This window comes from Oncorhynchus nerka, linkage group LG2 (assembly GCF_034236695.1).
Source record: "Oncorhynchus nerka isolate Pitt River linkage group LG2, Oner_Uvic_2.0, whole genome shotgun sequence".
Lineage (NCBI taxonomy): Eukaryota > Metazoa > Chordata > Actinopteri > Salmoniformes > Salmonidae > Oncorhynchus > Oncorhynchus nerka.
This window is the reverse complement of record NC_088397.1, coordinates 47,420,348-47,563,296: the sequence shown is the minus strand read 5'-3', so window position 1 is coordinate 47,563,296 and position 142,949 is coordinate 47,420,348. Positions and strand designations below refer to the sequence as shown.

At 43.5% G+C, this 142,949-nt stretch overlaps 8 protein-coding genes across 14 annotated transcripts in view; 5 read left to right on the top strand and 3 right to left on the bottom strand.

Annotated features, from left to right (window-relative positions):
- Positions 1 to 20,582, top strand: part of LOC115136367 (guanine nucleotide-binding protein G(I)/G(S)/G(T) subunit beta-1-like) — a 24,393-nt gene extending 3,811 nt beyond the window's left edge. The window contains exons 2-11 of the mRNA XM_029671957.2: positions 12,343 to 12,451; positions 15,459 to 15,497; positions 15,617 to 15,723; positions 16,113 to 16,176; positions 16,367 to 16,529; positions 16,682 to 16,748; positions 16,900 to 17,101; positions 17,686 to 17,902; positions 18,694 to 18,809; positions 18,923 to 20,582. Coding sequence (XP_029527817.1) covers positions 12,395 to 12,451; positions 15,459 to 15,497; positions 15,617 to 15,723; positions 16,113 to 16,176; positions 16,367 to 16,529; positions 16,682 to 16,748; positions 16,900 to 17,101; positions 17,686 to 17,902; positions 18,694 to 18,800 — 1,023 coding nt within the window. The 5' untranslated portion in view covers positions 12,343 to 12,394 and the 3' untranslated portion in view covers positions 18,801 to 18,809; positions 18,923 to 20,582. The remainder of the gene's footprint in view (positions 1 to 12,342; positions 12,452 to 15,458; positions 15,498 to 15,616; positions 15,724 to 16,112; positions 16,177 to 16,366; positions 16,530 to 16,681; positions 16,749 to 16,899; positions 17,102 to 17,685; positions 17,903 to 18,693; positions 18,810 to 18,922) is intronic.
- Positions 20,583 to 31,223: 10,641 nt separating this feature from the next.
- Positions 31,224 to 39,311, top strand: LOC115136355 (TAR DNA-binding protein 43-like). Of its 2 annotated transcripts, XR_003864600.2 has the most exons (6): positions 31,224 to 31,995; positions 32,200 to 32,363; positions 36,065 to 36,205; positions 36,785 to 36,955; positions 37,050 to 38,101; positions 38,763 to 39,311. XR_003864600.2 is itself a non-coding variant. In XM_029671947.2 (5 exons), exons 1-5 carry the CDS (start codon positions 31,755 to 31,757, stop codon positions 37,548 to 37,550), a joined length of 1,218 nt encoding a protein of 405 aa, XP_029527807.1. In that variant the 5' UTR covers positions 31,224 to 31,754; the 3' UTR covers positions 37,551 to 39,311. The 2 variants fall into 2 exon arrangements, 1 of the variants encoding a protein (XP_029527807.1); XM_029671947.2 differs by having other exon boundaries at positions 37,050 to 39,311.
- An 11,517-nt stretch (positions 39,312 to 50,828) lies between these two features.
- Positions 50,829 to 52,551, bottom strand: LOC115136345 (retinoid-binding protein 7-like). The gene is made up of 4 exons (XM_029671938.2): positions 52,349 to 52,551; positions 51,582 to 51,760; positions 51,241 to 51,342; positions 50,829 to 51,141 (listed from the first exon to the last, which is right to left on the bottom strand). Exons 1-4 carry the CDS (start codon positions 52,419 to 52,421, stop codon positions 51,088 to 51,090), a joined length of 408 nt encoding a protein of 135 aa, XP_029527798.1. The 5' UTR covers positions 52,422 to 52,551; the 3' UTR covers positions 50,829 to 51,087.
- On the top strand, positions 52,433 to 55,734 carry LOC135574807 (uncharacterized). The gene is made up of 6 exons (XM_065027006.1): positions 52,433 to 53,087; positions 53,483 to 53,545; positions 53,673 to 53,752; positions 54,156 to 54,286; positions 54,417 to 54,483; positions 54,595 to 55,734. Exons 1-6 carry the CDS (start codon positions 53,005 to 53,007, stop codon positions 54,672 to 54,674), a joined length of 504 nt encoding a protein of 167 aa, XP_064883078.1. The 5' UTR covers positions 52,433 to 53,004; the 3' UTR covers positions 54,675 to 55,734.
- Positions 55,043 to 62,020, bottom strand: LOC115136313 (GDH/6PGL endoplasmic bifunctional protein-like). 4 transcript variants are annotated; one of them, XM_065027000.1, is made up of 6 exons: positions 61,913 to 62,020; positions 61,032 to 61,121; positions 59,143 to 59,818; positions 58,917 to 59,034; positions 58,506 to 58,775; positions 55,043 to 58,244 (listed from the first exon to the last, which is right to left on the bottom strand). In XM_065027000.1, the coding sequence occupies exons 3-6, from the start codon at positions 59,791 to 59,793 to the stop codon at positions 56,896 to 56,898; spliced, it is 2,388 nt and encodes a 795-aa protein (XP_064883072.1). In that variant the 5' UTR covers positions 59,794 to 59,818; positions 61,032 to 61,121; positions 61,913 to 62,020; the 3' UTR covers positions 55,043 to 56,895. The 4 variants fall into 4 exon arrangements, with proteins under 4 accessions (XP_064883072.1, XP_029527763.1, XP_029527769.1 ...); XM_029671903.2 differs by lacking the exon at positions 61,032 to 61,121; XM_029671909.2 differs by lacking the exon at positions 61,913 to 62,020 and having other exon boundaries at positions 61,032 to 61,906.
- Positions 62,021 to 81,961: 19,941 nt separating this feature from the next.
- On the top strand, positions 81,962 to 96,510 carry LOC115136296 (ephrin type-A receptor 2-like). 2 transcript variants are annotated; one of them, XM_029671891.2, is made up of 15 exons: positions 81,962 to 82,156; positions 84,199 to 84,266; positions 85,792 to 86,431; positions 90,878 to 91,033; positions 91,285 to 91,745; positions 91,950 to 92,127; positions 92,236 to 92,338; positions 92,735 to 92,790; positions 92,908 to 93,033; positions 93,149 to 93,334; positions 93,602 to 93,873; positions 94,106 to 94,255; positions 94,684 to 94,877; positions 94,996 to 95,151; positions 95,552 to 96,510. In XM_029671891.2, the coding sequence occupies exons 1-15, from the start codon at positions 82,072 to 82,074 to the stop codon at positions 95,670 to 95,672; spliced, it is 2,952 nt and encodes a 983-aa protein (XP_029527751.1). In that variant the 5' UTR covers positions 81,962 to 82,071; the 3' UTR covers positions 95,673 to 96,510. The 2 variants fall into 2 exon arrangements, with proteins under 2 accessions (XP_029527751.1, XP_029527744.1); XM_029671884.2 differs by having other exon boundaries at positions 93,599 to 93,873.
- Positions 96,511 to 100,113: 3,603 nt separating this feature from the next.
- On the top strand, positions 100,114 to 102,399 carry cplane2 (ciliogenesis and planar polarity effector 2). The gene is made up of 5 exons (XM_029671876.2): positions 100,114 to 100,493; positions 100,628 to 100,780; positions 100,885 to 101,009; positions 101,140 to 101,276; positions 101,382 to 102,399. The coding sequence occupies exons 1-5, from the start codon at positions 100,349 to 100,351 to the stop codon at positions 101,620 to 101,622; spliced, it is 801 nt and encodes a 266-aa protein (XP_029527736.1). The 5' UTR covers positions 100,114 to 100,348; the 3' UTR covers positions 101,623 to 102,399.
- Positions 102,400 to 103,666: 1,267 nt separating this feature from the next.
- LOC115136272 (protein DDI1 homolog 2-like) lies at positions 103,667 to 135,507 on the bottom strand. 2 transcript variants are annotated; one of them, XM_029671869.2, is made up of 10 exons: positions 135,074 to 135,507; positions 134,481 to 134,610; positions 133,898 to 134,179; positions 126,263 to 126,389; positions 125,949 to 126,076; positions 115,678 to 115,806; positions 111,838 to 111,941; positions 108,436 to 108,628; positions 107,016 to 107,066; positions 106,361 to 106,408 (listed from the first exon to the last, which is right to left on the bottom strand). In XM_029671869.2, exons 1-9 carry the CDS (start codon positions 135,209 to 135,211, stop codon positions 107,056 to 107,058), a joined length of 1,242 nt encoding a protein of 413 aa, XP_029527729.2. In that variant the 5' UTR covers positions 135,212 to 135,507; the 3' UTR covers positions 106,361 to 106,408; positions 107,016 to 107,055. The 2 variants fall into 2 exon arrangements, with proteins under 2 accessions (XP_029527724.1, XP_029527729.2); XM_029671864.2 differs by lacking the exons at positions 108,436 to 108,628; positions 111,838 to 111,941; positions 115,678 to 115,806; ... (3 more) ...; positions 134,481 to 134,610; positions 135,074 to 135,507 and having other exon boundaries at positions 103,667 to 106,408.
- Positions 135,508 to 142,949: the final 7,442 nt, after the last annotated feature.

The window sequence follows — 142,949 nt, the reverse complement described above, 5'->3', positions numbered from 1 at the left end:
ATTTGAGCTTTTAGGATTACAGGCTTGGTCAGTGATAGTGCTGTTTATGGTCTTTTCTATGATCCAGCTTTAGCCATATGACATTTGTTGGACTGATATTATAGTATCAAGCTTTCTACAACACAGGCCTACGTTTGTGCTCTTTTAGTGCTTTATTATGCAATTACTTGAACATTTGTACATGATAAAAGGCAGCTCAATCTTTAACTAGAGATATAAAATACTGTACCACTATTTGGTGGAATGTGTTTTGTGGCTGCCCGATCTGGCAAGCAAAATGTTGTTTTGATGACAACATTAATTTGCTTTGATTCTAGTGTTCCACTTGTACATGTGTTTGCAAGGCACAACAAAAAAGAAACCAAGCCAAACTCCTCACTGTTCTTCTACCTAAATTCCATTTCCCCTCTCTCATTCATTCAATTGCGTTCGGACCGCTCCCTCCACACACACGTGCAGAGTGCGCACACAAGCTCTGGTTAAGCCTACAGGTATAAATGCCTATAAAACCCTACAGTGCTGTTTGGAAAGTATTCAGACCCCTTTTTCCACATTTTGTTATGTTACAGCCTTGTTCTAAAATTGATCAAAGTGTTTTTCCTCTTCAATCTACACACTACACCACAATGACAAGGCAAAAAAAAATTTTTTTTAATTGTGTTTAAGAATTTATAAATAAATAAACATAAACCTTATGTAAATAAGTATTCAGACCCTTTGCTATGAGACTCGAAATTGAGCTCAGGTGCATCCTGTTTCCATCGATCATCCTTGAGATGTTTCTACAACTTGATTGGAGTCCACCTGTGGTAAATTCAATTGATTGGACATGATTTGGAAAAGCAGACATCTGTCTATATAACGTCCCACAGTTGACAGTACGTTTCAGAGCAAAAACCAATCCATGAGGTTGAAGGAATTGTCCGTAGAGCTCGGAGAGAGGATTGGGTCGAGGCACAAGAGTATTAAAAATCAAATTTAAAAAAGGGTCTGCAGCATTTGAAGGTCCCCAAGAACCTGGTGGCCTCCTCCATTCTTAAATGGAAGACGTTTGGAACCACCAAGGCTCTTCCTAGAGCTGCCACCCGGCCAAACTGAGCAATTGGGGAAGAAAGGCCTTGGTCAGGGAGGTGACCAAGAACTTGACGGTCACAGAGTTCCTCTGTGGAGATGGGAGAACCTTCCAGACGGACAATCATCTCTGCAGCACTCCACCATTCAGGCCTTTATGGTAGAGTGGCCAGATGGAAGCCACTCTTCAGTAAAAGGCACATGACAGCCCGCTTTGAGTTTGACAAAAGGCACCTAAAGGACTCTCAGACTACGAGAAACAAGATTCTCTGGTCTGATGACACCAAGATGGAACTCTATGGCTTGAATGCCAAGCGTCATGTCTGGAGGAAACCTGGCACCATCCCTACGGCGAAGCATGGTGGTGGCAGCATCATGCTGTGGGGATGTTTTTCAGCAGCAGAGACTGGGAGACTAGTCGGGATTGGGGGAAAGATGAACAGAGCAAAGCACAGAGATCCTTGATGAACACCTGCTCCAGAGCGTTCAGGACCTTCGTTCGACTGGGGCAAAGGTTCACCTTCCAACAAGACAACGAACCTAAGCATACAGCCAAGACCATGAAGGAGTGGCTTCGGGACAAGTCTCTGAATGTCCTTGAGTGGCCCGGACTTGAACCCGATCAAACATCTTTGGAGAGACCTGAAAATTACTGTGCAGCAACGCTCCCCATCCAACCTGACAAAGCTTGAGCGGATATGCAGAGAAGAATGAGAGAAACTCCACAAATACATGTGTCAAGCTTGTAGCGTCATAACCAAGAAGACTCGATGCTGTAAAGGGAGTTTATTTTCATTAGTTTGTTATTGAATTTCCATTGAGGCAGCTAGCTAAATATGCTATTACTTGTGCTAATTTGGTTAGCATTCTGGTAATGGATTTTTATTTTTTTGGCGCCCCCTTGTGTACTAAACCTGTACTGTACATCCTGGGATGAGAAGACGTTATGACAATATGTAAATCTGCCCAACCCCAGAATACGGTATGTATGTAAACTGACCAGGGTTCAATGACTATGTACATATGGCAGCAGGGTATTGTGCCAGGTAATGACAGTGAGATTCTGCTCTGAGAGGTGAATGTATTGTTTGCCTGCATGGAAACAAACACATGACAACATTTATGGTTGAAAGAAATGTGAATTCTAGAGAGCAGAAATGCTGTGTTCAAGATTCTGTTCTGGTTTTATTTTTAAAAATGTCTTATCACAACAGTTTGGTTGTTGTTATTATGCCCAAACCCCATTGGAACCAGCAGACTCAGGCTGCCCTCAAGAAACCTCAGATCAGTCAGTAAGCCACACCTCAAGGCTATTTGCCACAACTCCCTGCTTATCATGCAGTCAGCTGACCCTGATCAGGCGCTTGAAGAAATGATGGGGGGCATAGAAACTCCTTACAGTAGTGGCTTATGGACAGACTCCAAGAGCATCTGGTTCACCCACATTTCAGATTTTTTTCATTGTTTTCTTACCCTGAGGAAGTGCAGGGATGAAGTGTGACTGTCCTACATTTAGTCTTCAGCAGCTTCTGAATTGTGTGCCCAAATTGACTCAAAGGAACGTAAAAACCAGACTTTAACATCAAACTCAATGAATGAGATCTTTGGACAAATGCCAGTGCAGAATTTGAAGACTTTAATTACATTTTATCCCTGCCATGATTAACGGTGACATTCTATGTCCCACATTCTGATACAACAGTAATTAGTGCTTTACACTGCATTATAGGTCTAGGCCTAGTGTCTCCCTCCTGATTCATGTTAGTCACTCTTCTCATGTTAAGGTTCATTCAATGCACAAATTCTTCCTTGTGTCTAGGAAGGATGTAGTGGGAAGTATTCCTGGAATTAAAGGTAGACTTGGTGACGTGGATGCAGAAAGTTAACCTCTTGCTTCTACTCGGGACGCTTGCGTCCCAACTAGAGCTCTGGAAATGCAAATGTGCTACGCTAAATGCTAATAGTATTAGTTAAAACTCAAACGTTCATTAAAATACACATGCAGGGTATCGAATTAAAGCTACACTCGTTGTGAATCCAGGCAACAAGTCAGATTTTTAAAATGCTTTTCGGCGAAAGCATGAGAAGCTATTATCTGATAGCATGAAACAATACACTACAACACAAAAGATCCGCAGGGGACGTAAACAAAATAATTAGCATTTCGGCGTTACACAAACCACACAATAAAATAGAAAACATTCATTACCTTTCACCATCTTCTTTGTTGGCACTCCTAGATGTCCCATAAACACTATTGGGTCTTTATTTCGATTAAATCGGTCCATATAAAGCCTAGATATCGTTATATGTAGACTGTGTGATAAACGAAAAAAACATCGTTTCAAAACGTAACGTCATTTTTTAAAATTCAAAAAGTCGACGATAAACTTTCACAAAACACTTCGAAATACTTTTGTAATGCAACTTTAGGTATTAGTAAACGTTAATAAGCGATAAAATTCATCTGGAGGCGATGTAAAGATCATTAGCTGTCCGTCTGGAAAAATGTCCGGCTAGAAACTCAACGAAAATATCCGGTCCTAGACCTGAAGAAATACGGTGCCTTGCATGTGTTTGACCAAGAAAAAACTCGAAGGGAAATGACAAGACTCTAGACACGCTGTGGAAGCTGTAGGTACTGCAACCTCAGTCAATTAATTGTGGTTCACCTTTATCAATGGGTTCAAGTAGCGCATGGATATATTTTCCCATTTTCAGTGATCAGTTTTTCCTGTGCTTTTCGATGTAAATGCCGTTCTGGTAAAGCCACAGCAGTGATTTAACCAGTTTTATAAACGTCTGAGTGTTTTCTATCCACACAGACTAAGCAAATGCATATACTATATTCATGGCATGAGTAGCAGGGCGCTGAAATGTTGCGCGATTTTTAACAGAATGTTCAAAAAAGTAGAGGGTAGAAGGAAGAGGTTAATAGCATAGTGGGACAATTTCTGCAACAACTAAGAGTGAAGCACGAGGCTCAACTTTTCCACTTTTTGGTGCCCTGGCTACGATGCTTTAACAGCGTGACGCGAACCCACGCACATACTGTGTGAGTGACGTCTTGCATCTCGCTCATCTTTATCTGCGGTGGTCCTCGTGGTAATGTCATATCGCTGAGTCTGTCTTTAACATAGGGCCGTGACGATACCAGTATTGCAATTTCTTTTCTCCCCATGTTCAAAATGAGAACCCGAAGAAGATCAATCTGGGCATTTAAAAAAAAAACTGCTGTATGTAAAATATTGTGTGCTATAAGCTTAGAAAATAAATACATGTGACTCGATGACATGTTTTTGTTTCTGACATTTGTGCTGTTTTCCTTAAGTTAAATCCTCTTCGTGTTTTGTTTCCTTGCCACGATATTAACGAGTATTGCGATACTGGTATTGTCCTGTCCTTTAACAGTGATACTTTTTATCAGCAAGACTAGAAGATTAATGTGCAACGACTAGCTAGATATGAGGGCTAGCCAATCGGGGAGGACCTTCCAGGATGAGGTGGTAAGTTTTTAGAGAACGTCCTCAGTCTAGCACTCAAATTCTTGGGAACCGTACTGAGTGAAATCCTGTACGTGATGTAAGGTGATTGGGTTAGCTAAGGGGAAAAACTTGAGCTAAAATGAAAGGTTTATATTATTTGGTTTTCTGTTAAAATAATACAACAAAATTATAGAATAATAGTCCTATTGTGTATGTATGACCGCTAGGGCTGGGCAATTTTAAGTTGGATCTACTGCAGTCATATAGCCTTGAAATTGCCTCAGTTACGGCATGTTTGGCTAAGGGTACACTACTGCGTTTTTAAATGCCGAAACTAATTCCAGAGGTGGTTTCGTTTCAACGTTTTTGCAGCCACTGAACAGGCATTTTACTTGTCTGTAAAGGAAAAGTGCTTCTGAAGCGGGACTAGCATCCATCACTAGGTGACCAGAACTGTGAATCAAATAATCTTGAGCTGCCTGTGCGCAGACCATGCTCTCCTAAAAAAAGTACTTTAAAGTTTGTTAAATAACGTGACTTACCAAGACATTTGGTGGAAAGAAGACATCTTTTACAGTTACATTTAAGTCATTTAGCAGACGCTCTTATCCAGAGCGACTTACAAATTGGTGCTTTCACCTTATGACATCCAGTGGAACAGCCACTTTACAATAGTGCATCTAAATCTTTTAAGGGGGGGGGGTGAGAAGGATTACTTTATCCTATCCTAGGTATTCCTTAAAGAGGTGGGGTTTCAGGTGTCTCCGGAAGGTGGTGATTGACTCCGCTGTCCTGGCGTCGTGAGGGAGTTTGTTCCACCATTGGGGGGCCAGAGCAGCGAACAGTTTTGACTGGGCTGAGCGGGAACTGTACTTCCTCAGTGGTAGGGAGGCGAGCAGGCCAGAGGTGGATGAAAGCAGTGCCCTTGTTTGGGTGTAGGGCCTGATCAGAGCCTGGAGGTACTGAGGTGCCGTTCCCCTCACAGCTCCGTAGGCAAGCACCATGGTCTTGTAGCGGATGCAAGCTTCAACTGGAAGCCAGTGGAGAGAGCGGAGGAGCGGGGTGACGTGAGAGAACTTGGGAAGGTTGAACACCAGACGGGCTGCGGCGTTCTGGATGAGTTGTAGGGGTTTAATGGCACAGGCAGGGAGCCCAGCCAACAGCGAGTTGCAGTAATCCAGACGGGAGATGACGAGTGCCTGGATTAGGACCTGCGCCGCTTCCTGTGTGAGGCAGGGTCGTACTCTGCGGATGTTGTAGAGCATGAACCTACAGGAACGGGCCACCGCCTTGATGTTAGTTGAGAACGACAGGGTGTTGTCCAGGATCACGCCAAGGTTCTTAGCGCTCTGGGAGGAGGACACGATGGAGTTGTCAACCGTGATTGCGAGATCATGGAACGGGCAGTCCTTCCCCGGGAGGAAGAGCAGCTCCGTCTTGCCGAGGTTCAGCTTGAGGTGGTGATCCGTCATCCACACTGATATGTCTGCCAGACATGCAGAGATGCGATTCACCACCTGGTCATCAGAAGGGGGAAAGGAGAAGATTAATTGTGTGTCGTCTGCATAGCAATGATAGGAGAGACCATGTGAGGTTATGACAGAGCCAAGTGACTTGGTGTATAGCGAGAATAGGAGAGGGCCTAGAACAGAGCCCTGGGGGACACCAGTGGTGAGTAGGAATTGATTCCTAAGATTCAGTACTTTTGGGACAGCGTAGACTAATCATTTTTGTACAGCCAAGAACATGAACACTCGGGACTGCGAGGGTAGGCGCAGGTTGGCCACCAGGCAGACATGCAAAGTGCACGGTTCTGACCAATCTATTGGAATGCTGTGTTTTTGCAGTTTCTTGGCTTGCAATGTCTCGCAACTTCAGTAAAGCCTGGCCAAACATCAATGACTAGGCTAGGATAATTTACTCTTAAAGAAACCGAAGACTGAACACACAGTCGGATCATTTGCGAAGAGCAAGAGCTGGCGAGCTAGCAGCATTTTGATTTCGTGAAGAGGAAAACGTTTTTCTTTAAAAAAAAAAAATGTTAAGGGTCCCAATTTAGTTAACTTCTTATGGGCAGGTGGAGCGGTAGCGTCCCACCTGGCCAACATCCGGTGAAATTGCAGTGCGCGAAATTCAAAAATACTACATTTAAAATATTTAACATTCTTGAAAATATATAGGCTACACATCAAAATAAAGCTTAACTTCTTGTTAATCCAGACGCTGTGTCAGATTTCAAAAAGGCTTTACGGCAAAAGCACACCATGCGATTATCTGAGGACAGCGCCCCACATACAAACACACATCATTTTTCAACCAGGTAGGTGCGACACAAAAGTCAGAAATGGCGATATAATTCATGCCTTTTGATCTTCTTCTGTTGGCACTCCAAAATGTCCCAGAAACAACACAAATGGTCCTTTTGTTCGATAATGTCCTTATTTATATCCCAAAAATGTAAACATTTCAAACAACGTTCCTAATCCAACCTCAGGTACCCTAAAACGTAAATAATCAATCAAATTTAAGACTGAATAAACTGTTTCTAATACCGGATAAAAAACAACGTGGAGCGCGCACCAAAACATTGGAGCCCACCTTGAGACACAAACAATTTCTTAAGACTGTTGACATCTAGTGAAAGCCATAGGAACTGCAACCAGGTTCCTAATAAGGGTATCCCATAGAAAACGATTGGAAAATCCTATAACCTCAATTCTCCCCCGGATGGTTTGTCCTCAGGGTTTCGCCTGCCAAATCGGTTCTGTTATACTTAGACATTATTTTAACATTTTTAGAAACTTTAGAGTTTTCTATCCAAATCTACCAATTATTATATGCATATCCTAGCTTCTGGGCCTGAGTAACAGGCAGTTTACTTCGGGCACACCCCTAGTTCTTATCTTTTATTTTTTTATTTTTTCCAAATGGGCTAATCCAATTTGATGGTAATGTGAGGTCTAGACTGTGTCCTGCATTACTGTTACCTTTCACAATGCATGTGTGTGGATCATCTCTCCATTCACAATTCACAGCTTGCTTTTTTTCTCTCAAATGTTATCCGAAATAGGGGGGAAATGTACTTATGTAATCTGATAGTCATGTTGGTGTACTAATAGTTATTTGGGAGGCTTTATCTTGGTGCAGTATTTCCCCTATGATGAATCGGTTATATGGTGGGCATCGGTGGCATATATATTTTATTTTACATGTGTAATGCTATTATTCCGCAAAGGCTTTAGCAGTTCTTGAAAATGACCAAGGCGGCCTATGGCCATGTTTGGAATTACTTGACTAATAGGAAGATCCGATGCTTTTGGCTACTATTTTGGGTAAATTGTGTGTACGGTTGCCCTGAAGAGTGTGATCAGATCAGCCTGTATCCATATAGATGGTTTATTGATCAGTTGGCACCATTGGCTAAACCAGTGAGCATCCAGATCATCGGCCAGTCATGTCTTAACAGGACTTGGCTAAAGTGTCCCAGGATTATTTATTTATTTATCCGTTATTTTACCAGGTAAGTTGACTGAACACATTCTCATTTGCAGCAACGACCTGGGGAATAGTTACAGGAGAGAGGAGGGGGATGAATGAGCCAATTGTAAACTGGGGATTATTAGGTGACCGTGATGGTTTGAGGGCCAGATTGGGAATTTAGCCAGGACACCGGGGTTAACACCCCTACTCTTACGACAAGTGCCATGGGATCTTTAACCTCTCTGGGATAGGGGGGGACGCTTTTCGGCAAAAGCATAAGATGCTATTATCTGATAACATAACAGTAAACAAAGAGAAAGCATATTTCAACCCTGCAGGCGCTACACAAAACGCAGAAATAAAATATAAATCATGCCTTTGACGAGCTTCTTTTGTTGGCACTCCAATATGTCCCATAAACATCACAAATGGTCCTTTTGTTCGATTTAATTCCGTTGATATATATATCCAAAATGTCAATTTATTTGGCGCGTTTGATCCAGAAAAACACAGCTTCCAACTTGTGCAACGTCACTACAAAATATCTCAAAAGTTACCTGTAAACTTTGCCAAAACATTTCAAACTACTTTTGTAATACAACTTTAGGTATTTTTGAACGTTTTTAGACAACAACAAAAAATCTGAATGATTTTGTCCTCAGGGTTTTGCCTGCTACACAAGTTATGTTATACTCACAGACATGATTCAAACTGTTTTAGAGACTTCAGTGTTTTCTATCCAAATCTACTAATAATATGCATATCTTATATTCCGGGGATGAGTAGCAAGAAGTTGAAATTGGGCACGCTATTTATCCAAAAGTGAAAATGCTGCCCCCTATGACCTCAGATTCAGGACACCCTTTTAACATCCCATCCGAAAGACTGCACCCTACACAGGGCAGTGTCCCCAATCACTGCCCTGGGGCATTGGGATATTTTTTTAGACCAGAGGAAAGAGTACCTCCTACTGGCCCTCCAACACCACTTCCAGCAGCATCGGGTCTTCCATCCAGGAACTGACCAGGACCAACCCTGCATAGCTTCAGAAGCAAGCCAGCAGTGGTATGCAGGGTGGTATGCTGCTAACATTGGACTGAGTCAGAAGCATGGTTGTGTGAGGGCAGGGGGCGGGAGAGGCGCTCTGAGTGTATGGGCCTGCTGCACTGGCCAAGCCAACAGAAGTACTGTAATGTAGGCTATGGGAGTGTGGGCCTGGGCTTGCCAAAGAAACAGTGTCAGCACGGATGCACTTCTTCCTGACAACACAATATCTGTCATGTAGCCTAATGACGACACAATATGTTTCCCTGTGGAGGGACAGTTGCTGCTACTTTTCTGGCTGCAAGTTCTTTGAAGAGGACAATAAAGTCCATCTGCACATCTATTATGCAAATATGCGTCATTAGCCTGTTGGGCCATTTCAAATGTGCTTTTACAGCACAATGAAGGGATGAGATGAATATGGTCAAAATGGTATTGACAGTTGATTACACATTTTCCAAGCCAGGCTATTTTTATTCATGATTTATCATATACTTATTGTTCATTGTTTAGTACTAGTTAGTGATGCACCGATATGACATTTTTGGCCAATATCCAATATTTCCCTTGCCCAAAAAAAACAATACCGATATTTAGTATTTTGGCTTCCTTTTTTAAAGTTGCCGCTACAATGAACCTTCCCACTCCCCCCTCTAATACCTCTGGTCCAAGCCAAAGACAAGCCCAAAGCCCCTTCACACTGGCAGCTAGTGGGAGGATGACTGAGGAGAGGGCGAATGAGTGCCACCTAGTTGTGACGAAGTTCATAGTGAAAGGCCTACACCCCTTTGCAACAGTGGCGTCCAAGGGCTTTAGGTAACAGGCAGTGTATATATTGAGTTGTATTAATTTTTAGGATCTAGTAGTATATAAGGGTATGTATGTTTATGTTAGTCCCATCACTCCACAATTCACAACTCAATAATGATAATTCAACACATGAAAACAATCTTTTTGTTACTGTAGCGAGATGAGCAAGGCATTCACCCCCAAATATACCCCTCCCTCCTGGAGTTACCTCAGTGACACATTCATTCCTACCTGGTATGGTGTAGAAAAGGCCAATGTGATCACTGAGCTGAAGGATGTGCCAAAGCTGGCCATCACATCAGACTGGTGGACCAGCCTCTGTCAGGACCACTATCTCAATGTTACAGTTCACTATACAAGCCAGGGCAGTGTTAAATAGAAGGTCCAGGGCAGTGTACAAATCGCGAATTAGTGGCAGAGGAGATCTCAGACATTCTGGAAGAGTATGAGATTGTAGCTGTGACTGTTGATAATGCTGGCAATATGGATGTTGCCATCAAGAGGCCTAAAAATAGGATGCTTTGCACACACATTGAATCTGGCAGCGCAGCAAATCTACAAAATAACTTCCATTGTGTGGTTCAAGAGATCCTCGATGTCCAAAACAGTCTTGAAGGAAAAGCAGCAGCTCCTTGGTAAGAAGCCTGTTCAATCTATTAAAGTATTATTTTAAAATTCCCACATTTTAACAATTTAATTCAATATTCAAGTGTGTGGTAATGTTTTCTTTTTGTTTCAGGCCTTCCGCATCACTCACTCATCCTTGATGTGAAGAACAGATGGAACTCTTATCTAATGAAGGATTCACGGAGCAGTATCCAGCGATCCAAGCAGCAGCCTTGGACCCACAACTGAGAAAAGTAATGACCGAGGACAACCTGGGCCGTCTGAAGGACGAGGACTTCCATACGGCTGAGGAGTTTGTCCAGCTCATGAGAATCCTCAATACATCCACACTGTGTGTGTCATGTGGAAATAATGCCACCTGTGGACAGATCATACCCATTTTCCAAAAACTGGAAAAGCACTTCACTGTGAAGCATGAAGATATGTTTGTGGCAACCATCAGAGAAGGTATTGGAGAACCTCTCCGAGCGCCATCAGGATGAGGACATTCAAGCCTTCCTGCATGAGGCCACAGCAATGGACCCCAGATTTAAAGGGAGGCTGGTGAGTGACACCATCTGGGACAGGCTGAGGAAGGCAACTGTTGAGGCCAATGTGACAGGAGCAACATCAGGGCTGTCAGAGGAGCCGGAGCAGACACACAGAGCACCAGCAACAGGAGGAGGAGTCTGAAGGAGAAGAAGAGGAAATGGAGGAGACGGTCCCTCCATTGCACAAAACAAGGAGTGCCTTGGAGGAGCTGTTCTCAGAGGAGGACATGGAGTTGAGGTTGACGATCCAACAGGACACCTCATCCCTCACCCTCAGCGAGCGTGTTGACCTAGAGGCCGAGCTCTACAAAGGCCTAGCTCTCATCCCCATGGCTGAAGATCCAATGATGTGGTGGTGGGTGAAGAGAGCTACTCTGCCCCTCACAAACATTGCAACAAGTTCCCTCTGTGCTCAAGCCTCCTCCACCCCTAGCGAGAGGGTATTTTCTTCTGCAGGGAACACAATAATCTAGGAGAGGTCCTGACTTCTGCCAGAGAAGGCAAATATGTTGATCTTTCTCCAGAAGAACTGCTAAGAACTATTAGTTCTTTTGCAGCCTACCTGCATGCCCCACCCGTGTTGCTCTATACCACTTTTCTTTTGCAGGAAAATGTTTTTCATTTGTTTTACATTTCCATCACAACATAAGTCTATGATAGTGATTTGTTCAAAACATTGTTGTTTCTTCTGCTGTAAATATTTGTTTTTAATTTATTTTACATTTCTGAAAATAAAGCAATGTTAATTCTGTTCTTAATTTGTTTAGTTTTTTGTAAAAAATAACAAAACCATTAAGAATACCGTTAAAGTACCGGATCAATAAGCCGTATCGGTAAGAGTAGTAGTACCGTTAAAATCTTAACGATACCCATCCCTAGCTTTGACAGTGCTACTGATAGTAGTGGGGGAGCTTGGCTTGCACATGCAAATTCAGAACACACAACCGTCTGTAATAGAACTGTGTTATTTGACGTGTCAAATGAAAAGCTTATTTAACGCATCAAATAGTGTTATTTGACTCTGCAGTGATGCTATTACTGTGTAACTCCGGTAGGGCAACATGCATTACGTAACCTACGTTATATAGGTATGCGGGTCTGCTTTGACATCAGTTTTGCACATCGGCGTTAAACTAGACCTCGGGCCGATACTGATGTTGGCATTTTTAGCTAATATCGGCCGATTTCCGATATGTTCACCGACATATCGTGTATCCCTATTTAGTACATAAATAATGTCTGAGAGGTGTCAGTAGTTATCTGAGACAAACTTTTTTTCCCCCTTCCTCTTTCAGATCAGCAAGTGTCCCGGCAGCTGGAGCGAGGCAGACATACTAGCAGGGGAAAATGAGTGAACTGGACCAGTTACGCCAGGAGGCTGAGCAGCTCAAAAGCCAGATCAGAGTGAGTGTTAATCTCTCCATCTACCATCAATGGGGCAGGAGCAATTGTTCAAAACGTACAGAAATGGTGTATTTCAGCACTATTGACTCGATTGCAATGGACATACAGAACTTAACCTGCTCTTGCAGGTTACTGCTGGGTTTTTTAACTCTGCTAACGTGAGATTACATGCAGCTGCGGCCTAAACTAACCTCGATTGCAACGGAAAAACATTGGAATAAAACTGGTAGGCCAGGTGTTCTGACGCGTTACGGTGTCAAGCCTGCTTGATACTAGACAGTGGATATGGCATGGGAAATAGTCATTGTCTGCGTTCACTACTCCCGCCCCAATTAAATAACGTCTTATCGGTAACAACAAAATTTAAATTTGAAAGATAAATGGAAGACTATGACATACCGGTCGGTGAACTTCAATTAATAGCCCAGGCGTTTATTTGCATCAATCCCTGAACACAACCAGCGCTTAGTAGAGAAAATCGACTCTTGGCGTCAATATTCTAATGACAATCTAATAAATACATTTTCATATAGGCCTACGCTATTGCAAAAATGTGGTTGTGGGACTAACACTTCACACTTTATATTTCTGTTCAGTATAGTTTGTTAGCTAGAAAATGATGATCCTGACAGTGAGGCATGGTGCTCTACAATCATCCTACTCCAACTATTGGCAGGGATAATGTGGCATTTCTTATGTCAGCATGAATGAAATTAGTGGTTCCTGCCTTGATGACTATTATATTTACACTACTTGTCCTATAGATTTTTGTAGTAAATTATTACTTGGAATAAACTGATAGCTAAAACGCTCCTTTTCCAGGAATTACATGCTAGTTACTGGTAACTAGCAAGCTAGCTGCATTACTAAGGTTCCTGTGTAAGTTGGGAGTCATTTTACAGCTTGCATTAATGGTATGATTATACAGTGGGGCAAAAAAGTATTTAGTCAGCCACCAGTTGTGCAAGTTCTCCCACTTAAAAAGAAGAGAGGCCTGTAATTTTCATCATGGGTACACTTCAACTATGACAGACAAAATGAGGGGGAAAAGTCCAGAAAATCACATTGTAGGATTTTTAATGAATTTATTTGCAAATTATGGTGAGAATTTAATGGTTCACTATTGAGCGTTCATGTTCTACAAATAAATCTCTGCTGTGCACACAACAGGGAATATTACTTTTAACTACCAGTGAAAGATTAGTGGAATCTGTGTGGGTAGCTGGACAGGTAGGATGACTGACAATGAAGGTGAACAGGTGGTCACGTGTCAGGTGACAGAGGAATGTATGAGACTGAGGCAGGAATTCCTTTAACCATAAAGTGGTATATTTACTGGGTAGTCTGTGGTGGATTCATGGACGCACAGAACTTCTGGGTGAGATGGAGTTAAGGAAGAGAAAGCAGCGAGATCAGGCGATGGCAATTTCCTCCTTTTATGGAGTTGAGATCTGTCGGACATTTCCACCTGACCTAATTAAAGCGCCCCTGGCCCAGCTGAGTAAATGGCAATGAATTAAAGGAGTATTCCACCAACTCCATGGGCCTTTTCTACAGCCAGCCTAACCACATGTTTTCTTAATTATATAATTTGTGCAAGAAAGAGTGGGAGGCCCCGGTGCACAACTGAGCAAAAGGACAAGTACATGTTTAGTGTCTAGTTTGAGAAAGACACCTCAAGGCCTCAACTGGCAGCTTCATTAAATAGTACCCTCAAAACAGGCGACTCCGGGATGCTGGCCTTCTAGGCAGAGTTCCTCTGTTCAGTGGCTGTGTTTTCCCATTCTTAATCTTTTTATTTTTATTGGCTAGTCTGAGATGGCTTTTTCTTTGCAACTCTGCCTAGAAGGCCAGCATCCCAGACACCCCAGTAGAATTGGAGAAACTCTCCAAATACAGGTGTGCCAAGCTTGTAGCGTCATACCCAAGAAGACTCGAGGCTGTAATCTCTGCCAAAGGTGCCTCAACAAAGTACTGAGTACAGGGTCTGAATACTTATGTAAATGTGATATTTCTGTTTTGTAAAGATTTATACAAACCTGTTTTTGCTTTGTCATTATGTGGTTCTGTGTGTAGTTTGAGTGGGGGGGAGACAGTTTAGAATAAGGCTGTAACATAACAAAATGGGGAAAGTCAAGGAGTCTGAATACTTTCCAAATGCACTGTAAACATTGGGTTGTTATTTGACCTGAAATGCACAAGGTCCTTTTTTTCTGGACCTTTGTAGAATTTTGAGCCACACAATTGTGTGTTTTTGTACTCCGATAATTAATCCACAGATAAAGGGGGAAACCTAGTTAGTTTCTAGTAATCTCTCCTCCTTCAGTCTTGTTCTTCTTTGGACTTTATATGGTGGTTGGCAACCAACTTTAAGGTGCATTACCACCACCAACTGGACTGAAGTGTGGACCTCAGTTCATCTTTCAATCACCCACGTGGGTATATGCTCCTAAAAACTAATGAGATGGCAGAGGTAAGATTTGCAGCACGTCAAATAGAACCAATTTCAATTTTAGTGCCTGGCTATGCAGACATGCGCGAGCAGTTTGGATGAAATGATTGAATAACGTGCATGTGTAAAAGTATTTTGCACCGCTCGCACACGCAATGCCGGCAGTGTGGTCAGCACGTTAGTCTGCTCAAGAAGCGAGATTAAAATGTTCCGATAATACCCACCAGAGGGCGAAGTCATCTTGCAAAATTTTTGTTACAATCAGGATTTAAAGATGACGCTGATGCCGGGGTTACGGAGCAGTAAATCAGTGCCGGATTAAAGTTGCAAATGAGATTCGGCAATTTTTTATTTTTTTTATTAGCACATTGATGGTTTAACGAGACCTCAGCAAGCGATAATCTAGTGGAAAGCGGTGGTTGCAATTGGCCCATTGAATTGACATTTTGCTCTCATAATCAAGTCTCAAAATTGTCATAACAAAGCTACACTGTTTTCAACTTTATTTTATTTCTTACATTTGTGTGATGGTTAATTATCATCCTACTTTTTCAGGATGCCAGGAAAGCATGTGCAGATGCCACACTATCACAGGTATAAAAAATAAAAAGGATTTATTATTTATATTGGGCTCTTTTACCTGGGGATATCCAAAACATTCAACCCGATCTGCTATTAATGACATTATGTAACAGTCTTTTTGTGTTTTGCAGATCACTGCCAACATTGATCCTGTTGGCCGTATTCAGATGCGCACAAGACGGACACTGAGGGGACATTTGGCTAAGATCTATGCCATGCATTGGGGCACTGATTCCAGGTAAACCAAGTAAAATTTTATAGTGTCTTTCGCAAACTGGGGATTTCTTTTACAGTGACAAATAGTTGAATGACTCCCGTTGTCAAGTGTAGAAGTTGGTACGGTATGCATTTGTATGACCTTTGGCATGAATTGGTGATTCTATGCTTCCACATGATATACAGTAGGCATAGTGGGCGAGCTTTAAATGTACGTAGGTGTTATGACTAAGCATGTGTTGCTATTATTGTCAAGTTACAAGGCAACGCAGTCTTGATAAATTGCTTTTAGTTTGCTATTCTATTTCATGCAGAATGTAGTTATTGTTGGACAAAAAAGAAGTGTGCTTACTATTTCTCATAGGGAAACTGTTATTCCATGACCTTACATGTTTCCACTCTTTCTTACAGGCTCTTGGTCAGTGCTTCCCAAGATGGTAAACTCATCATTTGGGACAGCTATACCACTAACAAGGTCATATACTTCAGTGGCTTACCTTTCAAAGCTCTGTACTATACGTTTCCATTGCAATTCTAGGGGTTTCATTCAGCCCCTTCAACCATTCTACTTCAGTTTTTTTTTATTCACCTATGCACCTGTTATAAGAGATTATTACTTCAGGCGTGGAAAGTTTTCATGTTTTTTTTATTTTATCACCTTGCAGGTCCATGCCATTCCTCTACGCTCTTCCTGGGTCATGACCTGCTCATATGCACCTTCAGGAAACTATGTGGCCTGTGGAGGTCTGGACAACATCTGCTCTATTTACAACCTGAAGACACGCGAGGGGAATGTGCGTGTGAGCCGGGAGCTCGCTGGACACACAGGTAGGCTACATTTTCTGTTTGGTGGCTTGGTTTTTCTTCTGTTTTGGTTTCCTATGAAATCCTTATCTTTTGTTTTCTTCTACTTAAACTACTGTGGGAACATTTCTGAAGATTTTTTGTTGTAATGTACAAATGATATCTCTCAATTCCAGGTTATCTGTCCTGCTGTCGCTTTGTTGATGACAACCAGATTATTACAAGCTCTGGAGATACCACTTGGTAAGTAAAGGAATTACTCCCCCTCCTGTAGGGATGCTGCGCTCTGTCTATTTTCAATACTACAACACTGTTCATTTTCCTGAAGTGGATTAGATGTGCATTTGGATCGAAACTCATGCTTGTTTGACTAGATGTTAATTTTTTTTTACAGTGCCCTATGGGATATCGAGACTGGCCAGCAGACGACCACGTTTGCTGGGCACAGCGGTGATGTCATGAGCCTCTCCTTGGCCCCTGACACAAGGCTATTTGTCTCAGGTGCTTGTGATGCCTCCGCCAAGCTCTGGGATGTCAGAGAGGGCATGTGCAGACAGACCTTCACTGGGCATGAGTCTGACATCAACGCCATATGTGTAAGGGCAGCATCCGTTATCAATATATATGTCTTTTCACATATATTGGCAATTAGTGTATTTTACATAATGCCATTCGATCGAAATGTATACATTTCACTTTGATTCAAAAAAAATATTTGATACAAATTATTAAGTAAAATATAGTCAGCATATTATACCGTTTACTGTTGTCTCTAGTGATGGTGGAAAAAATGGATAGTTAATCGCAATATTATTTTGGACGATATGTCCATACTTTGACTCCAAAAAATGTAGCTAGAACTAGACGGCTGTGCCTGTACCAAGACTGTTATTTTTCATCCTATAGCTTGTTCCCATCTTCTTTTTAAATAGTGAGCCAGCATGTTTTCAGCAATTTTATTTCCATCACTGATCAAAACTCCTTTTCTCATGCTCTTGTCTCTCTGCAGAAGGCATATAGTGAGCATTGTTTTGAATCTCAATACGTATAGAGTCATGACAAATGCAGTACATATCGTATCAGCACCTAAGTTTCGTGATAATATCGTATTGTGAGGTCCCTGGGAATTCCCAGGTCTAATAGTCTGTCCTAATTCTGTGATCTGATCTGTGCTTTACAGTTCTTCCCCAATGGCAATGCCTTTTGTACGGGCTCTGATGATGCCACCTGCAGACTCTTCGACCTTCGTGCCGACCAGGAGCTGATGTGCTACTCCCATGACAACATCATCTGTGGCATCACCTCTGTTGCTTTCTCCAAAAGTGGCCGTCTCCTCCTAGCTGGATATGATGACTTCAACTGCAACGTGTGGGACACACTGAAGGCTGACCGTGCCGGTGAGTCACTGATAACCCCCCTGAGCAGAGGTTGCAATAACGCAGGATATTTTCCCGCATAAAAAAGCGGGACACATATTTTGCTGCGTTTTTGTAAACTGCGATCTAAAATGCTTCTTATTGTCATTTCTGCTCGCCTTCAGTCACAGTTCGCTCCAAATTGTGAATATAAAAGAACACATTTTGTGATTCAGTTGCACTTCTCCAATCAGATGAGAGATCTTTGCTCTCGTCTTGACCAATCAGACAGTGCTCAGACTGATATGTACAGTACTTTTCTCCGGTAGCAAGTTAAATTAGATTAACTTCAAGCAACTTTCATTGCAAGCTAATTTACTTATGTGGCTGCTAGCCAAATAGTGTTGCACTTTTGTCAACTAATGAAAACGTGAAGCAAATTTTTGGGGGGTGTGAAGAAAAAGTACAGTTGCAGGCCCCTGATCACTCTAATGAAGCAACAGCAAAAAAACACGAATTTGAATATAAAATGCAGGTGAAATGGTTGAAAACGCATTCTTTGGATGGTCTGCGTTTTGAAAATGCCATTTTCTGAAAGCTAATGCGACCCCTGCAGAGACACCTCATTGCACACCAAGCAACGTTTATCTTGTACACATATTAGTCAAACACAACATGTCCTGGAAATGTTTTATTCAAAAAAACTTTGTTACCACAAACTGATGTTTATTTTAACTTTATCATGTCAGTATAATGAAACTGCATCATTCCCGGCATCCTAGTAGATCCCCACCACAAAAAGTCCTTCGACTAATGCTATAGTGCTGTTTTAGGTGTGTTGGCTGGACATGACAATCGTGTTAGCTGCCTGGGAGTCACTGATGATGGCATGGCAGTTGCAACAGGATCCTGGGACAGTTTTCTGAAGATCTGGAATTGAAACCTGAAGGTGCTTTCCCTTTTTTGTATTGCTCAGCCTTAGCTACTTGTATACAGTGTATTGTTCACTATAGTTCAACCCCACTATAGCTCTTTGACCTTTTCCACTTTTTTCTTTTTCAGATGTAATTTTGAATTCAAGTTTACTGGAAGACCATTTACAACAACTTAAGAATGTAAAATTTCACAGCATCTTCTTCAACCCCGTTTTAAACGGACTTGGAAACCACAAAAATGAAGGGAAACCAATGCCTTTCCTACACAAAGAAGAGCACAATTGTTTATCACCTAGTTTAAAATATTTCCTGTGGTATCAAATCAAACTTGTGCATTCCTTCTTGGACCATTTTATGTTACCTTGAATGAAAAAACACTATCATCCCATGCAAATGTATGCGTCTCAAAAGCAAATGTTGGAGCGTAATTGTACAAATATTTAACTTTTTTTTTTTTTTTTTTGAATTCTATTCTCTGAAGGTTATAGTTTTATTCAATGACTTTCGTTTGTCATGTTTCCTCAGTGGTTTTAGATATGTTTTTAAAATTAAAGCTTTTCATTTTAATCTAATTTAATCATGTAAGAAAGATGGGACAAAATAACATGAAGAGAGCTTGAAAGCAAAAGCTTGACCAGATTACATGAGCAACTTTCGGAACGTTTCTATGATGTATTTATATAATAGCGGTTTGTTTAATCACAGCTTTTTTTGCACAGAAAATCAAATTAGCTTCAACTAATATTGTTAACTAACCAAGCACATGCTATAAATTCTGATGAAGGCTCATTCCAAAGCAAAAGGATTTGAGTAACTTATTTTCAGTTAACTGAAGGGGTTAACTGTCTTGTTATTTGGGTGGGGTTTAGAATGGGGTTCTGTTATTTTTGTGGCAAGGCTGGATTTAGTAAATGGGTGGGGGATTATTGTTTTTTTTTTGTCCACTTCTCAGTGATGGACCTCATCTGACTAAATAGACAGACCCTTCCTGTGCTTGGAACTGCATTTGCTATTCTGTGAATGAAATGTACAAATCAATGTCTGAAAATAATGATCTGAAATGTCATATTTTTTTTGGTCTGCCATGGGTTAATTTAGGCGTGCATGCTGTAGAATTGCTTTCCAAGGTGCAAAGGCCCAAGTTGTCTGTCTTTTTCGTAAGGATAGTAACCTGTTAACTATAATTTGAACTTTATTCAAGGTATTTTTGGCTAGACTCTGCATACATTTATGTACTTACACTGGCAAGGCTATGCACCAGAGAATTAAAAGTGAAGAATGATTTCCTATTGACTGCAGACTCTGAAATATGCTTACCAGTTCTAATGATGCCACTTTTTATAATTCATAAAGGAATGATTGGGAGCTCTGTTGGGTGGTTCACACAATCTCACCTTTACATTTTCACAACCAATGGAACAAAACACATTTTCAGTTTTCTTGTGATATTTTTTTATTTTGTCTTTTAAATATGTCAAAGCATCAATGACAATTTTTTTTTTCACTGTATACAGAAGCACTTTCTTTAATAGTTGTGACATTTCTTTATTTTCCCTGCGATGTACAATAAATGTGATGTATTTGTGTGTGGCCACAAGTAAAATGACTTGCAATTCAATTGAGATTTCCTTTTTCTCCTTCCATTGATAAGATAGAGCTCTGCATCCTTGTACTCTTCACCTTTTTTTTGTGTATTTTATTTCAGTATGTTGCTGTACCACAGCGAGCTGGATGCAAGATAGATAATGTACTGTTATTGAAAAATGTAATAAAAGCTGTTTGAGGTCTCTTTCTTGTTGACTTTATTCTCAGATTACTTGTAATGTTCTCTCCCATATGTACATTTTACTATATTGCTTGAGTGCAGAAATGATCCATGCAAATAAGGAGAAAAGAACCATACACTAAACATTCACATTCCAACAAAACACATTTGTAGCACAATAGGCAACTTAACTAGCATGTTTTGATGTCTCATGCATAAGAACCATGAAATTACTTTCTTGCTAACTCTAAACCCAACAGTGAAATAATCAATAACAATGTATTACTAGAAAGAAACATGAAATACACTAAGAAAGCATTCTACACTGCTCAAAATAAAGGGAACACTAAAATAAAACATCCTAAATCTGAATGAAATGTTATTAAATACTTTTTTCTTTACATAGTTGAATGTGCTGACAAAGTCACACAAATTATCAATGGAAATCAAATTTATCAACCCATGGAGGTCTGGATTTGGAGTCCCACTCAAAATTCAAGTGGAAAACCACACTACAGGCTGATCCAACTTTGATGTAATGTCCTCAAAATGAGGCTCAGTAGTGTGTGTGGCCTCCACGTGCCTGTATGACCTCCCTACAACGCTTGGGCATGCTCCTGATGAGGTGGCGGATGATCTCCTCCCAGACCTGGACTAAAGCATCCGCCAACTCATGGACAGTCTGTGGTGCAACGTGGCGTTGGTGGATGGAGCGAGACGATGTCCCAGATGTGCTCAATTGGATTCAGGTCTGGGGAACGGGCGGGCCAGTCCATAGCATCAATGCCTTCCTCTTGCAGGAACTGCTGACACACTCCAACCACATGAGGTCTAGCATTGTCTTGCATTAGGAGGAACCCAGGGCCAAACGCACCAGCATATGGTCTCACAAGGGGTCTGAGGATCTCATCTCGGTACCTAATGGCAGTCAGGCTACCTCTGGCGAGCACATGGATGGCTGTGCAGCCCCCCCAAAGAAATGCCACCCCACACCATGACTGACCCACCGTGAAACCGGTCATGCTGGAGGATGTTGCAGGCAGCAGAACGTTCTCCACGGCGTCTCCAGACTCTGTCACGTCTGTCACATGTGCTCAGTGTGAACCTGCTTTCATCTGTGAAGAGCATAGGGCGCCAGTGGAGAATTTGCCAATCTTGGTGTTCTCTGGCAAATGCCAAACGTCCTGCATGGTGTTGGGCTGTAAGCACAACCCCCACCTGTGGACGTCGGGCCCTCATACCACCCTCATGGAGTCTGTTTCTGACCGTTTGAGCAGACACATGCACATTTGTGGCCTGCTGGAGATCATTTTGCAGGGCTCTGGCAGTGCTCCTCCTGCTCCTTCTTGCACAACGGCGGAGGTAGCGGTCCTGCTGCTGGGTTGTTGCCCTCCTACGGCCTCCTCCACGTCTCCTGATGTATTGGCCTGTCTCCTGGTAGCGCCTCCATGCTCTGGACACTACGCTGACAGACACAGCAAACCTTGCCACAGCTCGCATTGATGTGCCATCCTGGATGAGCTGCACTACCTGAGCCACTTGTGTGGGTTGTAGACTCCTTCTCATGCTACCACTAGAGTGAAAGCACCGCCAGCATTCAAACGTGACCAAAACATCAGCCAGGAAGCATAGGAACTGAGAAGTGGTCACCACCTGCAGAACCACTCCTTTATTGGGGGTGTCTTGCTAATTGCCTATAATTTCCACCTGTTGTCTATTCCATTTGCACAACAGCATGTGAAATTTATTGTCAATCAGTGTTGCTTCCTAAGTGGACAGTTTGATTTCACAGAAGTGTGATTGACTTGGAGTTACATTGTGTTGTTTAAGTGTTCCCTTTATTTTTCTGAGCAGTGTATATACAGGAAATATTAAAGTCATATCCAATACCATATTTACATGTGCAGGAATACTGTTGTGATGGAGGTACTGTAGCTATGAATAGGGGTAAGGGGACTAGGCAACAGGATATAAGATAAACAGAGTAGCAGCAGCATATGTGTAGAGTCAGTTTAAATGTATGTGCGAATTAAGTGTGAGTGAGCAAATGATGGAGTTAGTGTATGGGGCACTGAGTGTGCATAGACTGCAAATATTGAAATAAAAGCTCATTAAAGATACAAGATAATCTCAGTCCATATAGCTCATGTGTTAGCTATGAATCAGTCATATTGCTTGGGGAAAGAAGTTGTGCAAGAGCCTGTTGGTGTCAGACTTGATCCACCGGTACCTTTTGCAGTGCGGCAGCAGAGAAAATAGCCTATGGCTTGGGTGGTTGGAGTCTGACGATTTTCCAGGCATTCTTTTCACACCGCCTAATATAGAGGTCCTGGATGGCAGGGAGCTCGGGCCCAGTGATGTACTGGGCTATCTGCACAATGCTCTGTAGCGCCATGCGATGGAGGGCGGTGCTATTGCCATACCAAGCAGTGATGCATCCAGTCAATATGCTCTCAATGGTACAGCTGTAGAACCTTTTCAGGATTTGAGGGCCCATGCCAAACTTTTTCAACCTCCTGAGGGTGAAGAGACACTGTCGCACCTTCTTCACTACTGTGCATGTGTGTTTGGACCATTTTAAGTCTTTAGTGATTTGGACACCAAGGAACTTGAAACTGTCTACCAGCTCCACTCCTGCCCCATTGATGTGGATAGGGGTGTGCTCGCGCTCCCTGTTTCCTGTTGTCCACGATCAACTCCTTGGTCTTGTTGACATTCTGTAGCTCCAACTCCAAAAAGTTCTGGGACACTGTGAAGTCCATGGAGAACAAGAGCACCTCCTCCCAGCTGCCCACTGCACTGAGGCTAGGGAACACGGTCACCACCGACAAATCCATGATTATCGAAAACTTCAACAAGCATTTCTCAACGGCTGGCCATGCCTTCCGCCTGGCTACTCCTACCTCGGCCAACAGCTCCGCCCCCCCCGCAGCTCCTCGCCCAAGCCTCTCCAGGTTCTCCTTTACCCAAATCCAGATAGCAGATGTTCTGAAAGAGCTGCAAAACCTGGACCCGTATAAATCAGCTGGGCTTGACAATCTGGACCCTCTATTTCTGAAACTATCCGCCGCCATTGTCGCAACCCCTATTACCAGCCTGTTCAACCTCTCTTTCATATCGTCTGAGATCCCCAAGGATTGGAAAGCTGCTGCAGTCATCCCCCTCTTCAAAGGGGGAGACACCCTGGACCCAAACTGTTACAGACCTATATCCATTCTGCCCTGCCTATCTAAGGTCTTCGAAAGCCAAGTCAACAAACAGGTCACTGACCATCTCGAATCCCACCGTACCTTCTCCGCTATGCAATCTGGTTTCCGAGCCGGTCACGGGTGCACCTCAGCCACACTCAAGGTACTAAACGACATCATAACCGCCATCGATAAAAGACAGTACTGTGCAGCCGTCTTCATCGACCTTGCCAAGGCTTTCGACTCTGTCAATCACCATATTCTTATCGGCAGACTCAGTAGCCTCGGCTTTTCGGATGACTGCCTTGCCTGGTTCACCAATTACTTTGCAGACAGAGTTCAGTGTGTCAAATCGGAGGGCATGTTGTCCGGTCCTCTGGCAGTCTCTATGGGGGTGCCACAGGGTTCAATTCTCGGGCCGACTCTTTTCTCTGTGTATATCAATGATGTTGCTCTTGCTGCGGGCGATTCCCTGATCCACCTCTACGCAGACGACACCATTCTATACACTTTCGGCCCGTCATTGGACACTGTGCTATCTAACCTCCAATCGAGCTTCAATGCCATACAACACTCCTTCCGTGGCCTCCAACTGCTCTTAAACGTTAGTAAAACCAAATGCATGCTTTTCAACCGATCGCTGCCTGCACCCGCTTGCCCGACTAGCATCACCACACTGGATGGTTCCGACCTTGAATATGTGGACACCTATAAGTACCTAGGTGTCTGGCTAGACTGCAAACTCTCCTTCCAGACCCATATCAAACATCTCCAATCGAAAATCAAATCAAGAGTCAGCTTTCTATTCCGCAACAAAGCCTCCTTCACTCACGCTGCCAAGCTTACCCTAGTAAAACTGACTATCCTACCGATCCTCGACTTCGGCGATGTCATCTACAAAATGGCTTCCAACACTCTTCTCAGCAAACTGGATGCAGTTTATCACAGTGCCATCCGTTTTGTCACTAAAGCACCTTATACTACCCACCACTGCGACTTGTATGCTCTAGTCGGCTGGCCCTCGCTACATATTCGTCGCCAGACCCACTGGCTCCAGGTCATCTACAAGGCCATGCTAGGCAAAGCTCCGCCTTATCTCAGCTCACTGGTCACGATGGCAACACCCATCCGTAGCACGCGCTCCAGCAGGTGTATCTCATTGAGCATCCCCAAAGCCAACACCTCATTCGGCCGCCTTTCGTTCCAGTACTCTGCTGCCTGTGACTGGAACGATTTGCAAAAATCGCTGAAGTTGGAGACTTTTATCTCCCTCACCAACTTCAAACATCAGCTATCTGAGCAGCTAACCGATCGCTGCAGCTGTACATAATCTATTGGTAAATAGCCCACCCATTTTCACCTACCTCATCCCCACAGTTTTTATTTATTTACCTTTCTGCTCTTTTGCACACAAATATCTCTACCTGTACATGATCATCTGATCATTTATCACTCCAGTGTTAATCTGCAATATTGTAATTATTCGCCTACCTCCTCATGCCTTTTACACACATTGTATATAGACTCCCCTTTTTTTTCTCTACTGTGTTATTGACTTGTTAATTGTTTACTCCATGTGTAACTCTGTGTTGTCTGTTCACTCTGCTATGCTTTATCTTGGCCAGGTCGCAGTTGCAAATGAGAACCTGTTCTCAACTAGCCTACCTGGTTAAATAAAGGTGAAATAAATAAATAAATATTTAAAAAAATTGACGGAGATGTTGTTGCTCTGGCACAGCATTGCCAGGTCACTGACCATGTAGGCTGACTCAACGTTGCCGATGATCAGGCCTACCACCGTTGTGTTGTCAGCTAACTTGATAATGGTGTTGGAGTCATGTGTGGCCACACAGTCGTGGGTGAACAGGAAGTACAGGGACTAAGCACACACCCCTGTGGGGCCCCTATGTTAAGGGTCAGCGTGGTGGAGGTGATGTTGCCTACCTCACCACCTGGGATCGGCCCATCAGGAAGTCCAGGATCCAGTTGCAGAGGGAGGTGTTCAGACCCAGAATCCTAAGCTTATTGAAGAGCTTGGTGGGGACAATGGTGTTGATCGCTGAGCTATAGTCAATGAATAGCATTCTCACATAGGTATTCCTCTTATCTAGGTGGGTGAGGGCAGTGTGGAGAGAAATTGAGATTGCGTCGTCTATGAATCTGTTATGCAAATTGAAGTGGGTCTAGTGTGGCTGGGATGGTAGAGTAAATGTGTGCCATAACCAGCCTCTCAAAGCACTTCATGATTACAGAAGTGAGTGCTACAGGGTGGTAGTCATTGTGGCATGAAGCCTTAGAATTCTTAGGAACAGGAATGATTGTGGTCATCTTAAAATGTGGGGATTACAGACTGGTTGAAATTTACTGTGAATATGCCATATGGCGACCGGATCATATTTGTTTTTACCTTGGAGGATAAAGGATTTTTTCCAGGTCATACAATTAATTATTAGAGACAGACTTCTATTTGAGCCAGGCTTCTATTTCCTTAATACACTCAGTATTTTCTCATTTACATAGTTAATTGTTTAAGCATTCATTTACAGCCATTTTGATACATTTCTTTATTTCTTGCACTGTGTTGTCATTTACACACTGTCACATTTCTTTCATTTAAGTATGCCTCTATTTCGAGATTATTATATATTTTTTTTAATTCACAGAATAATTATTCTGGGCCAGTTGTGTGCAGCCCTATGGGACTCTCGATCACGGCCGGTTGTGATCGAACCCGGGTCTGTATCACAAAAAATATATAAACAAATATTCCCAGTCAGAGCTTGTTAATTTCCGAGTTCCTAGTTGTCTTGAACGTGACATTAATGCTCAGAGGGAGACGGCAGGGTATTCCCTTTGAGTCAGGAACCAAAACTCCTCCATAGTGACCCATAAATGCATTCGGTCACATGACAGCTCGATCAGCTGTTCGATTTCACTTACAAGCATGTCAACTGAGCCAGGATCACAGTAAAACGGATTGAGAAGTAGGTCCCAAAATGCTCTTCCAAGCGTTGGAGGTGAGCAGTCATCACTTGTGTGGGACACTTACTGATGCTCTTTTCTGTTAGAAACATGCAGTCAAGGGAAGGAGGCATGTTTACCTTTTGAAAGACTCCCTCCAATAAGAATTATTTCCTCTGAATTCACTGATTAGGTCACTCATCTGTAGAATGTTTTTGTATTTCCCCTGCATACTTGCGTTCAGTTCGTTCAGTTTCCGAAATACGTCTGTTACATAGTCAAGGAGACACATTTTATTTTCATTATACAGATAGTCAAACAAGTCTGTTTTTTAAAATCCATTGTGAATGACAACAGGTCCTCTCTCAATGCGAAAAATCTTTCCAGCACTCCCCCTCGATAACCACCAAGCCTCGGTGTGAAAAAGAACATGGTCTTGCTCTGATCCCATATCTCCATCGTTTCAGTCTCCTGAGGGGGAATAGGTTTTTGTTGTGCCCTCTTCACGACTGTCGTGGTGTGCTTGGACCATGTTAGTTTGTTGGTGATGTGGACGCCAAGGAACTTGAAGGTCTCAACCTGCTCCACTACAGCCCTGTTAACAGTGTTTTCTGACAAAGGTATTGATGTGAGTTTTTGTGCCTTTTTTGTGCCTCTCGGTGCTAAAGTGATCTTAGAAGTAAACAGTGGCTTTGAGAACTCTTTCTATCGTATCCTATTTCTGCTACATGATTTATGTTAGGTTGTGTTTTTGACAGTATGTTGGTGGAGCGCCACAGGGATGCCTCTTTCTTTTTTAATTTTTTAAATTTATTTTAGGTACTTTTTACCCCTTTTTCTCTCCAATTGGTACTCTTGTCCCATCGCTGCAACACCCATACAGACTCAGGAGAGGCGAAGGTCGAGAGCCATGCGTCCTCCGAAACACGACCCCTCCAAGCCGCACTGCTTCTTGACACATCGCTGCTTAACCCGGAAGCCAGCCGCACCAATGTGACGGAGGAAACACCGTACAGCTGGCGACCGTAGTCAGCGTGCATGTGTCCGGCCACCACAAGGAGTCACTAGAGCGCGATGGGACAAGGACATCCCAGCCGGCCAAACCCTCCCTTCTTACCTTGAAAGTGAGATATTTGATCACTTCTCTAGTTCGCAGAGCAATACTCTGGGCGTACTGCCAAATAATGAGTGATAGTGAGGTGTACTCCCTTGTGTTGTCAACCATGCACTCGCATGAACCCATACAAGACAGGTTATTTCAAAAGCAGCATTGTGCTAAACATACTGCGATCACACAAACACAAGAGATTTCCATCACAAGACATTGGAGTTCTGGATAGGTCCCTAAGACCTTTTTCCTTTTCTACTCCTCAGCCTGGTCGTCGTGCCACTGCCTCGCCACCGTGTCGCCATTCTCCGAATGACTGACCAGGCCTGCCCTGCAGAGGCCCCTCCCTAATGGGGTCACCTCTCACCCGCCCGTACTTTTCAAATGTGAATTCCATAAACTTGAATCCCCCCCTCAATTTTCAAATCACGTAGAGGGCTTGGCCTGTTTCACGATAGCAACCAAAGTCCAGGTAAGTCCGTTTATAACATTCCATCATTGGTTACTCTAAGAGTTCTCCATATTGACATTGGCTGTGGCCTCAGGCCCTATGGTGCTAAGCTTGGAAAAGTAATTCCAATTTCGACTCCTTCCTTTATTACTAATAGGATAGACCAAGTAGTGCTGTTCTATGCAATCTTATTACCATACCAACTATATCAATACTATATCAATATCAACCATCAGACAGGGCCTGCAACCGCCTATTGAACATAGCTTGTTTGACTTGGAGACCCCAAGTGACTTTAAAAACGTAAAGGACTTAGGTTGATGCATCTTTACATTAGCAACTTACTTCCTGGATTACATCATCAGATCTGGGCTATGCAGATGAATACGGACATTCTTGTATTGACGGAAACTTGGATCTCTGGGGACATTCTGGACTCTGATTTTAATATTGAGGGTTCTAATGTGACAGACAGGGTAGAGGTGGTGTAGTGGCTATTTCCCTTTCCCAATAATATTTGCTACCATCTTTAAGCCTTTGTCTGGGGAAGTATGTATCCATAACTGTTATAAGGGTCTACCATCCTCCCTCGTCTAACCTTCGTGCACTTGAGGAGTTAACAGGTTTGTCTTCTTTTATTAAATCAGAAGTTATTATCCTGGGTGACCTAAATTATGTTTGGGAAATGCAAGTTTCAGACAATCTAAAAGGCGTGTAATGATCTACTTCCATCACGCCAGTATCCCTGCCCATTGTAAATATGGTAATGGGACTGACCCTATATACAGTGCATTTGGAAAGTATTCAGACCGCTTGACTTTTTCCACATTTTGTTACATTACAGCCTTAGTCTAAAATGGATTAAATAGTTTTTCCCGCCTCATCAGTTTACACACAATACCCCATAATGACAAAGCAAAAAAGGTTTTAAAAAAAACAACTGAAATATCACATTTACATAAGTATTCAGACCCTTTACTCAGTACTTTGTTGAAGCACCTTTGGCAGCGATTATAGCATTGAGTCTTCTTGGGTATGAAGCTACAAGCTTGGCACACCTGTATTTGGGGAGTTTCTCCCATTCTGCTCTGCAGATCCTCTCAAGCTTTGTCAGGTTGAATGGGGGGTGTTGATGTACAGATATCTTCAGGTCTTGCCAGAGAATTTTGATCAGGTTCAAGTCCGGGCTCTGGCTGAGCCACTCAAGGACATTCAATGACTTGTCCCGAAGCCACACCTGCATTGTCTTGGCTGTGTGCTTAGGGCCATTGTCCTGTTGGAAGGTGAACCTTCACCCCAGTCTTAGGTCCTGAATGCTCTGGAGCAGGTTTTCATCAAGGATCTCTCTGTACTTTGCTCCCTTCATCTTTGCCTCGATTCTGACTAGTCTCCCAGTCCCTGCCACTGAAAAACATCCCCAAAGTATGATGCTGCCACCATCATGTTTCACCGTAGGGATGGTGCCAGGTTTACTACAGACGTGATGCTTGGCATTCAGACCAGAGTTCAATCTTGGTTTCATCAGACCAGAGAATCTTGTTTCTCATGGTCTGAGAGTCTTTAGGTGCCCTTTGCCAAATTCCAAGCGGGCTGTCATATGCCTTTTACTGAGGAGAGGCTTCCGTCTGGCCACTCTACCATAAAGGCCTGATTGGTGGAGTGCTGTAGAAATGGTTGTCCTTCTGGAAGATTCTCCCATCTCCACAGAGGAATTCTAGAGCTCTGTAACAGTGACCATCGAGTTCTTGGTCACCTACCTGACCAAGGTCCTTCTCCCCCGATTGCTTAGTTTGGCCGGGCAGCCTTGGTGGTTCCAAACTTCTTCTATTTAAGAATGATGGAGGCCACGGTGTTCTTCGGGACCTTCAATGCTGCAGAAATGTTTTGGTACCCTTCCCCAGATGTGTGCCTCAACACAATCCTGTCTTGGAGCTCTAGGACAATTCTTTCGACCTCATGGCTTGGTTTTTGCTCTGACATGCACTGTCAACTGTGGGACCTTATATAGACAGGTGTGTGTGTGTGTGTGTGTGTGTGTGTGTGTGTGTGTGTGTGTGTGTGTGTGTATTAGGATGTCCCTTGGGGGTATCCGTACCTATGCAGGACATGCGAGGGTTAGGTTAATAAACAGGCTGGAGCTAGAACCTCGTCGCGCTTCCTTATTTTAGATCATACCACAGTGTGCTTTTCCAAATCATGTCCAATACATTTAATTTACCACAGGGTGGACTCCAATGAAGTTGTAGAAACATCTCAAGGATGATCAATGGAAACAGGTGCACCTTAGCTGAATTTTGCATCTCACAGCAAATGATCTGAATAATTATTGTTTACAAGGCCCTACTTCATAAACTTCCTATCTAACTTTGCTGTTGAAATATAGACGCCTGAGTTCCTATCGTTTTTAATGCACCGTATTGCTGGAACAACATTCTAAATGTAATATTGATGTTCTTGTGATGTTCGAGCAATTTAAACTATTGATTGGGGACTTATTGGTGAGGAATGTTTTTCTGGTTGATTTGTGATGTTATATTTGTGCTTCGCATGACTGTGTTTTTTTAAGGAAGAAATTAATACGTTTCTGGTTAACAACACGGAGAGATGAGCAGCAACCAGGAGTTCATGTCTGGCATGAAAGGAGGTGTTCAAGTTGACACCTAGTTGTTCCCGGGTCCCACTTGTCACAGGAACTCATAATTAAGTTTGAAAAACTGGGTTTATCAAATCTTTACATAGGGGGGACGCCGCAGTAGTTATTGACTATGCATCTCCGTGGTTATCATTTACACAAGTCCATTTTTTTTTTACACAAATACGTTTACCAAGATCATAGTGAAAAATGTGTAACATTTGCCTGGAAAAAAATATTTATCCGTTTCTGTTATTTCCTAGCTGAACAACACCCCACCCCCCTCATTTTACCATGATATGATCCGAGATAATGACGCACTTCCTCCATGATAATGCCATTTTGATCGGAAAGAATAGCGTGTGTATTTTCGTCGCAGGTGTGTTTGAGGTTGAATATTTGCTCTAAAAGCGCAGTATTACGTGTATGCTACTTTAGAAAATCTTAGTTAAGACTTAACGTTAATTATACGATTGCTCGATTTCAAATTACTTGGACGAAATTTCAACTTTTAGGACCAACACGGCACGAAACGCCGTTAGCTCACTAAAAGCTCCATTGCTAAAGCTAGGTCGTCCGGTGTAGATGACAGAGCAAGCTAACAAAGGAACACGGAGTGGGACCGAGGCAGGTTCGTTTGCTTGAATATCTCACGAGATCTAGTTAGTCGTTTAAATACAATTTCATTTAAGCAACGTCCAACATCTAAACTGATTTTTATTTTTTATAAATTTTCGGAACTATTTTTTTGTATTAATCAACTAGTCGTCGGGCATATCGAAGTGGGTAGAGAGCTAATTTTACATAGCCAGTGCAGTATTTTTGACTGAGAAAAGGCGTAATTGTAGGTACAAATGGCAGAGTTGTACATTCGTGTGGCCGAAGAAGAGAATGAGGAGCCCATGGAGATCCCTTCTGAGGACGATGGCTCTGTGTTGCTTTCTACCGTGGCAGCTCAGTTTCCTGGGGCTTGCGGCCTACGATTCAGGAGTCCTGTTTCACAGTGTATGAGAGGGGTCCGTTTGGTGGAAGGGATTCTTCATGCGCCTGAGAACGGCTGGGGCAATCTGGTCTATGTCGTCAATTATCCCAAAGGTATGTTGACTAAACTATGACATGTTTATTTTAATTAGCCACCAACTAGTGGACGTATGTAATATTTACATACTCAATTAATTATTAAAGATCGAAAGGTTCCCTAGCTATACTCATTCCACATGATGCACATCTAACTAGGCAAATGTCAGTCTCAAGTGCTACATCAAGGAATGAATGACGATCCCTACCACACTATTTCAGACAATAAAAGGAAAATGGATGAGATCGATGCCGCCTCTGCTGTGAAGATGAAGAGAGGTGACATGAAGACATCTGATCTGATTGTACTGGGGTTGCCATGGAAGACAACTGAACAGGACCTGAAAGATTACTTCAGCACCTTTGGGGAAGTCATCATGGTGCAGGTACAGTTGCAAATTTGAGATGTTGTTCTTTGCAGATGTTTCTTTTATGTACCTTCACTATTTTTGTTCTCCCAGCTGTAAATTGGAACTGACACTTTTAACCATTTTGTAAAAATAAAACAAATGCATAATCATATCGGTCTAAAATTTCAAATTCAGTTTATGCTTCAAAACCAACTTTTTAAGAGGTAAAAAAAAAGGGGGTTTCACTATATGTTATGGAATGTTGAGTAAGGTTTTGTTGGCAGAATTAACTTCTCGATGCACCCATCCCGATAGTGGGATAATTTGTCAACATCCGCTGAATTGCAGAGCGCCAAATTCAATTACTAAAAATATTTAATTGTCATGAAATCACAAGTGCAATATAGCAAAACACAGCTTAGCTTGTTGTTAATCCACCTGGCGTGTCAGATTTCAAAAACTTTTCGGCGAAAGCATGCCAAGCGTTTATGTAAGGACATCTTTCTCAGTAGACAAAACATGAAACAGCTAGCAGCCAAGTAGATTTGTCACGAAAGTCAGAAAAGCAATAAAATTAATCGCTTACCTTTGATCTTCGGATGTTTGCACTCACGAGACTCCCAGTTACACAAATGTTCCTTTTGTTCCATAAAGATTATTTTATATCCAAAATACCTCCATACCAACATACCGCGTTATGTTCAGAAATCAACAGGCTCGAGCGGTCACGACCAGGCAGACAAATTCCAAATAGTATCCGTAAAGTTCGTAGAAACATGTCAAATGTTTTTTATAATCAATCCTCGGGTTGTTTTTACAAGAGATAATATTTCAACCGGGACTGTAGCTTCTTCAATAGGAGAGAGAGGGAAAATGTCTGCTCCAAGCTGTTGCGCATGCAACATGCTGCTGACACCCAGCCATACAATGACGCAATGTGATCTTTCTCGCTCATTTTTCAAAATAAAAGCCTGAAACTGTCTAAAGACTGTTCACACCATGGGGAAGCCATAGGAAAAGGAATCTGGTTGATATCCCTTTTCCATGGTAAAAATTGCATTGTTTAGGAGTGCAAGGGCGAATTGAGTTATTGCACATGCGCACTTCACAGAGAAGGTTCTCGCTAAAAGAAATATGCAGACATGCTAGAACTCGCCATTAGGATCTTGCTAGCTCATGCTTGGCTCTGCCTCCCTCCTTGCTTGTTCTGCCCACTGACACATTTGTTTCTTTGCTTGTACTGTTACCTAAGATAGCTGCTGGAGGTTATTACCTGGAAGTGTCAGCTTTGGTGGCTACAGAGATTGGGATTGAAGTGTCACTTGGTTGGCTAAGAAATGTGACTCACTCATTAGTTTAAGATGGCTACTCATTTACTCAAACTTGAACAACTGTTAGCATATCTCCTAGTTGTCAATCCAAATGTATTTGACGTGGATGAAATTACCACTGAGCAGGCAGGCAAGCTGTAAATCCATCCACCTGTTAAAACATGGGTTATTATGGGACTGGGGGCTGGCTGAGCAGGGTAGCGTACTCCTCTTTGTATTCACGGTGCAATTTTGACAGAAAAGGTTGGGTTTTATCTACCATTCTCTGTGCTAGATTTTGGCTCATCTGGCTCTGGCTAACATCGTTCTGTTGTGCAGTGGCAACTGAGGGAGCGATCATACATGTTTCTTAGTATTTTATTTCTATTTTTCACCCCTTTTTTCTCCCCAATTTCGTGGTATCCAATTGGTAGTAGTTAGTCTTCTAACATCGCTGCAACTCCCGTACGGACTCGGGAGAGGCAAAGGTCGAGAGCCATGCGTCCTCTGAAACACAACCCAACCAAGCCGCACTGCTTCTTGACACAATGCCCATCCAACGCAGAAGCCATTGGAGCATGTGTCGGAGGAAACACTGTACACCTGGCGACAGTGTCAGCGTGCACGGCGCCCGGCCCGCCACAGGAGTTGCTAGTGCGCGATGAGTCAAGGATATCCCTGCCGGCCAAACCCTCCCTAACCCGGATGACACTGGGACAATTGTGAGCCGCCCCATGGGCCTCCCGGTCACGGCCGGCTGCGACAGAGCCTGGACTCAAACCCAGAATTTCTAGTGGCACAGCTAGCACTGCGATGCAGTGCCTTAGACCACTGCGCCACTCGGGAGGCCAGCTGTTGGTTTTTTGATTAATGTGAAGTTCTCAGAAGTAAGACTGCCTTGGTATTATATATTTGCAGAAAACCATTCAGGTTTCTTGTGAATTTTGCTACTGCTTTCTAACCAAAGTCAAGTTCTTCTGCTGCATGTAAACAGTCCAGTAATGCAACATCAATGTGAATGGCGTAGGACTGTTTGGATAGCCTATTTTCATAATAGGCCTACTCTAGCTGTGATTGGTTATGGCGCACTGGTCTGCGTAGAGTCGACCTGGACAACACTGACACATTTTTTAAATTCACTGCCGTGTCTATTAACCTCTAGCGTTGAGCAATCCCGTATCCTGGAGCGTAATCATAGCCTCAAGCTCATTACCATAACGCAACGTTTCCTATTCATGAAAATCGCAAATGAAATTAAATAAATATATTAAAACACAAGCTTAGCCTTTTGTTAACAACACTGTCATCTTAGATTTTCAAAATATGCTTTAACCAAAGCTACACAAGCATTTGTGTAAGAGTATTGATAGCCTAGCATAGCATTAAGCCTAGCATTCAGCAGGCAACATTTTCACAAAAACAAGAAAAGCATTCAAATAAAATAATTTACCTTTGAAGAACTTCAATGTTTTCAATGACGAGACTCTCAGTTAGATAGCAAATGTTCATTTTTTCCAAAAATATTATTTGTGTAAGAGAAATAGCTCCGTTTTGTTCACGTTTGGCTAAGAAAGAAAATGCAGTCAACACAACGCCAAACTTTTTTCCAAATTAGCTCCATAATATCGACAGAAACATGGCAAACGTTGTTTAGAATCAATCCTCAAGGTGTTTTTCACAATTCTATTTGATGAAAAATCATTCCTGGCAGTCGGTTTCTCATCCGAGGAAAACGGAAAAATACTGCAGCTGGAGATTACGCAATAATTGTGACGGAGGACACCAAGCGACCACCTGGTAGATGTAGTGTCTTATGGTCAATCCTCCAATGATATGCCTACAAATACGTCACAATGCTGCAGACACCTTGGGGAAAACGTGGAAAAGGTAAGCTGACTCCTAGCTCCTCCACAGCCATATAAGGAGTCATTGCCATGAGGCGGTTTTAAAAAAATGCGGCACTTCCTGATTGTATTTTTATCTGGGTTTTTCTGTAACATCAGTTCTGTGGCACTCACAGACAATATCTTTGCAGTTTTGGAAACGTCAGAGTGTTTTCTTTCCAAAGCTGTCAATTATATGCATAGTCGAGCATCTTTTCGTGACAAAATATCTTGTTTAAAACGGGAACGTTTTCATCCAAAAATTAAAATGGCGCCCCCTATATCCAAGAAGTTAATTGCCCAAACGCACGGCCGCTTTCCCATTCATTTCACTCTAGAATTTTCACAAATACCTGACTCTGTCATTTCCAAACCAGATATGTGCTCTGCTTGTTGCAAAATGATAAAGGTGCCACTTTCCGAGGGTGTATGTGATAAGAAAAGAAAAAAAATATTTTGATGGTGCTAAATCTTGTCAGTTCCTTTTTAGTGTGCAATTCCTTGGTATATCTGTGGTGCCTTCACTACATGCTCCTCTTCACAGGTGAAACGAGATGTGAAGACTGGAAACTCAAAGGGGTTTGGCTTTGTGAGGTTTACTGAGTATGAGACTCAAGACAAAGTGATCTCACAACGCCACATGATTGATGGAAGATGGTGTGACTGCAAACTCCCCAACTCCAAGGTAGGCGTTTTTGTTTCTGTATGGTGTGTAATGTTGATTATTAACGGCAAGAGCACTTGTTTCAGATGTGAATTCAGGTGAAAGCTGTGATCCCTTATTGATGTCACTTATTCAATCCACTTAAAATCAGTGTAGTTGAAGGGGAGACAGGTTAAAGAATCATTTTAAGCCTTGAGACAATTGAGACATGGATTGTGTGTGTGTCATTCAGAGGGTGAATGAGAAAGGCAAAAGATATGTGCCTTTGAACAGGGGTATGATGGTAGGTGCCAGGCGCACCGGTTTGTGTCAAGAACTGCAACACCGCTGGGTATTTCTCACTCTCAACACTTTCCCATGTGTGTCAAGAATGGTCCACCACCCAAAGGACATCCAGCCATCTTGACACAACTGTGGGAAGCATTGGCGTCAACATGGGCCAGCATCCCTGTGGAATGCTTTCGACACCTTGGAGATTTCATACCCTGACGAATTTAGGCTGTTTTGAGGGGGAGGGGTGCAACTCAATAATAGGAAGGTGTTCCTAATGTTTGCTATATTGTTAATGTGTGAACCTTTACATTTTATTTTGTAAAACAGCAAGGTCCAGATGAGCCCATGAGAAGCAGAAAAGTGTTTGTAGGCCGTTGCACTGAAGACTTGTCCGCTGATGAACTGCGACAGTTCTTCATGCAGTATGGTGAGGTCACTGACGTCTTCATCCCCAAGCCCTTCCGTGCCTTTGCCTTCGTCAGCTTTGCCGATGACCAGGTAGGTGCCACCGCAAATTCAAAGACCTTGTTCTATTTGCCTTCTGCTGAATTGCCCCTTTAATGTCAGACTGACCCGCATGTCTTCTCTCCAGGTTGCCAGTTCCCTATGTGGAGAGGACCTGATTATTAAGGGGGTCAGCGTGCACATCTCAAATGCTGAGCCAAAACACGGCAGTAGGCAGATGACGGAGCGAGCAGGGCGGTTTGGGAATGGGTTTGGGGCACAGGGCTTTGGTAGTAACCGCACAGGGTTAGGGACCAGCGCCAGTAGTAATATGGCTAATTTTGGCAACTTCAGTCTGAACCCTGCCATGATGGCTGCTGCTCAGGCTGCCCTACAGAGCAGTTGGGGAATGATGGGTATGTTGGCTAGTCAGCAAGGGCAAACTGCCACCTCAGGCACCGCCTCCACTGGGCAGACTAACTCCACCAGGGATCAGAGCCAGGCCTACAGCACAGGCAACAGTAACTACGGCACCAACTCAGCCAGTCTAGGTTGGGGTACCGGTTCTAACGCAACAGCCAGTGGTAGTGGGTTTAGCTCAGGATTTGGCTCCAGTATGGAGTCCAAGTCTTCCGGGTGGGGTATGTGAAATAGTTTGATGGTAAGTATTGTGAGGTCTTTTTCCTAATTTATTTCTGGTGTTATGTGTATCTGATACTTAAACGCTTTTGTGGAGGCTGTTTTGTACATTTGGAGATCAAGATTTTAATTTAGAAAGTGTTTGAAATGAATGATTGTTTACCAGAGTCGTGCTACTTTTGAAGTCAAATTTATTTGTTCTTAAGTTTGTTATATCCTGACTTATTTTCAACTGGATTCTTTGATGCATGCATTGTGAGTTGTGATGTTTCTGAATGCATGAGAAATCACTGGTTCACTATCCATCTGTATATTTGACAACAATCTTGCATTGGAAAGAATCTGGTTGAAACTTAAATGTTTTAAGTGCAACTTTATTTTCAGTCTAGTTAAATGGAAAAGCCTTCACTACAATCTCTTCTGCAGTTCACCTCTCTTCCATTTTCCCGGGAAGAAGCTCCTCTTTGGCAGCATTCTTTGGGTGATGTCAATATCACTCTCTTCCATCTATAAATGCTTTGCCATCAAAGAACGGCTTCACTCCGCATGTTCTAAGAGACGGTGGGTGTTTAATTTTTATCCACTTTTTAATGGAAAGAACTGCGCAACTGACATTAAGAACTCGTGAGTGCGATTGAGGATGGCTTGTGGCGAAGAGTGAATCGATGAGTGAGCGAACAGAGAGAGAAAAAGAAAGCGTGAAACGGACTGGTTGTGCGATGAAAGAGCCCAATTTGACTGCTGTTGTGAGTGTGAATGGAATCTGCAGATGCTACAAGCCCCCCCCCCCCCCAAATGGACTTTCATTTACTAGTACTTCAAGATCTCTCTTTGCAATTTGTCACACCCTCCTGTAGTATATTGATCAAGTGCAGAAGTGGTACCCAAATGTAGTGTGGAATGTTGTGCTGAATATTTGTCTTGTATTATATAACCTACATGACCTGAGTGGTGTGTGTGTGTGGTTTCTTTCCTTGTTATTGATGCTCTCTATGTGTGAACTTTGATGTGGATGACACCTGCTGAGGACACTGGGGACGTGAGTGATGGTGTGAGAACGTGGTGTGGTTGTCAAATGTTTCCCAGTGTGTGATTCTCCGGTGTGTTTTAGATATGTCAAATGGAGGTCTCTAATAAAATGTTTGAATAGTTATATTTATTTGAATACTAGTTACTTTTGTGTCATTTGAATTGTCAAATCTAACTTAATTCACATATCTAGGGACCTTGGACACTGCTGACCGAGGTTTGCATCTGAACCCAGACCGGAGTCAGTGTCCTGAAGGATGAAGACAGAAGTCCTCACAGGCTTGAAATGGGGCCTCTTAAATTTATGCCAACTTAAAAGGAGTCAGAATTGGGTAGTAAGTTTGGATACATTTATGATCTATTCTGTCAGACATAACCAATTTTTTTTTTTCAATTGGCTTAATTTTAAATTAACGTGAATGCATTATTTGGGCAGAGGAGTAATTTATGTCTAATGTATTCTTTGGGACATAAGACAAATAATGAACAGGTTATGTTATTTCAGATTTGCACACTGGGAAATAGTGTCCTGTCCATAAAGGATGTTAATGGCATGTGTCGAAATGAAGCTAAATGGAAACACCAGTTGTCCTTTTAATAATAATTTTTATTGAACAGATTTTTTTAGTATAACCTGTTGGGGAGATGAAGTTGGAACCATGCTCTTAACATTTCAGCCAATGAATATATTCTCACTGTACCACTTGTTGGATGATAATTAATAAATATTTTCTACAAGTTGGTTGAGCCAGTTGATGCCCTTTAATGTGCAATATTAGTACAAGCACAGCTGTTACCTAGTAGTGTCTGCATAATTGAACCTATTCACTTTGTACTAGGGTAGCCTCTTAGCTCTAGCATGTTGTTCCTTCCTACTCAATAGCCTGGTTCTTCCCTGCACTCTTCTTATGTCTGCTCCTGGTTCGTGTTGACAAACTCTTCCCTCTTCCTTTTGTGTGAAGTTACAAGAAAGGGGAATACATTGTCAGACGACGACAGTATCGTTGCTGAACTGTTTATTCTGTTTACAACTGACCCTGCAGAGCAGTTGATGCCAAATAGTTTCCTACCTACTTCTGAACAGCCAGAATATAATTACACTGCATAAACGAGAGCCTGGAAATCAAGTCCTTCATCTGTAGCTGGAGGATTGTCCGTCTGAATAAACAACAGATTTTAAAACATCACTGCAAACTGTATGAAGACCTTTTTACCTTGCGAAGGCCTTTGCAAAAATATCTTAAAAGATAAAGAATACAGGGTGGGGGAAAGCCATGATGACCTCTAGGCCTGAAAGTTATCCTCGCCTGACAAGTTATTTTCCCCCACAGTACAGTCGAAGGAAAGGAAACGAGGGAAAGAACATGCTTGTGACCATTGAGCTGCACCAAAATAGGTTTAAAACTAATTATACAAATATCTATTTTTTTGGAGACCATTTAATCACTTTACCAAAGAGCACCTTCTACCTACTAAGTTATATTGTATCTCAGCAGTGCTCTTCCTTTTCTCTACATGTTCCTTCACTTCGTTTTCATTAATGATACTAACTTCTGAGGACAGGATAGTCGATGTATGTTCATCTGACCATCTGTGTTGGAGTAATGAACTACATGTAATTCAAATAGTAATTACCCTACATTTTGAAGTAGGTAGTTTAACTAAATTCAAATCTTGGTAGTGTTTCAGTAGTTCTGCCATGTAGGGGTGTAGCTAACTACTGGAACTACACAATATTTTTTTTTAGAAATAAAATATGGGCGAACTAGGCAAGAATTTACTTTCAGATCTGCCTAATTCTCACTTAAAACATTTTTTGTGTGTTTTATAGACTCAATTCTACATTCTGTCAACATTGACTCTAGAGTTCTATTCTTAGTAGTAGACCTATGACATTTCAGATTTAGATATGATACATTTTCACAAAGTTCTTTTGTGACCGGTGACACTGATTCTTGAAAGTCCAATATCTTAATTTGACTGCTGACATGCAAAACATGTTGGGGCTGTATTAACAGTGGACTGATGGGAAAATATATAGTTTTTGAGTGCATGTTCCCTTTAAGGGTAGTTTTAGTGTGACGTAAATGAAGTAGCTTGGTAAACTTTATTTTCCGAGTAGCTTCCCCAACACTGCTGACTATTCATCTGTGGTCATTCAGGAAAATAAATTAGGAAAGGGAGCCATTGAAGCCAGTGACTGTTAGGATTTCTTTCACAACGTGAAAATAATTCATTCATACAACAGAATAGTAGGCTGATACACAGCCAATGCAGTAGATGGCGGCATGCACATATAACATTTGTTTGTGGGGGTAGCATCTAACAACTGGATTTCATTATTTACTGGGCACTGCTCAGCGATGCAAACTAAGACCTAATCAGAACTGTTAACCGATTACGGATAACTTCCAATGCGGGACACATGCTGCTTAAACTGGGACAGTCATTTGCCAAGTACTTAGCTCGAAAGCATTAATGTTATGCTCTAAGACGGAATGTTACTGTTAAAATAACTGTACTTACTGTTATTAACTGTATACAGTACCCCTAGACCCAATACAATTCACATACCGTCCCAGCAGATCCACGGACAACACAATTGCCACTGCACTGCACACTGCCCTATCCCACCTGGAGAAGATAAATACTGTACCTATGTAAGAATGCTGTTCATCGACTACAGCTCAGCCTTCAACACCATAGTGCCCCCCAAGCACATCACAATGCTCAGGGCCCTGGGTCTGAACCCTTCCCTGTGTAACTGGGTCCTGGTTTTCCTGACTGGCCTACCCTAAGTGGTGAAGGTAGGCAACAACACCTTTGCCACGCTGATCCTCAACACGGGGGCTCCACATGGGTACGTGCTCACCCCCCTCCTGTACTCCCTGTTCACCTATGACTGCATGGCCATGTACGTCTCCAACTCAATCATCTATTTTTCTGATGACACAACAGTGGTAAGTCTGATTACCAACAATGGCAAGACAGCCTACAGCGAGGAGGTTAGAGCCCTGGTTGAGTTGCGCCAGGAAAATAACTGCAGGGGAGTGTCAAAAGCTTCAAGTTTCTCGGCATGCACATCACTGATCAGAGACAGTGTAGTGAAGAAGGCGCAACACCGCCTGGTACGGAAATTGCACCGTTCACAACCGCAGTGCTCTCCAGGACATCTACAGCGCCCGGTGTCACAGGAAGGTCAAGAAGATCATCAAGGACCTCAGCCACCAGAGCCACAGCCTGGTCACCCCACTAGCATGTAGAAGATAGTACATGTGTGTCAAAGCTGGGACCGAGAAACTGACAAACAGCTTCTATCTCCAGGTCATCAGACTGTTAAATAGTCACCAGAAGCCGGCCTCCGCCCAGTACCCTGCCCTACACCTTAGTCACTGTTACTAGCCGGCTACCACCCGGTACTCTACCCTGCACCTTAGAGACTGCTTTGCCCTATGTACATAGAGTCATTGAACACTGGTCACTTTAATAATGTTTACATACTATTTTAACCACATTATATGAGCAGTGCCTTCAGAAAGTATTCACACCCTTTGACTTTTTCCACATTTTATTGTGTTGCAGCCTGCATGCAGAATGGATTCAATTTAAATGGTTTGTCACACAATACCACATAATGTCAAAGTGGAAATAGGTTTTTCTACATTTTTACAAATTAATTACATTTTTAAAAATGAAGTAAGGTCCCTCAGTCGAGCAGTGAATTTCAAACACAGATTCAACCACAAAGACCAGGGAGGTTGTCCAATGCCCTGCAAATAAGGGCACCTAGTGGTAGATGGGTAAAAAAAGAAGAAGCAGAATATCCCTTTGAGCATGATAAAGTTATTAATTACACTTTGGATGGGGTATCAATATACCCAGTAACTACAAAGATACAGGCATCCTTCCTAACTCAGTTGCCGGAGAGGAAGGAAACCGCTCAGGAATTTCACCATGAGTCCAATGGTGACTTTAAATCAATTACAGTGTTTAATGGCTGTGATGGGAGAAAACTGAGGATGGATCAACAACGTTATAGTTACGCCACAATACTATCCTAAATCACAGAGTGAAAAGACTGTACAGAATATAAACAACAACAACAACTACAGACCAGTATCCCTTCTTTCTTTTCTCTCCAAAACTCTCGAACGTGCCGTCCTTGGCCAGCTCTCCCGCTATCTCTCTCAGAATGACCTTCTTGATCCAAATCAGTCAGGTTTCAAGACTAGTCATTCAACTGAGACTGCTCTTCTCTGTATCACGGAGGCCCTCCGCACTGCTAAAGATAACTCTCTCTCCTCTGCTCTCATCCTTCTAGACCTATCGGCTGCCTTCGATACTGTGAACCATCAGATCCTCCTCTCCACCCTCTCCGAGTTGGGCATCTCCGGCGCGGCCCACGCTTGGATTGCGTCCTACCTGACAGGTCGCTCCTACCAGGTGGCATGGCGAGAATCTGTCTCCTCACCACGCGCTCTCACCACTGGCGTCCCCAGGGCTCTGTTCTAGGCCCTCTCCTATTCTCGCTATACACCAAGTCACTTGGCTCTGTCATAACCTCACATGGTCTCTCCTATCATTGCTATGCAGACGACACACAATTAATCTTCTCCTTTCCCCCTTCTGATGACCAGGTGGCGAATCGCATCTCTGCATGTCTGGCAGACATATCAGTGTGGATGACGGATCACCACCTCAAGCTGAACCTCGGCAAGACGGAGCTGCTCTTCCTCCCGGGAAGGACTGCCCATTCCATGATCTCGCCATCACGGTTGACAACTCCATTGTGTCCTCCTCCCAGAGCGCTAAGAACCTTGGCGTGATCCTGGACAACACCCTGTCGTTCTCAACTAACATCAAGGCGGTGGCCCGTTCTTGTAGGTTCATGCTCTACAACATCCGCAGAGTACGACCCTGCCTCACACAGGAAGCAGCGCAGGTCCTAATCCAGGCACTTGTCATCTCCCGTCTGGATTACTGCAACTCGCTGTTGGCTGGGCTCCCTGCCTGTGCCATTAAACCCCTACAACTCATCCAGAACGCCGCAGCCCGTCTGGTGTTCAACCTTCCCAAGTTCTCTCACGTCACCCCGCTCCTCCGCTCTCTCCACTGGCTTCCAGTTGAAGCTCGCATCCGCTACAAGACCATGGTGCTTGCCTACGGAGCTGTGAGGGGAACGGCACCTCAGTACCTCCAGGCTCTGATCAGGCCCTACACCCAAACAAGGGCACTGCGTTCATCCACCTCTGGCCTGCTCGCCTCCCTACCACTGAGGAAGTACAGTTCCCGCGCAGCCCAGTCAAAACTGTTCGCTGCTCTGGCCCCCCAATGGTGGAACAAACTCCCTCACGACGCCAGGACAGCGGAGTCAATCACCACCTTCCGGAGACACCTGAAACCCCACCTCTTTCAGGAATACCTAGGATAGGATAAAGTAATCCTTCTCACCCCCCTTAAAAGATTTAGATGCACTATTGTAAAGTGGCTGTTCCACTGTATGTCTTAAGGTGAACGCACCAATTTGTAAGTCGCTCTGGATAAGAGCGTCTGCTAAATGACTTAAATGTAATGTAAATGTATAAATATTCCAAAACAACCATCCTTTTTGCAATAGGGCACTAAAGTAAAACTGCGCAAAATGTGGCAAAGAAATGAACTGAATACAAAGCGTTACGTTTGGGGCAAATCCAACACAACACATCACTGAGTACCACTCTTCATATTTTCAAGCATGGTAGTGGCCGCATCATGTTATGGGTATGCTTGTCATCGGCAAGGACTAGGGATTTTTTTAGGATAAAAATAAATGGAATAGAGCTAAGCACAGGCAAAATCCTAGAGGAAAACCTGGTTCAGTCTGCTTTCCAACAGACACTGGGAGACAAGTTCATGTTTCAGCAGGACAATAACCTAAAATACAAGGCCAAATATACACTGGAGTTGCTTACCAATATGACATTGAATGTTCCTGAGTTACAGTTACAGCCTAGTTACATTTCTGACTTAAGTTGGCTTGAAAATCTATGGCAAGACTTGATAATGTCTGTGTAGCAATGATCAACAACCAACTTGACAGACCTTGAAGAATGACAAAATAACAATGTGTAAATATTGTACAATCCAGGTGTGCAAAGTTCTTAGAGACTTACCCAGAAAGACTCACAGCTGTAATCGCTGCCAAAGGCGATTCCGACATTTATTGACTCAGGGGGTTGAATATTTATGTAATCAAGGTATATTAGTGTTTTATTTAACATTTTCAAGAAATTATTAAATTGTTTTGACAACACTATTTGTAAATTATATAGTTGATATTTTCCAGTGATGAAGACATGGATGGATGTCTCATGGTAGGGTGGGGTTAGCCCTTGATCATGACTTTCAGTTCCATTACATTACACAAAAATTGTTAATACACACCTTTATAGGGTTAGGGGGTCCCACGCTGACATATTTCCATGTTACAGCGCTTGCTTATGGAAAACAGAAGGAAGACAGAGTGGACTACCTGTGCTAAATTGCTATCTGCATCTCTGAACACCGGAGACAGACACAAACGTGTTGTCACTGATAAATACTATCGGCTGCAAATGTGTTACACAGGATGCTTGTTTTGGAATATTTGTATTCTGTACAGGCTTCCTTCATTTCACTCTGTCATTGGGGGTTAGTATTGTGGAGTAACTACAGTGTTGATCTGTCCTCAGTTTTCTCCTATCACAGCTATTAAACTCTGTAACGGTTTTAAAGTCACAATTTGCCTCATGGTGAACTCCCTGAGCGGTTTCCTTCCTCTCCAGCAACTAAGTTAGGAAGGACGCCTGTATCTTTGTAGTATTGATACATCATCCAAAGTGTAATTAATAACTTCACCATGTTCAAAGGGATATTCAATGTCTGCTTTGTTTATTTTTACCCATCTACCAATAGGTGCCCTTCTTTGCAAGGCATTGGAAAATGTCCCTGGTCTTTGTGGTTGAACCTGTGTTTGAAATTCACTGCTTGACCGAGGGACCTTAAAAATAATTGTATGTGTGGGGCACAGAGATGAGGTAGTCATTCAAAAATCACGTTAAACACAATTGTTGCACACAGAGTGAGTCCATGCAACTTATTATGTGACTTGTTTGGCAAATGTTTACCCATGAACTTATTTAGGCTTGCCATAATAAAGGGTTTGAATATTTATTGACTCCAGACATTTCATTTTTTATGTCTAAAAACATAATTCCACTTTGACATTATGGGGTATTGTGTGTAGGCCAGTGACACAAAGTCTCAATTTAATCCATTTTAAATTCAGGCTGATATGTATATATATATATATATATATATATATATATATATATATATACAGTGCCTTGCGAAAGTATTCGGCCCCCTTGAACTTTGCGACCTTTTGCCACATTTCAGACTTCAAACATAAAGATATAAAACTGTATTTTTTTGTGAAGAATCAACAACAAGTGGGACACAATCATGAAGTGGAACGACATTTATTGGATATTTCAAACTTTTTTAACAAATAAAAAACTGAAAAATTGGGCGTGCAAAATTATTCAGCCCCCTTAAGTTAATACTTTGTAGCGCCACCTTTTGCTGCGATTACAGCTGTAAGTCGCTTGGGGTATGTCTCTATCAGACTGGCCAATAAAAATAAAAGATTAAGAAGAACACAGACACTGGACAGAGGAACTCTGCCTAGAACGCCAGCATCCCGGAGTCGCCTCTTCACTGTTGACGTTGAGACTGGTGTTTTGCGGGTACTATTTAGTGTGCTGCCAGTTGAGGACTTGTGAGGCATCTGTTTCTCAAACTAGACACTCTAATGTATTTGTCCTCTTGCTCAGTTGTGCACCGGGGCCTCCCACTCCTCTTTCTATTCTGGTTAGAGACAGTTTGAGTTGTTCTATGAAGGTTGTACACAGCGTTGTACAAGATCTTCAGTTTCTTGGCAATTTCTCACATGGAATAGCCTTAATTTCTCAGAACAAAAATAGACTGACGAGTTTCAGAAGAAAGTTATTTGTTTCTGACCATTTTGAGCCTGTAATCGAACCCACAAATGCTGATGCTCCAGATACTTAACTAGTCTAAGAAGGCCAGTTGTATTGCTTCTTTAAGCAGCACAACAGTTTCCAGCTGTGCTAACATAATTGCAAAAGGGTTTTCAAATGATCAATTAGCCTTTTAAAATGATAATCTTGGATTAGTTAACACAACCTTCCATTGGAACACAGGAGTGATGGTTGCTCATAATCGGCCTCTGTACCCCTATGGAGATATTCCATTAAAAATCTGCCGTTTCCATTTACAATAGTCATTTACAACATCAACAATGCCCTCACTGTATTTTGGATCAATTTGATGTTACTTTAATGGACAGAAAATGAGCTTTTCTTTCTAAAACAAGGACATTTCTAAGTGACCCCAAACTTTTGAACAGTAGTGTACATATATATATCAGTGTTTATCAATGCAAGTAGCTAATGACAAATGTTGCGCCAGGAGTTATTCTTCTACTTCCTCTTCTTTGGGATTGGTTTGGTGGATCGCATCCAACCTTTAAGGTGCATACACAGTCAAGGCATACCTACATTAAATTCTCTTCATTAGTCCTGTTCCTCTAAGAAAGTGAAATAAAGCCCTAGACACCACTTCCCTCCCCTTTCCTCCCCCCACTACACCACCCCAACCCCGTCCAGCCTCTAACCCTTCCACACAATCACTCCCTATCCACATCATACAGTTCACAAAATATCAACACATGCTCCACCGTTTCCTCCACTAAACACTCATCACACAGACCTGTTTCAAGCCTCCCTATAATCCACAACGTGGCATTCAAACCTGTGAACCCAAACTGTAGTCTACTCCACACAACTTCCTCACCCCTACATCCCATACTCCCCACCTCTTCCTTTACTGTGCATGTGATAAAATTGCTCCCCTTACTACTAGCATCCTACTTTCCTTGCCAAAGATCGAGCCCTTTTGCCCGGATCAAGGACTTGACTTCCCTGCGGCTCAGCGGGACCTGAATATCTACCCCCTCTCTCCTCACAGCACTGTTAGCCACCACATCTGCCTTCTCATTACCCTCCACACCCACATGGGAGGGAAGCTTACCACCACTCCCATCAACTCCACAAACACGTCTCCCCTATCCGACCTGCCCGTCTTCACACTACTCAACACTGCAGCCCAATCAGAACAGATCAACACTCAGTGGTTTAACCACCTCCTCCTTCTCCCATCTTCAACCTAAAATAATGGCCATAAACATAATCAGTTAACCGTTTACATACTCTAACATTGAAATCTGGGATATATACCCCTGCCCCCACTCATCCACTGACTAGATCCTTTGAGCCATCTGTATATATTAAAAAACGTGTGGGGGGTTACCTATATATCTATATATCTCTCCACACAGTCTCACGTCCTCACCCCATTCTCTCCTGCCCTCAATCATGTCCACATCTACACTTGGTTTTGGAAACAGCCATGGAGGAACATTCTCCAAAGCAATTGCCTGCACTGTTTCTCTCTCACCCAGTCCATATTCTACCACCTTCTGTCCGATTGTACACCCGTACGCCCTCTGCTTACCAACTCCTCACTCCCAGCATTCCCCAGTTGCCATGACTGCATGGTGTCCTTTTGAACTCCCTTTTAACCTCGCCCAGTACGCTAATGCAAGTTTTTCCTGCCTTATCCTCAGTGGCAGTTCCCCACTGAGTTCCCCATCCACCTGCAATACCACAACAGGTGTCGTCCTGAATGCACCCACACACAATCTCAGGGCCCTTGACTGTATCCCATCCAGGCGCTGGAGTACAGTTCTGGATGCCAATCCATATACAAAGCACCCATAATCCAAAGATGACCTGATCAATGCCTGGTACATATACAAAAGTGTTTTTCTATCCACCCCCAATCATATCCTGCCACAGCCCTCATGAGGTTCAGCAGCTTTCTACCCTTCATTTCAATATGCTTAACACGCCTCTTACGCGTAAGTCTCTCATCAAACCACATACCTAAATACTTAAACTCAGACACCCTACCTATATCCTGACCGTATATACACTGCTCAAAAAAAATTAAAAATAAAGGGAACACTTAAACAACACAATGTAACTCCAAGTCAATCACACTTCTGTGAAATCAAACTGTCCACTTAGGAAGCCACACTGATTGACAATACATTTCACATGCTGTTGTGCAAATGGAATAGACAACAGGTAGAAATTTTAGGCAATTAGCAAGACACCCCCAATAAAGGAGTGGTTCTGCAGTTTGTGACCACAGACCACTTTTCAGTTCCTATGCTTCCTGGCTGATGTTTTGGTCACTTTTGAATACTGGTGGTGCTTTCACTCTAGTGGTAGCATGAGACGGAGTCTACAACCCACACAAGTGGCTCAGGTAGTGCAGCTCATCCAGGATGGCACATCAATGCGAGCTGTGGCAATAAGGTTTGCTGTGTCTGTCAGCGTAGTGTCCAGAGCATGGAGGCGCTACCAGGAGACAGGCCAGTACATCAGGAGACGTGGAGGAGGCCGTAGGAGGGCAACAACCCAGCAGCAGGACCGCTACCTCCGCCTTTGTGCAAGGAGGAGCACTGCCAGAGCCCTGCATTGATGTGCAGGCCACAAATGTGCATGTGTCTGCTCAAACGGTCAGAAACAGACTCCATGAGGGTAGTATGAGGGCCCGACGTCCACAGGTGGGGGTTGTGCTTACAGCCAGACGTGACAGTCTGGAGACACCGTGGAGAACATTCTGCTGCCTGCAACATCCTCCAGCATGACTGGTTTGGCGGTGGGTCATTCATGGCGAGCACAGCCCTCCATGTGCTCGCCAGAGGTAGCCTGACTGCCATTGGGTACCGAGATGAGATCCTCAGACCCCTTGTGAGACCATATGCTGGTGCGGTTGACCCTGGGTTCCTCCTAATGCAAGACAATGCTAGACCTCATGTGGCTGGAATGTGTCAGCAGTTCCTGCAAGAGGAAGGCATTGATGCTATGGACTGGCCTGCCCGTTCCCCAGACCTGAATCCAATTGAGCACATCTGGGACATCATGTCTCGCTCCATCCACCAACGCAACGTTGGAGTTGGCGGATGCTTTAGTCCAGGTCTGGGAGGAGATCCCTCAGGAGACCATCCGCCACCTCATCAGGAGCATGCCCAGGCGTTGTAGGGAGGTCATACAGGCACGTGGAGGCCACACACACTACTGAGCCTCATTTTGACTTGTTTTAAGGACATTACATCAAAGTTGGATCAGCCTGTAGTGTGGTTTTCCACTTTAATTTTGAGTGTGACTCCAAATCCAGACCTCCATGGGTTGATAAATTTGATTTCCATTGATCATTTTTGTGTGATTTTGTTGTCAGCACATTCAACTATGTAAAGAAAAAAGTATTTAATAAGAATATTTCATTCATTCAGATCTAGGATGTGTTATTTTAGTGTTCCCTTTATTTTTTGAGCAGTGTATTTGCAGCCTAACATCTTTAACCTTCCTTCTAGAATACACCATAAAGCAGGACTTGGCCACAGGCATCCTAAACCCCTGTGTTAAAGGTCAATCTCCCACAGCTTCTCGCATCTTCCTCATCAAATATTTCACATTCCCACCTCTCTTTCCATCATCGGCATACAAGGCCAGACCCACTCCCTGTCCCTTAAATATGTAATCTATCATCAGGGTGAACAACACCGGACTAACCACACACCCCTGAGGAGTGCCATTGTTCACTTCAAACCCCATTGACAATTCTGACCCCACCCTCACCCGTATGACGCGATCGAACAGGAAGTCCATGATCCAGTTATACAGATGTCCCCCAATGCCCAATGCACTCAACTTGATCCCTTGAAGTTCTTTCCTCCTTGTCCATTGTTGTTGACATTTTCTGCTGACACTGTCATGTTAGCCAGCTAGCTAGCTAGAAACGTTAGTGGATAGCATACATAGCAGCTACCACACCGGTTTACTCGAGGAATACACTTCTTCACCAGATGATATTTAAAACAGAAAACTACAGAACATGTACAATTGTTTCTAAAGTAATGGGCTTGTTAACATGGAACCATCTTTATGAGAAATCTAATTGCAGTAAACTTGAAAAGTTGGATGGTGTCATTCAATCAAACCAATAGGCCTACAGCACCACCTGCTGGGTTGGAGTATTACAACACGATACAATACATTTGAATTATGGTCCAGTGCTTTATTCATGGTAGTGGGTAAATCACATTTATTGTAGATAATCATGAACTATCAAGTCACTCAAAAATAACAATACATTACAAATCCTCAATGCACATCAAGCATATGATTACCATTTGCTATTTCTATTAATGATGTTAATATGTTTTCTTCAGATTCTTTGGCTACTCAAAGCACGTGTACCATGAGCATATCACATTAGTGATACATTTATGATTGAAGCATATTTAAAAAATATAAGGTTGCATAAATATTATGGTGAAAGCATGGTCAAGCACTCTTTTTATAAATTTGCTTGCAGACTTTATCCTCACAGGTGAGTTCCTATAAGAGATAGAAACAATGCAAAACAGTTATGCCTACTAATGCTTTGTCAATGTCACCAATGTAGTTAAAACGTAGATATGAGCACATGCAAAATACCAGATAGAGCTCATTTCCTTCTATCCAGTGCGTCCACCCTCTGTTCTTCTTCTCTCCCTTCTGAACGCACACTAGTTTATCATGGTCCCAGTTGACCAGCGTCTGTTATAAAACAGAGCGTTTTATCAAAATGTGCAGTGTAGAATAACTTTCAAACACCTGGGAAGTAGCTGCAGCTGGCTTGAAATAGGCATATGGATAGTTCTGTTACATGTTGCTCCAATGAATCCCACAGTTCAATAAGCAATTAGGAGCAACATAAAAAAAAATGGTTGTAATCATCATGATAATCATGACATCAATGATAAAATACCATCGCCCTTCAGATTACACGTGTTTACCTGGACTTTTCTGTTATCCATGGCTTTGGTCACCTCCTCGAACTCTTCCCCAATCTTGAATGAGACTGTGTAGTTTTTGAAGGTAGTGAGTGTCTTGATGGTGAAAGAATCGCTGTCTTGTTCAATCACTTTCTGAGGCTTCAACATGTTTGCAATCTTGCGTGTTGCAAAATCAATGCCTGTAAGGAAATAAATGATGCATGTGTTACAAATACATCCAAAGAGACTGAACATTCCAATCTATTCTCAATAGGCTACTGGTGGGCTGTGGTATGAATCCTAACTCCAACACGTCTGTTATTTGTCAAATGAGTGTCAAGGAGTGGAATGTTAGCTAAAAAAGACTGCCAGGCTAAGAATTCATAGCTACTGATGAAGATAGAAGGAATTGACATCTGAAGTCATTCTGACACAGGTTCCCTCCATGTGCCCCCATACATAAAAAAAGGAATCATAGAGATCCAGACAATACCAATCACATACATTTTATTATCTACAACATTAAAATGTGTGTTTTGAATTATTGACAGAAAAGGGAAATGAAAAGTATGAAATGTTATGGGTTTGAAAATGTACCTAATAAATGAATCAAAGAAAATGAATTTCAGTGTAATGAAACTGCACACTGCCTAATGTCATTACGCATGAATGAATTACCAACAGCTAATGAATAATCAAGAAATAGGCCATATTAATGCAATCAAAGTCACTTGCCTAAAAACATGAGAAAATGTGTGCTTCAATAAACAAGTAAAGAGAGAACTTACCAAGAGCAACCATGTAACCTTCAAAGTGTTCATTACTAGTCATGTCCCATGTGCCACTGTAGTCGATAGGCATGGTGAATCCTCGTGTGGCACTGTCAAAACTTCAATTGAAAGCAGTTGTTAAATGAACCGATTTAAAGTCTCTGGGATGTGTTGTCCTATGGCGTGTTAATATAGGGCAGGGGTCATCTTTCATAGTTGGTAGCTATTTTTGGACAATAGAGTGGAGAGAGTAGCCCAGTGGAGGGCGGAACATGACTTTTTGCACAATTATATGACGAAATAACATTTGAGATAAGCGCTTGCAAATAGAATAGGCTGTAACGCATGTACACACTCGTTGGTTGCTCTCTTTCCAACAATGTAAAGGGCCACTATAAATGAGAATGATATGCCGTTTCATTCAAGGTCGTTAGAGCGCACCCGCAATCAAAAACAACTATAACCCCAGTTTTTTTATTTTATTTTTTACGGTAATGTTCGGTTGAGGAAATCTGATCCCTATAGGCAGGCCAGTGAAGGCCACGCATGGACTCACCAGGGTATATGATGCAACGCGTGGCTGGGGGATTATTTTCACAGTAGTCAGAACTGGAAAGGATGTGTCATCAAAACCCATCATCTCTCACTTCTTTGGCAGAGTTTCTTCAAAATCGATGCTGACAATGCTACATTACGCCTTAGTATACATGGCATATCATACCAGCAGATGGCTTCCAAGGAATGAAAGGTTAAAATTGTAAGTTTTGGAGATGTAACGGTCGAGTCACAGAGCCATAGAGATTGGGTCTGAGTCTAATTTCTACCGTGTGTCTATGATAATGATAACTAGTTAGCATTCTACTTTTGTTGTTTACTTTTTGTGTCAAACATGATCTGATGGTGATTTCTTTTTTTGTCTTTCTGTACTATTAAATGCACCATCCGAAGCTGTCAAGACTAGGCTTCATTCTATATCTGTTATCTACTTTTGTCTTTCATTTATTTTGCCCCTATTCTGCAATTCAGCTTTTAGCTGAGAATGTGTACAAAACATCCTAACTGATAATAAACCCTTGATGTATGTTTTCTATTCGTGCCTTATTCTAACTGAGCATGAATCTAACTCCAGTGTTATAAACGTTTTATTTTCAGTCAAATTATTAATGCAGTCTTTGTGGCACTAGTTCTCATCCCTCAATTGTTTGTGCTAACCAGGTAAGTAAATGCAAACGATACAATATGTCAATATTTTTCTACTAAAAGCTTCACATTTGAATTCACTTTGACTGCATGTTACATGTGTACTATGTTACGTTTCTGATTGAGAGTTTAAATCCCTCAGGCCCAAATCCTCTAGATACTGCCAGCAGCCTCTTCTGAACAATCTCACTGCCTTCATTATCATGTCCTTCATGGCAACAGGTAGGCTAGAGAACATCTACTCATAAGTATAGAGGGTTGTACATCCTGTTTTGTAAATATGTCTTGGCAACTATTTCTAATAGTTTTAATGGGGTGTGCTCCTCGCAATTGTTTGACTTTTGTGAAAGGCCATGTTTGATCATGTTATTTTAGCCAAGATCATACGTTGATTTGATTATGATGAAAGACAGATGGCAGTAGAAATGCGCTTGATTCATTCCCATCTTCCCCACAGCTTAATCTGATTTGGATATTGCGTCTCATTGCAACAATGTAAATGTATGTATGGAGTATGTATACATATTTTAGTTATAGGAAAGCACTTATCACACATCTACAAATGGTAGGAGACACAGGTTCATTGGCACCGGGTTTGACTGTTGAAACTCTGCCTCCTGACTAGGTTTTGCAGTAACATTCACACTGATAGACCCAGTGCCCCAAAGCTTCAGGGCAGCCTACCATGGGTTTGGACTTGTATCTTTTGTCCAGGGACTATGCACCATCGTCCTGACTCTGACTGCACAACAGTGTGTAAGTAGCATTTGAGAATATCCCAATTGTTCAATACTAATAAAATGGTTGGCATTATGGTATGGTCAAGAGGTTTTAATGCTCCAATGGAAATTATGCATAAAGCATTTGAATATTTCTCCTTTCGCAGGCAAAAACAACTCCTGAGCTGTACTATTTGTCCCTTATTCTATCATTGGCTTGTATCCTGAGTACAGGTAGGCCTTCACCACAACATATCCTCTAATCTCTCTGATCCAGACACATCATCTTTCCTGCAGTAGTAATAATGCACATATTACAGAACTGATGCTTATGTTTCTTCTCAGCCTTCTTCTTGGTGAAGGGAGGATTCTGGGTAAAAACCAATAGGCTACCCAGGCCTTGCCAGAGAGGGAACAATGGCTAACTAGTCCAACCAGTATACAGCTGCTCCAGGTTGCAATTAGATATGCGCCATAGACCCATCCATCTATAATTGATGCTGTTTCCAGTCTACCACCAGCAAGCGATACTGTTGCACAGTATGACTAGTGACAAGTGTAGTATGTAGTGAATTTACATATCCCATTTCCTTAATTTGATACACTTGAAATCAATCGGTGGGCATATGTTTATTTACATTCAATTACTCCGTTTTGAGTGTCAAATGAACTATTAAAAATGGCTACCACTATCATCAAGGGGCATATACATTTTTCAAGTACCCAACGTTTCTGCTTAAACATTCCTTTGTTTGAAATCGCAGTTAAAAAGAAATCATCTGTGCAGAAAGGGTTGTGAAAGCTGTAGTTTATTTCCTTGTGGTAAAACAGTGATTAACTGTTACATTAATTCCATGTGTGTACAGTATGTAGAAAAATGGTGTTTAGGTCCCCATATTTATAAAAATAAACAATTGTAAATAATTTATTCATAGACTGTTTGAACCTCAGAGTGATAAGGAACAAACCACACTTTCACTTACAGCAATCAGAATAATCAGGTGTTATAACATTTGTATGTGCAAACATCAAAGTGAAACCTAATTACATATTTTTCCCAGGCAAAATAACCTTCAGCTAATACATATATATTAACATACACCTGTCCGTAAAATGAATTAAGGCAACGCAGTGAAGCGGTTGAACTAAACTTCATCAACCCATTTTGAAATCCATTTCGATATCCTAAAAAAAGGCCCTTTACGTAAGAGGAACTCCTAATTCAATCCACAAATAAAACATCTATGAACTCAAGTTAGTTACACACTTTCAAATCAAATGTTGTGCAGTGAGCAGATCTGTGTGAATGCCAGTGAAGGATGTCTCAAAGGAATAGACTCACAGTATCAAAAAAATTACTTTTGTTTTGGAAGGTCACAACGTAGTTAAGCATTTCACTGTACTTGTACGACATTTTGTAAGCACCATTTCACTCACATTAAGAGATTCTCTGATACATTTTAGCCAGTAGTTCTGAAAGTAGCACTCATGAGCCAAAAGTAGTCCCCGGAAATTGCATACAACATAACACATGTGCACCACATCATTGCTCATTCTCTCGTTCTCTGCTGTGTCCACTGAGAAGTTGGGCCCACCCTGCAACCTCATTGGATAATGCCGGCCAGGCCTCTTGCTAGCTGTCACTCAAATGTGAGGGGCTGAAGCTCATTGGCTAGGACTCAAATTGCTACGGGGCTGGCCCAAGAGGGGGAAATGTAGGGAAAATAGCACTGCACAAGAAAACAATCACTTTCAAACTAGGGATTTTGTGGCTATCTACAGATTGACACATACAGCCCAAAGCGAGAGGTTTAAAAAAAGCATTTCTAAGTCACCAAAGTACCGGAGCATGTCTTTAAAAGAGGAAGTATTAGGAACTACTGGGCTGGCTCATAGGGGAGAATACACACATTAGGGGTCAAAGGCTGTGGAAATTGTACATTTCACATAGATATCAAATAATACATTAGATAATTGAGTTATTTTATTTTTTATCCACAAGCATAGATTAAAACAAAGGCAGCAATGGATCATAATATGCTTTTTTATGCCATTTAAATGTACTGGACAGTACATTATGCATTTTTATTTCAAATTGGCAAATACAATGATACATGGCTATAGACTACATTATCTGTCGACCATAGGAGCAAAAGGTTCAAATCCATTTACCATAGGGGCATATTTGATTGAATGAAATTTGAACCAAAATTGTTGGTCTTTCACAGTTTTAAAGTCCCCTTTCAACAATACTATTCTATGCTGGTTCAGTCTGGAATGGGTAGCTTTATGTGAAATGTATACTGTTTTTACAACCAAATATAATAGTTATTCAGATCATGAGTAATGATTAAAGACGAACAAACTTCCATATCCACTTGGCTTTCCTGAGATGTCCATTTGGTAAACACACACACACACACACACACACCCCTACATCCTGTATATTGAAAAATAAAATATATGCCAGTATACCATATGTACTTCCATACTTTAAGGTGCCCAGAATCAACAGAACCTTCATCATTACTTTACATTCTTGGTCAAAATACAGCAAAATAGTAAAATTACAGCAAATCATTAATTTCCAATTAAATGTACATTGTTTCATTGCTACAGTATCACAGAGCCAAAAGCAGCTGTTTGCTATCCTAAAAGAGCATCATAGTCTATGTACCATACTAGCCTGCCACTGGTCGGCCGGATACCAGTGATGGGCCACTTGTTTGGGTTGTCCTTAACTCGGCTGAGCTGGGTGACCAGCTCATGTTTGCTCTTACCCATCACCAGCACACCTACTTTCTGGGCCTGGTTGATAGCCCTGAGGGTGAGGCTCATACGCTGGTGAGGCTTGGCTGGGCTCTCGGTGAGGGCTACCAGACTGTCCCCATGGGCGTCAAGCTTGCTGCCTGGGAAGAGGGAGGCGGTATGTCCGTCGTAGCCCACTCCTAGAAGGACAAAGTGGAAGCTGGAGGCATTAACCATCTGGTTGATGTCTCTCTCATAGAGCAGCGCTCCACTATCCTCCTCCACACACAGCCGCTGGTTCATCTGCACAGGCATGGGGTGGATGTTGAAATAGGGCATCTTCACGTGTTGGAGCAGGTGGTCGTGCAGGGTGCGGAAGTTGGAGTCCAACTCTGTGAGAGGCACGCATCGCTCGTCCACCATCCAAACGTGGGTGTCCCTCCAGGGGAAGGAGTAGTGGTGGCGGGCCAGCCTCTGGAACAGAGCTAGGGGACTGGAGCCCCCGGAGAGGGCCAGGTGGAAGCGGCCGCCCTCCCTTACCGCTTTCTCCGCTGAAGCCTGCAGGTCTGCGGCCAGCCGCACAATGAGCTCCTCGGGCCAGGCAGACACCATTTCAGCACTGCGGTACTTCCCCTGCATCACTTGGAAGCTCTCCGCACCAGACCCGCCCATGTGGTCTTGGGGGATCATGACAACAGCCTCGTTGGCGAAGGTCACCTCCCGTCCCAACAGTTTGAAGTCCAGCATGTTGCCATTGTCCGCTCCCCCAGGGTACAGGCGGGGGGAGGTTTTGGCCAGACCGTGCAGGAGAGGAGTCCAGAAACCCCAGGAGGCCAGCAGGTTCTCAGTACTGATAAAGCTGTCCTTCCGGCCTTGGAAGATGTGCGAAATTAGTTCTGCGTAAGCCTCTCTCTGCACCGTTGGTGTCAGCACATAGTAGTCAGAGATGGGCATACCTAATACACTGACATCTTTGTGTTCCGTTATCTCCTTCCACTCAGTGTCCATCAGGTCTGGCTTGAACAGGTTCTTACTCACAAGAATGGCTGGGTACTGCAGAGTGCCATGGCCAAAGTAGAACACAATCTGCTTAGGCTTGCAGTGGACGCTGTTATGGCTCTGGACACAGAAGATGTCATTCTTGAACAAAATGCGAGCATAGCCTAAGCGCTCATCCAGCATCTTCCCTGAGGTCAAGATGATTGGCATTTTCTCGTACTGGGCTATGTCAATATGCACCATGATACCTGAAATAGAAAAACAAAAAGTATGTTTCATCACTGAAACCCCCCCAAATAATCTATGTATCGTATCTTATCTATATGGCTGTCAAAAAAAAAAAAAAAAAAGATGCACAAAAATGACAAAAATGTAACTTGAATTTACTGATTAACTCTGTCATATACTAATAACTAAGGATGTCAATACAAATTCCTCCTGTTATACTGCAGACAACTTATTTTATTCATGCACAGGCTCAAAGCGAAAAACTTTCTCATGTCACTTACCAGCAAAGGTGGGGGTGAGGCTGTAATACTCCTTTGTTTTGTTCAGTTCTTCCTGTACCTCTAGATTGTAGTTCTGGTACTGACCAATGGTAGCACAGTTCCTGTCCAGGTGCTGCAAGGCACTGAAGATCTTCAGCTTGTTCCTGAGGACCTCCTTCACGTCGCTCAAGTTGGCTGGGAGCCCCATGGTTAGAAGGGTCATGACCTCAGTCAGGTGGTTCTGTATCACGTCTCTGATCACACCGTACTGGTCATAGAAGGGAATACGACCTGTGACAAAAGTAGGGTAAATCAAACACCTCATGACAGGTGATGTTACTGGCACCATCACAGTCTTATAGATTGGGTTACTACACATGCGTAAGCGAACATAAAAAATGAAATGCTCAGTTCTCTGGGACCACACAGTACCTCTGGCATCCAGGGTCTCCTTCAGTACAATCTCCACTCTCTCAATGTGGTGCTTGTTCCAGATAGGATCCAGGTGCTTACTGTTCTCCCTTCTGAATGGCAAAATCTTAGAGACAACCTTTTGAGTACAAAAGCAAACAATAGAATTCAAACAAAGATCTGCCTCACGGGCAAAGTTTTCTGTTTAATGTCTACGGCGGACTGATAAGGAGGCCTGGTACATCACCTGCTTCCCTAAATAGTGGTCGATCCTGTACATCTCCTCATCCTTGAGGGAGGTACCCAGTTGAGTGGACAGTAGTTGGGCACTACTGAAATCATGGCCAAACGGCTTCTCCAGCACCACCCTCAACCACGCCCCGTCGGTCGGTCTGCAGCTGTTGTTGATCCTTTCTGCAATGTCCGCATAAGCGAAGGCTGGCACTGACAGGTAGAACAGCCTGCCGGCCTCCACTATGCCCTCCTGCGTCAGCTGCTCTGTCAGGTGTTTGCCCAGGGCCTGGTAGTCCTCTGAAGTCTTCAGCTGCCAATACTCTGCCAGCTTCAGAAACTGCTCCTTCACCAGGGCACAGCGCTCCACAGACAGCTCCCGAGGGCAGACCACTCCCTTTAGCGCCTCAAACAGGAACGGCGTGGCCTTATCCTTGGGTAACAGGCCTCCGCCATAAAAGGAGAAGCTGTAGCCGCTACTCACCTGGTTAGCGTACAGATGGAAGAAGCCCTGCCACAGGTACTTCTTAGCCAAGTCACCTGTACCTCCCACTATGACCACTGACACGTGCCCCACCTTCGGCGCTCCCTTGGTCTCCTTGGCATAGCCTCTCTGGGCACACACAGTGGCCAGGAGCAGGAGTGTTGCCCACACAACTTTCCACATTCTCTGGTCCAACACAGATCAGCTCCTACAGGAGAGACAGAGAGAGACAAAGCAAGACAGATCAGCAATAACTTCAAAATGGTGATTTACAGACTTGGTTTGGATTGCTAAGTATTCAGTTTTTATTAACCCATAATCACAGTGGCTGATTCACTGGCTTAAAACACACATTGATTGCAGTCGTGGATTGGTTTTCTGCCAATGCAAGCAGGATTTCTGGGAGGCAGCCTAGCCTACTCTTAATACTGTGGCATATTTGGTTTGTGGGTGGAAATGGTCAGCTCTTAGCTATACCAGGAACTACAACATATGGACACCACCACCTTCCTACTACAGTCACCCTCCTACATGTCTGTGTCATAGATAGATTAAGTCTTTATTTATTGTGGCAGAGGCAACTCCTCTGTCAGTAGATAACAGGCCAATCCTGTTCTCTACACATTTCCGCATTCATTGTATTGTGGTTGAACCTTTAGGCCTACATGTTTTGGGTTGAAGGTTAGAGACAACAGATCAATGGAGAAACACTGGTTTCTAGATTGAACCCATTCAAAGGAGTAAAGTCAACATTGACAAGATACACAGAGGAGGCATCTACCGTAAATGGTTTGCGTAACTTTACCGAAACATCTGAAATCATAGTCTAGTTTTGATCAAGTTTACACAGCAAACAACAAAGGTCATTGCCACTGAATTCTCCTGTGAATCATACTATTGGTATGGATGGACACTAACAGTTTTAGCTGATACATGATAGTGAGTCAAGATTTGGGAGTTGTGCTATCCCAAAACCACCAAGATCACAGCTCTGGCTGCAGGATGTTGACCTACCTGCAATGTTAATGTACAATAGCCAAATACATTTTTTAAAATAAGGATTAACATAGGCTGGGTCATTCGGTGTGAACATAAATGTACTTTTCCAACTTTGGGTAACCAAAGCCTTCTTTAAGACACTTTTGAAGTTGCAATATGTAACTTTTGGGGAGACCTGACCATATTCACATATAAATGTGAGTTATAGATATGTTATTCTCATTGAAAGCAAGTTAAAGAAGTGGTAGATATGTTCTATGTGCATCATTTCTATGCTTCCAGTTCCTAGGTTGTTTTTTTGCATCTTACTTTCAGTTTTCTACACCAGCTTCAAAACAGCTTGGCTCCTAAAACTTTTACAGATGCACAATCGAGAGCATCCTGTCGGGCTGTATGACCGCCTGATACGGCAACTGCACCACCTTCAAACGCAGGGCTCTCCAGAGGGTGGTGCGGTCTGCCCAACGCTTCACCAGGGGCAAACTAACTGCCATCCAGGACACCTACAGCACCTGATGTCACAGGAAGGACAAAAAGATCATCAAGGACATCAACCACCTGAGTCACGGCCTGTTCACCCCGCTATCATCCAGAAGGCAAGGTCAGTACAGGTGCATCAAAGCTGAGACAGAGAGACTGAAAAACACCTTTCATCTCAAGGCCATCATAATGTTAGATAGCTGTTAGATACTGAACTGTTAGATACTACTACACTGTTGGAGCTAGGAACACAAGCATTTTTCCCCACCCGCAATGGCATCTGCTAAATATGTGTATGTGTACCAATATAATTTGAAATGATTTAACAAACCCCTTCTGTCTAGTGTCTTTATCCACTTCATCCAAACTATAGGATAGGCATTGAATAATAAATAACAAGAAATAATAGAAATAAAAAATCATATGGATGCTATTTCCTACAATTATTCCATTTAGTCTGATAAACCAAAAAATGTACAAAGAAAAGACCCCCTCAAATACGATGCACTTGTCATGAAGTGTCCTCTCTACCGTAGCTTATGGCGTTGCAATGTCACGTGAAAGCCCCTATTGAAAACCATGTGCGCTAATGTGCATGGCCATCACTATCTATACCCATACAATAGGTCTGACAGTTCCACCTGCTAGCTGTATTATAACTTTAGCCACAGCATGCCGTTGATGGATACAATGTTACCCAAACAAAAGCTTTTCTGTCCATTTAAAATCACAATAAAGTCAGTTTCTATACCAAATCCCTCTCACTCGAACTATTCAATCGAACCTAGTCTAAACACTAACGTTATATGGAATTGTGGCGTACCTGTTCCCGCAATTGTCGAGCTCGACGAATGATCCCATCGTTCAATATTTGTGTCAAAAGATAGACAACGTCCTAGAGCAGAGTCACGTGACAGCGGAGGCTAGCGTGACACATGCGCTTCGCGATAAAACCATGGGGGTGTTTGAGTGGCTTTTAAGCAACCGACAAAAGTGGGAGATGTGAAGTTGGGGGGAGGTGCATCTGTGACAACAGAAAGTCGGACACTAGAGTGGTTTTCAAACAGCAAGGCTCAGATCGACACGGCAACTGTTGCCATTGTTTTATAAAAGTGTGTTTCTTTATAACGTCGAAATAAACATATCCACACACTCAGGCTTCTGAGACCTTACTTGAGGCGTTTATCCAAAACCACCATTCATTTTTTCCCGTAGGCTTTGTTAGTGCCTACAAAATAAATCGCAATTCATATTTATATCTAATTTGTAGATAGACCTTTCTCTCGTTTCCGGGTTGCCACATCTGTTTTGTGAAATCTGTATCTGTTTAATGCGTATGGTCAGGGTTGCCATGTGTGCAGTTTTCCTGAAATTGGTCTACTGGTGGGGAGAGTTGGAGAGATGTGTGTGATTGAGAGCGTTGTAGCAGGCAGCTGCGTCACGTAAATTTAGATTATTAGTATTATTTTTTTATTACCAATGTAGAAAAGTCTGTATACATACAATAAGTACATAAATAGACAATGATAACATATGCTAGGGGGTACAACAAATTACAAATTATACAAAGACCTTAAAAGAAACACACATATTGATTGTTTTAACAGCTTTCTTATTAGAAGAATGTAGAATGGTCTTAATGTACTGCTCAAATTCCTTATAGAAAACACGGAAGAGTGTTTTAAGACATTTTGCCATTAGCACAATTAGATTTATGAAGTAAAATCGTTTTTCTTTATCACGGTTAAGGAAACCGAGCAGCACATTCTCCCATAACAAACAAAAGTAATCAAGAATATTAACAATTCTAAAACTGTGAATATCTTTCCATAATTGTTTTACATATAGACAATGCCAAAATAAATGCGAAACCGTTTCTGGATGCTCAACACAAAAAGTGTTTGAGTTTCTTAAGGTAATGATTCGCAGGGTAATACTTATGGATCAATTCTGAAAGAGACCTCTTTGGCCTTCTTAATTAACAAGCAAGTATTTGTGTGGTAATAACCAGACTTTTTCCAACAGATATTAGTGACCAATGTATTCCAGTAACTTGTGACATAAGGAATGGATACAATATCCCTTTGAAATAAAGCACGTCTAGATCTGTTGTTTTGACGGAGCAAGGAGAAACATATTTTCCCTATTGGAGAGTCAACTAGATTTAGCGAGGGTAGGTCAAGGTGAGGTCTGGCTACACCGCTAAATAACATGAGAGTTCCGGATGGAAGCGGAGTCACGTAAATGAGAGGAGACAGAGCAGCAGCGCGCACGTCGTGACAGCTTTTTATCAATTGTATCTGAAGCCTCGCACTTTCAAATCAGCATTTCCACTTCCTCCAGAATATTAATGATGTCATGCTGCTAGCCAATGTGACTGTGTTACTAGCTTCGCTGTTGTTAGTTAACTAGAAATAGTATAAAGTAATTTGGCTATCCAGGTAGCCTAGTGGGTAGAGCATTGGCCCATTCACTGAAAGGCTGCTAGATCGAATCCCCGAGTTGACAAGGTAAACATCTGTCGTTCTGCCCTTGAACAAGGCAGTAAACCCACTGTTCCTAGGCCGTTAAGAATGTGGTTTTAACGGACTTGCCTAGTTAAATAAAAATCTAGCAATATGTTGAATAATGTAATTCACCCTCAACAAACTGTAACTAACGTGACCCTATACGTTTGATGCCAGCTAGCCAAATGTTTAGCTTGCTAGCTAAACGGTTAGCATCGTCGCTAGCACAACAGGCTAGCTAAAGTCCTAACCTTGCTTGCCCTAACATTGGCTATATTAGCTAGCGGGCTAACCAAACACATCAGACTACAGGTTGGATAGGATGTAACGTTAGCTAGTTAGATTTCAACCCCTGCAAGCTCATGTTAGATATATAACAGTAGCATTCAAAGGGCCGACTGTTCTGAAACATTTGTGTAACATCAGTGCAAAAACAAATGAAGGATCCAACGATATCGGTGCTTCATGTCGTGTCTGACTACTGCAATATGTTACTGCTTGTCCCAGTGCTAGCTATCAGCAACAAACACCGCCGAAATCAGCTCCTCATTAGCTACTGACTTTTGTATATATATATATATATATTTTTTTACTGGATAACACGCCGAAATCCAAGTACCCCTGACTGCAGTGTGCAATTTGGGCCGGGTTCAGTTTGAGCAAGCTACTGATGATGCAAGCTACTGATGATGCAGTGAACAATATACTTGTTATTCGTGGCATGTACTGTTAAAATTGTGTTGATGAATGTTATAACTGTAACTATATTATTTAATTGAGCATAAATATACAGTTACTACCTATCCTGAGGTATGCCATTTACTTTCCTCATGAGAATGGAGACAGACTATATCATATAAACATACTGACAAGCTGAATGTGCTTTGTACGTTTGTAAGTCGCTCTGGATAAGAGCGTCTGCTAAATGACTTAAATGTAAATGTTATACCAGCTCCAGTAAAGAGATAGCGACTCAGTTGACTTGTATGGCATCTTTACTAAACATAACACATTTAACAATTAACACAGCAGACAAAAACAAGGTTTGAACACTCCCCAAAAATGGCTTCACTCCTGCTCCTCAAGAGGCAAAGACAGTAATTTTCCTGTTGTCAAATGCCTCCACATAGAACATCTCATAATCTCTGTGTAACAGGAATGGTTCCTTGAGGAGAATATGTTCCTCTTCACCCAGGACATCATACAACCGTAGTTCTTTAAGGGTTGTAATGCGGTCTTCCCCGTCCATCCCAATTACACTAGGGAGGGGAACGGTTCCTTTAAATGCTTTGGTGTTCGCACCACCTTGCTGCCTCTAGTGTGTCCCTTAGAAGAACATCTGCTTCCTCGAGAAAAAAAAAGGAAGAATTAATATTAGGAGTAGTGCCTCATTGGGTGACCAAGAACAATTACACTCCACTTTCACAATACCACCATGCAAACAAAAGCCACTTATTACTAAAAGGGGTTTTCAGTGATATCTATAACTACTCAACAAGTCATCACAGCTATTATATCTTTCCATACATCAAGCCTTCAGCATTATACACAGTAGACTACATACCCAGTTCACAGCTCCCAGTTCGCCGTGCATTTTGTTTTCAGTATCGTCCAGAAAGAAAACAGATTGTGGTCATTAAATAATTTAACGGAACATCTAGGGACGTGGGGGGGGGGGGGGGTTAAGACAATACCACTCATCATATAACACCTACCTGTTGTGTTTTTCTTTCAACCTCTTCTTCAGACCATAGTGAGTGAATGACATACATTCAATATGAAAATATATTCAGGTCAGTCTGGCTACAGTGAAACGAGTGATTTTAAGGATGCAAATGATGTTCTTATAATGTTCAAGACTTAAGGCATGGGAACGTTCTGCAGGAGAACTAGGCACCACCATTGCCTTATTTGCTGCATGTTTTCCTTTGATAAAGAAAGTCACGTAATCGGAAGGGGTTCCTAAAAAACATATCCACTAGTGATGAGAATTTAAAATGTATACATACCTCAGTGAAATTACACCATGCTTCCATTGCAATGTACAGAGCGTACATTAAGAAAGAGTAGCTTGTTAAGTTTGATAGTTATGACAATAGTAAATAATAATACCCTCCCAAGGAATATATTTCTGAGTGTAGAAGACATCCCCCACACAAGAAGTCACATCAGCATCCAGCTATGCAGGAGTTTGATGTATGAATTGTGTATTTAGTCTACAAATTGTAGGAAATAAGTCCCAAAAAGTGTCAAGAATAATAAACAAGAAAAAATACGAGCAATAATAGTGTGCTTTGCATGCTGCAAGCACAGAAATAACTTTTATGTTTTTACAGAAAATAGGACAAATATAATATACTGAATAGCCAGCATCTTACCATCAAAACAAACACCCCACAGTTGTTTGAGAAACCTTGCTTTGGTAGGCCCTGTGGTGTGAACAAGGTACACTTTTCAATAAAGGAATGACAATCAAATGGTACAGTTCAGTGGAATAATTTAAAGAATATCTAACCTGAACATCATCCACACCAGAAGTCCTCCAAGGTCCAGGGGACAATATCAGAGTAATGTTTCTGTGAACACAGTGTATGTGAAAGTAAAGAAAAAGTACAATTCAACAGCTTTTTATACTCCAGCATGCATAACAGTTTTGAATACAGCTGGAACTGAATTAGCCCAAGTATTTTTCACAACATGTATGGGTGTTGCTGGACCAGAAAATATATGACTGCAAACACCATTTTTTCACATCAAAGCACTCACATGCCAAAAATCATTCCTGGAACACTGTTTCAAAGCAATCTTCGTAAATGTGTTTTGACATTTTTGTTATTTAACTTCAGTTTGCATTGTGAACAATGATGACTTTTCTAGACTTGCCATGTATGTTGGGACCAGTTTGCATCTCATGAGATTTGACGATCATTTTTAAACGTTTCAAATTTCAATAGCTCCTTAGTCTTATGACCTACAACCCTCCTACTTTCAGAATATCCACTGAATAGCCTTACATGTAGCACACATTTTTGTTTGTCCATTTTCATCTCACATGATTTTACATTCATTTTAAATATTTTTCAATGTTTATAATTTCAAAAGCTCTCTGGAAATGGGACCTACAACCCTCCAAACTGCTGTCAGAAAATCCTCTGACAAGCCATATATATAGAGCACACCATTTTGTTGTCAATTTTTATCTCACACAATTTTACATGAATTTTTAATATTTTTCAATTATTCTAATTTCAACAGCTCCTTGATCATGTAACCTACTGACCTGAAACAAAGTTCAGAATGTACACTCAGTGGGCCTACACATTGCACACCCTAGTTTGTTCATTTTCATCTTACACGATTTTAGTATAGCTTACACCCTGGGATTTCTAAAACGTCTATAGTCCCTATGTCAGGAACCATGTGCCCCATGTAAGCCGAAACAGGCTCAGAGACTAAGTCCCTACTCCAACCTCCACAGTGAGTGTTACCCCCAGCCTCAGAGTCTGGCCGCCCCTGCTCGGACCCTGAGTGCCTCCTCTTGCACCTGGTGACCCCTTGACTTCCACAGCTAGTCCCAACCTGACTCACAGTCCCACCATAGGACAGGCCCGGGCGGATGGGCGACCACCACCTATCCCCCTACCTATCCAGAGCCCAATGTCAATGTCTTACGCCTTCTACCCGCCTACCTGGGCTCTCTCACACTCTGTGTCTGGCCTCTGGACCTGGCCCTTCTGCGTGCACCTAGTAACCTGGGAATGTGACCTACAACCCTCAAACTGCTGTCAGAATATCCACTGACAAGCCATAAGTAAAGTAGGATGGTGGAGGAAGACGTCTTCCACTCCGACAAAAGCTTGGTTCGAGGGCTGACTTTCATTTGTTCGCAGCGAGTGAGCTGCTCTGCTACGTACGAAACCTTGACCTAGAATCAGGTCGTCTACGAGTGATTTAGCACCAGGTTCACCACAAAGATGCGGTGCGCAGCAGGAGAGGGGCGGGCAACTCATCCGGCCGCACCCCAAACCCGTCACAAACGGTTCTACTCACCTGCCAGAAGAGGCAGGCTATCCTGGGTCAACCGAAGATCTGCGGCGCTAAGGTATTGTTACGTTTAGGGTGGATTCTGACTTAAAAGGCGTTCAGTCATAATCCCACAGATGGTAGCTTTGCACCATTGGCTCCTAAGCCAAGCACATACACCAAATGTCTGAACCTGCGGTTCCTCTCATACTGAGCAGGATTACTACAGGTGGGCACACTCCTTTGAATTTCATTAAGTTGACATTCAGTGATCCGTGCCCAATGGGAATCTAAACTTATTCTGTCCATGTTATGGGTCTACAGCAAATTAATGGGCGTGGATGGTACCACTCACATCAGATGTAGGCCTCCCTCCCGGGACACGCTGGAAATGCCTCTCCCGACTTTGTAGGGCACGAGCCAGATCCATGCAATGCCCTATCACTGCGGGGCCAATGGTTTTAGTCTCCACCTCGAGTCTAGTGAGCGTAGAGGAGACTTCCCCACCTACAATGTGCGATGTCCCGCACTCAGGCAAGCCTGAGGCCTGGTAGTGTCAGCTAATGGTAAGGCACTTGCCATCTCCACTACATGCGCCAAGGAGCATGTTGGAGAGCTCCCACATAGAATGTGTAGAGTCCCGCACCTGGTAGTGTTCATAACCGCTAAGCACATTCCATCTCTATTTAGTGCTCCACTGTTAACGGATCCAGCCGAAGCAAGTGTTCGATTCAAACCTCTGCGGTTTAGAGTTAGCTAAGTATACGGGGGACAGCCGTTGGAGAGACTCCCTCAACCAGGTGACACACAGAGTAGGGGTTGGAAGAGCCCTCCAAGGGCTACGGTACTATTTACCATCTTTCCTTACCTCCCGTTTTAACCTATCCGAGGTAGTCCCTCTCAGCCGGACCAGGGTTTCGTTTGATCTGAAGGCACCTTTTGCTCCAGTTTATTGCTATGTTAGGGCCACCTGCAAGCAGGTGACAATGTATGGTTTGGGGTCGTCCGTATTCGACTTCACATTATTTCGGGAGGCGTGGAAGCTTAATGTCCTGGGCTAAGGACTCCTTAATAGAGTCATAGTTACTCCTGCCGTTTACACACGCTTCACTGAATTTCGTCACTTTGGCATTCAGAGCACTGGGCGGAAATCACATCTCGTCAACAACCACCTTGCACCTTCACAATGCTTTGTTTTAATTAAACAGTCGGATTCCCCTGGTCCTCACCAGTTCTAAGTCAGCTGCTAGGCGAACAGGGCCAGTAGCTGGGGAGATCCGCGAGAAGGGCCCGGCGCACATACAGAGTCGTCGCCACCAACTCCCCACCGGCCCGCCGACAGGCACCACCCCTACACACCCCGACACGCACCGCCGTGCGAGACCACGAGATGGGCCGCACAACAAACTTGCAACGGGTGGCGAGAGGAGGGCGACGGAGCAACTGCTCCCCCAGCCGCGGCTCGAGCCCAGCCCCGCTTCGCACCCCAGCCCGAGCGACCCAGCCCTTAGAGCCAATCCTTATCCCGAAGTTACGGATTTGCCTTTATCTACATTGTTATAACTTGCCAGAGGCTGTTCACCTTGGAGACCTGCTGCGGATGTTGGTTCGGCCCGGCTTGAGATTTACATCCTCTCCCCCGGATTTTCAAGGGTCAGCAGGAGCTCCACGTACGCCGCAGGAACCGCAATGCTTTCCAGGGCTTGCGCCCCTCTCTCGGGGTGAACCCATTCCAGAGCGCCCTGCCCTTCACAAAGAAAAGAAAACTCTCCCTGGGATTGGTCGCGTTACCGCACTGGACACCTTGCAGGCGCCCATCTCCGCCAGTCCATGGACATTCTGAAAGTAGTTTAAGGTTAGTAGGTCACATGACCAAGGAGCCTTTGAAATTAAAAAGTTAGAAATATTTGTGTAAAAACATGTGAGATGAAAATGGACAAACGAAAGGGTATGCAATGTGTAGACCCACTGAGTGTACATTCTGAACTTTGTTTGAGGTCAGTAGGTCACATGACCAAGGAGCTATTGCAATTTGAATGTAAAAAAAAAAGTTTGTACTTTGTTTACACTCCCTAACTATTTCAACTAGGAATACAAAATGCTGCTCACATTTCCACCTGTTTAGTAGCTTTGGAAAGCAAATGAATGTCAAAATCGTGAAAATATGACCTGTGCATTGTGAGCAATTTTTCCAGCATCATGACACTTATTTGGAGTCTGTTTTGAAAGCACGAATATCCATTGAATATTCAACCTGAAACTAAAAAGCTGGCGACTTAGACTGTAAGTAAAGACAACAACTCAGTAAGGTACCATAGCTGGTTACTGTAATTTATCTATCTGGCTATGATGTGTTAATCTGATCCCTTCCAGAATGTCAACAAGATGTCTGTACACATTTATTCCAATAGTGTGTGCACGTCCTTCCATATAAAACAGCATGCACCAGTATCATGAAAGTTAATAGGTAAATGGCCTAATGATAAATGCTAACTCAGAAATAGCATGGCATGCATACAAAAGTATTACAGTCATTATAATATTGCCACTTTGACATTTATGTTTCCATCATTCCAAGACATGTCTTAATGCAGCAATCAACAGTAGAAACAATAACAAAAGTGGCTCCCCACCCCTGGTATGGTGAAAAACTGAGGGATGGGCCTGGAGAAATGTACCCTCTCTCAAATTAATAGATAGATCTATGGATGCAAGGACTGGCCATCCATGACATCAAAATTATAGTTTGAACAATGTTTTGAGGCTATATAGTGTATTTTGGATACTGATGGAGTACAACAGTTGAACTAAACTCATGAAGAATTTATAAATGATGTTCTTCAAGAATCAATGGATAGATATACAGTGGGGAGAACAAGTATTTGATACACTGCCGATTTTGCAGGTTTTCCTACTTACAAAGCATGTAGAGGTCTGTAATTTTTATCATAGGTACACTTCAACTGTGAGAGACGGAATCAAAAATCCTGAAAATCACATTGTATGATTTTTAAGTAATTAATTTGCACATGTTAACAAATTAAATATCCTAAAAACAGGACAGGTCAAGGTAAAATGGACAATGTGAAATGGACAATCAGGCTACTCACAACTGCTGTCCAGGAGTTTCACCCAGTGGGCTAATCTGTCATGATCAGTGGTTTGAAGTTTGTATCCATAAACATTTTTTACATCGAAAAATTAAATACTTCTGCATTTCCCGCTGTGTAAACACATTGCAAATAGGCTCAGGATAACTCCTCCTGATAAAGTTGGGGTGCTGATATTCAGATCTTAAATAGCTAAATTGATTAATCACAGGAATCAGGACTAAAAACGCCAATGCAACGGCCTATTTTACGAACGGTGGGCCTACCAAATGGATGGGCATTCATAAAATTCCATTGTGGGTTGACATGGTAGGCTACACCCCAGTATGCACGGACCGACACCGACGTCTTGTTTTTGGTTCTGACCGGACGTTAGGCTTACCACATAGATGGGCATTCCTAAAATCAAATGTCAGGCGACACAGGGATGGGCAACTCCAGTCCTCTGGGGCCTGATTGGTGTCACACTTTTTCCCCAGCCCCAGCTAACACATCTGACTCCAATAATCTACTAATCATGATCTTCAGTTTAGAATGCAATTCGTTTCATCAGCTGTGTTGACTAGGGATGGGGAAAAAGTGTGACACCACTTTGGCACATGAGGACTGGTCTTGGCCATATCTCGTAAACACGGACTGATGCTGACGCCTTTTGGACGCCTTTTTTTTGTGCACTCCTGACCGGCCTTGATTTCCATGTCCGCGGACGTTGGTTTTTGGTCCGGACCAAATCTGAACCAATCAAAGATGTCTATGTTTGGTTCAGATTTTGTAGGATCTGGACCAGCCTTGATTTAAAAAAAAGTATTTTCAACACCCGGAAAATACATATTTTCACCATTAATTCAGAACCTAAATTGAACCTAACTTCAACGTATGGGAAAATTCTTATTTTAGACGTATTTCCAACATAATTTTGCTTACTGGGACTATTCTTGTAGGGGCGGCAGAACGGTCAAGACGACCTTGTCAACCACTTCAGGTGTCAACTGCCTGTCTCTGAAACCTAAAAAAAAGCAATGCCTTGCCCACACCAAGGTAGTGACAAGGGAGAGCGAGGCAAACGCACCATTCAAGGTCCAGGTGGGGAACTGATGGCAGACCATGCCAGGGCTGCCCACAACAGAGAACAAGAAACATAGGCCTATCTTAAAATACTTAAAATATCTTAAAAGGTTGGCAAACCTTGAAAAGGTGTAGTTTGTCCTCAAAGCGATGTTCACCAAGGTGACATTCTGGTGAAATTTACCCTACTTCTGTTCATTTTTATGTCTGCATATGATCGGTCTATCATAATTCTATCTACAGTATAAGTGCATAATATCCTACTAAAGCAAATTTGATGGGTAGCCATGCTGGGACTCCCTGTGACAAACAGTCCAGCACTGTTTGGACAAACAGTCCAGGGGTGTCAAACTCAATTCCTGGAGAGACACTTTCCTTTCAATTCGTGTTTAATTAAAACCTATAAAACCAGATGAGAGGAGTTCCAAACGAATAAACCAACACCCTCCTCTCTCCAGGAATTGTGTTTGACACCCCTGCCTTAGTCCTTACATCAAGAGGTCTGAGCATAACAATACATTTTAAATGCCTGAATCCAGAAATAATTTGGATTTGCAAAAATAATATGGTCGCTGGGATAGGTTTATTTTGATTGCAGATTTCATGAAGAAACAAAAAGTTATCTAAACAAGCAGCTGCGCCCTGATTTTTAAGTCCCAATGAGGAGGTGAGCCGGGTGACATGGCAAAGTTGTCTCAAAACAAGGTGAAATATGTCAAGCACGTGGAGTGATGATTACAACACATGCAAAGTGTTTGCTCTTGATAAAAACGCATATATACTTTATCTGCCTTAAAACTAGTTTGAAAATTGTAAAGCGTATTTATGGAAAATACATGTTGTATGTTTCTGAACTATGTACCATGCTGCCTTGTTGACAATATGACATGGTGGCGCAGATTAAAGTTCTATTTAAGCAGGGCGCTCCTCCCTCACCGTTTAAAATACACATGATTAGCAGATGTTACTGCGGGTGTAGTGAAATGCTTGTGCTTCTTTTTTTTACTTAACTATGCAAGTCATTTAAGAACATTCTTATTTACGTTTATATCCCTGGGTAACAAATAACAAAACATTAGGAACACCTTCCTAATATTGAGTTGCACCCCTTTTTGGCCTCAGAACAGCCTCAATTCGTTAGGGCGTGGACTCTGCAAGGTGTCAAGTGTGTTCCATGGGGATGCTCGCCTATGTTGACTCCAATGCTTCCCACAGTTATGTCAAGTTGTCTGGCTGTCGTTTGGGTGGTGGACCATTTTTGATACACACGGGAAAATGTTGAGCGGGAAAAACCTAGCAGTATTGTAGTTCTGACACAAACCGGTGCACCTAGCACCTACTACCATACCCCGTTCAAAGTAACTTAAATATTTTACCTTGACCATTCACCCTCTGAATGGCACACACACAATCCATGTATCAATTGTCTCAGGGCTTAAAACTCCTCCCCTTCATCGACACGGATTGAATTGCATTTAACAGGTGACATCAATAAGGGATCATAGGAATTTAATCCAGACAGTCTGTGTATATAAAACACATGAAATCATGTTTTTTTTTACTGCACTGGGCCTTTAACCTTCTTTTTTTCAGTGGTGGAAAAATGTAATAGATGTAAATGTAATTGCTAAAATATACTTAAAGATGCACAATATAGAAATCGAACCGCCATTTCCTGGTTGCTAAATTTCGAATGGCCTAATTTCAGTTTATGTAACAAAACAAGCATTCACTGTATAGAGCAGAGTTTCCCAAACTTTGTCCTGGGCCCCCCCTGGGTGCACATTTTGTTTTTTGCCCTAGCACTACACAGCTGATTCAAATAACCAACTCATCATCAAACTTTGATTATTTGAATCAGCTCTGTAGTGCTAGGGCAAAAACCAAAATGTGCACCCAGGTGAGGACCCCAGGACCGAGTTTTGGAAACCCTGGTGTGGAGAACTGCTGTGAAATATATTTTCCATAACCAAAAATATTGTATATTCAGCTGTTTAAAGCTTGTGTACAAAACCGAAAGTAAAAGATGGAAAAACAAAACTTCAGAACCGGAAGCATAGAAACCTATCTGGGCTAGCTAAAGACAACGTCATACAATTGCATGTGGCTAGTAGTATTACAGAATATTATTATTTTTAAATCTGAGGGAGCACCTGTGCCCCCTATGGGCATGACGCCTCTGATTCCTGTAAATCCCAGTTGAGTTGACACCTATGGCCCTTGTCTTCTGAACGCCCATTCCTCCAACTACACATGACTGCCCTCTGCTGGTATACTACAGTTATTTTGGATATCCACATGAGCAATTTTGGAGCGTGGTTAATATGCTCGTAATTACGAGACTTATTAGAGCTGGAATCTGTGTGGTGAAACAGAATGTAAGCTCGTGAGACTTCCGGATGGTTCTATGAGGTTATCCTCTGCCTTTTTCTTTTGTTATAGAATAATAGATATAACCTACAATACAGATAAAATAACAAGATTACAAAATAAAGTAAAGTTGCCTGGCCTACATTGTATCATGATCTATGTCTTCTTACATACTAAAAAACCTACTCAAAATGGCCATACAGTGAATTCAATATTCTTTAGGAATTAGTCTTGGCTATCATGCACCAGAACAAGAAGGAAACAACAATAAACTAAACATTTCTTGTACCTTTTCTGAACCTAGATTATGATTTATAAGATATTCAAATAAATTACATTTTTGGTTTCATATCCTGAAACATTTGTGGCTAGAACAACCCCTTCAGGTAAGTACTGCATCAGCTGATCAGCTGCCTCATGCCATCATTCAGTGCCTATGGAACCAAGAGCAGGTGTCCTTTTGGCTAAACAGCCAACTGTCTGTTCAGACCACAGTGTGTGTTTCCTTATGGGCCTTGGTTGTTATGTTTTTCAATACTTGCACAGTTGTTACCACATGACAGTTTTTGACTTAGAAATCTAATATCAACCTCCCTGCACTACTTTGCAACTACCAGACTATGTAATGCAATTGTATCCCTGAAAGCTTCACATTGACTTTCAACCACACAAAGGCTACTTGACAGATAAGCCTACATTAAACCCTATCAACACACACACACAAACAGCTGTAGGTCCAGTGGCCATTCCCCAGAGCCCTCCCAAGTAGGCCTCACACTGTGAAATGTAAACAGTAAACAGGACAGAGCTTCCTGTGTGTGTGTGTGTGAGTGTGAGTGTGAGTGAGTGGGCCCATGCAGAGCCTGCTAGCCCAGCTGTCGCTGCCATAACCCAGGACTTGAGAGGCTGAGCAAGCTCTGCAAGACACATGCTGTAGGGCCACTGTGTGCTATCACCTCCTCCTCCCAGGCCTTCTACCCAGCCCCTAGCTTCCTTCCTTCCCTTTGTTCAGACTTCAGGGCAGACATCGTCAAGCTGAGCACACAAACGCATGCATATGAACGTGTGCTCTCATCTTTATTAGGCCCCCTCGGCCAACGCATATCACATTTACTACGTCTCTTTACCTAATAACATTTCACTTTCATTTGTGGTCTGGCTCCCCTTCTACATCCAAATACCAGACGAGGTTTAAACAGATCTGGAGGCTGGGGCTAAAGCTACAGTGGGGCAAAAAAGTATTTAGTCAGCCACCAATTGTGCAAGTTCTCCCACTTAAAAAGATGAGAGAGGCCTGTAATTTTCATCATAGGTACACTTCAACTATGACAGACAAAATTAGGGAAAAAAATCCAGAAAATCACATTGTAGGATTTTTTATGAATTTATTTGCAAATTATGGTGGAAAATAAGTATTTGGTCACCTACAAACAAGCAAGATTTCTGGCTCTCACAAGACCTGTAACTTCTTCTTTAAGAGGCTCCTCTGTTCTCCACTCTTTACCTGTATTAATGGCACCTGTTTGAACTTGTTATCAGTATAAAATACACCTGTCCACAACCTCAAACAGTCACACTCCAAACTCCACTATGGCCAAGACCAAAGAGCTGTCAAAGGACACCAGAAACAAAATTGTAGACCTGCACCAGGCTGGGAAGACTGAATCTGCAATAGGTAAGCAGCTTGGTTTGAAGAAATCAACGGTGGGAGCAATTATTAGGAAATGGAAGACATACAAGACCACTGATAATCTCCCTCGATCTGGGGCTCCACACAAGATCTCACCCCGTGGGGTCAAAATGATCACAAGAACGGTGAGCAAAAATCCCAGAACCACACGGGAGGACCCAGTGAATGACCTACAGAGAGCTGGGACCAAAGTAACAAAGCCTACCATCAGTAACACACTACGCCGCCAGGGACTCAAATCCTGCAGTGCCAGACGTGTCCCCCTGCTTAAGCCAGTACATGTCCAGGCCCGTCTGAAGTTTGCTAGAGAGCATTTGGATGATCCAGAAGAAGATTGGGAGAATGTCATATGGTCAGATCAAACCAAAATATAACTTTTTGGTAAAAACTCAACTCGTCGTGTTTGGAGGACAAAGAATGCTGAGTTGCATCCAAAGAACACCATACCTACTGTGAAGCATGGGGGAGGAAACATCATGCTTTGGGGCTGTTTTTCTGCAAAGGGACCAGGACGACTGATCCATGTAAAGGAAAGAATGAATGGGGCCATGTATCGTGAGATTTTGAGTGAAAACCTCCTTCCATCACCAAGGGCATGAAACGTGGCTGGGTCTTTCAGCATGACAATGATCCCAAACACACCGCCCGGGCAACGAAGGAATGGCTTCATAAGAAGCATTTCAAGGTCCTGGAGTGGCCTAGCCAGTCTCCAGATCTCAACCCCATAGAAAATCTTTGGAGGGAATTGAAAGTCCGTGTTGCCCAGCAACAACCCTAAAATAAGACGTTTGACCTCTGTCATTGCCAACAAAGGGTATATAACAAAGTATTGAGATACACTTTTGCTATTGACCAAATCATATTTTGCAAATAAATTCATTAAAAATCCTACAATGTGATTTTCTGGATTTTTTCTCTCATTTTGTCTGTCATAGTTTAAGTGTACCTATGATGAAAATTTACAGGCCTCTCTCATATTTTTAAGTGGGAGAACTTGCACAATTGGTGGCTGACTAAATACTTTTTTGCCCCACTGTAAATACACAAACTGCTACTTATCTTGATTTTATCTTTATTTAACTAGGCAAGTCAGTTAAGATCAAACTCTTATTTACAATGACGGCCTCCCCCTGATGACGCTGGGCCAATTGTGCGCAGCCCTATGGGTCTCCTTTTCTTGACCAGTTGTGATACAGCCTGGAATTGAACCAGGGTCTGTAGTGATGCCTCTAGCATTTAGATGCAGTACCTTAGACCGCTGTGCCACTCAGGAACCCCTAAACCTATCATGGAGGTGGCTGTTAGAAGGTACTGATAACATGGAGGTGGTTGTTGGAAGGTTCTGATACAAAGGACAAGTGCAACATTTTAAATACATGTCTCATAAATGTGTTATAACCTTTCTTTGAAAAGGTAAAACAGTAGTTTTAAATATAGTTCTCAAATAAAACACTTTACCCTTGAATTACTTTAAAGCTCTTTCATTTGTATTTACTGTCATGTAAAACTTAATTTGATCATTGCATATGTAGTTTTTACAACTACATTTGACCGAGGGGGGGGGTTTCAAAATGTTACCGGGATTGACTCTTAAACTTGGTACCCACCATGAATGTGTTGTCTTGTCTTAACAGTTCCATCACTCATTCCAGAAGTATTTCATTCTGATAACCACCAATCAGCCCTGATAGGTAGACAGCAGATGATGGCAGTGATGAAGACTGTTCAAAGCGTGAAGTCATAGTCAAACATTTTCCTTGTCGGAGTAATGGTTTGTGTGTTTCAACTGCATACTCACATTTCATGCATCCATGGAGTGAAAACATGTCTGAACAGGTTCTTTTGTTTCTGAACGCTACACTCCCCCCAAAAAGTCCCATGTAAAACACACAGACTCCCACCGAAATTCCAGTTGTGAGAGGTAGTGTTTTGAGGGGTGGTGAGAAACTTAAGAGGACATTGTAAGACAAAAAAAAGCTCCTCTCATTCTTAGAGAATACATTGGGCTCTTATTGACAGGTAAGCGACACCCCTCTATACTCCAGATGGAAATCTGGAGGTACTTATCCATGGACCTAGCCCCTATTTGTTTGACCGGAGCAAGTGACTTGTGATAAGGGGTTTCTGGTATCTAGTGCTTTATACACTTTGTGTGTAGTTTGGTCAGAAAATATTGTGTCCTTCAGTTTACCCACACACACGCAATCTGTCTTAAGGATTCCTTAAGTGGTTAAAAGACCCAATGCAGCTGTTGTTTTTATATCAATATCACATCCTTTTTTGGGTAACAATTAAGTACCTTACTGGAATAGATTTCCATTTAAATAGGCAAAAATGTATTTTTAGCAAATGGTCTGTGTGGGGAGGGAAATTTTTTAAACTAGCTGTTATTGGCAGAGAGGTTTGTAACTCTCTTTGTTATTGGTCTATTAACCAATTTACCACATGTAAAGTCACAGTAGAAAGACAAAACTCCCTTCCATGCAAATTTGCTGATTAGAAGGTGTAGATTGTATTTTCAACCAGCTACTACCAGGAACATGGTCGTAACTACGGATGAAGACACCGAGGTCCGGACCTCAGTAATAATAATTTTAAAAAAAGAATAATACCACGAACAACAAAAAATACATATATATTGTGTACACAATAAAGAAAATCAATTCCGCGTTATCATCTAAATATTGCTCCCAGCGCTGACCACAGCAGAAGAACGCTCTATATTCGTAATCTGACTGTTATAATCACGCTTGACTCTTTAAAAATGAATGGATTCATGAACAGTGGTTTGTTTGTTATGTTGGCCTCACGGATTTGCCTTTTTAGCAACACATTCACCACTCTCAAAACGGCTAACGCTGCCCCGAGACGTGAAACGAACTAACCCAGCTCGCAGTCGACTCAAGTAGACAACTAGACGCTGCTGACGGTGTGTTTGCGAGATGCCGGACTAAAGGCCATTTTAAACCGTCTACAGACATCCCCCAAATGAACAAAAACTCTTGGAGAATGAATGTACATCTGGTAAATAGTCGCTTATATATATGTCAGTCAGGTGGCTAGCTGCCGGCAGAGAATTATATTGCAATAACGTTGAAGGGCTTTGGCTAGTATTACTTAGCCAGCTAGACGGATGAAGTAAGAGGCAAAACGGAGCCTAACGCAGTAGGAGCAAAAAATAATAACGTTGCTTTACAGAGAGTAGGCTACAGAGACAGACATTGATGTGGCGCTCAGTGGTGAGGCTGAAACAGGCTGCAATAGAGCCACACAGTGGAGGTGTCATAATACCCATAAAACCTAGCGTTCAAACAGGGAAATGGTTCCAATCGTTTTTCCACCATTCTTGTTTTCCATAGGGGATTTTAGAAACACATAAATTAAGGACTGTGATTTGTGTTTGTAGATCTATTGAGGTAAATTCACATACGGCAGCCAAGGTGATAATTGCGGGGTCATTTTTGCTATTCTCCAAATAGCATTAAATAATTGAAGCTCATTTACTGCATCCGAACCTCACTAAAACTCAAATCCTGGTTAAAAACACTGATAAAAATAGAAACTTTTACATTTTTAGTTTCATCAGCTGTTGTACAATATGATAGAAAACATAGAAAAACAGGATTTTGACTGCACTAGGCCTTTAAACAATGACTAAAGAGAATCCAGCAACCAGCACAAACTCTAAATAGAAACCACTTACAGAGGCAGGGGCTTAAATGCAATGTTTCATCACACTGGCAAACCTTCATCATTGACTAGCTATGTGTCTGGGCGCCCTAACCGTGAGAACCGTGAAAAACAGTAGGCACATTCATTTGGGCATTACACACAATCCAGAGTGGCTTCACAATAGTGCTCCACCTCTCTGTTTGCTGATAGCATGAGAGGTGTAAGAAAAGAAGGGGGTGGGAGAGGCTGAATGACATGGTGTTGATGCTGCCGCTGTTCGCTGACCCTCGAAATGCGGGCCCAGCCCCCAGTGTGAAGTACTTTTGTGTTGGCAGATCCCAAAGAAGCATGGAACCAGCGGAGAGGGGGGTAGGATGGGTACCGGCCGGGGGAGGGAGAGGTTGGGGTTCAACACTCTTCTGTGGCCAGCCATCCACTCTCAACCAGGACTCATGCTCCTAAGGAGGATTAAGAAGAATGTATTATAATGGCATATGCATACTGTAATGCATTTGCATACTTCCAGAGGGTGTTAACCTTTGACATCTCTCTAGCACCACTGACAAACTGACAACACAAACCACCTCACTCAGTATCTCAGCATTTCCATACTTGAAACAGATAACATTTAGAAATAGATGGTGCGTCTCCATTTAACTATCTTCTGCCAGTAAAATGATGTCACACAGACACCTAAAAACTATTTTGCAAAAACCTACGGTGTCGAATAAAACTGAAGCTGAAGAGTTTCCATTACCCATTTAGGCAAATTGGGCATGAATAAATAGGCGACAGCCTATATGCCCTCCCACCTAATTGTTTCATGTCTCGGGTAGCCCGCGGAAGCCAGCATTGATAAAATGCAATAATTGACTAATATTTGCCATATTCTAATCATTCTCATGTGCCAACATATTGCCACAGTCTGTGCCATGGTGAAACTTTCACTAATATAGATCTGAAATAATTGGATGGTGGAACTTGCCAGGCAACCAGAAAAGCAAGGTGAAGCAATTCAGGCATTTTTGAAAGTCAGCAAATAAACATGATTTTTAAAGTTTAAAAATGGATTTAGCAAGCAGTAGGCATTTAGAATTAAATGTGGAGTGGAGCTTCATAGTTATGTGATGACATCATGTGCCAACCCCCCCCCCCCCCCCCACACCTTCAAATGATCAGTCATAATTGATTTGAAAAACACTGTTCCATCATCATTTGTCGCAATGAAGAACATTTGACAAAGGAAAAATCCACCCCTGTCAAACAGATAGAAATGTTGCAGATCTTTAGAAAATATCTCCTATATGCGCCGTTTCCAATACACATCGCAATGAAACATTTTGTGACATTGTGTTTGTCTAATAAACCCGGGTCAATGGAAACCTGCCTAGTAATGATATATAGGCTCTTATTCTTTCTAAATGTTCTATCACGTGACCTCAACAGGACCTCCATGTGTGTTTATGGTGCGTCGTAACGGGGATGAATCATGTTATATATGCATTCTGGTGTAATGACTGACAGTCTGAGTCCTTCAAGCACAGTCCAAAAGGCACCATTATCGTCCAATTAGCATTTCACTTGTTAATACATTTTCCCCCAACAATGTGTATTCCGCCTGTTGTGTGATTAATGTCCATGTATGGTAACATATCTGTTTTCTTCAGTTGATTTTTCCATGTCTTTGTGAGGATGGCCGTCTGTCTTTGGTTCTCAGCTCAAGGGTCTCTCCTGTCCAAGTACACGCAACGCCACAAAGAGGACTTGACTCTGAAATTCTTTCAGATAAGAGTTGCTAGGTGATGCCATTATTCATGCCTTTTTTTGTATCCCTATATTCATACCCAAATTCTGAGGTTCTTTATGAAGACTCTCATTAGTAGTCATATATTCATACCAGTGCCCCCCCCCCCCCCCACACACACACACACACTTGACCCCTCCCTCTCCTAGCGTGGGAAAGATGGATTGTTGAAGATGCTTCCAGCTATTTGTAAGTCTGTCCTCCAGCTTGCTAATTTTTCTGAATTATAACACATGCCAAGAATATCATAAGTAAAAACCAGTGGTTTCTGGACTCTCATGTTCTCTCTTACTGCACTAATAGTAGGTGAGAAGACAAGTTGTCATGCTATTTATTACTATTGATAAGAATATAAGATTCAATGAATATTATATCAACATTGTTCTGAGGCAGAATAGTCTGTGTGTGTGTGTATGCATGTGCGGTGTATTCTTGAAGGAAATGTACAAATAGACAGCACAATATTATTCATTTAATAAAAAAGCGAAATGCTCGGGGTACAGTCATTTCACTGAATACACATCCGCTATACACAGGTAGTTCAGAGTCTAATGAGATGACCCCACCCTTCGGCATACCATATATGGATTGGGTCCACATTCCCAAAGGCGGAGCTCATGACCCCACCTGTTTCTCAATGGGACGTTCGGCTGTAACAAGGGCAGTAGACGGTAGCGCTCACAGAAGTTCGGCGATATTACGAGATCCGCACACAGAGTAATTCCCGTCAAAGTTAAAGAAATGGATTTCCGTCGTATTCGTTGTTGTTGTTTGTTTTTGTATGTATTTATTAACCACGTGTTTATTACTCTTCAATCGAAAGAACGTAAGTGCAACATTTTTCGTCTTAAAATGTGTATGTAAAGAGCTTTGCTTTGTGGCACCACATGATTGTGAGGTTTGATGAGTTGGGGGATTGGGCTGTGACATGGCACTCTTGTAATATTATTGTATATGTTTTGTATATTACAGTGCTAATACAATGTTAACTTTAAGCTTTTCTCCTCCCAATATTTTTTATTTCAATTTCAGTACGTTATTATTCCTATGATAACTTGTCAATATGTGGGGAAAGACCCCTCTAACAATTCCATAGGCTATTGAAAAATATTTAATGTACTGTTTGTTGAACATGGTGAAATGATGAAGATGGTTGTAAATTGTCTAGAAATGGTCTAAGAATTAGCCTTTGTTGAGTTAAAGAAAGCCAGTAAATTGTACACAGCCAAATCAGAAGTGTGAAAGTAACTCGCTGTTAGTGTTGATTTGAACACTTTTGCAGTGTGTATATGCATTCACTTTCAACAAAGTGATGTTCACACTTTCAAAAGTGTTAAAATGTTTACATTTAGACAGTGTTTCTGTAACCCTATACAGAGTAGAACATTAAGACTGGCTGCATGAAATTCACAATGCACTGGAATGAAATATTAAGGATTTTACAATACACTGGAGTGAACTAATTAGTATTTCACTCTACTCTGGAGTGCAATATAATGAAATGGAGTAAAGACACATTTGTAGAGTTACCACCCATGACTGTATTTGTTAGTGACACGGGCATGGTTGTTCTTTTAAAAGGCCTATGGTTTTCAACAAATTATTTCCTAGGTGTATGCTATCATTAAAATTAAACTCTGACAATATACTTGACGTATATCATACATACACCTTACTTTAATGGCCTAGTTTTGTCCTAACTCAGTGGTGTTAGGAAACTCCTGGTTTACAGGCCATATCAGCCTGCAAGTCACATTATGCTGGCTTGCAAAGTGATGTGTAATTCCTCTTGGAATCCAGACATAATTAGGATATTCAAAAGTTGTCATTTTTATTCACCTGCATTCAGAATGACTGTCAGGATAATGGAAATTGATAAAGGAGACTACCTAAACCATTTAAACTGGAACAACCATATCAGTAACGAGTGAAATAAATCAAACTAACTGATATATTTGCCTTTGTGTTGCATAACATTAATAAGTCAATCAATGTACATGCAAAAACACAGACATTAAAAACAATCCTAAAAAATCTACTCGCAGTAGAGCATGCTGGGAAATGACACTGATGTGTGTGGTTTTGATGGGACTGTTTTACTCTTCACAGTGTAATACAATAACTCTGGTTATTAACACCGACACCAGGGTTATCTTTAGACCACTGAGTGTTAATTTCACTCTTACAGAGTGAATATAACTATTGAATCAACACTAGAAATGTAACATTAAAAAATCAACACTGGCTAATTTACTGTGTAAACTAACTTGGCTACTTCAAACATGCAGTAATGATCATTCTCAGTATTCTTCATTTATAAAACTAGGTAATATTGCTATTTGATCAGGTTTCAAGGAAGGAATATTACTCCACATGGTTATAACTTATAAGAAGCTTTTAGTTTCAATATTGGAGTGGACAGGGTCTTGTACTGACGAAATAGGGGATAGGAGTGTAGGCTGTGTCAGACTTCCGTTGGTTCTTAGGGATGCTCCCAACTATTTTCACTCCCTTTATCATGCTTTTTAACTTCCCACGCTTTTCTCAGCTTTCTTCATCCAAACATATAGTAATTAATAGTTGCCGGTTTATTTAATCAGGTTTGTCATGCCAGGGCATGTCCTTTTCAATGCAGTGGGTGGCATGATATTGGGCCTATTCGGTTAATCTAGTTCTGGGTATTTCTACTGTAATAATTGTTGGCTCAGAGAATCAAAGTAACTTTGATAAACCAGTTGAAGAGTAGTGTTACTTGTCCATTGCTAATTACATTGCTAACTGCACATGTTCAATTGCTTATGAACACCATATGTCCTCATATGAATTCAGAATGTTTTCTAATAGGGCTCTCTATTTGTCTTTCTGTAGAGGTGCTGCTGGATATGAAAGCTTCTGGGGGAGAGTTGGGCTGGTTGCCCTGGCCACATGAAGAAGGGGTGAGTAGTTATATCTTGAAGTGAGGAATTATAAGGATTTCCGTAGTCTAACCAGATGGTCGATTAGGACTCAAAAAATGACATTGATCGTAAGGTGTATTTCCCCTTACTAGTACCCAATGGTGGTTAACATAGGATAGATGTCACACAATGTTGATTCCAAGCCACATGTTTAAGTAGCATGTTTTAAAAGGGTCATAAGTTCTGCTCTCCAGAGGAGTAGAATGCCAGCTATTTTCTCCACTCTCATTCCTTCAGAATAGTTTTCTGGGAAAGATGGAATGAGTGGCAGCTCGCAAAGTCAGCCACTACTGGTTTTAAAGCAACCCTTTAATAATACAACCATGAATGTCATATAAATTCCAGGGTAAGAGCCGCATCTGAATTCACAGGACAGAAGTCACTTTTCTTGCATAGAGCCAACAAGTTATAATTCCTACAGTACTCCACAAAAAAAAAACGTTCTTTTATTTGATATAAAGCGGTGATGTGAATGTGGGAGGCTCCCGTCAGTCACTGTGGAACATAAGACTAGGGGAATAAGAAAGGAAGGCAGATGGGTTGTGTGGGAGAAAGGCATCCCTCTATCTATAGTTGTGTGGTTGACTGTCTAAAAAAAGCAACAGGACGTGGTCAGTGGCAGTGTGCTGACTGCTTTTCTTTTGTGACCATGAGGTTTACAGATCGTCCAATGCATTCTATTGGATCCCCCCCCCCCCCCCCCTGTTTTATGATGTTTCACCCATTCTCACCAAACCTCCTCAAACTTTTGAAGCACATTTCAATTTGACTTTGGAGTGGAAGTGTTAAGAATGCACATTGTCCTTGTCTTTGATCTATATCTATCGTCTCTTCCTTCGCACACACTAAGTTTCTCTTACTGTTGTCCCAAGTCCACGAAACAGACTTGGAATAAAGCGCTCACTGTGCATGGTCCAATGAAGTATGCCTTTGTGGCAGCCAACTGAGGTGTTAAAATAATTCAGGATGGCTATTCTTTTAAAGCTCTGTGCTTAATTAATGGATGCCTTTAAATACTGCTACCAGGCAAGCATTTCCTTATTTTCTCTCTCTTAAAACGGACTTAATTGTAGCCAATATCGCTGCCATGTCTTTTCCATGAGCCTATAAAAAAAAAAACAGTTTAACTGCCTTAATGCTTGGTATTCCACAAGAGTTTTGGTTTTAGTGTTATGTCTGTCTCACACAGCCACTCACATCTGTTTGTGGAAGCCACACACGTCGTTTAGCACGGCACAAGTCCAGATCAAATCCTTCCCTGGCATGTGGAAAAAAGTAGCAGGAAATTAAGCTTGAGCATTTTATAGGCTTCTCAGCAGGCAAACAGTTGTTTCATGAATAAAACAGCAAACTGATCCTTGACGAGAACAGAACCCCCTTGACGTTTTTCGCATTCTCTTAAACCCTCTCTCTCGTTCCCTCACTTCTGTTTGCTGCTTTTGCAACAGTGACCCTTGTCCTGTACATTGTGTTAAACTCAACCCCTGTTCTCTCTCTGTTTCAGTGGGAGATAGTTCAGACAGTGGTGAACGGCTCCCTCCTGTACACCTACAGTGTGTGTAACATCGACGCGGGGGAGCAGGACAACTGGCTCCGAACCACCTTCATCCAGCGGCGCCCGGGGACCACCCGCGTCTCTGTGGAGCTGCGCTTTGTCATGCGGGACTGCAACACCTTCGACGGCGCCTCGCTCGCCTGCAAAGAGACCTTCAACCTGCACATGTCCGAGGCCGATGCCGACGTGGGCACCATCTTCCGCAAGGGCCAGTTCCGCAAAGTGGCCACCATCGCGCCGGACGAAATCACGCGAGGCCGCGGGGCGCTAAAGGTCAACGTGGAGACACGGGCAGTGGCCCCTCTATCCAGGAAGGGCTTCTACCTGGCCTTCCAGGACATGGGAGCGTGCGTGGCACTGCTCTCTGTCAGGGTGTACTACAAGACGTGCCCGTCCACCGTGCAGAGCCTGGCCGCCTTCCCAGAGACTGTGGCGGACGCCCTGAGGGAGGTGGAGGGAACATGTGTTGAGAACGCAGTGAGCCAGGCCACCCCACGCATCTACTGCACAGCTGAGGGAGAGTGGGTGGTGCCCGTGGGACAGTGCCAATGTCGCGCAGGCTACGAAGCTGTTGGAGACTCCTGCCAAGGTAAGACTTACAGCCAGGCTTCACATATTGCATCTCTCTACACACCCCGACCCTCTGCCTGTTGTAGTGTTGGCCTAAAACGGGCTCTGTTGTATTGGGCGTTAGTTTTAAACAGTAGCTGTATTTATAGAAGCACAGGGCCTAACCACCACCCTGACTGGGTTTGAGAAATGACTGCATGGGAATGTTAATTGTAGTTTCTTCAGTGATTTCAAACACCTCAGAAATAAAAACGGTGCATTTTTCTGGATTCAGAGGAATGAATTTAGAGAAAACAGGGGAAGGTGTTTGGACAAGTTTTTGTTTGTTTTGTTTTGTTTTGATTAAGTTGCTCTATAACACCAATAACAGAGTTTTAGTATTGTAGCACTATTTCCAAACATATTATGGGAGAGGTACAGAGAGAGGGACTGTCTGGGAGAATATGTCAGAGATGAATAAGCATAGAGGAAGTGTTTGAACGTTTTGACTGCGGTTAAGAGGTCTCCTGGTAATCGTACCTGTTGCTGTTGGCCAACATTCTTTCCACTGTGTTTGTCTCTCATACTTAGGAATGAGGTGGGTGAGGAGGATACTGTTTGATAGACAATGAAAACTGGACAAGAGAAATCGGACTATAGAGGCTTGAGGCTTAAGAGTGTTAAGTTTAAATAAGAATGTTGCTGTTTAAGAACGTGCCAATGCTTATAAACCGTCCAATCTGGGGGTTTTTAGGCGAGGAGACTGGTAGAATGAGAGACATTTGTATTTTAAATGTTCTATTTGAGAAGGACACTGAGTACTCCTAGAAAGAACACACTACGGTAATGAAATTGAAATGGGATGTTTGCTCACATTGTTTGTATGGAAGTTGCCATGTCTTTGGTATTCCAGGGTGTGGTGTGTTAAGCTATCAGGAGGAAACATGGGAGGGAAGGGAGACGGGGAAGGAGAGACAGCGAGGGAGGAACATTACATGATTGTATGCTCAGTGAACTGTGGGGATTTCTGAAAGGAATTCTTTCACCCTCACGTCACCTCCTGTACTGATTGACTGAGGAGAGCAGTGTGGCTCGATGTGCCGACTGAAGAGTACCTGAGTGATGTGTCTTCTCCACACAGCTATTTGTGTGCGCCTGTAGCCATGGCTGCGGTGAACCACAGATTACAGGGACTGTGCCGTCACGCCCATCTCAGTCAGGAAGGGGATACTGAGTCAGTCTGTGGTTTCTGACAGACAAGAGGCTCCCTTGTTCAACAGTCAAAGATTCTAGTCACCTTGTGTGACAGAACTAGTTAGATTGTATCTCTTTTACTCCCTATTACAGTAGTTTATAGACCAGAGGTATTCATCTCTTACCTTACGAGGTCCGGAGTCTGCTGGTTTTCTGTACCTGATAATTCATTGCACACACCTGGTGTCCCGGGTCTAAATCAGTCCCTGATTAGAGGGGAACAATGAAAAAAATGCAGTGGAACTGGCTTTGAGGTCCAGAGTAGAGATGTATATAGGCCAGGTAACCAATTTAGCTCATAGTTTGACATGTTGTTACCTTACGACAGAGAAGAAACACTTCCATTTATCTAAACATTGAGAAAGTAGTCCACCATAGCTCTAAGCCTGAGGAAGAGTTCTTCAAAGGGGCTGGTAGTTCCAGGCGAAAGGGGGAAGGCCAAGCTCAGGAATGTTCCAGGTCCAGAATTCCCCACCTGAAGCGGAAATTGTCAGGGAGTCCTGGAGAGGAAAGGGGTATGTTTTAATACCAGGAAAAAGTCAGATTCCAAACCCTGCTGGACAACCTTGTGATCAGGATACAGGAAACACGTTTTTGTCACCTTTGTAAAAAACTAAAGAGAAAGGTTATTGTACAGCGGTTGTCATAACACCTCAAAGCCTGAAGCCAATACGTCAAAAAAAAATGTATTAGGGAATTGGGGGGGGCACTCAGTTGTCATAATACCTATCGAGACCTAGGCCAATCTTTCAAAAAAATCGAAACAACCGGGAAGTCCAGAAAATTGCCAAATAAAGTGGACGTGACAAACTTGTCCAGTTAATTATTACACTGATTTATAACACCGAGTCATATCCTAATTCTCTGTGTAGTCAAGCAGAAACACGTTCCTGTCCATGACAATGTATTTATGGGATTTCACCAAAGGCCCTCCGGAGAGAATCCGCTGGGAGAGAATCCGCTGGGAACGAGGAATTAAAGGGGAATGTTGGACCGGGCTGACTCAAAATAAGCAGGTTGTCCATGACTCTGTGTGAAGTCGCGAGGGAGGGGAGTTAGTGGTTGGTGGATAGTTGGTGGTCTCATGAGAGCTGGGTTAGTTAGATGTGTGGGACCGCCGGGTGCTTAGTTAGGTGTGGAGTGTAATTTAGTCAAGAGGATTAGTGTGGAGCAACAGGACAGCTTTTAGAAGGATGACATGCCCTGCTTCACTCCACTCATCCGGTCGTTAACACACGCCACGGGCTCTTTAATCCTCGTTCCCACTCGTTAGAACAATGGCCCGGCACAAAGAGCAAAACACATATTCAATTAATAGAAGCCACTGCCACCACCGCTCATTCATCAAGGGCACAGCCGCACATGAAGAGATCAACCGGGACAATGTGAGGCGTTATTTCAGTCCAAGGTCCCCACTGTTAGTGAGTCAGATATTTGAATGTCCTTAAGTTTGCAAGAATATATATATATTTTTTAAATGACACTTAACACAATGCGTCAATAACAAATAACCGCGTTAACACATGCATAATAACACATATCTTTCACATATCTGAAGTTTAACCCACTGCAACTTGAACATTCTGGAAAGATTGCTCTCGTGCCACTGATATACGCAACGCGCACGCCACCGTTTTAAGGGCTCTGATGATTCAACACAATTTATTTATGGCACCACTCAATCCAAACCCAGTCACAATAGATGAATAGGGGTGGGGGTGCGTTGATACGTGACAGGAGTCCTGCTGCTCCTTTTTCAGATGAAATAGGCTGGCCTCCTTTTCTTATGCGCGAGGGGCCCTATACACCCCCACACTCCCCGGGTGACTCCCCAGAGAGAACTCCTGTTGGTACTTTAGACTTTAACCCATCCCCCATACATCCATCTATTCATCTCAACCCCCCCCCCTACTCAAACTCAAAATCTCGTCCCCATTCTTTTATTGTGGGGCTGGTTGTAACGCAAAGGTCCTTCGGCCATAGTGATTAAGTCACCGGCGGATCCCTCTTGTCCATCACAGGTCACCCTCTTCCCTATAGAGACCAGATGAAAGACTGATCCCCTGGGGAGACATGAGAATAAAGGGAGAGAGAGGAGATAGCTCAAAGGAACCATTCTTACGCGTTCTTAAAGTAAACAGTCGATCCCACAAAAAGAACATTTGCGTTTAGGCTCCAACAACACAGTCGTTCAACAACATCTCCCCTCTAGCAGTTCTTCCTCCAGACTTCCTCTCCCCCTGCTCCATCCTGGCATGTTATCATTTGCCATCAGAGGAAAAGAGGAAGGAAGGAAGCGAAACGTTGCATTGCATTTCTTGCATTCTGGTTTCTGTCCAATACAAACACACACGCACACATTAACCCCCACAAGTTCTGGAATGGAAGGTACATTTTTTCTCTATATTCTACAGGTCAATTAAAAATTGCCAGCAGTAACTATGTTGCTAGGGCTCCTCAAACAATAACCACGTCTACATTCACAGTGCTAACCAAATGGCTAACCAGACCCTTATTTTACGTTGCTGCTACTCTCTGTTTATAATCTATGCCTAGTCACTTTAATTCTACCTACATGTACATATTACCTCATTTACCTTGACTAACCAGTTCCCCCCCTGCACATTGACTCTGTTCAGGTACCCCCTGTATATAGCCTCCACATTGACTCTGTACTGGTACCCCCTGTATATCGCCTCGCTTGTTATTTTACTGCTGCTGTTTCATTATTTGTTACTTTTATTTATTTTTTATTTTTTTACTTATCTATCTTTTTATTAAACACTTATTTAAAAAAAAAAGAATCTTAACTTCTTAAAGCATTGTTGGTTAAGGGCTTGTAAAAGTAAGCATTTCACTGTAAGGTCGAACACCCGTTGTGTTCGGCGCATGTGACAAATGCAATTTTATTTTATAGTTCAAAAGTGACGGGAAGGACAGAGTGATTATCTGCTGTGCTTAGTGTTTCCTTGGCATCCAGTTGACAAGTGTGACTTGAGGATGGAACTTGAGGATGGAAAGGACAAGTGGAAGCAAATCGTCAGGAAAATCCTATTCCATTCGGTTTAAATACAAAGGTCTGGTTACAGTTGAACCGCAGCCTGAGTTTCCTTCCAAGCCCCAGGGCACTGACAGAGATACCGTGTTGTTGTGTTGTAACTGAATCACTCTCGCCCCATTGTGTCTATACATATTGTACTAGGACTAATAGTGACCCTCCTTTCTCTTTCAGCGTGTACGCCAGGCTCCTTTAAAGCGTCCTTGTTCAGTGAATCCTGTGAGGTTTGTCCGAAGAATACTGAGCCATCTACAGCCGGCGCCTCCCTGTGTCCATGTATGGAGGGATTCTACCGCTCCCCATCAGACCCTCTCACGTCAGCCTGCTCTGGTAAGAACCATGGCCAGATAGTCGCCTACAGCAGGGCGTACCACCAACAAAGGTTTTAGCCACTTCTACGGCTTTTCCTACAGTTATTCTGTGGCCGACCCATGTTTTACCTCATACCCTCATACAATACATTGTCTTTATATCATCGTCGTGGTGATAGAGGAATCTGAGGATTGTTCATCGGGTGTATTAGCATGTCGGAATGTCTCGTAATAACTCTGTCTACTCTTTGCCTCCTCCTCCTCCTTTAGCCCCGCCCAGCGCCCCTCGTGACCTGGCCTCCACCACTCTGTCAGCGGACGGCAGGCTGCAGCTGTCCTGGAGCCCGCCGCTGGTGACAGGAGGCCGCCGGGACATTTGCTACAGCGTGGTGTGCGAGCGCTGCGCCGGGGCCCTGTGTGTGCCCTGTGGGGACAAGGTCCGCTTTCAGCCCGACCCCACGGACCTCCAGGACACCGTGGTGACAGTCAGCGAGCTGGAGCCCCATCTCAACTACACGTTCACTGTAGAGGCCCGCAGCGGAGTGTCTCAGTACAGCAGCCAGAGACCCAGCAGCACCATCACCACCGCTCTGCACTTCACTGATCCCCCCAAGGTGACGTCCATCCGTCTGGACGAGCGGAGCACCACCAGTCTGTCTCTGTCCTGGGCTCTGTCCCGCCGAGCACCATCCCACGTCAACCACCGCTATGAACTCATGTACCGCAGGAAGGTAAGACATACAACGGCACGCGTCTCTCTCTCTCTCTCTCTCTCTCTCTCTCTCTCTCTCTCTCTCTCTCTCTCTCTCTCTCTCTCTCTCTCTCCATATCAGTCCCACATGAAACTGACACACAGCACGACTAATAGTACTAGTGTAGCTCTATAGTGAATCCCCTCTCAGTCCTCCTCCTCTCTCTCTCTCTGTCCCGCGCAGGAGGACGACAGTGAGCGTGATGTCACCACATACACAGTCCTGGTTCTTGAGAAGAGTTCGGTGCAGATCAGTGACCTCTCCCCTGGCACGGCCTACATGTTCAGAGTCCAGGCTCTCAGCCCAGAGGGGAAACCAGGGAGCTACAGCATGGAGCACGAGTTCAAGACCCTGCCCATGGGTAAGTGCCCAAGAAACTGGAGACTGTTCTTTTTCTCCAACGTCCAAATAAGATTTCTTTGCCACTCGAGTGTGTTGTGGTCTAACTGTGTTCTCTGGGGGTTTTCAGCGGAGTCTCAGATCCAGAGCAACTCCACGGTGGTCATGGGAGCTGTAGTAGGAGGAGGAATCATGCTGCTGGTTGTTGTAGTCGTTCTACTACTACACAAACGGTTAGAACACACTACTGCTATCATATCCCTCTGTCCTAAGATAGTATATGATTATGGGTGGTTCAAGGGCCAGAGCTGATTGAGAATGTAATGCCATGCCATCTGTAAGATGCTGTTGAAAACTGTAACCGTAGCTGACTGAGTCTGTGGCTGAAGACGAACTTGCCCTTTTCGCTCCGGCAGCCTGCCTATGATAAAATGGATCGACAATGTTCAAACTTGAGAGGAGATTGACGAAATGAAAAGCCACGTCGTGGCTCTAGCTAAACTTGTCTAGTCACCACAGGAAGCATGTTGATGGGTCTCTAGGCTATTTAGTTAGGGATGCCTTGATATGAATGTCTTAGCATTGCCTATTGTCTGACCAGTCCTAATAGTTACTGTGCTTCCTAACAGGAGACTGAACTTCCGTCACCGACAGCGATCAGAGGACCCCTACTTCTCCAGTTCAGGTAAGAACCACAGCACCCGTGAATATGTACCTAGATTAGATTAGAGACGTGTCCTACCCGAAGAGATTATCTCCAATCTCCACCGCCTTCACTAATTGTCTTTCGCACTTCCTCAAGATCAACTGAAGCCCCTGAAGACCTACGTTGACCCACACACGTACGAGGACCCCAACACGGCTATCCTGAAGTTTGCCAGCGAGATTAATCCCAGTCTTGTCACGAAGCAAAAAGTCATTGGAGCCGGTAAATGTCCAAACAGTTTACAGTAACATTTTGAACAGATCTCGCCGATCCCCTAAACCTCAAGATGAAGATTGCTGTATTAGTGTTCATCTCTGTGTGTGTTTCCGTTTCTCAGGTGAGTTCGGTGAGGTGTACCGCGGTCTGATGAAGGCTCCAGGGAGAGGAGAGGTGGCGGTGGCCATCAAGACGTTGAAGCCAGGCTACACAGAGAAGCAGAGACAGGACTTCCTAAGTGAAGCCAGCATCATGGGCCAGTTCTCCCACCAGAACATAATTCGCCTGGAGGGAGTCGTCACCAAGTGTGAGTCCCTGCTCTCAGACACTGGTGGTGTCTCAAATGGCACCCTATGCCCTATATAGTGCACTACTTTTGACTAGACCCCTATGGGAACTAAAGGGACTAGGGTATCATTTAGGACATGGCCACTGATTGACTACTGATTGATCCTCTACTGATTCACTGAATAGTCATTTGTGAGTTATTGTCCTTATCTCGCCTATCCATGTGCCTCATTCGTTGACATGAAGAACTCAAATTTGCCCCTTTTCTATTTATTTATTCAAGCAGTCAAGCATGCCATGATTGTGACGGAATACATGGAGAATGGGGCACTTGACAACTATCTAAAGGACCACGATGGGGAGATTTCCTCGTACCAGCTGGTGGGCATGCTGCGTGGCATCGCGGCGGGCATGAAGTACCTCTCTGACATGAGCTACGTGCACCGAGACCTGGCTGCCCGCAACGTTCTGGTCAACAGCAACCTGGAGTGCAAAGTGTCTGACTTCGGCCTGTCCCGCGTGCTGGAAGACGATCCCGAGGGCACCTACACCACCAGCGTGAGTCAACTCTCCATAGTACCGATGCTCATGTATGGGAACAGAGTGGGGGTATCACAATCTACCATGTGCTTTGCAATTTGTAGCCTAGTTATGTCTTTACATATTATTGGGAACAACGGATGAATAATGCCATCAGTGAGCCTCCTGAAACCTTTACGTTAGTAATAGCTGGTGAAAACATTCCTTTCAGTCTCATTCTTATGATGTGTTTTTGTTGCTGTTCCTTCAGGGAGGGAAGATCCCCATCCGCTGGACCGCCCCTGAGGCCATCGCCTACAGGAAGTTCACCTCGGCCAGCGACGTATGGAGCTTCGGCATCGTCATGTGGGAAGTCATGGCCTTCGGAGAGCGACCCTACTGGGACATGAGTAACCATGAGGTAGGTCCTACGCTTAATCTGTCACGTCTCAGGGAAATGACAGGGTTCTGTAGGTTTGGTTAAACACAAGGCCTCTGATGCATCACCTCTGGGTATTTATTCTGGGTGCATAGTGTTTAAAACAACCCACTCAAGGCCACCAAGCCAAAATAGTTCCCACAGTCCCTCTTCACATAAAACTTTTAGTGTCCTCACATTATACCCTGATGAAGACAGCTTGTCTGTCGAAATGTTGGACTTAAACATTTTTTGCATCTGAGCTCCTAGAGTGTGCGGCTCTCCTTTATTAAAAAAAAAAAAGTGTCCACACATTAACACAAAACATGTTCTTAGAGTCTGTTGGCCTAGGCGTGGTCTAAGACAACAGTGGGCAATAAACACAAGCTCTGTGAGAACACAGTCTAAACCCCGCTTCCTCCTCTCCTCAGGTGATGAAGGCAATTAACGAGGCCTTCCGGCTGCCTGCGCCCATGGACTGTCCATCCACCGTTTACCAGCTAATGCTGCAGTGTTGGCTCCAGGACCGCTCAAAACGACCCCGGTTCCCTGACATCGTTAACATCCTGGACAAACTGCTCCGGAGCCCAGAGTCTCTGAAAACCATCGCAGACTTTGATCCCCGGTAAGATGCCAATGAATGAAGCTGATCTCCCCTGGACTTGACAGTTTATCTTGTTCAAATCACATACTGTAAATGTAACACTTACTTACCAATATATTTCCCTGTTCTTACCCCACAGTGTGTCCATCCGCCTCCCCAGCACCAGTGGCTGTGACGGCTCCCCCTTCAGGTCTGTGCCGGAATGGCTGGAGTCCATCAAGATGAGCCAGTACACTGAGAGCTTTGCCTGCGCTGGAATCACAACCATGGAGCAGGTGCTGGCCATGAAGCATGAGTAAGTACTACACACATGTTCAGTGACCACATGGCACAGATGTATCATCCTCACCACATTGCAGGGCTTAGTTGGCACCCTGCCACATTTGAACATACAGTAAAAGTATTCAGATCTTTGTTAAGCATTTGTTGTCCGGTATGCCACACGATCAGTAATGGAATGCGACACTCTCATTCACTGAATGCTGCACCCGCCCAGCCCCCCGCACCCCGCCCATCTCATTACCCCCATACCATTCCTCACTGCCCCACCCTCAAAAGCATCATTGTACTCGGCTCCAACGGAATATATGACTTTCCATATTTTGCTGTGTCATGTTCAGGTCGGAAGTCGCAAAGGCAATCATATTGTATACTTTCCCTTAACAGCTCCTCTCTCTATCTGCTTTCTCTCGCAGCGACATCAGGAACATTGGCGTGAGGTTACCAGGTCACATGAAGAGAATCGCCTACAGCATCCTTGGACTTAAAGACCAGACCAGCTCACTTAGTGCTTGCAGTACAGTGTTTGCCGTGTGAGACCCCCCCCCAGCCTGAGATTCCCCAGAATAGGACTGCACTGAACATCTCATTTCATTGTCACACTTAATGGAGCAAGTTGGGTTGAGCATGGTTGTACTAATGTCAGAACTGCGCTGCTTTAGACTGATCAGCGGCATGATTGAAGAGGACCCCGCCAGCCAGCCAATCAGAAATGGCATGTAAAAACGTTGAAGTACCCCATGACAAGAGACACTGAGAGATGTGGTTACAGGTTACAGAAAAAGTCATGTATCAAGAACGTTTTATATTATCAAGTGTGGATATACTGTATAATGGCAGATAGGAAACCACAGCCTTTTGAAATGGCCGCGTGATGACTCGGGAACAGGAAGGATGGCCCCACTTTGTATTTTTCTCTGAACTCGAAGTCTGACAAACGAGAGACATTCAAGCTAAGGCATTCCAGGACCAGGGCTCCCTCCTCCTCAAGCACTCCCTTATTCCACCAGTGACTTCTGGACTCTTATTAGTTTTTTTTATAAAGATTTGAGGCTCTGAAATAACAGATGGATAGATGAGAATGCCTGTCTACTCAAAATGACAGGTTTATTGGTCTTCGGAATATTTCCGCTCAGGGCAAGAGATCAGATACTCTTTATCTTTTCCGTTTGATTTTATAGGTTCCATTCCGACTGCAATCCACCTCATATACTTTTCTCCTACATTTTGAAATAGTTTTTTTCATTTTTCATTCATTTCTCTAGTTTACAGTTTGCCTCCATCTAGTCTTATAGTGGTTCTTCCATTATTATTTAATATTTATTGTATTTTGTATTTATTATATTTGTTTAATTAAAAAGACACTGATCTGGCACATGTTTGTATATATGTATTTTTCAGTCCAAGAACATCAGCGTTGCCTTGGGACTGAATCGCTTGTCTGAATTCAATCAACTAGCAGAAAATACATTTTGGTACATGAATCACATTAAAAAGAGGCAAGAATGTTTGATTGAAATAGATGAATTGAAATGGAGTTTTCCTTGACACCCACCCTCCAAATCAAAGTTGGTTGTGTCCACAGTTTACCAGATGTTATAGCAGGTGCAGTGCAATGCTTGTTTGACTAGCTCCTAACAGTGCAGTAAAACGTCAAACAAGCACACACATAATCCAGAACTAAAATCACGAAACGTCAGAATGAATCTAATTAACAACCCAAATGACACAGTTAGCTAATACGGTTGTCGAAGCAGAGTCCGCTTCGATGTCAATTGGTGACTATACCATGGTAGTCTGAAATGTCACATCTCCACTCTACTGTACTTCATCAAATATGCATCACGAGCTACTGAGCCCCTGCTACATTCCCTGTATCTGGGACTTCGCGTTCATTCCTCTTCAATGAACAATTGACTCATCATTTTGAGTTGGACAGCAATTACAGAACGTTTCTAAATGTAATGCTTAGTATTAACACATAGTGTGTTTATCCATTTCAACGTTTCACATCCACCATGGTTATTTTTGCATGAATCTACAGTGGGGCAAAAAAGTATTTAGTCAGCCACCAATTGTGCAAGTTCTCCCACTTAAAAGATGAGAGAGGCCTGTACATTTACATGTACATACAGGCCTCTCTCATCTTTTTAAGTGGGAGAACTTGCACAATTGGTGGCTGACTAAGTACTTTTTTGCCCCACTGTATATGCTATCTCAAACCTTTATTAATGTCCAACTGTATGGGCTAATTGATTATTATTCTTGTTATGTACTTCTTAAAAAGAATATGCCGTTTTGCGCTCTGGACGGACCTAAATGGTAAATGAAGATAGATGAATAGAGGAGATAGAGGTGTAGGAAATGACAGCCACTGGCCCCCAGCTCTCGTTCTCTCTCCTACGATAAATATTGCACATGGTTATCCAGGCAGCAAAACATTCACCCACCCTGCCTCACACACACCAACAAAAAAGGACTCCATCTCACACACAGTATAAAAGACGGTACGCGAGGACAAAAGAGAGGGCTGTGGTGGACAGTGAAGTCTCCTCACAGTAAAGCATTGGGCGGATTAATACAGTGGAAAACTGCTGAATATTTGCCATTTCCACCATCTACCTCCTCACTTCAACTTCAAAATCCCGCATGGAGAGAACTCAAGGTAACTTCCCACAATAATTTAGGATCTTCCTCACACTGTTCCAACAATAACAATAAACTTGCAGGTCCGTTCAGAAGATGTGTCGTTTTACCTGTGTTATGACTAACTTTACAGGAGACATTGATAAGAAATAGAGGGGCTTATGTAATACTACAGTTGTATTGTGGTGAGGATGAAAACTAGCTGCAGTGTGAGTGTGCATCTGGGGGGTAACAGAGGTGTAAATGGCTGTTATTTTCAGGCCACTCTCATCCTACGGGGACGATCCAGTCGATGGGAGACATGTACCTGTTCACAGTGGATGTGAGTGAATACTCTCCAGAGGATGTCATCATCACATCGTCAAACAACCTTATAGAAGTCTATGCGGAGAAGGTGAGCTGAGGTTCCGGTACATCAAAACCTTTTTGTGTATAAGTTATTGTTGTTACCAAATGTACATCTGTTTTTTTGTTTGTTTGGGATCTCCCTTACATTCCTCCTCTTCTCATCATTTGTTCTCGCCAGCTAGCAGAGGATGGCACGGTTAGGAACACTTTTGCCCACAAGTGCCAGTTGCCGGGGGATGTGGATCCCATGTCTGTGACAACCTCATTGGAAAACAATGGTGGCTGTCTGACTCTGACTGTCAAAGCCAGAAGAAATTAGTCTTCCATAGGATGTGGGAGGCGTTGAAAAAGTTTAAACACACACACACACACACACACACACACACACACACACACACACACACACACACACACACACACACACACATACACACACACACACACACAGATCTGGTTGCATTAATTCAGATGATTGTATTCAAATAATTAATTTAATTTAATTCACATTAAATTCTAACTTGGGGAATGGGGTGGGGCATAATGTCCTTAGGACAACATCTATTCTTGAATGAGGCCCCCGGGAATGGTGCTCCGCAGTGCCTAATTTATTCATTAAGTTGATATATGTTTGAAAGGATTTTAATATAGCCCAATGTTTGTTTATTATTTAATGTTACGTCTGCCAGTTCCTCTAAGATCATTTCCAGAATAAACAAATCAAACACCAGCAATGGAAGTCAATAAAATTTTAAGTTAATGCCTTTACTTTGAAAGTAACCGGAAGTTAAGTATTTTTGTTGTTGTTACAGGAAGTAGGTTGTCATTAGCGTCACAGCAGCAGAACGGTTTTCGGATGGTGCCTTCAAAATAAAGGTCCGTGGTGAAACGCTATGTATATGATATTTTTTTGCGGCTTTGCATGGTTCATAACGTATAACAATATATAACTACATGGGGAAAAAGCTAAACTAAATGGAATTACTACTTTATATAAGATCAATCAAGAATATTATAAGGTGGAGAATATTGAGAAATGGTTGGAGCTTAAGTAAATTAATGTAAATAACGTAATAGCCTACTGGTAAAAAATATAAGCTTATTTTATGAGTCTTGTTAATTTACTGTTGTTATTTTTCAAGGATGCAATTTTGAAATGTAATGTTTAAGAAAAGTCTTACTGTATTTTTTTGTATTGCACAAACAAATTGTACTGTACAGGAAAAACAATCGATTGTGTGTCCAGTCAAGTCTACTCACTAGTGTCCCTAGAACACAAAACAGGTGAGTTTAAACATAAAGCAAGGTCATAGGAAGTGTTGCTGGACTTTTATTGTGGTCAAACAGCTTAAATGGGGTGCCTGGACACCCTGTGGTTCAAATAAAGCACTGCTCATCGGACGCATTGTCATACCAAAAAACCTTCAATGTAAAATACAAATACCTTATTATCTTCTTTCTGGTGGACACTTTGGAAAATATACAACATACTACATGTGTATTCAAAAAGTCAATAGAAATGCAAGTACATTTGGTTTAAAGAAAGCATACTTTATTCATAACTCTATAAATCAATAATTTATAGGCGTACAGTTTATTGCATTGGGGGCTATGGAGTTGGTGGAGTATAGAGTGTTGCTGGGTAGAATAGACCAGAGTCCCCAATGAAATAACACCATATATGGATTCTACTGAACCTACTGAGTATTCCCAACTCCACTTTTACATCGGCACATATAATACTTGTTTCTCTATAAGCAATATGTTATTCATATACAGTGTTTTGCATTGAAGGCATTTATTTGACTTTGGAAAATGTTTTAAAACCATGCAAATGTTCGATAAATATGAACAAATATGGTAATGTTTAGACAATAATTTGTCATGTATTCTTTTAAAACATACAAGTTAATTACATTTCTACTACTTGAGGGACTTATATGCAGGGGAAATTCCGTGACCCGGAAGTACTTAGAAAAAGAAACGTCTTAATGTTGATGACGAGACGCTGGGTTGGGTGTCAAGGTAACAACGCTCATTTTTAGTCTCCGGTTCTCTGTTAGCGTTAGCGTTCTCACAATTTAGTCGCGCAGCGCTACGGTAACGTCAATGTGTGTTAAAATATAATTCATGAACTTCAAAAGGTGCAGGTGGTCCGGTCGGGTACTCACGCAGGGACTCCTTATCGGGTTGTAGACGTGCATAGAGCAGATTCTTTATAGATGCCACGCCAGTGCGTAGTCGAACCACACGATATGGCACAAGTCCTTGATCCTGGGTCGATTGTTGTAGCCGACTGGCACCGAAGTGCAGATAGCAAGGAGTTCTTCAGCAGGATTCTACACAAGAAAAAACGTAGAAACTTTGGTATGTTTCTTGACTTAGTAGCTGCTAAGTTGCCCTGCTTGTATATCATCCATAAATCATACCGTAGTTAGCCTTATATTGATTCATTGTCTTTACATTTTAATACAGCAAATATATTTCAAACAATTTTCCAGGTCTTCTGGAGGCTATAGTGATGCCCCCTAATGTGTCTGTGGACACTGTTCACTACAAGATCTTCATATCAGGAAAGAGTGGGGTGGGGAAGACTGCTCTTGCTGCACGTCTAGCTGGATTCAATATTCCCAACATGCACTATGAAACTACAGGTAGGCCTCGTGCAGCTGTGAACATTTGGCATAATACCTGGATACTGTGGGTTAAATTAACATGTGTTTACAGGGCGTTTCTCAAGTAACAACTGTTATTGTAGGCATTGAGACCACAGTGGTGTATTGGCCTGTGAAGTTGAGGGAGAGCGGTCGTGTTCTGTTTTTCCGCTTGCAGCTATGGGACTGTGGAGAGAACGCCTTACGCCGATTTGACCACTTGCTTCCGGTATGCTTGAAGTATCACAAGCTTCACCTAGCACAGAAAAAAAGCATAGTAGCATTAAAAAAAACGGCACAATGTTTTGGTGATTCATATGAACAAAAATGATATAATTCCCTTTTCCTGTGCATCTCAGTCCTGTAAGGAGCAGCTGGATGCCATCCTCTTCCTCTTCTCCTTTACTGACCGAGTGTCCTTCGATGATCTGTCCAATCAGATCGCCAGAGGGTCTGAATCTTGCGACAGAGTTGTGAAATTGGTTGTTGGCACCAAGTATCCTTACATTGTTCCCTGTGTGTGTGTGTGTGTGTAGTTGACTGTTTTGTGACCGACTAATATCCACTACTCAGAATTCTTTGTTCTTGACAGCGACCTCAGATTTGACCTGTTCATGCATACAGACGTGACGGAGAGAGAGGTGACTCGGTTCCAGGAGGTCTGGGGGTTGCCTGTGTTCCGTATGGGGGGTGACGTCAGCAACGTCAGTAACCTGGGTGAGGTAGCCCCCCTACTGAACTGCCTGGCAGAGCACCTATGGCACCAGGACTGTGTGGCTACCAGGTCTACCATCCTTCCAGTCGCCACACAGTCAGAGGCTGCTACTGTGGTACATGTATGAAATCCAATAGGTTGAGAGACAATTGTTTTCATCTCCTACACCACTTCTGTGGTGCACTCAACAGAGATATCCTGGATTACCTTCTCACATAGGACTGTGGAGAAACAGGACCTGCATTTTAGTTTATTGGGCCTTTGAACATGTTCAACTTTGTGAGGACAAGCATTCATCCAGGCCTGGAAAATGAAACTTGAGGTAAATGGTGATTTGCAATGTTGGGTTTTTCCTTTTTAGGAACCACTGCCACCTATAGGTTAAACAGGGAGAAGAAGCAGGCTCTGTTTTTAAAAAATCAATCTGCATTTACACATTTTTCAAAGTTGTGATCTTGGTAAACAGAAGGGATACAATTAGTAGCCAGTGTTGGGGAGTAGTGAACTACATATAGTTAAACTAGTAATTTAAATACATTTTGCAGTAGCATGGTGGTAGTTGAACTAAATTCAAATCTAGGTAGTGTTTTCAGTAGTTAAGAACTTTTTTTTGTCATGTAGCAGTATAGCTAACTACTGGAACTATACGCAACTTTTTTTGAAAAATAAAATATTGGTGAAGTAGGCAAGAATTTCCTTTTTGAGGCATTTAGACCTGCTTAATTCTCAATTTTTGTGTTTTAGGCCAAATTACACATTCTGTTAACATCTGACTCCAGAGTGATATGTTCTTGCAATTTGTAGTCTGACATTTCAGATTGAGATATTATTTATAATGTAGTTTGGATGTAGTGAACTACTTTTTCAAAGTAACTTCAGTTAAATAAACTGTTTCTAAAGGGTAGCTTAACTTTCAGTGTGAAGTCATTTGTAGCTTTGTAAACATTTTCAGAGTAGCTTCCACAACACGTAGTAACACACTGACATTGCCAAAATCCATTTTCCAGGTACACCAGTTCCTCAATTTGCAGAACCCCCCCCCCTTCACCACCTGGTCTCTACAGAGCATTGGAGGATAGAAAGAGAGAACATAGGATTGTAGGCTAACCATTTGACAATTGACAGCTACCTTGTCTACGGCTTCAATGGCCTCTTTCAGACAAGGGATCTGAGTCTTGCTCAGTCAGCTTCAGAAACCCGCAGCATTAACCTCAACAAATTCCTCTCTACCAGACCCCCAACCAGTGGAGCCAGGGACTTGCACCACCCAATACTGCTGCTCCTGTCGATGTAGACTCCGATCTCCGAGGCCTGCTTACCTCCATGATGATCTTCAGACAAGACAGAGAAAATAAATTGACAGCAATAGAGTGATGAGGGTCTCCTGGTGCATCATGTTGGTCACATATGGCATGTAGAGGGATCAGAACATAGGGTCGTGATGGAGCAAGAATCTCTCCAACCTGAGAGATCACCGCAACTCCAGGCCCAGCAGAAACCTGCAGGTATCAGAGCAGTCATTCAGCCTAAAGCCCCATAACACACAAGTTGGTATAAAATGTCAAACAAATGGAGATGGAGGATTTGGTTTGAGCAAACGGAACAGGAGTTGACGTAGCGAATAACGTCCTGCGCCAAGGTAGGCCACCAATACTTCTCGGAGATCGATTGAGTAGTACGAGAAATACCTGGATGCCAAGCGACGACAGCTGTCTGCGCCCAGGTCTTATCCCTGTGGGAACGTAGATGCGCTCAGGAGGACAGATAGTGGGTGCGGGCTCCCTCTCCAGAGCCTGGGGAATGTCCACATCTACGTCTCAGATCACAGGGGCTACGACTCGAGAGGAAGGGATTATGGGACAGGGCATCGGCTTTGGTGTTCTTTGAACCCTGGCGATAGGTCGTGAAGTCAAATCTTGTAAAGGGCCCACCTTGCTTGGCGCGGATTCAGCCTCCATCAGATCAAGTCTACAGGTGGTGCCTTCTGCCCATTTAATAATCCATTTCCCCTCGCCCTGCCATAAGGATAGAGCTGACATAAAAACAAGTCTGCTTAATTCACTAACTCGTACGTTTGCAGCAAAGAACAAATATAAGACAGATTAGCAAAACATGACTAATCTTTTAACACCCATTCTTTAGAAATATCAAAAAACCACACACATACAATACAAAGAACCAGTTTGACTTTATTTGGGAGTTTAAATTGAGTACAAGAAAACCTAAATAATTAAACCTGCCACGATGTTGTTGGTATATGAATATGATCCAGATAATGCAATTTAAAAAAACAAAGTTGATAATGGATATGAATGAATGATCTGACAGCTGGATAGGGTAGACTTGGACTGTGGGAGAAGTTTCCAGTTCTGCATGTATGATAGATGTCTGAAAGTGAACAGGAACTACCAAACCCCCTCTATTAATGACCATATCACATTTCCAAAGATGTTATACATGCTGTTATATTTGAAGACCTCATCCTTTACCTGCATCCCCAGAAATATTCAATACTCTTAACTCCTTGGCTATGTTGATGTTCCTCTATCAACAAAATCGTGCTGAAAGTAAGAGTGCTGCTTGATTTATTTTCTTGTGCAAGCTGTTTTAAACATGAAAACACCCAGGTTCCCCAGCATTGGCAATAATCATATGACTGAGAGAATGTCATATTACATAATGCTAACAATCGGCAGAAAAAGACAAAAGATCAGCAGTTAGCAATGCTTCTTAAATGCAGTCATTTCCAGAGTGTAATATGTTTACTGTCTGGTGGGTCTTATCAGAATCGGAGTAGAGTTAAAATCAAACATCAATTTAAAAACAAATTAATTGTTTAGCGGAGCAATAATACTGCTGACAAATCGGACATTTTAACATAGTATTTTAGGTTCATCTTCAGCCCTTTAAACAAATGCCATTTCACATACAAATGTAAACATTTACCAACATTTTCTCGTCAATGGGGCAGTTCAATTGAGTTTAGAATAAAATACGCATATACAGGGTTAAACGAGGGGGGGAATTAAGGAAATCAATCTACCAATCTATAAAATCCATGAAATAGGCACCAACTACTGCTGCATGCAAACACAACTCCGGTCATATTGGCTCAATCTAGGAACAAATAAGTTGTTGTATGGTCTGTGAGAAACCAAGAGACAAAAAGCATTTCCCCTTTAGCATGTAGTGGCTGCGAGGCCAGGGGGGGTTCAGATGTCACCATCAACAATAAGACAAGAGTACACATGAAACCCATGTTGACAAGAGCCTGGGTCTCCCATATGATTGTAATGTTGTGAGTGTCTAGGTGGGCACAGTGATCTTGCGGGCCAGCAGAGCCAGCAGAGCCAGCTCCACACAGCCCTGGGCCTGTTCCAGTGCCTCTGCAGCCTCCCTGGCAGAGAAGCCAGCTGTCTGGATCCTCTGGATGTGCTCAACCGGAAATTGTTCAGTAACGGGATGTGGAGCAGAGAAGAGAGGGGCTGGAGAGGAGGAGGGGTGTTGGGGGCCCAGGGCCTGAGGGGGGGAAGTGCGGGGCGAAAGGCCGGAGTCATCCTCAGGTGAACCCACAGCCATGGACAGAGGGCTCCGCTGTGATGGCTCAGGATGGAGGCCGGGAGTGTCTGGGTTGTCAATGGCAGAGGCTCTCCCGTCTGCCACGCCCCTCCCCTGCTGCCCCTCCGGGGGCTCCCTGAACTCCAGGTCTGCTTGGAGTGAAGAGGGCGAGGGACTCTGGACCTCAGACACAGTCCCTCTGTTTTTACTGGCATCTAGCCCATACCCGTCAGCCCTCTCTTCCCCCCTGGAGTTGTCTGCACACTGTGGTTCTAGTTCTCCCTGACCCGCTCCTGGTTCAGCCCCTGCCCTGTCCCTAGTCTCCAGGCTCTGCTCCTGGCCAGAGGTGCCTGGCAGGACACAGTCAGGAGGAGGCCCTCCGTCAGACATAGCAGCAGCATGGTTGGCTTTGGCATCGCATGGTTCTGCACCAGCTATAATGGCAGTAAAAGGGGAGGGTTGTGTGGTGTTTTGAGGCGTCAGGGTTTGGGGCTCTGCGGTGGGGTTGTCGTTCAGTCCGTCAGCGTCCTGTCTGTGTGAGGGGGAGCAGGAGACACTGCGGTCCTGGGGAGACAGGCCACAGCTGTTAGACACCAGCAGCTCATGGAGCTCCCGCAGGGCCTGGGCCAGAGACGGGATCTGGTCGGAGTTGGGACAGCGCTCCCCCTCTGGCTGGTCCCTCTCTGATTGCACAGTGCTCTGGGAGGAGGCAGGGGGAGACTCCATCTCTGCAGATGTGGATCCAGAAAGACAGGGCTCCAGGGTGAGTGATGGGGTATTAGAGATGGGACGGTGGGAACCCCCTTCTCCACTCTGCTGACTTGGGTTACTCAGACATGTCCGGTGATCTGTGGTGTTGACTGACATGTCCTCCTGCTCCATGGGCTGAATTGGGAGGCTTTCCTCTGGGAGGGGGGACAGGGAGCCATTATTTGCCTTCTCAGAGACACACATCTCTGGAGGGATCAGACTGTCTGAACCTCCCAGGGTGGGAGTGCCAATCACAGACTTGTCTGCAGGAGGGGCGCATGTGGACAGATCCTGAGCCGGGGGAGTGGGGATGGTGGGTAGGAGTCGCTGGGTGGGGTTGGTAGGGCTTGGGTCTGAGAGAGGAGACTGTTTGGCTGTAGGTGCTATGTTCTGGGATGAGGGCCCAGGGATGGAGAGACCCAGGAAACCAGGCTGGGTTTGGCTCTGCCCTGGTGTTGGGGCCCCGGCCTGGCGCATGTAGGCTGGAGCAGACTGAGAACGGTCCAGGGCAATGCTCCGGGGGTGTCCGGGGGAGGACAGGGGCATGTTGTTCGGATGTTTGAGTGTTGGGAATGGTGGGGATTCCGGTGAGGTAGTTTGTCCACCTGCAGTGTGAGGGTAGAGATCAGTTTTAGAATGAAACAGTAGTTGAACAACAATTGAAACCTGCTATGGACCAAAACACTCTTGTACACAACATGCATAGTTTGTCCATGCCAGCTTCTGAAATGAAACATGATATTGAAATGCAGAGACCTTAAAAGGGATAGTTTGAGATTTTGGCTACTTCCCCAGAGTCAGATGAACTTGTGGATACCATCAAATCAAAGTTTGTCATGTGCGGTGAGTACAATAGGTGTGGACCTTACAGTGAAATGCTTACTTACAAGCTCTAACTAATAGTGCAAAAAATGTATTTTTATGTTATGTCAATGCGTCCAGTATAAAGGAAGTTAGCATTAGCACAATGCCTGGAAGTCTACAGGAACAGCTAGCATGCTTCATTGCCAAAATCTCTAACTATCCCTTTTAAATCAGTGATTGCATCCTCTACTTCTTAAAATAAGTTGAAAAACATGGTAATTACTATTAATCAATAACATTGTACCGATATGTTTTTTTCTCCCAATAAGCCCAAAATACAATTTTGCAACAAAAAAGAGAATATGGGTGATAGACTTAGCATTTATTCTCTCTGTAGGTTTGCAGTACCTGGTTGGTAAGGCCCTCTCCAGCTGTCTTCACAAATGCATCAGTGCTGTCCTGCTCAGGGTTAGGCCACACACCACACATCATGCAAAGGGACGCAGAGAGTTAGCACTCGCACACAAAGCATGCACCACGCTGTCAGACTGTTCACATAATGGTGAACAGTATCAAGCAAAGATAACTTTATTTGACCAATGACCCTAGAGGTCACAGAGTGATCACAGGACCTGTCAGCTAATCTCTTCCATAAGCTAAAATGGTCCGCAGAGTGATTTCAGTGTATATTTTTTTTACTTAGGTAAAGAAGAACTGTAAAACCAAATAAAGACTAAACACTAGACTAAATCCAACCACAGGTCAGGTTTTGATTTCATACCTAGGTCTGATTTATTGAGCTTATTTTTGAGGTGATGGCATGCAGTGATCATGTATGTGATAGAATCAGGGGTTGGAACCGGTTTAGGGAACAGAACCAAAACAGAACCTGGAACAAAAGTGATCCATACTGTTCCGGGAACAGAACTGTTTAATAACGTTATTTTACGTTCAACTTTTTTTTTCTAGTCCCACAACAAAAACGTAACAAAGTGCCTCTATGCAAAGCCATCACTGTCACTCAGAAATGTATTCCATCGTCAGCCTGCAACCTGGAAATCTTACCCTGTGCGTGTTTAGGCTACAGTACTGACATTATGAGCTCGATTCAGAAGATAGGGAGAGATTTTTAATTAGCCAGAGAAGAATGGATTAACATTTTAAATGGTAGTTAAGGATACTATAAGCCTAGTTATCACTTAACGTTGAATTCATTACTTACAAAAAGGTAAGACGTGTTTTTAATTCTGGTGTCGCTCTGCACACACAAGCAGTTAGCGAGCTAGATCAAAGTACATTTCAAGTTCCTCCATTGAAGCCGCTCCTCTTTACGTATAATTGTTGGCCTAATTCAGATAATGCCTTCAAGCCTTCTCCTCAACCCTCCCCCCAACTGCAAAATGTTGGTTGCATCTTCACTATAAGCAACACTTGACTGTCCATCACACATGTAAACAACTAGCTTGCCTGTTCTATGTGCACTGATTGGTGAAGTATTTTAATGAGCTAAATGTAAGGAACAGAAAGGGATGATCTAAACCGTTATCTTTTTGGGGGGATTTCGAACCGGTTCAGAACTTTATTTTGCTGGTTGGAATGAAACCCCCCAAAAATTGTGGTTCTGTTCAGAATTAAACGATTGGAAAATAATTTTGGTTCCAACCCCTGCTGAGAATGCAGATGACTGCAGAAACAGGGCTCAGGAGTAAAGAAGCTAAATGCAAATGTGCTTTCTGGCTCATGTCTCTGCTGCAGTAATGTGCACTGCTTTAGTGTGCTGGCAGAGCAGAGGAATCACCATAGCCCTCTCCCTGACCGCGTTCCTTACCGCTCTCCTGTACAGATCTCTGAAGTGCCTCTGCCAGCTCTCGGTCTGCAATCTCATCTGGCTGGGCGTCCTCGCGCCCCTCGGGCCCGTATGCCAGCCGGGCACACTCTGGCAGCTCCGCCTCAGGCAGGAAGCGGGTCTCAGTGCCCGTTGTCCCGATCAGCAACGTGTTCTTTTTCAGGTCAATGGAACACTGAGGTAGCAGGATATATAGATGGAACAGTAGTTTAAACACAGGGATTAGTTAGGATGTCATCAGGATGTATTCAGACCCCTTCTTTTTCCGCATTTTGTTATGTTACAGCCTTATTCTAAAATTGATTTGTTTCCCCCCCCTCAATCTACAAAAAAAAAGAAAAAGCTGAAATGACATTTACATAAGTAATCAGACCCTTTACTCAGTACTTTGTTAAAGCCCCTTTGACAGCAATTACAGCCTCAAGCCTTGTTGGGTATGACACTACAAGCTTGGCACACTTGTATTTGGAGAGTTTCTCCCATTCTTCTCTGAAGATCCTCTCAAGCTCTGTCAGGTTGGATGAGGAGCATCGCTGCACAGCTATTTCCAGGTCTCTCCAGAGATGTTTGATAGGGTTCAAGTCTGGGCCATTCAAGAACACCGAGACTTGTCCCGGAGCCACTCCTGCATTGTCTTGGCTGTGTGCTTAGGGTCGTTGTCCTGTTGGAAGGTGAAACTTTGCCCCAGTCCGAGGTCCTGAGCAGGTTCATCAAGGAGCTCTGTATTTTGCTCCGTTCATCTTTCCCTGGCTCCTAACTATTCTCCCAGTCCCTGCCGCTGAAAAACATCCTCACAGCATGATGCTGCCACTGACGACCCTCCCACTGTCTGCCGAATTCTCTCTCTTTGCTCTCGTTTTCCTTAATAGGATGTCGGTGGGCGGAGCCGGGAGGGTCGTCAGCGAAATGGACTCGAGTGTGTCCCGGGGATAAATACACCTTTCCCCCATTAACTGAGGAGACACTGTCCACACACACACTATTTTGGGTTGTGGCATTTTGTGGCTTGTTTATTTTGGCACCTCAACACCTCTCATGATCACCATCTATGCACGTAACCACTGATTACTGACTACAAACACCATTGTTAATTGTATATAGTTTACTTTAGTTCATAAATATATTTTTGTTATTCCTTGAACTCTGTGTTGTCTCCCTTCTTGTTATGGGCTACTAACCGGTTCGTGACACCACCACCATGCTTCACCGTAGTGATGGTGCCAGGTTTCCTCTAGATGTGACACTTGGCATTCAGGAAAAGTTCAATCTTGGTTTCATCAGACCAGAGAATCTTGTTTCTCATGGTCAGAGTCCTTTCGGTGGCTCTCATGTGCCTTTTTCTGAGGAGTGGCTTCCATCTGGCCACACATCCATAAAGGCCTGATTGGTGGAGTGCTGCAGAGATTGTTGTCCTTCTGGAAGGAACTCTAGAGCCCTGTCAGAGTGACCATCAGGTTCTTGGTCACCTCCCTGACCAAGGTCCTTCACCCCCGATTGCGCAGTTCGACTGGGCAGCAAGCTCAAGGAAGAGTCTAGTGGCCACTGTGTTCTCGGGGACCTTAAATGCTGCAGACATTTTTTGGTACCCTTCCCCAGATCTGTGCTTCGACACAATCCTGTCTCGGAGCTCTACGAACAATTCCTTCGACCTCATGGCTTGGTTTTTGCTCTGACATGCACTGTCAACTGTGGGACCTTATAAAGACAGGTGTGTGCCTTTCCAAATAAATTAGCAAACATTTCTAAAAACCTGTTTTCGCTGTGTCATTCTGGGGTATTGCGAGTATAGATTGAGGATGTCTTTTTATTCATTTTAAAATAAGGCTAATGTAAAAAAATAAAAATAAAAAGTGGAAAAAGGCAAGGGGTCTGTATACTGTCAGAATGCACTGCACAGTCGTGGCCAAAAGTTGAGAATGACACAATTATTCATTTTCACAAACTCTGCTGCCTCAGTTTGTATGATGGCAATTTGCATATTCTCCAGAATGTTATGAAGAGTGATCAGATGAATTGCAATTAAATTGCGAAGTCCCACTTTGCCATGCAAATGAACTGAACCCCCCCAAAACATTTCCACTGCATTTCAGCCCTGCCACAAAAGGACCAGCTGACATGTCAGTGATTCTCTCGTTAACACAGGTGTGAGTGTTGACGAAGACAAGGCTGGAGACCACTCTGTCATGCTGATTGAGTTCAAATAACAGACTGGAAGCTTCAAAAAGAGGGTGGTGCTTGGAATCATTGTTCTTCCTCTGTCAACCATGGTTAACTGCAAGGAAACACGTGCGTCATCATTGCTTTGCACAAAAAGGGCCTCACAGACAAGGATATTGCTGCTAGTAAGATTGCACCTAAATGAACCATTTATCAGATCACCAAGAACTTCAAGGAGAGTGGTTCAATTGTTGTGAAAAAGGCTTCAGGGCGCCCAAGAAAGTCAAGCAAGCGCCAGGACCGTCTCCTAAAGTTGATTCAGCTGCGGGATCGGGGCACCACCAGTACAGATCTTGCTCAGGAATGGCAGCAGGCAGGTGTGAATGCACCTGCACGCACAGTGAGGCGAAGACTTTTGGAGGATGGCCTGGTGTCAAGAAGGGTAGCAAAGAAGCCACTTCTCTCCGGGGATTTTTTTTAATTAATTTTTTAAATCAGGGACACACTGATATTCTGCAAAAGGTACAGGGATTGGACTGCTGAGGACTGGGGTAAAGTCATTTTCTCTGAATCCCCTTTCCGACAATTTTGCCTCACAAAGAACACAGCCATGAATAAAGAATGGTACCAACATCCTTCGAGAGCAACTTCTCGCAACCATCCAGGAACAGTTTGGTGACGAACAATGCCTTTTCCAGCATGATGGAGCACCTTGCCATAAGGCAAAAGTGATAACTAAGTGGCTCGGGGAACAAAACATCGATATTTTGGGTCCATGGCCAGGAAACTCCCCAGACCGTAATCCCATTGAGAACTTGTGGTCAATCCACCTTGCCGTATTCCCATTAAGAATTTGTGGACAAACAAAACCCCACAAATTCTGACAAACTCCAAGCATTGATTATGCAAGAATGGGCTGCCATCAGTCAGGATGTGGCCCAGAAGTTAATTGACAGCATGCCAGGGCGGATTACAGAGGTCTTGAAAAAGGGTCAACACTGCAAATATTGACTCTTTGCATCAACTTCATGTAATTGTCAATAAAAGCCTTTGACACTTATGAAATGCTTGTAATTATACTTCAGTATTCCATAGTGACATCGAACAAAAATATCTAAAGACACTGATGCAGCAGACTTTGTGAAAATGAACGTGTCATTCTCAAAACTTTTGGCCATGACTGTATATGTGGTAGTGTTCATGGAAATGGAGGAATAGGGATCTGACCTGATGTCTCTTGAGCATGTCCAGTCCAAGCAGCATGTCCATAGGTTGGTCCTCCAGGATGGAAAAGGAACAAGGCAGGAAGTCCCCTTCTATCTGGACCTGAGCTGGGTAGGGAAACACACATCTCACTTTTAGCCATTATCAGGTACAGATGCTACCATCAACATTTGCTGGAGGTTTGAATGTCTTTTCTTTCGACAGGTTGGATAAAACAAGGCAAACGTCGCAGGAGCCACTTGATTGTGGAGAAACACCCATGTTCAGTTTTTTCAACTAGTTAGACTCGTTTTCAGACGGGCACTTTTTCCACCTAAATTAACCAGGCTAATTATAAATCATTTAGATAGTCAGAAAAAAAAAGTCTGCCAAGCCCTCTCCCACTAGAATGAATGAAATGCATATTCTATCGATCTATTGATAGGACAGGTGCTTGTCAGTCACAAGGTGAGCAATGACAGGGAAACACTGCTGGTTTGACAGTGCCGTCTCTCCCGCATCTCGGTAGGTGTGTGTTGTGGTTGCAGTCAAATTTCTTTACACAGAGGGAGAGCATGAATTTGCACGTCCCATATGTGGCAATGATGAGTCAAAATCCACTTAACATATTGTTTTCTGGCACATTCATGCATTTTCTTTCACGTACAGGAACAATGTTGGCCCGCTGGCCCAGGGCCAGGAAAACCACGTGTTGGACCAGTAGATCGTCAGTGACGTAACTTTTCAGCGCATTTTTGCATTCCAGTTCAACATTTACCTACTCTGTCGCTGTCTACCATCGAAGACGACACGTGTAAATGTCATGCTATTTGTATTTGAGCAATACGATTGGCCGTTCATTCAAGCACCACCACACTCCTGCGAGTCAACTTCGAGCACGTGAGCAGTACGTGAGTTGACGCCTTAACACCGCACATGCGAGCTGTCCAGAGCAAAAATCGGCAATCAATCTACTAGCTGAGCTTATTTATTTTAGGGAAAGTGATTAACAAAAGTAAACCTTCAATAGTTCACATACTAGCAAATTGCCAGCTGCTGTTGCAAAAAGAAAGCTCCAAAAATACACCTAGCATTCATCTTGGCTACCCTACTGTAAGCCTAGTTGATCTCTTTTGGAACGTTTATCTTTAAGGGGCAGCATCCTATTTTCACATCTTCTCAAAATGACATTTTAGAAACTAAAAACGAATGCAACTAATACAATTCTAATGAGAGCAATGACTTGCATTGCTAAATTATTACACCGCTTTTAAATACAATAACCAAATGTAGCCAATTAATAGCTGGGTATAGAGAGAGCATGCCAACTGATAGGGTCATGCAGGGCCTAATGCATTTAAAAACTACACCATGTTTGGGCCAGTAAGAATTCTGTCCAGGCCAGTAGATTTTTGGGATTTATTTTTATGTTGGACCCTGGTATGTTTCATATGCAGCCATGGTGCTGGAGCATAGGCTATTTACTGTGCTTTAATTGACGAACAGAAAGCTTGACTAGTTCATAAAAGGTGTCAAACTGACTGATCTCATATCCTTGCCATTCATAAATCATACAACGTAGTTATATGTCCACGGTATCTCATCGGGACAAGTTACTTCAAGATTTTACTTGCCATACAGTCCTGACAAAGGGATACTTAGGGATTTTGGCAATGAAGCCCTTCATCTACTTCACCAGAGTCAGATGAACTCATGGATACCATCTTTATGTGTGGTAATTTTGCGAGCCAATGCTAACTAGTGTTAGCGCAATGACTGGATGTCTATGGTCTCTACTAGCATGCAAGCAGTTACCATAGAGTTCGTCATTGTGCCAACGCCAGTTATTGCCAAAATCATGAAGTACCCCTTTAAATTGAGTGACTCGTCAGTAGCTTCCCGAATCTCATCGGTAAGAGAGACATTCATTTGGCTCCCTAATTTGTATACGGGTAATTATCTGCAGATAAATTATTAAAACATTCGATAAAAGCTAATATTACTTACAAGTCCAGTGAAAAAGTATTTGCCCCCTTTCTGATAGTCTTTATTTTGGCATATTTTTGAATGTTATCAAAACCTAATATTAGATAAAGGGAACTCAGTATCAAAAATATGATCAAATCAGAAAGGGGGCAAATACTTAATCACAACACTGCATGTGGTATTTTCTAAGATATTGACAAAGGTTAACTTATCTAATCAAAGTATTGACAATGGAGTAGTCAACTGCTGCTTTCTGTGTAGCAAAGCTCATCTTTAACACCTGCTTCATTCTTCAATCATACCTGTAATCGCAGATGGCTGAGAAAATACACATTACCAAAAGTATGTGGACACCTGCTCATCGAACATCTTACTCCAAAATCATGGGCATTAATATGGAGTTGGTCCCCCCTTTGCTGCTATAACAACCTCCACTCTTCTGTGAAGGCTTTCCACTAGATGTTGGAACATTGCTGGAGGGACTTGCTTCCATTCAGCCACAAGAGCATTCGTGAGGTTGAGTACTGATGTTCGGCAATGAAGCCTGGCTCGCAGTCGGCGTTCCAATTCATCCCAAATGTGTTTGACGGGGTTGAGGTAGGGCTCTGTGCAGGCCAGTCAAGTTCTTCCACACGACTCTTGACAAACCATTACTGTATGGACCTCGCTTTGTGCACGGGGGCATTGTCATGCGGAAACAGGAAAGGGCCTTCGCTAACCTATTGTCACAAAGCTGGAAGCACAGAATCTTCTAGAATGTCATGCTGTAGCGTTAAGATTTCCCTTCACTGGAACTGGTTCGAGCCTAGCCAGAACCATGAAAAATAGCCCCAGACCATTATTCATCCTCCACCAAACTTTACAGTGTGAACTATGCATTCGAGCGGGTAACGTTCTCATGGCATAAGACAAACCCAGATTCGTCCATTGGACTGCCAGATGGTGAAGCGTGATTCACCACTCCAGAGAACGCGTTTCCACGGCTCCAGAGTCCAATGACGGCGATCTTTACACCAGCCCAGCCGACGCTTGGCATTGCGCATTGTGATCGCAGGCTTGTGTGTGGCTGCTCGGCCATGGAAAACCATTTCATGAAGCTTCCGATGAACAGTTCTTGTGCTGACGTTGCTTCCAGAGGCAGGTTGGAACTCGGTAGTGAGAATTACAACTGAGGCCAGTCGATTTTTACGCGCTACAGCGGCTAAGCCATTGTTACTCCTAGACGTTTCCACTTCACAATAACATCACTTACAGTTGACCAGGGCAGCTCTAGCAGGGCAGAAATTTGACGAACTGACTGTTGGAAAGGTGGCATCCTATGGCAGTGCCATGTTGAAAGTCACAGTTCTTCAGTAAGGCCATTCTACTGCCAATGTTTGTCTATGGAGATCGCATGGCTATGTGCTGTATTTTATACACCTGTCAGCAATGGGTGTAGCTAAAATATCCGAATCTACTAATTTGAAGGGGTGTCCACATACTTTTGTTTATATAGTGTACCTCTTAATAGGAAGCTTGAAGCCTGTGGAAGTCAGCAGACTCTTACATGATTCGTTAAAGGCCCAGTGCAGTCAGAATTAAGTTACCCGTGTTTCAGCCATTTCATATTGTAAAACAGCTGATGAAACTAACACTGGAAGTGTGAAAATGTGATCAGTGTTCTTTTCTGATAGTTGCTGGTTGAAAATACAATCTAGCATTAGAATGTACCACAGGGCATCAAAACAGAGCTTGTTCGGCAAAACTTTCGTAACCCCAGAGGGGGCCTGTCTGGCAATCTTTTCTATTTGGCTGGCTACTCCATGTGCTTGTGGAAAACACTGCCAAGATGTGCATCGTTTGGAAAGGTAATCTCTTTGAGACATGACTTATACCCACCCAAGTGGACTCTGCCAATGATCTTCTGGGTGCCCACTCCCTTGGCGATGCCAGCCCACCGTCGGTCCACCAGACGCATGATGTTACAGCGCTTGGCACACGCCTGACTCATGATGGTCATCTGGGCCCCTGGATGAGCGGGAGCAGTCAATGGGAGAGAGGGGTGAAAACAAATACAAGGAAGAGCTCTACCAACTCCATGAGAATCCTTTTTCAAATCATGCGAGAATTTTTCTTCACTTGAAATGGCAAACCAGTTAGGGTTAAACAGGAATATTTATACAATGAACATGAGTTGAGGGTTACATCTTAAATATTAAAAAGGCATTAAACCTCCCTCTTAAAGCCTCCATTATACCAAAATAATATCCAAACTGGATTTCCAGCAGGCTACTACAGCCTTGTTTTAAGTGACTCAAAATCATTTTTTTTTGGCATATCTGATTCAAATATGAGTTTCTTTTTCCTGCAGTCTGAACAGCCAAAAAACACATGGAATCAGATATTTTAAGACACATTTCTAACCCCTTTGAAGGTGGTTTGAAATAAGATGCAAATCTGATTCCTGGCCATGCGGCTTGGCTTGAATGGTTAAATCTGATTTATTTGCCCTCAAATTATTTCTAGACTTATTTGGCATGTCTTGTTGCTTGCTAGCTACTGGGGTAGCTAACTAGCTTGTTAATGACTTACAAACAAATAAGTGAATGTGCTAGAAAGCTAAACAGCTACCTAGCTAGCTAGTTGACTGCTATGGCTAGCCAAAAAGGACTCGTTTTGAAAGTTGGGTCATCTTAAAAAAAGTGTTCTTGCACTATGATTTTTAACATTCAACACAACTGGAGGACCATACGTACATATCCCAACCAGAAGCCATGGATTACAGGCAACATTCACATCGAGCCAAAGCGGCTACTTTCAAGGAACAGGACACTAATTTCGGACGCTTATAAGAAATCCTGCTATGCCCCCAGACATACCATCAGACAAGCAAAGTCTCTATACAGGATTAAGATTGAATCCTACTGCACCAGCTCTGACGCTCGTCGGATGTGTTAGGGCTTGAAAACTATTACGGACTAGAAAGGGAAACCCAGACACGAGCTGCTCATGGACGCGAGCCTACCAGACGAGCTAAATGCCCTTTTATGCTCATTTCGAGGCAAGCAACACTGAAGCGTGCATGAGAGCACCAGCTGTTCTGGATGACGTTGTGATAACACTCAAAGCATACGTGGACCAACTAGCAAGTGCCTTCACTGACATTTGGAACCTCTCCCTGACCTAGTCTGTAATACCTACATGTTTCAAGCAGACCACAAGCGAAGGTAACCTGCCTAAATGATTACCACCTTGTAGCACTCACGCCGGTAGCCATGAAGTGCTTTGAAAGGCTGGTCATGGCTCACATCAACAGCATCCTCCCAGATACCCTAGACCCACTCCAATTCGCATACCGCCCCAACAGATACACATATGACGCAAATTGCACTCCACACATTGCCCTTTCCCACATGGACAAAAGGAACACCTATGTGAGAATGCTATTCAATGACTACAGCGCAGCGTTCAACAACATAGTGCCCACGAAGCTCATCACTAAGCTAAGGACCCTGGTACTAAACACCTCCCTCTGCAACTATATCCTGGACTTCCTGACGGGCCACCCCCGGTGGGAAGGGCAGGCAACAACATGTCTGCCACACTGATCCTTGGGCCCCTCAGGGGTGTGTATTTAGTCCCCTCCTGTACTCCCTGTTCACCCACGGCTGCGAGGCCAAACACGACTCCAACATCATCATTAAGTTTGCTGACGACAACACTGGTAAGCCTGATCACAGACAACGATGAGACAGCCTATAGGGAGGAGGTCAGAGAACTGGCAGTGTGGTGCCAGGACAACAACCTCAACCTCAATGTGAGCAAGACAAAGGAGCTGATTGTGGACTACAGGAAAATGTGGGTGGAACAAGGCCCCCATTAACATCAACGAGGCTGTAGTGGAGCGGGTCCAGAGCTTCAAGTTCCTTGGGGTCCACATCACCAACGAAGTATCACGGTCCAAACACACCAAGACAGTCGTGAAGAGGGCACGACAAAACCTTTTCCACCTCAGGAGACTTAAAAGATTTAGCATGGGTTCCCAGATCCTCAAAAGGTTCTACAGCTGCACCATTGAGAGCATCCTGACTGGTTGCATCACCGCCTGGTATGGCAACTGCTTAGCATCTGACCATAAGGCGCTACAGAGGTTAGTGTGTACGGCCCAGTACGTCACCGAGGCCAAGCTTCCTGCCATCCAGGACCTACATAATGGGCGGTGTCAGAAAAGCCCATAAAATTCAGTCACAGACCATTTTCTCTGCTACCGCACGGCAAGCGGTACCGGAGCACCAAGTCTAGGACCAAAAGGCTCCGTAAACAGCTTCTACCCCCAAGCCACAAGACTGCTGAACAAATAATCAAATGGCCACCGGACTATTTACATTGACCCCCCCCCCCCCCATTTGCTGCTATTCACAGTTTATTATCTATGCATAGTCACTTCAACCCTACCTACATGTACAAATGACCGCAACTAACCTGTACATTGACTCGGTACCGGTACCCCCTATATAATCGCCTCAATATTGTCATGTTATTCTGTTACTTTTTATGATGTTTTACTTGAGTTAATTTGGTAAATATTTTCTTTACTCTTCTTGAACTGCACTGTTGGTTAAGGGCTTGTAAGTAAGCATTTCACGGTAAGGTCTACACTTGCTGTATTCGGCGCATGTGACAAATAAAGTTTGATTTGATTTTGATTTGAACTGGGAAACATCCATGGCAGGCGTTGTCGTAACCTTAGCTTGTTACATAATTTGATGTATTGGAAGCACGAGCAACATCAATCAGCCTACACCACTGTGCACACACCTGTCGTTACTTGACAAACGAGAGTAGACATGTCGCCAAATAATTCCTGTCTGAACACACATACAAATCTGATATGGTCCCTTGTAACTTTTGGACAGTCAGTATCCCAAACCGGATTTGAAAAACAAAACTGATTTGAGCATTAAGGACTGGAGAGTGAACACTGCTTAAGAGGCACATCCAATGTTCAAAAGGGGTGCTTTTTGCGGTTATAAAGATTAAAACCAACCATTTCCGGTGGATTGAAAATGAATCCGTTTAAAGTATTCAATTCCAATTTCATCCTCCAGAAGAGGCAGAACAAATAATATGGCTAAATTCCAATGTACTTCGAGAAAGGAAGGTGTCATGTTTAAAAATTAAACTGTAAATAAGCATGGTAAAATGGTCACACAAGCTATTAACAATGCTCAATAAAAAAGTATAACCAACTCGCTGCAACTCTGCCACAAAAATTAGGCAAATGCTCAAAAGAAAACAAACCAATTATTGTATCTGCCTCCACAATGAAAAACTACGCATTGGCTTAATGACTAGTACGAATCGTAAAATGTATCAGTTTCACAATTCTACATAAAAAGAACAGATTGTGTCAATTTAAAAACTGTTATATAAAATTCTCGCCACAAAAATAATGCTCAATATATGGGGCTTTGAAGTCAGCCCTGTGCAGACTGCCACAAAAAAACAATCAATAGATCTCTTTTTGTACTTCAGTGGCTCACTTTGAGTCAGGTGGTTGTTAAGTCAAATCAAATCAAATGTTATTTGTCACATACACATGGTTAGCAGATGTTAATGCGAGTGTAGCGAAATGCTTGTGCTTCTAGTTCCGACAATGCAGTAATAACCAATAAGTAATCTAACCTAACAATTCCACAACTACCTTATACACACAAGTGTAAAGGGATAAATAATATGTACAAAGATATGAATGAGTGATGGTACAGAACGGCATAGGCAAGATGCAGTAGATGGTATAGAGTACAATATATACATACATATGAGATGAGTAATGTAGGGTATATAAACAAAGTGGCATAGTTTAAAGTGGCTAGTCATACATGTATTACATAAAGATGGCAAGATGCAGTAGATGATATAGAGTACAGTATATACATATACACATGAGATGAGTAATGTAGGGTATGTAAACATTATATTAAGTGGCATTGTTTAAAGTGGCTAGTGATACATTTTTACATCAATTTCCATTATTAAAGTGGCTGGAGTTAAATCAGTATGTTTGCAGCAGCCACTCAATGTTAGTGGTGGCTGTTTAACAGTCTGATGGCCTTGAGATAGAAGCCGTTTTTCAGTCTCTCGGTCCCTGCTTTGATGCACCTGTACTGACCTCGCCTTCTGGATGATAGCGGGGTGAACAGGCAGTGGCTCGGGTGGTTGTTGTCCTTGATGATCTTTATGGCCTTCCTGTGACATCGGGTGGTGTAGATGTCCTGGAGGGCAGGTAGTTTGCCCCCCGGTGATGCGTTGTGCAGACCTCACTACCCTCTGGAGAGCCTTACGGTTGTGGGCGGAGCAGTTGCCGTACCAGGCGGTGATACAGCCCGACAGGATGCTCTCAATTGTGCATCTGTAGAAGTTTGTGAGTGCTTTTGGTGACAAGCCAAATTTCTTCAGCCTCTTGAGGTTGAAGAGGCGCTGCTGCGCCTTCTTCACGATGCTGTCTGTGTGGGTGGACCAATTCAGTTTGTCCGTGATGTGTATGTCGAGGAACTTAAAACTTACTACCCTCTCCACTACTGTCCCGTCGATGTGGATAGGGGTGTGCTGCCTCTGCTGTTTCCTGAAGTCCACAATCATCTCCTTTGTTTTGTTGACGTTGAGTCTGAGGTTATTTTCCTGACCCCACACTCCGAGGGCCCTCACCTCCTCCCTGTAGGCCGTCTCGTCGTTGTTGGTAATCAAGCCTACCACTGTAGTGTCATCCACAAACTTGATGATTGAGTTGGAGGCGTGCATGGCCACGCAGTCGTGGGTGAACAGGGAGTACAGGAGAGGGCTCAGAACGCACTCTTGTGGGGCTCCAGTGTTGAGGATCAGGGGGTGGATCAGGGGGGTGGAGATGTTGTTAACTACCATCACCACCTGGGGGCGACCCGTCAGGAAGTCCAGGGTCTCGAGCTTGATGACGAGTTTGGAGGGTACTATGGTGTTAAATGCTGAGCTGTAGTCGATGAACAGCATTCTTACATAGGTATTCCTCTTGTCCAGATGGGTTAGGACAGTGTGCAGTGTGGTTGCGTCGTCTGTGGACCTATTGGGGCGGTAAGCAAATTGGAGTGGGTCTAGGGTGTCAGGTAGGGTGGAGGTGATATGGTCCTTCACTAGTCTCACAAAGCACTTCATGATGACGGAAGTGAGTGCTACGGGGCGGTAGTCGTTTATCTCAGTTACCTTAGCTTTCTTGGGAACAGGAACAATTGTGGGAACAGCAGACTGGGATAAGGATTGATTGAATATGTCCGTAAACACACCAGTCAGCTGGTCTGCGCATGCTCTGAGGACGCGGCTGGGGATGCCGTCTGGGCCTGCAGCCTTGCGAGGTTTAACACGTTTAAATGTTTCACTCACTTCGGCTGCAGTGAAGGAGAGCCGACAGGTTTTGGTAGCGGGCCGTGTCAGTGGCACTGTATTGTCCTCAAAGCGAGCAAAAAAGTTATTTAGTCTGTCCGGGAGCAAGACATCCTGGTCCGCGACGGGGCTGGTTTTCTTTTTGTAATCCGTGATTGACTGTAGACCCTGCCACATACCTCGTGTCTGAGCCGTTGAATTGCAACTCTACTTTGTCTCGATACTGACTCTTAGCTTGTTTGATTGCCTTGCGGAAGGAATAGCTACACTGTTTGTATTCGGTCATGTTTCCGGTCACCTTGCCCTGGTTAAAAGCAGTGGTTCGCACTTTCAGTTTCGCGCAAATTCTGCCATCAATCCACGGTTTCTGTTTTGGGAATGTTATATCATAATGTCAGTGTTCAGATGGACCGACACACAAACAGTACCGTTAGGAGTAGAGGTCGACCGATTAATCGGAATGGCCGATTAATTGGGGTTTTCATAACAAATCGGAAATCTGTATTTTGAGGCCGATTTTGCAGACTTAAAAAAAATTATATATTTTTTTACACACCTTTATTTAACTAGGCAAGTCAGTTAAGAACACATTCTTATTTTCAATGACGGCCTAGGAACGGTGGGTTAACTGCCTTGTTCAGGGGCAGAATGACAGATATTTACCTTGTCAGCGCAGGGATTCAATCTTGCACCATTATGGTTAACGAGTCCAACGCTCTAACCACCTGCCTCACGAGGAGCCCGTCTGTTACGCGAATGCAGTAAGAAGCCAAGGTAAGTTTAATGCTAGCTAGCAACTTATCGTATAAAAAAACAATCATAATAACTAGTTATAACTACACATGGTTGATGATATTACTAGTTTATCGAGTGTCCTGCATTGCATATAATCGATGCGGTGCGCATTCGCGAAAAAGGACTGTCGTTGCTCCAACGTGGACCTAACCATAAACATCAATGCCTTTCTTAAAATCAATACACAGAAGTATATATTTTTAAACCTGCATTTTTAGCTAAAAGAAAGGTTAGCAGGCAATATTAACTAGAGTTCAACCGATTATGATATTTCAACGCCGATACCGATTATTGGAGGACCAAAAAACAGATACCGATTAAAATCGGTAGATTTGTAATTTGTGTGTGTAATAATGACAATTACAACAATACTGAACGAACACATATTTTAACTTAATATAATACATCAATAAAATCAATTTAGCCTCAAGTAAATAATGAAACCTGTTCAATTTGGTTTAAATAATGTAAAAAGAAAGTGTTGGAGAAGAAAGTAAAAGTGCAATGTGCCATGTAAAAAAGCTAACGTTTAAGTTCCTTGCTCAGAGCATGAGAACATATGAAAGCTGGTGGTTCCTTTTAGCATGCGTCTTCAATATTCCCAGGTACGAAGTTTTTGGTTGTAGATATTATAGGCATTATATGACTATTTCCCTCTATACCATTTGTATTTCATTAACCTTTGACTATTGGATGTTCTTATAGGCACTTTAGTATTGCCAGTGTAACAGCATAGCTTCCGTCCCTCTCCTCGCTCCTCCCTGAGCTCGAATCAGCAACACAACGACAACAGCCACCATCGAAGCAGCGTTACCCATGCAGAGCAAGGGGAACAACTACTAGAAGGCTCAGAGAGAGTGACGTTTGAAACGCTATTAGCGCGCGCTAACTAGCTAGCCATTTCACTTCGGTTACACCAGCCTAATCTCGGGAGTTGATAGGCTTGAAGTCAAAAACCGCAATGCTTGACGCACAACGAAGAGCTGCTGGCAAAACGCACAAAAGTGCTGTTTGAATGAATGTTTACGCACCTGCTTCTGCCTACCACCGCTCAGTCAGATACTTAAATACTTATATGCTCAGTCAGATATGCAACGCAGGACACGCTAGATAATATATAGTAATATCTTCAACCATGTGTAGTTAACTAATGATTATGATAGATTTTTTTTATTAGATATGTTTAATGCTAGCTAGCAACTTACCTTGGCTTACTGCATTCGCGTAACAGGCAGTCTCCTTGTGGAGTGCAATGAGAGAGAGGCAGGTCGTTATTGCGTTGGATGAGTTAACTGTAAGGTTGCAAGATTGGATCCCCCGAGCTGATAAGGTGAAAATTTGTCATACTGCCCCCGAACGATGCAGTTAACCCATCGTTCCTAGGCTGTCATTGAAAATAAGAATGTGTTCTTAACTGACTTGCCTAGTTAAATAAAAGGTATAAAACAATAAGGAAAAAAAATGGCAAATCGGCGCCCAAAAACACCGATTTTCGATTGTTATGAAAACTTGAAATCGGCCCCAATTAAAATCGGCATTTCCGATTAATCTGTCGACCTCTAATATAAACCAGGTGAAATTGTGTCACTTCTCTTGCATACAATTTACACAGAGTCAGGGTATTTGCAACAGTTTGGGCCGCCTGGCTCATTGCTAACTAATTTGCCAGAATTTTACGTAATTATGACAACATTGAAGGTTGTGCAATGTAACAGCAATATTTAGACTTAGGGATGCCACCCATTAGATAAAATACAGAACGGTTCCGTATTTCACTGGAAGAATAAACGTTTTGTTTTCGAAATGATAGTTTCCGGAGTCGACCATATTAATGACCTATGGCTTGTATTTCTGTGCGTTGTTATAATTAAGTTTATGATTTGATAGAGCAGTTCATTCAAACAGCACTTTCGTGCGTTTTGCCATCAGCTCTTCACAATGCTTCAAGCATTGCGCTGTTTATGACTTCAAGCCTATCAACTCCTGAGATTAGGCTGGTGTAACTGATGTGAAATGGCTAGCTAGTTAGCGGGGTGCGCGCTAATAGCGTTTCAAACGTCACTCGCTCTGAGACTTGGAGTAGTTGTTCCCCTTGCTCTGCATGGGTAACGCTGCTTTGAGGGTGGCTGTTGTTGATGTGTTCCTGGTTCGAGCCCAGGTAACGGCAAGGAGAGGGACGGAAGCTATACTGTTACACTGGCAATACTAAAGTGCCTATAAGAACATCCAATAGTCAAAGGTAATGAAATACAAATTGTATAGAGAGAAATAGTCCTATAATTCCTATAATAACTACAACCTAAAACTTCTTACCTGGGAATATTGAAGACGCATGTTAAAAGGAACCACCAGCTTTCATATGTTCTCATGCTCTGAGCAAGGAACTTAAACGTTAGCTTTTTTACATGGCACATGGCACATTGCACTTTTACTTTCTTCTCCAACACTTTCTTTTTACATTATTTAAACCAAATTGAACATGTTTCATTATTTATTTGAGGCTAAATTGATTTTATTGATGCATTATATTAAGTTAAAATAAAAGTGTTCATTCAGTATTGTTTTAAAATTGTTTTTACAAAAAAAAAAAAAAAAAAAAAAATTGGCTAATCAATTAATCGGTATCGACTTTTTGGGTCCTCCAATAATCGGTATCAGTATCGGCATTGAAAAATCATAATCGGTCGACCTCTAATTTTAACCCTTGAGACATGGATTGTGTATGTGTGCCATTCAGAGAGTGAACAAAATATTTAAGTGCCTTTGAAAAGCGTATGGTAGCAGGTGACAGGCACACCAGTGTGTCAAGAACTACAATGCTGCTGGGTTTTTCATGCTCAACAGTTTGTGTGTATCAAGAATGGTCCACCACCCAAAGGACTTCCAGCCAACTTGTCACAACTGTGGTAAGCATTGGAGTCAACATGGGCCAGCATCCCTGTGGATTGCTTTCAATACCTTGTAGAGTCCATGCCCTGACAAATTGAGGCTGTTCTGAGTGCATTGGGAGGGGCGCAAATGTTTTGTACACTCAAGTGCACATACACACTGAACAAAAATATAAATGCAACATGTCAAGTTTCATGAGCTGAAATAAAATATCCCAGAAATGTTCCGTACGCACAAAAAGATAATCAAATTATACATCCCTGTTAGTGAGCATTTCCCCTTTACCACAATAATCTGTCTACTTGACAGGTGTGGCATATCAATTAAACAGCATGATCGTTACAAAAGGTGCACCTTGTGCTGGGCCACTAAAATGTACAGTTTTGTAACACAAAATGCAACAGATGTCTCAAGTTGAGGGAGCGTACAAATTGGCATGCTGACTACAGGATTGTCCAGCAGAGCTGTTGCCAGAATTGAATGTTAATTTCTCTACCATAAGCCACATCCAACGTCATTTTAGAGAATTTCGCAGTACATGCTGATGTCAACGTTGTGAACAGAGTACCCCCTGGTGGGAGTGGGGTTATGGTATGGGCATATAAATATATAAAAAGGGGGATTAGAAATGATGCAGGTAATGTTATTTGATAGAATTGAAGTCTATCTGCTAATTTCATAGGAAGAGGGACATGAGAGACGTAAGAAAGAGTAGGCAAAAACAGATGGGGTACATGTATTGAGTGCGGGCAAGCAAGTTGGAACAAATCTTTCTTTTTTTTTTTAAATCAAGAGATGTCAGAGGTGGTATAGAGAGAATATGAGTATGTGGATGAAAGAATGTGAAATAGTAGGGAGGAGCCAAGAAGGTTTACAGAGAATTGTAAAATATGGCAGTCTGAACAGTAGTGGATAGCTGGAATATCATCATGAGAGCAAAGCTGTCAAAACTAGCCAAGGAAAACTGTACTAGACACCACAAAACAAAACCCCTTGACTGAATTGTCTTCCTATTGCCCTAGTCAAAGAAGCCTATGCTTTGCACTGAGGAAGAAAATATTTGTATGCATTACCTGAGTCAACAAAAGCTTTCACATGGTACCCGTTGACTATACAGTTGATGTAGAGCATAACCACCTGGCCAAAGCTCTCTGGGGCCTCCTCCATTGCAATGGTCATGTTCTCCTCTACGTTGTGCTGCCTGAAGTACAAATGGTGTGTGATTATGTAAGGAAAGCAATTGTACATGAATACCTACATTTCTCAAATAGTTCAGACAGAGGGCAAAATTCAATACGTAAACTAGCACATTGTTTCCAGAAGAGACCCTGACTGAGGCCGTCTCTGACTCCAACCCTTCCCGTTCCCCTCTTGGCTGTGTGAGTACCTGATGTCCTCCTCTATCTTGGCCTGGGCCTCCATGTCAAATGGGTCCGCAGTCAGAAGTCGGATCCTCTCCTGCTCTCTGCGAGCCCGATCCTGCTGCTGCTCCAACAGCACTTTGGTGAAACGCTCTACGGGAGGCAGTCAGAAACATGATTAGAGCTCCTAGTTGAACACTTAAAGGAATACTTCGAGATTTTGGCAACGAAGCCCTTTATCTACTTTCCCAGAGTCAGATGAATTCATTGGGTAGCATTTTTATGTCTCTGCATCCAGTATGTTAGTAGTTTTGCCAGCCAATGCTAATTAGTATTAGTGCAATGGCTGGATGCCTATGGTATCTACTAGCATGCTAGCAGTAACCAACTTCCTTCAAACTGCATGCAGAGACATAAAAATGGTATCCACGAGTTTGAAGGTTATGTATGTAACCACAGTTGTGAGCTATTTGGATCACTCCAATATATTGGTATCACTCCGCAGCGGAGGGATACATCTGAGGTGAGGATTTACAGATTTACTCCCGTGTCACGGCTGGGGTCCGCCCCTATATATAGACCCCATGGCCGCGACACACTTCCTCTACATAATTTCTGAGGCGCCTCTAGCACCGTAGAGTATTGGAGTGATCCAATATAGTGAAACATAATGAAGGTTACATATGTAACCACGGTTATGTGAGCTATATGGATTACTCCAATATTGGTATACCCGTACCAGATTAGTCTGTGCTAGAGGGACCTGGCAAGCCAGCGGCAAAGTCCCAGCGCGGGACCGAGACGCAGGGGCCGTCTATGTGGAAGGGGGGGGTCCCGGCACAGTCCTCAGAAGGGGAGGCAATGCCCAGGACCGCTAAACCAACCGCAGAGGGAGGTGTCACATTTACCCGATAGTACCTAGCAAAGGTGCAAGAGGAAGCCTAGCTGGCCGCAGCGCAGATATCAGCGAGGGGCACTCCTCTCAGTAGAGCCCAGGACGCAGCCACACCCAGTGTTGAATATGCCACCACAGATCCCAGCACTGGCCTGCCAGCCAGGCGGTATGCCGTCATAACCGTTTCCACGATCCAGTGAGAGAGACTCTGCTTTGATAGCCCAGCCCCCAGGACTCTCTCACCATAGCAGACAAAGAGCTGGTCTGTTGTTCTCACTGACCGTGTCTGATCCACATAGGCAGCCAGTGCCCTCACAGGGCACAGCATGCCGGAGGGAGGCCCAGACTCTGTCACTGCAGGGAGGTTGTAAGCAGACAGGATAAAAAAGGAAGTTCACATGCATGTCTGACAGCACCTTCAGGAGGAATCAAGGGTTGGGGCGGAGAGATATACTCCTCCCCCCGGGGTCCATCCGGTAGCACTCAGAACTTACCGGAAGAGCATGGAGCTCACCCACCCTCTTCATGGAAGTAATCGCTACGAAGAAAGTCACCTTTATAGAGAGGTGTTTCAGAAAGGCGGCTTTGCCAAAGCTGCCAATACCACATCCAGATCCCAGCTCGACAGAGAGCGGGTTCTAGCTGGACTCAGGCGACAAACCCCCTTCATAAATCTGTAGACAAAGGGATAGCACCCTACTGACCTGTCCATCCACCCAGCATGGCAGGCAGATATAGCGGCCAAATATCCTCTCAGTGTAGAGGCTGCCAAGCCCTCATCAAAAGCGAGACTGCAGGTATTGGAGGACATACTACACCCCGCATTACTCGGGCACAACCTTAATACCAGAACAACCGCCAGCGCAACTGGTATGCTGCGGTTGTAGCCGGCGCCCTTGCGTTCTGCATGGTGTTCATTACACCCTCCTGTAGTCCTAACATGGACCATTGTGAGCTTGGCCACTGAACGGCACGGCCTCGGATGCCACAGAGTTCCCCCGGCCTGAGACAGCAGGTCCGGTCTCAGGGGAAGTTTCCAAGGTGTCCCAAACAACAGCGACAGGAGAAGGCTGAACCAGGGTCGTCTGGGCCAGTATGGGGCCACCAGAAGCAGACGATGCTCAACCTGGTCCTGTCCAGCACAGCCTGGATCAGAGAAAAGGGGGGAATGCGTAAAGCTCCAGCTCAATCGTGAGCCAGAGCATCCAAGCCCAGAGGCCCTGGTGGCGCCGACATGGAGAACCACAGGGGGTAGTGCACATTGTCCAGGGAAGCAAATAGGTCCGCCTGTGCCCTCCCGAACTTGTCCCACAGGTGCTGCACCACCTGGGGATGTAGGCTCCAGTCCCAAAGTGGCAGGCCCTCCCTCGAGAGGATATCCACTGCCACATTCAGGAAGCCGCTGGCTGACCTGCCCTTGGTCACACCCCCCCAGCCGAACTGGGAGGCGTCTGTGCTGACCAGCTCCCGGCATCACATCCTCAGCATCTCCACCCCACCTAAGAGAAAGGAGTGACAGAGCCACCTCAACAATGCCCTGAGGCACCGTATGGTCACCCACAGCTGGCGGTGATGTTGGCGCTTCAGTTGCAGCCGGTGGGAGTTGAACCACCATTGAAGAGGCCGGAGATGGAGCAGGCCCAGGGGAATCAACAACGAGGACGCCGTCAGCAAGCCCGACAGGCGTTGGCAGGTTAGGACGGATATCCATCCGCCCCTGCCGAAAGTGTTCGAGGCAAGATAAGATGCCTGAACCATTCTGGTGGGCAGGCGTGCTCTCATGAGGACTGAGTCCAGTTCTATGCCAATGAAGGCCACCCTCTGGGTTGGCGTCAGACGACGACTCTTGTCATTTACAGTAATACCCAGCCTGCCGATGTGGATCAGGAGCATGTCTGTCTGACAGGACTCGAGTCCTGGTTGGGGCACAAATCAGCCAATCGTCCAGGCAATTGAGGATCAACAACCCTCGGGACGTGAGAGGTGACAGGACAGTGTCCATGCACTTTGTGAAAGTGCGGGGTGCCAAGGAGAGGCCGAAGGGAAGAACCATGAATTCGTAACGCAGCCACTGCCAGCTAGCCTACTTCAGCAGTACTGTATCATTTGAATTATTTTAGTCAATAAGATTCCTGCTACGTAAGCTTAACTTTCTGAACATTCGAGACGTGTAGTCCATTTGTCATTCCAATCTCCTTTGCATTAGCGTAGCCTCTTCTGTAGCCTGTCAACTATGTGTCTGTCTATCCCTGTTCTCTCCTCTCTGCACAGACCATACAAACGCTCCACACCGCGTGGCCGCGGCCACTCTAATCTGGTGGTCCCAGCGCGCACGACCCACGTGGAGTTCCAGGTCTCCGGTAGCCTCTGGAACTGCCGATCTGCGGCCAACAAGGCAGAGTTCATCTCAGCCTATGCATCCCTCCAGTCGCTCGACTTCTTGGCACTGACGGAAACATGGATCACCACAGATAACACTGCTACTCCTACTGCTCTCTCTTCGTCCGCCCACGTGTTCTCGCACACCCCGAGAGCTTCTGGTCAGCGGGGTGGTGGCACCGGGATCCTCATCTCTCCCAAGTGGTCATTCTCTCTTTCTCCCCTTACCCATCTGTCTATCGCCTCCTTTGAATTCCATGCTGTCACAGTTACCAGCCCTTTCAAGCTTAACATCCTTATCATTTATCGCCCTCCAGGTTCCCTCGGAGAGTTCATCAATGAGCTTGATGCCTTGATAAGCTCCTTTCCTGAGGATGGCTCACCTCTCACAGTTCTGGGCGACTTTAACCTCCCCACGTCTACCTTTGACTCATTCCTCTCTGCCTCCTTCTTTCCACTCCTCTCCTCTTTTGACCTCACCCTCTCACCTTCCCCCTCTACTCACAAGGCAGGCAATACGCATGACCTCATCTTTACTAGATGCTGTTCTTCCACTAACCTCACTGCAACTCCCCTCCAAGTCTCCGACAACTACCTTGTATCCTTTTCCCTCTTGCTCTCATCCAACACTTCCCACACTGCCCCTACTCGGATGGTATCGCGCCGTCCCAATCTTCGCTCTCTCTCCCCAGCTACTCTCTCCTCTTCCATCCTATCATCTCTTCCCTCTGCTCAAACCTTCTCCAACCTATCTCCTGATTCTGCCTCCTCAACCCTCCTCTCCTCCCTTTCTGCATCCCTTGATTCTCTATGTCCCCTATCCTCCAGGCCGGCTCGGTCCTCCCCTCCTGCTCCGTGGCTCGACGACTCATTGCGAGTTCACAGAACAGGGCTCCGGGCAGCCGAGCGGAAATGGAGGAAAACTCGCCTCCCTGCGGACCTGGCATCCTTTCACTCCCTCCTCTCTATATTTTCCTCTTCTGTCTCTGCTGCTAAAGCCACTTTCTACCACTCTAAAGTCCAAGCATCTGCCTCTAACCCTAGGAAGCTCTTTGCCACCTTCTCCTCCCTCCTGAATCCTCCTCCCCCCCCCCTCCTCCCTCTCTGCAGATGACTTCGTCAACCATTTTGAAAAGAAGGTCGACGACATCCGATCCTCGTTTGCTAAGTCAAACGACACCGCTGGTTCTGCTCACACTGCCCTACCCTGTGCTCTGACCTCTTTCTCCCTCTCTCTCCAGATGAAATCTCGCGTCTTGTGACGGCCGGCCGCCCAACAACCTGCCCGCTTGACCCTATTCCCTCCTCTCTTCTCCAGACCATTTCCGGAGACCTTCTCCCTTACCTCACCTCGCTCATCAACTCATCCCTGACCGCTGGCTACGTCCCTTCTGTCTTCAAGAGAGCGAGAGTTGCACCCCTTCTGAAAAAACCTACACTCGATCCCTCCGATGTCAACAACTACAGACCAGTATCCCTTCTTTCTTTTCTCTCCAAAACTCTTGAACGTGCCGTCCTTGGCCAGCTCTCCCGCTATCTCTCTCAGAATGACCTTCTTGATCCAAATCAGTCAGGTTTCAAGACTAGTCATTCAACTGAGACTGCTCTTCTCTGTATCACGGAGGCCCTCCGCACTGCTAAAGCTAACTCTCTCTCCTCTGCTCTCATCCTTCTAGACCTATCGGCTGCCTTCGATACTGTGAACCATCAGATCCTCCTCTCCATCCTCTCCGAGTTGGGCATCTCCGGCGCGGCCCACGCTTGGATTGCGTCCTACCTGACAGGTCGCTCCTACCAGGTGGCGTCTCCTCACCACGCGCTCTCACCACTGGCGTCCCCCAGGGCTCTGTTCTAGGCCCTCTCCTATTCTCGCTATACACCAAGTCACTTGGCTCTGTCATAACCTCACATGGTCTCTCCTATCATTGCTATGCAGACAACACACAATTAATCTTCTCCTTTCCCCCTTCTGATGACCAGGTGGCGAATCGCATCTCTGCATGTCTGGCAGACATATCAGTGTGGATGACGGATCACCACCTCAAGCTGAACCTCGGCAAGACGGAGCTGCTCTTCCTCCCGGGGAAGGACTGCCCGTTCCATGATCTCGCCATCACGGTTGACAACTCCATTGTGTCCTCCTCCCAGAGCGCTAAGAACCTTGGCGTGATCCTGGACAACACCCTGTCGTTCTCAACTAACATCAAGGCGGTGGCCCGTTCTTGTAGGTTCATGCTCTACAACATCCGCAGAGTACGACCCTGCCTCACACAGGAAGCAGCGCAGGTCCTAATCCAGGCACTTGTCATCTCCCGCCTGGATTACTGCAACTCGCTGTTGGCTGGGCTCCCTGCCTGTGACATTAAATCCCTACAACTCATCCAGAACGCCGCAGCCCGTCTGGTGTTCAACCTTCCCAAGTTCTCTCACGTCACCCCGCTCCTCCGCTCTCTCCACTGGCTTCCAGTTGAAGCTCGCATCCGCTACAAGACCATGGTGCTTGCCTACGGAGCTGTGAGGGGAACGGCACCTCAGTACCTCCAGGCTCTGATCAGGCCCTACACCCAAACAAGGGCACTGCGTTCATCCACCTCTGGCCTGCTCGCCTCCCTACCACTGAGGAAGTACAGTTCCCGCGCAGCCCAGTCAAAACTGTTCGCTGCTCTGGCCCCCCCAATGGTGGAACAAACTCCCTCACGACGCCAGGACAGCGGAGTCAATCACCACCTTCCGGAGACACCTGAAACCCCACCTCTTTCAGGAATACCTAGGATAGGATAAAGTAATCCTTCTCACCTCCCCCCCCCTTAAAAGATTTAGATGCACTATTGTAAAGTGGCTGTTCCACTGGATGTCTTAAGGTGAACGCACCAATTTGTAAGTCGCTCTGGATAAGAGCGTCTGCTAAATGACTTAAATGTAAAATGTAAATGTAAGCCCTCGCATCGAAAGCGAATCAGAGGTATGCCAATGAGTTGGGTGATCAGGGACATGGAAATACGCATCCCTTAGGTCCAGCGTCACAAACCACTGATCCCTGGACACGGCCTGCAACGCGCAGACTGGGGACAGCATGTGGAACCTCGCTACCTTTAAGTACCCATTGAGGTTGCGGAGGTCCAGAATTGGTCGAAATCCTCCGTCTCTTTTTGGGACTACAAAATAAGTGGAGTAGAACCCACCTACACGTTCTTAACTCTTGATCCTGTGGATGGCAACCTTGTCCAGGAGTGAGGAGATCTCTAGCCGCAGGGTTTTCTTCATGGGCACCGGAATTGGAGTCGGTACCCCTCGAGCATTGTGGACAACACCCATTAGGACTCCACATACTCCTCCCACTTTGCCCTTTGAGACCAGGAGAAGTGGCCGAGGCAGGGTGTGTCAGAGGTTTTGCCGGGGCCCGTCTGTGCATGAGGCGGCATGAACAGTCTCCTGCTCTGGAGAGCAGCTGGCAGATGGGATTGGGCCAGCCACCTGCGCCATGGCCGTCCGTTGGAGCGGGCCACATCCCTCTGGAGCAGGGAAAGCTGGCGAGACACCTCCATCGCCTCCCGGAGGAGCTCTCCTGTGCCACCCTGCAGCTGGGACAACAGTCTGCAGGTAGGCCTGCAGCAGCATGGCCGTGTTGGTAAGGCAGCCAAGAGATCAGAGGGACCCATAGGTGGCTTTCAAGTCCGCATCAAAGACTCTGGGGGGTCCCGGCTTCAGTCGCGGTGACATGGCGCGGTGACAGCATGTTAAGCAATTCACAACACACACAGAACAAGCCAGTCGGCAAGTTGTGTACGGTAAATACAGTCTGTGGCAGCAAGAGCCGCCAATATATTAAAGGACGATCACAGAGTCGTAGTGTAATGCTAACGAAACGCAAGCACGACAAACCACGGGCGGAAGATACAGATCAACCGTGCGCAGCGAGTGGAGCACTCAAGAGGGGGGGCTGGCCATGTGGCCAGCTGCAAACAGCCAGTGAGTATACTTCCACGCAAGATATTACACTACCAGTGACTTACCAAGCAAATTTCATTGACTTTGTACCTCAAACCATACAGACGTGCGCCGAGAAAATGAAAGAGAACGTGTGTCGCGGCCATGGGGTCTATATATAGGGGCGGACCCCAGCCGTGACACAGGTGTACACGGGAGTAAATCTGTAAATCCTCACCTCGGATGTATCCCTCTGCTGCGGAGTGATACCAATATATTAGAGTGATCCAATATAGTGAAACATAACAGCTGACTCTGGGGAAGTAGATAAAGGGCTTAATTTCAAAGATCCTGGTATATCCCTTTAAGATCCATTATTCGCATTGATATCTAACCAAAGCCTTTATAATGACAAGATAATCAACATCGAAAGAGAAGGGTTGTTGCTATCCCCACATACCCAGGTCTCCACTCAATAAGGCTTCAGCCAATGGTGGATTGCGCTCCTTGAGCAGGGACAGCTCGTGTGGATTGGCCAAGAGCATCTGCTGCAGTAAGGCGGGGTCATCTAGACCCTGAGGAGAGGAGGCGGAGCCCGGTAGGGATGGGGGTGCAGCAGGGGGTGGAGAGCGCTGCTGTTGTGAGGTTGGGGCCTGTTGCTGCTGTCTACGGGTGAACCGTTGACTGGAACCAGAAGAAGTGCCGGGGACTGCGATGGAACTGAAGTCAATACGTGGGAGACCTGGGGGAGGGAGAAGAGACAGGGAGGGTAGGAGAGTATGAGCACGACAGAGGGTTCCAGGTTCAGTAAGATGATGCCAGGTAGACAACTGGGCTGAGATAATAACAGTGAGCCATTACTGAGGACCAATAAATAACGAAAAATGTGAGAGCTGAAGTGCAAAGGTTAATAGGTCTGTTAACCACTCCGGGACGCCAAACTCTCACTAGAGCAGCTGGACTCCTCCCATAATTCCAACCTTGTAACAGAGCAGCGATAGAACCAGTGCGAAATCTGTCTCGCCCAACAGTATTGACTTTACCTGGGAAGGCTGATTGTGCTGGTGGTGGCCTTCGGTCTGCCTGTCTAAGCACCACCACATCTCCATCCTTAAGTCCATAGGTCCCTAAAGCACGGGTCAGGTCTTTCAGAGGCTGCTCTGCATATGTGATCTGAAGAGAGAGAAGGGTCACAGGGAAAAAAAATTAACATTCTCTTTCCACACTGGACGAAAAATAAAAAGGACAAATTAAAACGCTGTCTGATGGCCAGACCACCTCGATCAGTTAGCTAGGTTGCTAATCAAAAAGTGGCAAGCAAAGCACTGGACAGCTTGACATGTAATGTTATATGAGTCAGTAGAAGTTGTGTTCTCAGACGGTTGACACATGATCATAGGCTAGCAAAGTTGGCTAATAACTAACGTTAGCTAGCGACCAGACGAACAATAAAGTTAATTCTGACTAGCAACGTCAATATATTATTCCTAGCTAGCTACTACTGTCAAGTCTGTCTGGATAATTAAAATGTTGAATTAACTAACTGGTTGACATAAAACAATCGCTTAATGTAACGTTAGCTACTACCACGTTTATGCTAAGCCAACTAGTTAGCATGTTTTAGCTAGTGGTTCACCTGAATTTCCCCAGCAGGGATTCCTGATTCTAGTTCACACAGAGCAACAAAATCTCTAAGTTCAAGCTCTGGAGACACATCGAGAGAAAATGTGATTTCCGAGCGGTCATTCGGGGCGCAGAAAACGGTTACCAGCATCGCGCTTTTGGGCAGGGTCACTTGAACCCGCTAGTCACTTGCAGTTTGTTGACACTAGCTAGCGTGTTAGCAAATTTTCCGTGGCTATAATGGCAGTATCGTTGTGAGCGCACAAACTTCTGTTTCAGTCAAACGCTCAACAAAGACAATTTAAAATGACATATTGACCTATTCACGGATAGTAGCTAGCTAGGTACATACACCACGGACTGCTGTGTCTTATCAAATACTGTTAACTAGCCTATGTTTCTCATTGACGTATTCTTCTTCTTCGTGTGAATTTCCTGCAGACGAGACGCTGTCTTCTTCTTTCTTATGAGAGTTTTTACTGCGGACTACAACCCCAAAAGGTGTATTGCCGCCACCAACTGGACGGGTTTAAAAAAATAAATAATGTACAAGTAAATCCATACGTAATAGTGAAACTAACTTAGTCAACCCTAATAAAAATAGTACTGTAATGAAACAGGGAGGGAGCAGGTCTCGAACCCTCGACCTACTAGCTCGAAGTCCAGCGCGCCAACGACACCTTGGCAGTGTCATTAATTACCATAGCTATAAATGCCACAACGACCACTTTCTTAACGTTTAAAATGTCAGGATCCTGCTGGTGAAAGGCAACCCCTGCAGCCTGCAGTGCAGGCCTATCCACCACCATGGACTCTTCTGGTGCACCATTCAAACCCTCAACTCTTTTCAAAGCTGCTGCATATGAAATGCTCTGTACAACCCTGACTTTGGCCACCTCATTCTCTTTCACCCTTGTCGGGCAATCGAAAGATGTGGCATCATGGTTCCCACCACAATTGCAACGTCACATATTCATCACTTTTATAACACATACTATGATATTTTCCACAACTTGGACATCTCGGCTTCTCCCTTCTTGCAAATACTTGATACATGACCAAAAGCTTTACAATGATCACACTGCGTTGGTCTTGGGATAAATGCTCTGACTCTGTAGTTAATATACCCTAACTTCACTTGAGTAGGGAGATCCTATTTTTAGACTTCCCAGGAGATGCCAGATATAATCCTCTTGAGGGGTATCCTGTTCCAAAGAGACACACACAACACGTCAAACTTGTCAAATTGGTTAAGACACAACGTACATTCCTTCTGATCCGCAGAAGCACATTAAAAAATCAAAACAAGCCCGCCTCTCGTGATCTTCACAGCCTTCACTTTACCCAGCACTCTCTCCAGCAGTTTGGATAACTCAAATGGTTTCTTCAAGATTGGTACTCTGCTCAGCTTCTCCTCATTAACTAACCGCACTCCTACTAGATGCGAAGGGTCATTCTCATCACTGTACACTACTTTTCTCCGTTCTCCATTCTTTTGGACAACACTCAAATTCTCCTTGATTCTACCGTCATTGTATTCAGAATCCACTTCATCCTCTGCTTCCGCCATCTTTCGTTCGTCTCCTCCTCAAATAGTTCCGTCCGCCTATCAACTAGACGCTGTGTTGCGTATTGCTGCCTTTCACAGGTTGGAGTGTGGATTGCTCAGTTTAGTCACCAAAAAGAAAGGGAAATGGGTAATGGGAAAATCTTAAATTGCAACACCATCTATCTCTGCACCTGCATTGAACAAAAATATAAACACAACATGCAACAATTTCAAATATTTTACAGAGTTCCAGTTCATATAAGGAAATGTGTTCATTAGACCCTAATCTGTGCATTTCACATGACTAGGAATGCAGATATTCATCCGTTGGTTACAGATACCTTAAAAGAAAAGTAGGGGCGTGGATCATAAAACCAGTCAGTATCTGGTGACCACATTTTGCCTCATGCAGCATGACACATCTCCTTCGCATAGAGTTGATCAGGCTTTTGATTCTGGTCTGTGGAATGTTGTCCCACTCCTCATCAATGGCTGTGTGAAGTTTCTGAACATTGGCGGGAACAGGTGCACGCTGTTGTACACGTCGATCCAGAACATCCCACAAATGCTCAATGGTGACATGTCTGGTGAGCATGCAGGCCATGGAAGAACACGGGACATGTTCAGTTTCCAGCAATTGTGTACAGATCTTTGCGACATGGGCCTGTGCATTATCATGTTGAAACATGAGGTGATGGTGGTGGATGAGTGGCACAACAATGGGCCTCAGGATCTCATCATGGTATCTGTGTGCGGTCAATGTGCCATAGTTGTCTGTAGCTTATGCCTACCCATACCATAACCCCACCGCCACCATGGGGCACTCTGTTCACAACGTTGACATCAGCAAACCGCTCGCTCACATGACACCATACACACTGTCTGATACAGTTAAAACCGGGATTCATCCGTGAAGAGCACACTTCTCCAGAGTACCAGTGACCATCTTAGGTGAGCATTTGCACACTGAAGTCGGTTATGAAGCCGAATTGCAATCAGGTCAAGGACGACGAGCATGCAGATGAGCTTCCCTGAGACGGTTTCTGACAGTTTGTGCAGAAATTCTTTGGTTGTGCAAACCCACAGTTTCATCAGCTGTCCAGATGGCTGGTCTCAGACGATCCCGTAGGTGAAGAAGCCGAATGTGGAGGTCCTGGGCTGGCGAGGTTACACGTGGTCTGCGGTTGTGAGGCTGGTTGGATGTACTGCCAAATTCTCTAAAACAATGTTGGTGGCAGCTTATGGTAGAGAAATTAACATTAAATTATCTGGCAACACTCTGGTGGACATTCCTCCAGTCAGCATGTCAATTGCATGCTCCCTCAAAACTTGAGATACCTGTGGCATTGTGTTATGTGACAAAACTGCACATTTTAGAGTGGCCTATTATTGTCCCCAGCACAAGGTGCACTTGTGTAATCATCATGCTGTTTAATCAGCTTCTTGATATGCCTGTCAGGTGGATGGACTATCTTGGTAAATGAAAAATGCTCACTAACAGGGATGTAAGCAAATTTGTGTACAACATTTTAGGGAAAGATGCTTTTTGTACGTATGGAAAATGTATTGGATGTTTTATTTCAGATCATGAAACACTTTACATGTTGTGTTTACATTTTTGTTCAGTATACGTAAGACCCTGTGCTTACAAATAATATATTAAATGAGATTGACACATTGATGTAATTGACAGTTGTAAACGTATTTTGAAGCTATACTTTGTTTAGTCAAATGACAACGAAAACAGAAACTACCTACAACCTTGCCATTTACATTCTGAAATGCATTAGGCTGCGTTTACACAGGCAGCTAAATTCTGCTCTTTTGCCCTATTATTAACCTAACATATCAGGTGTGAAGAAAACGCCTGAGCGAAGTTCTCACATATGGTTTCAGGGGGAAAGTAAGCTAGGTTGATTAGCTGTATCCCTGAAAACCGGATACATCCGGTTGTTGGCAGCTTCGCCAAGGGTGCCCTACTATGGCAAAAGAGCTGATCTGATTGGTTGGTCTAAAGACCAATTAGTGGCAAAATATCAATATTGGTCTGCCAGTGTAAATGCAGCATAAGGCATTTACAGTACTAATTCATAACTGTTGATTTGTATTTATTTAATTTGAATGTATAAATATTCATCAAGAAGCAATGGGCATTTATCAGTTGAAAAGACTGAGGCACTGCAGCAGTACACATCACAGATTGTTGCCTTTAATCACAATCACTGTTTCTACTTTTTTGTTCATTTGTTATTTTATTTTATTTTTTAAAAGTTTTTGCTTTGTGGTGAGCTATGTAGACGTTGGACGACAACATTACAACACTCTATCATTCGGTGGCATGTTTTACTTGAGATGTTCCTGTGTGGATGGTTCATTGATTGTATGTGCTTTATCTGTTGCTAATCAAATAATAACATCAGAATTTAAACATTGGCTGATAGAGAAAACACCAAAGGTTTGAGTGCTCTTCCACAGGAAGTTGCGTGGTTGTAGGTCTATCTTGCAGATTAGCAAGAATTGTGGTTATTTCCATCTGTAATAGCAATCAAAAGACTCGCACTCCCTGAACTTACAGGCAAAACATATGGTTAAACAGCACAGTTTCCGATAAAATAGGCCCACAGTAACTGCTATGTATTTCCCCAGAAGCTATCTCCTCATTGTCTCCGACCTTAATGTTCTCAATACAACAATTAGGGAAAAACATAAACAGGGGCAGCTTGGTGTTACACGGCGATCAAATGTACAGGGTCATATCCTTACCCGTCCACCATGAGCTCATCTAACAGAATAATAACCACCTTGTGTCAAAGAGAGAGCCAGGTGGAGCCAAGCTTCAGCGCCTTACTGGTCCAAAGAGAAGTAGGATAGAAAGTGAGATAAAAATACTAACCCTAAAATGGCAATACATTAAAGCAGTAACCCTAACCCAAGCCATAAACATAACCCTAACCCTAGGTTCATGTCCACACCCCGATTGAACCTTAGCCATAACCCAAATCTTGACATAATCTTAACCCTCTCCTGCAAATACTGTACATACACATTTTAACTTGAGAACCTCATCATAAAGAACATTATAAACTGGGTGGTTCGAGCACTGAATGCTGATTTGCTGACAACTGTGGTATATCAGACCGTATACCCCTGGTATGACAAAGCATTTATTTGTATTGCGCTAATTACATTGGTAACCAGTTTGTAATAGCAATAAGGCACCCCTGGAGTTGGCCGTATGTGGCAAATATACCACAGCTAAGGGTTGTATCCAGACACCCCCTGTTGCGTCGTGCATAAGAACAGCCCTTAGCCATGGTATATTGACCATATACCACGCCCCCTCAGACCTTATTGCTTAATTATATCACTATGCAACAGTGCTGAAATGAATGTGAATGTCTCTTCCTTCTAGTCATAGCAGATGGCATGTTATCAGTAGCCTTATTAATGCATTGTATTATTATTCAGAGATTGTATTGCTTTGATCAGCCCTTGACTTGAACACAGTGGATGATACCACAGTACTTCTGTGTCTCTCCATGAGTCTGTTAGACGTGGTAGAATACATACACTGAGTGTTCAAAACATTACGAGCACCTTCCTAATATTGAGTTGCACCCCCCTTCTGCCCTCCGAACAGGCTCAATTCATCAGGGCTTGGACTACAAGGTGTCGAAAGCACTCCACAGGGATGCTGGCCCATGTTGACTCCAATGCTTCTCACAGTTGTGTCGAGTTGGCTGGATGTCCTTTGGGCGGTGGATCATTCTTGATACACATGGGAAACTTTTGAGCGTGAAACACTCAGCAGAGTTGCAGTTCGTGACACATTCAAACAAACGGGTGAGCCTGGCAGTTACTACCATGCCCCGTTCAAAGGCACATCAGTATTTTGTCTTGCCCATTCACCCTCTGAATGGCACACACAATCGATGTCTCAGTTGTCTCAAGGCGTAACAATCTTTCTTTAACCTGTCTCCTTCCCTTCATCTTCACTGATTGAAGTGGATTTAACAGGTGACATCAAGGATATCATGTCATGGAAAGAGCATGTTCCTAATGTTTTGTACACTTAGTGTATGAAAACCATGCAGATAGTAATCTTGCTCCCTCCGTGCAGTGGAATCATCATGCAGTGTTTTGCAAAGGGCAGGGAAGGTAATTGTGTCCAAAATATTGTTGAAGATTCAATGTTTCTGGTTGTTTTTCTTGCCAAAATGTCAACTATAGCATGTAACAATATAGAACAATGGACAACAATGAGTCATCCCGTAACAAGATATGAGATAACTTTAAGTGGACCCAATGAGAAGCTAACATAGTGGGAGGAGATGACGTCATGCAAGAACAATAAAATACTTTCTTGTCTGCAATTTTGAGATATCTTGTTGTCAATAAAACACAACAATACATTCTATTTTTACACCTCAACTTATCTTGATACTTGAATTTACATAATAAAGCCTACGAGAAGGTGGGTTATGCTGAGATTTAGTGTACATGAAAGGCAGGGTTGGGGAGTAAGGGATTACATGCTCAAACTCGCACACTTTTGATAGACTTAAAGTGGCAATCTGGAGTTGCTACATTCATTTTTGGACTATATATATATACAGTATACTGTTTGGGTAAAATTAACATTTTTGTTTTATTCCATAAACTACTGACAACATTTCTCCCAAATTCTAAATAAAAATATTGTTATTTAGAGTATTTATTTGCTAAAAATGACAACTGTTCAAAATAACAAAAAAAAGATGTAGTGTTGTCAGACCTCGAATAATGCAAAGAAAATAAGTTCATATTCATTTTTAAACAACACAATACTAATAGTTTACATTTTTTGGTTGAATAACACCGATTTTCAATCACAGCTTTCATGCGTCTTGGCATGCGCTCCACCAGCCTTTCACATTGATGTTGGGTGACTTTATGCCACCACTGGTGCAAGAATTCAAGCAGCTCGGCTTTGTTTAATGGCTTGTGACCATCCATCTTCCTCTTGATCACATTCCAGAGGTTTTTAATGGGGTTCAGGTCTGGAGATTGGGCTGGCCATGACAGGGTCTTGATCTGATGGTCCTCCATCCACACCTTGATTGCCCTGGCTGTGTGGCCTTGTCCTGCTGGGAGAAAAAAAACAATCCTCAGAGTTGGGGAACTTTGTCAGAGCAGAAGGAAGCAAGTTTTCTTCCAGGACAACCTTGTACGTGGCTTGATTCATGAGTCATTCACAAAGACAAATCTGCCCGATTCCAGCCTTGCTGTAGCACCCCTTGATCATCACTGATCTTCCACCAAATTTCACAGGGGGTGCGAGATTAGGAGAGGCCTACAAGCCTGTGTTTCGCTCCCACTGTGAAAATTGGTGGAGCAGTGTGCAAATTGTGTGCAAAGCTGTCAAGATAAATGGTAGCCATTTGATGAATATCAAATATAAAATATAATTATTTAAATATTTGTTTAACATTTTTTCGGTTACTACATGATTCCATATGTGTTATTTCATAGTTGATGTCTTCACTATTATTCTACAATGTAGAAAATAGTACAAATAAAGAAAAACCCTTGAATGAGTAGGTGTTCTAAAACTTTTGACCGGTAGCGTATGTATACACATATATACATTGATTAATGAAGAATATAACGTATAAATGCCTCATGAGCTTAATTCAACTGTCACACTCCGTGAGAACCCAAAATATAAGATGTTTTTTCTCTAATGTTTGTAAATATTGTAAATGTAAACAAACACTGTATAGCCTCATAATATGGTTAAAACAATAATTTTGATATCATGTATTGTCAGTCCTTGCATCCATAGCTCTGTCTATTAATCTGAGTGTGGTTACATTTCTCCAGGCCCACCCCTCAGCTTTTTGCCAAAACATAGGCGGGTGCCGTTTTGTTCGTGTTATCTGTGGATTATCAAGATATCAAAGTGTCACCAACAAAACATTTAACAATAGGCCTATAGCAAATGCAGCATATAGCAGTCATTTTTCACATGTAAATAGCACTTCTCAGTAGTGCTCAAAGCATGCCATTCCATGAGCACAGCATTTATTTATCAACTCAAATCAATGAGCCCAATCAGTCCTCCATGACAACAAAATCATAAACAGAGTAGGGCTGGTGTCACATTCGTCTAAAGCAGCGGACCAAGGCTCAGCGTGCTTATAGTTCCACATACTTTATTTCCAAGTGAAACTTAACACAAACAACTAAGCATTAACAACCGTCCAGTACAGCACACCCTTAGGCACTAACTGAAAACAATAACCCACAACACAGGTGGGAACAATGGGCAGCTTAATTTTTATTTTATTTATTTATTTCA

Bases quoted from the DNA above. Each gene is read 5' to 3' on its own strand.
- LOC135574807 (XM_065027006.1), top strand. From the start codon at position 53,005: ATGCTGACAATGCTACATTACGCCTTAGTATACATGGCATATCATACC. The intron at 53,753-54,155 runs GTAGGCTAGAGA...CCTCCTGACTAG, and splicing joins CATGTCCTTCATGGCAACAG to GTTTTGCAGTAACATTCACA. The intron at 54,484-54,594 runs GTAGGCCTTCAC...GTTTCTTCTCAG, and splicing joins GGCTTGTATCCTGAGTACAG to CCTTCTTCTTGGTGAAGGGA.
- LOC115136345 (XM_029671938.2), bottom strand. From the start codon at position 52,421: ATGCCTATCGACTACAGTGGCACATGGGACATGACTAGTAATGAACAC. The intron at 51,343-51,581 runs GTAAACACGTGT...GTTTTATAACAG, and splicing joins TGGATAACAGAAAAGTCCAG to ACGCTGGTCAACTGGGACCA. The intron at 51,142-51,240 runs GTATTTTGCATG...TATCTCTTATAG, and splicing joins AAGGAAATGAGCTCTATCTG to GAACTCACCTGTGAGGATAA.
- LOC115136296 (XM_029671884.2), top strand. From the start codon at position 82,072: ATGGATTTCCGTCGTATTCGTTGTTGTTGTTTGTTTTTGTATGTATTT. The intron at 86,432-90,877 runs GTAAGACTTACA...TTTCTCTTTCAG, and splicing joins TGTTGGAGACTCCTGCCAAG to CGTGTACGCCAGGCTCCTTT. The intron at 95,152-95,551 runs GTAAGTACTACA...TTTCTCTCGCAG, and splicing joins GTGCTGGCCATGAAGCATGA to CGACATCAGGAACATTGGCG.
- cplane2 (XM_029671876.2), top strand. From the start codon at position 100,349: ATGCCACGCCAGTGCGTAGTCGAACCACACGATATGGCACAAGTCCTT. The intron at 100,494-100,627 runs GTATGTTTCTTG...ACAATTTTCCAG, and splicing joins GAAAAAACGTAGAAACTTTG to GTCTTCTGGAGGCTATAGTG. The intron at 101,010-101,139 runs GTATGCTTGAAG...TGTGCATCTCAG, and splicing joins GATTTGACCACTTGCTTCCG to TCCTGTAAGGAGCAGCTGGA.
- LOC115136313 (XM_065027000.1), bottom strand. From the start codon at position 59,793: ATGTGGAAAGTTGTGTGGGCAACACTCCTGCTCCTGGCCACTGTGTGT. The intron at 59,035-59,142 runs GTGATGTACCAG...TGTACTCAAAAG, and splicing joins ACCACTATTTAGGGAAGCAG to GTTGTCTCTAAGATTTTGCC. The intron at 58,245-58,505 runs GTAAGTGACATG...TTTCTATTTCAG, and splicing joins CCTCACCCCCACCTTTGCTG to GTATCATGGTGCATATTGAC.
- LOC115136355 (XM_029671947.2), top strand. From the start codon at position 31,755: ATGGCAGAGTTGTACATTCGTGTGGCCGAAGAAGAGAATGAGGAGCCC. The intron at 32,364-36,064 runs GTACAGTTGCAA...TCCTCTTCACAG, and splicing joins GGGAAGTCATCATGGTGCAG to GTGAAACGAGATGTGAAGAC. The intron at 36,206-36,784 runs GTAGGCGTTTTT...TTTGTAAAACAG, and splicing joins GCAAACTCCCCAACTCCAAG to CAAGGTCCAGATGAGCCCAT.
- LOC115136272 (XM_029671864.2), bottom strand. From the start codon at position 106,349: ATGCCCCTGTCCTCCCCCGGACACCCCCGGAGCATTGCCCTGGACCGT.